Source organism: Odontesthes bonariensis, chromosome 5, assembly GCF_027942865.1.
Source record: "Odontesthes bonariensis isolate fOdoBon6 chromosome 5, fOdoBon6.hap1, whole genome shotgun sequence".
Taxonomy (NCBI): Eukaryota; Metazoa; Chordata; class Actinopteri; order Atheriniformes; family Atherinopsidae; genus Odontesthes; species Odontesthes bonariensis.
The window spans coordinates 31,413,421-31,543,348 of record NC_134510.1 but is presented as its reverse complement, the minus strand read 5'-3'; the positions used below and the strand labels follow the sequence as shown (position 1 = coordinate 31,543,348).

Below are 129,928 nucleotides of genomic sequence, written 5' to 3'. Positions count from 1 at the left end.
GTGAACCATCTTTCTTCGGGACCAACACGATGGGACTGCACCACTCACTGGTTGAAGTTTCAATGATCCCCAGCTGCAACATCAGCTCAACCTCTTTCTTGAGCTTTGGCACCAACCGTTCAGGGATCCTGTAGCACTTCCGGCGGGGAGTGGCATCCTCTTTCAGGTATACCTTATGCTGAACCAGTGTTGTGAAGCCTGGTTTTTCTTGGAAAAGCTCTGGATCCAACAATGCTCTTATCTCCCCCTGCTGAACAGGCTGGAGATGGGATACATCCATTAAACTGGGCTCCGAGATGTTGGTGGGGAACGACTGCTCCCTCTCTTCCTCCCTGTCAGGGACCCGGATGAGGAGGTGCTGCCTGACAGGCTGTTGGCTCGGCAGTGAAGGTATCTGAAACTCCTTCAGCAGGTTCACATGGAAACCCTGATGTTTCTTTATCCTGTCCGGCATGTATAGTTCATAGGTTACCTTTCCCAGGCGCTTGGTGATTTGGTATGGCCCCTGCCATCTGGCTAACAGCTTGCTGTCACTGGTTGGGAGTAATAGCAACACCTGCTGACCCGGCTGAAAAGTCCTGTCCCTGGCCTTCTTGTCATACCAGGTCTTCTGGCTGGCCTGTGCAGTCCGCATGTGCTCTTGTGCTAGAGCTGTCATCTGCTCCAGTCTCTCTCTCATCTTTATCACATAGCTGGCAACATTATCCTGGTCTGGGATTGGATTCTCCCAGTGCTCCTTCAGGAGGTCAAGTGGCCCCCTCACCTGGCGACCGTAGAGAAGCTCGAAAGGTGAGAACCCTGTTGACGCCTGTGGCACCTCCCGATATGCGAATAGCAGGTATGGCAGCCATTGGTCCCAATCCGAGCCTGTGTGGGAAACAAATTTCCGCAGCATGTTTTTGAGAGTCTGATTAAACCTCTCTACCAGTCCGTCCGTTTGGGGGTGGTATGGGGTGGTCTTTATACCCTTCACTCCTAACAACTGATACACTTGTTGCAACAGTTTTGACAGGAAGTTTGTCCCACAGTCTGTCAAAACTTCTCTCGGCACCCCTACTCTCGAAAACAACTGGAGAAGACAGTTTGCCACCTGTCTGGCCTTAATGGATCTGAGGGGAAAGGCTTCTGGATAACGGGTAGCATAATCACAGATTACCAAGATGTACCGATTTCCTGATGAGCTTTTCTCCAGGGGCCCCACTATATCCATGCCTATTCTGTGAAATGGAGTCTCTATGACTGGAAGTGGCTGAAGCTGGGCATGGGCTATTCCCCTAGGCGAAGCTAGCTGACAAGTAGCGCACGAAGCACAAAAGTCTTTTACTTGGGTATACATGCCAGGCCACACAAATCTATTTGCGATCCTTCTGAGGGATTTCTGGAATGCCAGGTGGCCTGCCCACGGAATTGAGTGTCCTAGCACCATGACCTTCTGTGTAAGGCTCTGTGGTAAAGCTAAAGCCTCAACTTTACCCTGACACTGGTAGAGAATTCCATTCTTTATGATGTACCTAGCATCGGCCAAACAGTCTGCCTTGTCCTGTTTCTCACCCTCAACCTCTGAGACCTTGTCAAACCAGGCTTTCAGTGCTCGATCAGCCTGCTGCAATGCTGCTATGTCAGAGGGGATGTGGAAATCTACAGGCTGGCTGGGCTTTGCTGCTTCCTCACGCTGTTCCCTGGCTGTGGCCAAAAATTTTTCCCTCCGTCTCTGAGCTTTGGACTTAGGCTCCTTGACTGGACCTGCCTCCAACTGATCATGGTAAAAAGGTAACTCCTCCAGAGTATTCCTTGCTTTCTGAGCCCTAGTAGTGACCATGTTACAGGCTGTGACTGCCGGTTGGAATCTTTGCTCCTGCTGCTGCTGCTCCTGCTGCTTTGGTGCCTCACCAGTGCTCTCGACATGTCTTTCCTTGGTAACCTGGTTGTAGCGTTACCGGGTATTTATATACCTATTAAATATAAGGATTTATAAGACGTTCTCACTGTCTTAATATCCTTAAACCTCGAAATTAGGGCACCACCTCGCTGATGTTTAAACTTGCTTTAAGTTACAGTCCAGGGAGGACGACTGTTAAAATCTTACGATCCTGGTATGTTAAATTAATAATCAATTTAATAATCAATTAATAATCAATTAATAATCAGTCTCATATCTCGCTACTTTCGTGAAGTTCTCGTTTGGTTGGACAGACATTACGTAAAGAAAGCATACGACACAATCTGTGATTATAACATATATATAGATATATGAGCTGTTTATTACAATGATATGATCTTAGACATGAACCTTTAAACAAACAGGAGATGCCTTGAATATGGGTGATTATATAAAACACTTAGTGAATATAAAATAAAATATGGGGAATGGGAAAATACTGGATTTATTCAAATAGCTTGGGTTGGCTGACTATTTGAATCTAAATACTGTACTGACATTTCGGATTAATTTATCATTCTGTGAAAGCCTCGAGACATCCATCAAACCCACTTTAAGGTGAAAACGGGTCGGTCTTACTGTGCTGAAGTTCTGTTCAGTCGGTTCGGACCAATGGTAGCGGCCACGCGGGGTCCGAGGGGATTTCTCTTCCGCTCTCTGGGCCTTCCTGGCTGTGGTGGCTGACCCTTTTAGCGTCTCAGTTGCTTCTTTCACCGGGAAACGGGGACGATGGTGTCGAGGGCTTTACTGTGGGATGATCAAATCCATCGTTGTGTCAGAGTTGGTCCGTTGCTGCTTTCTCTGATGAAGTGAACTTAAGTTCACAGAAGATTAATAAAAGGTTGCTTGGAGTTGGCTTTCTTGGTAAGAAAAGGTGATGATGGCGTGAAACAGCGGAGGTTAGGACGTGGATGGCGAGGGACGAACACAAACACGTAAAACGTGCATCTTCAGAGTATTTCAATCTGTTTCTTTGTTCGGATCTTTCTTTCTCGTCTCCGGGGTCTCACTGGGTTCTGGAGGGTCTCCTCCGGTCGTCCGCTGCATCGTTATCCACACGTCCTTCCGCTCTCTCCTGAGATTATGGGAAAACTCCCAAACTCCGGCGAGCTCTTCTCTTCTGCTTAAACCATTTCTAAAAGTCTATGAGCAGCTGTTTTCTGCTCAAATTTCCTTCTGAAACTCTGGGTTGGAACCCTTCTGGAACAAGATCCAGAGCACCAGAGGGCAAGCGCAGACGCCTGAAGCGAGCCAGAGCACACGAGCCGCAAGAAGGGGAGAAGGCAAGAGAGACTGTGTTTTCCGCGGTTCCGGGTTTTGACTCTCGGAGGCGGGGCTTACACTACTTTTTCAGCCAATGACATGCTTGAACTGTGTGCATGTCTCTGTAAGGTGATCTGTGCTAGGGGGATTTCTGGATTTAGACAAAGAACTTTGTGTTTCTCCATTACTCCCATCTCATAGAACATTTGTCTCGGTGATTCTGAAAACACCACATCTTGTTAAGATATGCAGATTAAAGATATAACATAGACTTGTAATATAAAGACATCAAAATAACACACATGATAAAGACAATTATGACTTTCAAAATTCAGATGAATATCTATGAAATCGTGACATATGAATATTGAATTACACAATGCTAATTTCTGTGGTAACAATGGGGACACTAAACAAATACCAAATAGATACCGAAGGGACATCGTTAGAAGTCACTAGCTGCATATATGGTCCATTTTACTGAGTCCTTTATATGTTCAACTAATCAACACTGCAGACCACTAGGGGGCAATGTGGTTCCATCAGGCAGGTTGGGCATTTTCCACCAAAATCAGTTCTTTGTCAATATTTAAGCCAGAATCGTACAAATTGTCTCTATATGCGTCTTGTGATCAAGCTGGAAACCTGAAAGAAATTGTACACGGTTATCAAACACATTTAATATAGTTTAAGATTTGACTAAAAGTGAGTCTTCTTAGTTCATGTGTATAGCCATCTGGTCGGATTCCTGGTGAAAAGGGGTGTTAAAGTGTCAACTTTCGAGTTATGGTCTAGATAAGATAGTAAGTCTCCCACTTTTCCAAGAGTGAGTTCGACTCCCCAAAAGCTCTTAAGGGTGTTGTAAATTAGGCAGTTTCTGTCTCTTTTTCCTTTGTGGAAAGAAAATGAAGATCTGGTTTATATCCACATACGTAAACATCCCCCACAGGAATGTTGGTTTTGTCAAAGTTTGAAAAACTCTTAATCCACACGGCACTGTGACTGCTACATTCCCCCATTCGAATCGGATCTGAACTCGTGGCTGATCCGAATCGCAGGTGAAGAAGTCCAGTGTGTCCGAGTCTGGTGGTTGCTAGGACTCTCAAGAGGGTTATGGTGGGTGTCTCGAGACAGCCTAATACAATTCTGACACAACAATGGCTATAAACGTACAATGGCTATAAACGTAATTTTGTTAAGCTTACTTAACCTACGTAGTAAATGTCTAATAGCTAAAGATAATGTTTATAAGTAAAGGTTTCTAAGCCTATATAATTTCAAATGGAAAATCCTAGTAAAAGCATGCAGATTTCTTTTGGAAAAAGATCAATGTTAGGGGAGAATTTTGCTCATGTTAGAGTCATGATCTAGGATGTGGTATTTCTTAATAGTTAGGAAATGAGCACGTTTACTACCTGAGTGTGAGCAATATTCGCAGGACTTTATACGAACAATAATGTGTAACATATCTGTCGCGGCGGCGGTCCTGGACAGGGCTTCACTGTACAGTAGCAACGAGTGATATTCTAACTAAAAGGATCCATGGTGAAAGCTGTTGTCAGCATTTCACTGCTAATTTTGCTTTTAATTCAGTTATAGACCAGTTTCCCCCATTTGTAGATGTCACATGGGTGAAATAAGGTAAGTTGAATGTGTCACCAGATGATGATAGACTTGAAAATTGAAGTTTTGAACACTGAGGTGTCCTGGATTCAATCTTGAGGCATCATGATACTACGGAGTAGTTTTATCGTGATTGGGTAAGTGATATTTTGAGGGTAAGCTTCTTTGCTTCCTTTAAGAGTTAGCTATGGTTAAAGGTTTGGTATTCAGGGTTACTAGAATGTTTGTTGGAGTGTATGGTCCTACCTCCAGGAACAGGCTAGCATTTCTAAGTCTCTGTTAGCACGGTTGGGTTCTGAACTTTTCTTTTCTTTTAGTAGCAGACTTTTCAGGCTATCAATATCATCTTGACTGATGGCACTTATTTCACTAGACCATTGCTGAGATTTGATGTGGTCCTTGTCGATGACTCTGCTCATCTCAGTTGTTTTCTGATCTGGTGATGGTTGTGACCATGCAGTGTGTGATGGTTTATAGCGAGACCGAAGTCTATAATTGCAGTTGCGGTTTCGAGCAGACTGCTGGTCATGTCGATTTTGAAAAGACATGTCTTTTTTCGGGTTTGAATGAACACTGTGGTTTTCACTGTGGCAGTGAGTTGGGTCATGGCTGGGCCATGAGGGTTTGGAATAGTTGTGTTTGGAGCCTTTCTTAGGCCGTTGAGAATGTGGCCAGTGGGGGACCTCTGCTGGAGGTCTGCCACTTTGTCCCACTTCTAACTCTGGGGACCAAGAACCAGGGTTCTGGGTCTGTGTGGTGATGGGTTCTGGCTGTTTAGCTTGTCTATGTTTTTGGAAACCTAGACTGGCCCATTCACGTAGCTGCTGAATGGTAGCAGTGTGAGGGTTAGCTATAACTCCTAAGTGATAGCTGGTAGTTGGATGGAGGTTTTGAAGGAAAAGAGTTTTGAAACTCATGTCTTCTTCCATTCCTACCTTGTTGCTGAAACCAAAATAAGCTTTGAGGAGGCGGTAATAATACTGCTGAGGCAGCTCATTCTGTCCCTGTTTAACCATCATGGCAGCGGTTAAGCCAGATGGGGTCAGCTCGTCTGAAAACTCGCGTTCGAGTGTTTGGCAGAGGAGTGTATAGTCGTTCCGGATGTAATCGGGTTGACGTTCAATGAATCTACTGACTTCGCGGCTAGATGTAACCTTAATCAAGTAGAATTTGTTGTTAACTGATGCGTTTGGAAACCTTCGCAGGAAGAAATCAATGTCGTCCAAATATGCTCGGGTGTCATGTGGCGTCCCGAGAGTCGGCTCGAATCTGGGCACATGGCGAGCAATTTTGTCAAGCTCTTCGTCAGAAGGAGCTTGTGGAACGTGGGGTCCTAGAGTAGGAAATGATTGATCCGGTTTACCTGGATCATAAACGATCTTTTCAGATCTGAAAGAATTTGTTGTCGTTGAAGACGGGGGTGAAATAATTGAGCTCTTGTAGGCTGTTTTCACTTCAAGAAAAGGGTTCCCTCTGTCTTCCTGGGGGAAGCCATGTGTTTCCTGTTCATGTCCAGTCTCCAAAGACTGACGTAGGTCTATCTCAACACCTTCTGGTTTATCTGATAGGTGTTCCTGCTGTGGATGAGCGGCGTTTTGCTCATCCTTAGCTTTGCTTAGCTGTTCTGTCAACAGCTGCATTTGTTCCTGCTCAACATTAAGATGCTTGTCATCAGTTGGCACTTTGACTGTTAAATCCTGCACTTTCTGCAGAACCACATGTAGAGATTGCTGGGACTGTTTTTGTGCTTGGTCCACCTTCTTCAGTTGGACTTGGGTTGAAATCAACTCTTGTTGGCAGTTTTGAAGTAGCTGTTCAAGCTTTTTGTTGTTTTCATTGAGTTGAATAATTTGTTGGTTTGAGTTCTCAACCTGTGTTGTTAACTCTGTTACTTGGGCATTAGCTTGGCTGGATGCCCTCTCAGTGGCTTTAAGTTGGTGTTGGAGGAATTTGGTTTCCTCCTGAAACTGTGGCTTTTTCTGTGACCGAGTTTTAAGTTTGTCAGCGGCTTGTTCCATCACTTGGTGTGCATGTTTAACGAACACCACAGCTAGACTACTTAACATTTTGGTCAGAGATTCTTCTTTGGGCTTTTTAGCTTTTGTCTCAGCCGATGGCTTTACACTGATTTGCTCTGTTTCAGGTGTTTTAATGCATCTTTTCTTTAAGGCATAACCCAGTATCAACTGTTTTGTTAAGTCCATCATCTTGTCTTCACTTGTCTCAGAAAGGGTTCTTTCTTGAAAATAAGTTTGAGTTTGGAACAAGGGAAAATAGTTGGGTTAATGTGAAGGTAGTTGGGAATAAGGATTGTTCTCCTGAAATTAATTTCTTCCTTTTGAATTTGTTTACTTGAGAAACAAATAAGGAAGGATGTTAAAATAAACACGACTGTGTTATTTTACTCAAAACTGGAAGAAATGCATTTAATTTAGAAGCTTATCATTAACCGTTATGGTAAAAAGATGGAAAACATTAATGCTAACACAAAAGGGAACATACAAGCTCTTGGCTGTTGTTTTCTTTAAGCCTTAGTGTCTTATAATCAGTTCCTGTTAAGGTAATCTGATTTGGTGAAAGACACACATTTGAGATAAATTAGCTTCAATTAATGTTTCTAAATAACAAAGTTGGTATTGTTTATATCAAACAATTGATTCAAATGCATTAAAGAATATTCGAATAAAGCTGGTATTCGTTAGTACCAAGCAAAATGATCAGCTTTCTTTGTGATCCTATTTAATGTGATCCTGAGCGCTCACATGTCAAAGCTTCAAGTGGGCGGGTTTGAGAGAAGGCAGTGAGGAGTTGACGTCACTGGTGACGATTTCTAGCACCGCCCACCAATAGTCCTTCAAGTACCCAGTGAATTTGCCTCATTTCAACTGGGGAATGAAAGGGTTAACGTCTCTCACAGACAGTGCACAAGCGATGTTGTGGTTTGCTCACAAACTTTTTAAACACAGATTTGCAACATTCACAATGCTTGAGACACGCGGCCTCAGTTCAGAATGCTTCTAAAAGTCACCAACTTTGATAATAACAACGAATAGAGTCACCAACTCAATTTTTCTGCAGCAAAATTGGTCTGTCCACTACTGCCGTATATTATTTTAGTTAGGGCTTGTAAGCATTTTAAAAATAAACACACCCTCAGTTTTTTCTTTCAACTGGGTTCAACAGACACGGCGTTCCGGTCGTTTATTTAATAATACAAAAACAATTGACTGTTTAAGTCATTCATGCGATCACGTTTTGTGACCGTGTGTATTTTATTTATTTATTTTATTCATTTATTTTATCAGGAGCGACGGCTCTGATTCATTGAGTTAAGCTCAGCAGCTTTAACTTTCAATAAGTAATCTGTATTACTTTATTTTAGGCGTCACAACGCTCCGTTAAACAACGTTTAAACTCGCTCCCCCACTTCATGGGGTTTCAATATAGCACCTTGATGCTTTTTTTATGTCCGGCTGCAAGATTACAGCGGATCAAAACTCCTGTGTTTGAGGAGGCTCTGAGTTGACTAAATTCACCGGGACTCGCGGCTGAATTTGTGATACTCATAAAAATAAAATCAACCGTGTTGGAAACTCGCAACTACGGCCAGGCCTTTAAATTCAGCGTTCTTACGCTGTGCATGCAATCTTTATTCTGGGGGGACACAGCGACAGCTGGGCTCTTCTGCGGTGTGCAATTAATATTGCGCACCCACGGATTTGGAGAGTTATCATGCGTCCACGATTACTCTGATAAAGTGCTTTTAGTCATTCTAAGTTTATAAAGACAGACACAGCCACTGCTTGCATTGCTCACACACAGATAATGAACCAGCCAATATCATGTTTATGCTTTCCTTCACGTAAGTCAGTCTACCGTAAAACGCCTCACACGGGGCACCAAAAATATGTAGCGTTACCGGGTATTCATATACCTATTAAATATAAGGATTTATAAGACGTTCTCACTGTCTTAATATCCTTAAACCTCGAAATTAGGGCACCACCTCGCTGATGTTTAAACTTGCTTTAAGTTACAGTCCAGGGAGGACGACTGTTAAAATCTTACGATCCTGGTATGTTAAATTAATAATCAATTTAATAATCAATTAATAATCAATTAATAATCAGTCTCATATCTCGCTACTTTCGTGAAGTTCTCGTTTGGTTGGACAGACATTACGTAAAGAAAGCATACGACACAATCTGTGATTATAACATATATATAGATATATGAGCTGTTTATTACAATGATATGATCTTAGACATGAACCTTTAAACAAACAGGAGATGCCTTGAATATGGGTGATTATATAAAACACTTAGTGAATATAAAATAAAATATGGGGAATGGGAAAATACTGGATTTATTCAAATAGTTTGGGTTGGCTGACTATTTGAATCTAAATACTGTACTGACATTTCGGATTAATTTATCATTCTGTGAAAGCCTCGAGACATCCATCAAACCCACTTTAAGGTGAAAACGGGTCGGTCTTACTGTGCTGAAGTTCTGTTCAGTCGGTTCGGACCAATGGTAGCGGCCACGCGGGGTCCGAGGGGATTTCTCTTCCGCTCTCTGGGCCTTCCTGGCTGTGGTGGCTGACCCTTTTAGCGTCTCAGTTGCTTCTTTCACCGGGAAACGGGGACGATGGTGTCGAGGGCTTTACTGTGGGATGATCAAATCCATCGTTGTGTCAGAGTTGGTCCGTTGCTGCTTTCTCTGATGAAGTGAACTTAAGTTCACAGAAGATTAATAAAAGGTTGCTTGGAGTTGGCTTTCTTGGTAAGAAAAGGTGATGATGGCGTGAAACAGCGGAGGTTAGGACGTGGATGGCGAGGGACGAACACAAACACGTAAAACGTGCATCTTCAGAGTATTTCAATCTGTTTCTTTGTTCGGATCTTTCTTTCTCGTCTCCGGGGTCTCACTGGGTTCTGGAGGGTCTCCTCCGGTCGTCCGCTGCATCGTTATCCACACGTCCTTCCGCTCTCTCCTGAGATTATGGAAAACTCCCAAACTCCGGCGAGCTCTTCTCTTCTGCTTAAACCATTTCTAAAAGTCTATGAGCAGCTGTTTTCTGCTCAAATTTCCTTCTGAAACTCTGGGTTGGAACCCTTCTGGAACAAGATCCAGAGCACCAGAGGGCAAGCGCAGACGCCTGAAGCGAGCCAGAGCACACGAGCCGCAAGAAGGGGAGAAGGCAAGAGAGACTGTGTTTTCCGCGGTTCCGGGTTTTGACTCTCGGAGGCGGGGCTTACACTACTTTTTCAGCCAATGACATGCTTGAACTGTGTGCATGTCTCTGTAAGGTGATCTGTGCTAGGGGGATTTCTGGATTTAGACAAAGAACTTTGTGTTTCTCCATTACTCCCATCTCATAGAACATTTGTCTCGGTGATTCTGAAAACACCACATCTTGTTAAGATATGCAGATTAAAGATATAACATAGACTTGTAATATAAAGACATCAAAATAACACACATGATAAAGACAATTATGACTTTCAAAATTCAGATGAATATCTATGAAATCGTGACATATGAATATTGAATTACACAATGCTAATTTCTGTGGTAACAATGGGGACACTAAACAAATACCAAATAGATACCGAAGGGACATCGTTAGAAGTCACTAGCTGCATATATGGTCCATTTTACTGAGTCCTTTATATGTTCAACTAATCAACACTGCAGACCACTAGGGGGCAATGTGGTTCCATCAGGCAGGTTGGGCATTTTCCACCAAAATCAGTTCTTTGTCAATATTTAAGCCAGAATCGTACAAATTGTCTCTATATGCGTCTTGTGATCAAGCTGGAAACCTGAAAGAAATTGTACACGGTTATCAAACACATTTAATATAGTTTAAGATTTGACTAAAAGTGAGTCTTCTTAGTTCATGTGTATAGCCATCTGGTCGGATTCCTGGTGAAAAGGGGTGTTAAAGTGTCAACTTTCGAGTTATGGTCTAGATAAGATAGTAAGTCTCCCACTTTTCCAAGAGTGAGTTCGACTCCCCAAAAGCTCTTAAGGGTGTTGTAAATTAGGCAGTTTCTGTCTCTTTTTCCTTTGTGGAAAGAAAATGAAGATCTGGTTTATATCCACATACGTAAACATCCCCCACAGGAATGTTGGTTTTGTCAAAGTTTGAAAAACTCTTAATCCACACGGCACTGTGACTGCTACATGGTGTTCATTTCTTGTCTGTTGTATCAAGTCTAGCAATGTGGGGACATCATTACCAAGGACAACTGGGTAAGGTAGACTGGGGACTAAGGCTACTGACAGGAGGTAGGTCTGACCACCTACAGTAAGATAAATCTCAGCTGTACGGTACTCTTTCTCATCACCATGAACACAACTGATGTTGGATGTGGTCTCATTCCACAGCTCTCTTGGCACTATGTGGGGCCGAACTGCAGACTGGAAACTGCCAGAGTCTAAGAGAGCCTCCTCCCGCTGACCATTAATCAGTGCTGACGTAGTGAGCCCTTCTTCCTGGTGTGAAACTGGATGAGTGGGTCTGGGAACTGAACACAAAAGAGAAGGCTTACTCTGTCTGATTGCGGGGCATGTGTATTGAGTGTGACCTATTGCATTACACTGATAGCAGCGTGTGTCCTGTCTAGTGCTAGAGAAGGATTTCTTGCCAGCTGGTCTACTGGGAGAAAACTGCCTAGCTCTGAAATGAGGTCTGACCTGGGATTGACCACCCTTTTCACCCCCATTGGACTTACTGCGCCCAGTGAAGTAGCTTTCACGTCCGAATGAGATTCTTTTTCCTCCGCTTCTGGCTGATAAGAAAACCTCTGCCAGTCGGGCAGCGTCTTCTGCAGACCTCGGGTCACGTTCTCGGATCCAGACTTCCAGCTCCGGGTTCACCATCCTCAGAAACTGCTCCAGTATCAGCAACTCCGAAACATCTTTCATTGTGGAGGTGTCTGGCTTAATCCATTTGATAAACAAGTCTTTCAATCGAACATACAATTCCTGTGGGGTTTCACTGTGATTAATGTCCAGGGAGCGAAACCTTCTCCTGTAGGTGTCGGCTGTGATTTCATACTTCCTCAGAATTACTTCTTTGACTTTGTCATAATCCTCTGAATCAGAAATGTCCATGAGAACATATGCACTGCGTGCTTTACCTGTGAGCAGAGGGACTAGTTGAATCGCCCATTCTTCTCTCGGCCACCGGCAGACCGACGCCATTCTTTCAAATGTAATCAAATAATGCTCAATATCATCATCTGGAGATAGTGGTATCAGCTTTGGCTCTCTGTGGATGTGTGGCGCCCGTGGTGGTGACCTGCTCCTCTGACGTGTTACCCGTTGCTCCTCCGCGTTGTCACCATCATCTGCGTCGTGGCCCTCAGCTCCATTCTCATATCCATCACGTAAATCATGCACTTGTGCTTGTATCAGCTGAAACTGATGCTGCATATTCCTCCATCTCTGCTCTTCGCGGATCGACTCTTTTTCCCTCTGTTCATCTCTGGAAGCTTGGGAGCGCACCAGAGATTTCACCAGATTTGTCAACTCTTCCATTGTGTCAGGATTACTAGCTCCTGCCCCTTGCTGGTCAGCTGAACCACCTGTTTCACCATCATCTGGCTCCATCTGTTGCTCTGCCTTTTTTGGTCTCGTCATTGTATTTCTCCTTGGTATGCTTTCCAGCTTTACTTCTGACACCACTTGTTAGAATGCCCGAGCGGCCATGGAGGCAATCAGGAGAATTTCAGAGTACGGATCCAGATACGTTTATTTTGTTCAATAATTACCATATACCAACACATACACCAACACCTACATCCACAACTGACATTTACAGACTGACTACTTATATACATTATGGTCCAGCTAATGAGCTGGACTATACCATTTCACCCGGGTAAAATCAGCGACACACACCTACTTAGATCTACAACCATATTTACATAACTCATCACTGGAATATATATACAATCTTAATAACCATCAATACACCCAGAGTAAACATAATAAACACACACATATATTTTACCATAGTTAAATACATATTTATATCATATGAGACCCCCTCTACTTATTTCACCCTTGTCCTCCTCCCTCTCGGATCTAATAAAGTGCGCGTGCCCCCGGGGAATTGTTTTGCCCGAACACCTCAGGAGACAGGACGACGAGCAGAGGTAAGTTTATGCTCATATAAGTATATGCTCAATATAACTCTTATGTGTTGTCTTCATTTATATTTTATATAGTCTTTATTTCCTTCTGCCGCTATCGGCTTGTCAATCAACGTTCGTCTTATTCCACAGGTGAACTACGAGGTGCGTCAGCCCCGTGTCCCTCCCGTGACAGGATTGTTCCTGGAGTGAGTGACGGCGGCGCGTCGTCACACATCCATCGTCTACAATTATTTTATCCAATTTAGGGTTTGGGTTGGAAGCTGTAGCCTTTTCCAGCTGCCAACAATCCATCGCAGGACCAGCACAGACAATCATAAACACTCAATTCTAGCTTCAAATTTGGATCACCAATGAACCAAACATGCATATTTTTGCACTTTGAGCGGAAGCCGGACTACCCAGAGAGAAGCCACACATGCACGGAAGAACATGCAGCAGACTGCTGCTGTTTGGCCTGCAGATGGTGCTGCATTTCCCTTGACAAAGTGGTTCCAGGGCTGTTGTCTGAATTCTGGTGTAAAGAGTATGCACATACAGAGGGGAAAGTTTATCTTATTATATTATGGATTTAGTATCAAATGCATGTTTCAGTCTGTTAAAATGAAGAAAAAGTTGGCATACTGTTGTTGTTGTTTTTACCTTTTTAGGTAAATTCAGGTTGTTGAAATACATCAAGCTGATATGGAACTAAAGGAAGTCCGAGCTCAGTATATTTAACCTATCAGTCAAACTATCAACAGAGCATCAGATAAGGACATGATGTTAATTCTGAGAGGGAAGTGGGGAAGAATGACTGTCTAACAAGGCTTCAGTTCTTTTCATTGGTGTTCAATAGAATCCTGATAAAGTCAAAACTAAATTAGGTCCTGAGCTGTAAAAAGAGATAAATGGTCACACTGTCATCTCATTGCAGGATGGTCCTGGTGTTCTACTGTCTGCAGAGTTTACATGTTCACCTGTTTCCAGGAGTTTCTGGTGTGGTTCAGGTGAATGTTTCTTTGGGTTTTGACCTTCTATGAACTGTCAGATCTGTCAAGATGAAGCCTCACCATCATAATTCTAAACAGACAGATTGAAATAGGAATGTTCACATTGTTTGCTTTAAAAGGACACTGTCAGGCTTTGTATATGGGTCTTCAGTCACAAATTTAAAAAAAAATGTTGATGGAAAATGTTACCATCAGTTGATAAAAGCTGAAGTGCAGCAGCTGATAAGATGCAGGCACATGATGTGAGTTCAAACCGTTGAGGGAAGATTTCTCAACAGCTTAGAATTAGATTCTAGCCAAAGTCAAACTGTCTAAACTTCTGAACAGAAAACGAAAAGCACATAAAAACATATACATCTGTGAGGTTTTCAAAGTTGGAGCAATGCACACTTTTTGAGGAAATCCAAATGTTTATTCTCCATGTGATTAAGAACATTTATCAGTCAGAAAGCCTGAACTGATGAGGGAAAAATTCAGACAAATTTCTGTCTTAGATCTGACAACCCAGGGCTCAGACCAGGATGCAGAGTTGTAGTCTTACACACTTCTCTGCAGCTTCCCACCTGCTGCTACCCACCCAATCAATTAACACAAAAGGAGCAAATCCTCTTGTGCAAAAAGAAATTATTAAAACAAAAACTTTAACTGAACAAAAACATCAAACTATTAAATGTGGTTTGCTGAATATCAGATCTCTCCTTTCGAAGTCTCTGTTAGTGAATGAGTTGATTTGTGATCATCATATTGATATATTTTGTCTTACAGAAACCTGGCTGCAGCAGGAGGATCATGTTAGCATTAATGAAGCAACTCCCTCTGACTGTTTAAATGTTCACGTTCCTCGAACCACAGGCAGAGGAGGAGGAGTGGCAGCTATTTTCAGATCAGGGTTACTCATCAGTCCCAGACCCAAGATTAGTTTGAGCTCTTTTGAATATCTGATTCTCAGTTTTTCCCACGCAAAGTGGAAATCCCAGAAACCTCTTGTGTTTGTTGTTGTGTATCGTCCACCTGGCCCTTATTCTGAGTTTCTGTCTGAATTCTCAGAGTTTTTATCCCAGTTAGTGCTGAGTACAGATAAAGTCATTGTAGTGGGTGACTTTAATATTCATGTAGATGTTGAAAATGACTGCCTGAATATGAACTTTAATTCTATATTAGACTCTATTGGATTTTCTCAGAGTGTTCACGGACCGACTCACTGCCTTAATCACACCCTTGATCTTGTTCTGACTTATGGCATTGAGAGTGAACAGTTAACAGTGTTCCCTCATAACCCTGTCTTATCTGACCATTTTCTGATAACCTTTGAGTTTACATTACTTGACTATACAGTTTCTGAGAAGAAATTTACATATAGAAGGTGTCTATCAGAGGATGCTGTAACCAGATTTAAAGAATTAATTCCATCATCCTTTTCTTCACTGCCATGTGCAGATATGACAGAGGACGACTACATAAACTTTACTCCAGCAGCATTTGACTCTCTTGTTGACAGCACTATAGTTTCAATGCGTACAGCACTGGACAATGTTGCCCCTCTGAAAAGGAAGGTAATCAGTCAGAAGAGGTTGGCTCCTTGGTATAATTCACAGCTGCGTGCTTTAAAGCAGACTGCAAGAAAGCTGGAGAGACAGTGGCGTTCCTCTAATTTAGAAGAGTCTCAGTTAGTCTGGAAAGATAGTTTAACAATTTATAAGAAAGCCCTTCGTAAAGCTAGAACTGCTTATTATTCATCATTGATAGAAGAGAATAAGAATAATCCCAGGTTTCTTTTCAGCACTGTAGCCAGTCTGACTAAGAGTCCGAGCTCTGCTGAGCCAGTTATTCCTTTAACTCTCAGCAGTGATGATTTCATGAGCTTCTTTATTAATAAAATTGTTTCTATCAGAGAGAAGATTGATGGAGTCCTTCCCACTATTATCAGTGATGTATCATCAAGTACAGCAGCTTTAGAAGTATCTTTAGAACCTGATTTGTATTTAGACGGCTTCTGCCCAGTTGATCTCTCTGAACTAACAACAGCAATAGTCTCTTCTAAACCATCAACTTGTGTTTTAGACCCAATCCCAACCAGACTGTTCAAGGAGGTTTTCCCATTAATTGACACTTCCATATTGGATTTGATCAATCTGTCTTTGTTGACAGGATATGTACCTCAGACTTTTAAGGCTGCTGTAATTAAACCTTTACTTAAAAAACCTACTCTTGATTCAGAAGTGTTGGCTCATTATAGACCTATATCCAATCTCCCTTTTATGTCTAAAGTTCTTGAAAAAATAGTTGCAGCTCAGCTTTGTGATCATTTACACAGAAATAATTTGTTTGAAGAGTTTCAGTCAGGATTCAGAGTGCATCATAGCACAGAAACAGCACTGCTGAAAGTTACCAATGATCTCCTCTTAGCCTCTGATAGCGGACTTGTGTCTGTGCTTGTCCTGTTGGATCTCAGTGCTGCATTTGATACGGTCGATCACAGTATCTTATTACACAGACTTGAACATGTTATTGGGATTAAAGGAACTGCATTAGGCTGGTTTAAATCATATTTATCTGATAGATTTCAGTTTGTTCTTGTAAACGAAGAATCTTCCTCACACACCAGAGTAAGTCATGGAGTTCCCCAGGGTTCTGTGCTTGGACCGATTCTTTTTACTTTATACATGCTTCCATTAGGTAACATTATTAGACAGCATGGCATAAATTTCCATTGCTATGCTGATGATACTCAGCTGTACTTATCTATAAAACCAGATGAAACCAATAGGTTGGTCAGACTACAAGCATGTCTTAAAGACATAAAGACCTGGATGACTCAGAACTGTCTGCTGCTAAATTCAGACAAAACTGAAGTCGTTATCTTTGGACCTGAGCGTTTCAGGGAGAAATTGTCTAGCTATATAGTTACTCTAGATGGTATTTCCTTGGCTTCTAGTTCTACAGTGAGGAACCTTGGAGTTATTTTTGACCAGAACTTATCATTTGACTCGCATATAAAACAGGTTTCTAGGACTGCCTTCTTTCACCTTCGTAATATTGTTAAAATCAGGAACATCTTGTCTCAGAGTGATGCAGAAAAACTAATTCATGCATTTGTTACTTCAAGATTGGACTACTGTAATTCTTTATTATTGGGCTGTCCCACATATTCTCTGAAAAGCCTTCAGTTGATCCAAAATGCTGCAGCCAGAGTTTTGACGAGAACTAACAGCAGAGATCATATTTCTCCAGTTTTAGCTTCTCTTCATTGGCTCCCTGTTAAATTCAGAATAGAATTTAAGATTCTTCTCCTCACATATAAAGCTCTTAATGACCGAGCTCCATCATATCTTAAAGATCTCATTGTAAGATATTTTCCTAACAGAGCACTTCGTTCCCAAACTGCAGGTTTACTTGAGGTTCCCAGAGTTTCTAAAAGTAGAATGGGAGGCAGAGCCTTCAGTTATCAGGCCCCTCAATTGTGGAATAAGCTGCCAGTAAATGTCCGGGAAGCAGACACCCTTTCCACTTTTAAGACCAGGCTTAAAACTTTCCTTTTTGATAAAGCTTATAGTTAGGGATGGCTCAGGTGATCCTGAAACATCCCATAGTTAAGCTGCTATAGGCCTAGACTGCTGGGGGGCCTCATCTGACACACCTTTCCTCACTTTACTCTCTTTATGTATATGTGATATTATTGTGGTCATTAACTCGTGTTTCCCTGTTCCAACAGATATCCTTTGAATGGTGTTACAGTGCCGCCGTCGCGGTGGCCCCCTGCCCCCCTCCCCCCCCCTTTTTCTGTCTTCTCAAACCCCAGCTGGTCGAGGCGGATGGCCACCCTTCCTGAGTCTGGTTCTGCCAGAGGTTTCTTCCTGTTAAAAGGGAGTCGTTTCTCTCCACAGTCGCCTCAGGCACACCGCTCAGGCCGGGAGATTGGACCGAAAAAACAAAAAGTTTTCAGTGCAATCTGTTGGTTTTCTTAGCTAGGAAATTGTTTTTGAATTGGCTCTATATGAACGAATTGGATTATTTTATGAATTATGATTATTATTAATTAATTGAATTCCAATTGGCTTGAATTGGACTTACTATCTAAGTGCCTTGAGATGACATTTGTTGTATTTGGCGCTATATAAATAAAAATGAATTGAATTGAATTGAATCTTACTGCAGATTACATGGAAAAGCATGCCATGAGATCTAAACCTGGCCATGTCCCTAACCCTAACCTTGTGCTTTTCACTCGTAACCATTAGTGGGTGGAAGAAAACAAAAAGAAAGGAACTTGGAGAACATCGTACCGATTGGGATGAGAACTGGCAACCTGGTACATGAAGGTCAGAAGGTTTAACACCATCCACCAGCCCTCATTACACCGCCAGTATTAACGTTGCCACATCAGCCACATCAGCAGTGCTGCAGGAGCTGTTACAAAGATGAGAACTGATGGGGAAAAAAATGTTGCTGTTGAACATTTTAAATGGTAAAGTATTTTCTGAGGAGCAATGTATGCATTTTACAGTCTGTCATGAGATCGTGTCGCAGCACAGAACCTGGATGAAATGCAATTACTGTCAGGAATTTACCAACTTTATTTAAAATATAATATACTCTAAATGATTTTCCAACAAATATCAAAATACCTAATGCATATGTGACAGTTAAAAAGAAATGAGCTACCTGTATGTGAAATTTTAGAATAAGTGATAATCAGTATTTTGATTTTCAGTTGAATTTTTTACCCAGTGGCAGCTCATATACAGTATGTCATGCAAATGAGTCTCTGCCAAAAGCAGAAGTTTTTATTTTTCAAGTCTAATAGAAGGATGTGTCTCAGAGGAAAGAACCACTTCTCTGAAATGGTGCTCTGTTGCTCTATTACTGTGGTACTATTGTCTACAAGAGTGATAAAACTAATCAGTTAGTCTATTGCAATGGCGGAGGAGGGAGAGGTTCATTATGCTTCTGTTGTATTTAAAACTAAACAAGCCAAACCAAAAGGTAAGATGTGTTTTTAACAGTTCATGTAGGAAACCCTACAATTGATATGAATCAGTCTGCTGCTTTTTTCTCATGTTCTCCTTGATAATAGTATAAGAAGAAGGAATAACTTAGAGCTTACTAATAGAGTATTTTTGCTTCGATCGTGTTGATTGTAGTGAATGGATCGGTATAAAGGGGGAAATATCTACAAAAGCGAAAATTGCGGATAGAAGTTTAAGCTGTGAAGAACAATTGTGTCCTTAAAATTTGGGAAAGTGAAAGTTAAAGTTGTCTGCCTTTACTGTCAGGGAGAGTATGTCAAGTCTTAACTATCACTTGCTCGCAAAGCACACGGCTGATAAGGAGATCCCCACTTTCACCAAAGGCAGACCAGGCTGAGTAGTTTGCAGTGGAAACATCCGGGAAACTTTACAAACTTTGAACAGCGATAGCTGAATGGGTGGCTACAGCTTGCAGGCTGATTAAAGTAAAAATGTTCTGAACAGTATTTGTCAGGGCAATTTGTTTTGGATTGTTGCAAGAATAATTTTGAAATGCATTTGCATAAAGCAAACGTATTTATCTGGCTCTGTTTTGATGAGAGTATAAAAAACATATCCTTTTAAGATGCCTGTGTTCCACCTCGCACCCAATGACAGCGGGGCTAGGCTCCAGCCCCCCTGCGACCCTGAATTATATTAAGTGGGCATAAAAAATGGTTGGATGGATGGATAGATAGATATGTAAGCATATGTATAGATGAATACCAACTATGTAGATTTAAAGAAGAACTTAAAGACTTAAAGAAACAGACTTTTGTCAATATCTTAATGTCAAGCAAAAATACATTTCACTGTGAAATAATTTTCTCATTTTTCTCGAATTCTTACAGGTAGGACGGAGGAGGAGACTGTGTATGATGAAGTCAAAGTGCGCAATGAAACAACTGAAAAAAACCTTGACTCAAATGGTAAGTCGTACAGACGGACAAAAAAACCATTAAACAGAAAAATCATAAGTGAAAACATTTCCGTCTTAAACAGCTATCTGTGCTGCGATCATGAAAGGAAACTAGTTTATTGAATTTGACATTTCCCAGGTTTTATATGTATATATATTTATATCTATAAATATACACAGAACGAGAGGGAGAGAAAGAGAAAGAGAGACACGGATATAGATAAATATAGACTTTATTGATCCAGCAGAAGAGGAATTTACACATTACAGCTGCAGTATGGTTATCAAAAAGAAGTTTGAATATCTAAAGATAAGATATGAAGTCTAAAAAGAGGGTTGGGTTTATAGTATACAGCAGCTATTCATTAGTTACATCTTCACTAAAGTTCAACTCCACACGGTTTCTTACAATATCTACAATATCCTGATGTAAAATCTAAAATGATGACTTGATTCAGGCAGGTCATTGCACATGTGACTGCACATTACAGAATGTTAATGAAACAGGAGGTTACACAGAGGAAATACATTTAGGTATGAAGAAAAACATTTATATAAAATGTGGGTTATAGAAGGATTAACGAATAATGAGATGATGGGCAGGAATAGGTTTTAAAAAACCATGTTGTGTATACATGAATGTTCATACTTCCGTGAAATTCTGGCTTTTGAAAAGAAGTGTGAGACGACTGATGTACTTAAAAAAAGATGCAGGAAACGGTTTAAGCTTTGTGCTACGCTGGTGTAAAAACTTCTGCTGTCATGTTCCCTTTTGGGTTGTGGGTGCAGCAGCTGAACTTAATTATAACTGTTGTAAATTATGAAGTTTAGCTTTGCTCACAATGATCAAATTTGCAAATATTACAGATGAAGCAGTGGAACTTTATTTAAATGTGAATTGTTACTCATGTACTGGCTCATTTGGAACTAATGTGTCAGATGAATTGCATGCTGAGTGATTGTGAAGGGGCTGATTCAACATTCAAGGCCTCATGGGATGAAGGCATGTAAAACGGTCTCTAAAAGTCAAGAAAACTGATATTTAAGAAGCATTTTTCAGTCAAATAAATCAAAACACTCATGTAGAATTTGTTCAGAGCCTTTACATTCTGGAACAGATGTTGTGTAAAAGGTTCACTTTGCTTATTTTTAATGCCGCAGGAAACCTGGTCATGATTGTGGATAATGTTGGAGGTATGCATGCATGCAATTTATTATGTAGAACACACTGACACAAAGCATTTTTAAGGTGCAAGTTTCCTTTTTTTCTTCTTTACAATGTAGCAAATGAACATTCAGTACGAATGGTTGTGGGTTGAGGTTGTGTGTATGTGTTTTGAAATGCACTGAAAAGTTTGACTTAAGATGATGTGAGACTTGAGAAGCCCTGGGAAAAATGATTTGCTTCTGCTTTTGTTTCTTCTTCTTTTTTGAATTGTTTTCAATTGATAATATGTTCAAAATACACTCTTGTGAATACCGACATTAAGGGAAGATGCTGGGGAAAAAGGGTAACTGTGGGTTCCTCCAACATTTCATGAGCTCAGACTTCTAAAGTCACATATGTGCATGTGTTTAACCTCAGCAGGACTCTTGGCAAACAAGGAAACTGAAAAAAGGAGTCATCTCTATCAGTGGTCGGCTTGCTGCTTTGGGACTGTTTGTGTCATTTTGCTGTTGGGCATCATAGGTGTCTGTGTCTACCGTGAGTATGAAAAATAAGCATCAATTCATAATAAATCCAGAAGAAATATCCGTATTAATTTCCTCTGTGACATCATTCACCGTAATGGCACTTTGACTCACCTTCTATACGTTTCTTCTTGGAAGTTTCTAAGTTTGTCAAGAGCAAACTTAGAAAGTGGACCCAAAAACTGATGAAGCAATATGTGCAGAGAGCAAATAATTCAGGTTCTCAGTTGTATTTTTTTGACATGTTCAGTACAGTATACCAGTTCAATGTATATTTTACAATTAATTAGGCCAACTGTGATGCAAAATGCATGCAGTAAATCTTTGGCTTGAAATAAAATCCTCAACAATTTTACTATTAATTCCTGTTTTAGTGATTTTAACTTAAATCTAGAGTGCACAGCTGTTATTTTGAATTTAAAACATCCAAATTTTCTGAATGAAACAACATATTCGGGCCTGAGGGCCACACATAGACAGTGGATGTTAGAACATCTTGAAAAATAAACTAACTAATGGTGCATTTGAGGCATTTTTGAGGGATTTCAGTTGATTTTGTTTTGCTGTCAGCTCCCAGAATGCTGGAAAGAACGAGGTAGAACAGATAGAAATAAGCTTTATTGTGGTAATCTACCAAACCCATAATAGAAAAAACCCACATTGTATTACCACCATCCATTAAGGAAATTTAAGCAAATCACCATTAAGCAAAATTTTCTTTTTGCAGTTACATTCATTCATGAGAGTGAGAGCCAGTTAAAATCCAACCAAACTGCTCTGCTGGCTGAAAATTCCAACCTGACCAAACTCAACAACAAACTAACATCGGACAACGAAAACTTGACAAGGAACCATAACGATCTGACAGTCCGGATGAACAACCTGACACAAGCCTATGATGTCTTAGAAAACAAGATCACGAACCTGACTGCAGAAAACAAGAACCTTTCAAAGCAAAACCAGGAGCTGAACACACAAAACCAGGAGCTGAACACACAAAACCAGGAGCTGAACACACAAAACCAGGAGCTGGAGGCTGACAGGAAAAACCTGACAGAACAAGTAGAAAACATGGAGGCTATGCAGGTTGAGTTCAACATCAGTCGAGCTCAGTGGAGCATTGATGCCTACTGTCCAAAAAAAGATAACGGTATGTCAAGATCCCAATATATTTATGTCCAAATATAGATAATAGTAATATCATTATGCAATGAAATGTTTATTTGTCGATCCTTGTTGTTTCAGCAAGAACATGTAACCAATGTGAGAAAGGCTGGATACACCCTCAGTCGAGCTGCTATGCAGTAAATGACCATGTGCCTGATAAAAGGAGAAGCTGGGAAGGAGCTCGAGAAGACTGCAGAGGAAAGGGTTCAGATCTGGTTGTTGTGGGTGATGACAATGAAAAGGTAATAAAATAAGTGAAGTGACAGGCCATATGAAATGAAAAACATATTTTCATGATCTGAACACACACTGACTAATTTGATCACGGTGTCTACATTCAATCCAAATGATCTCTGATAACTTCCTCCCTGTTTTCCTCAGAAAACTGTCAGTGATTACAGTTGGGACAGTTCTGGGTGGAATGGATTCTGGATCGGCCTGAAAGCAGAAAATGGGAAATGGAAGTGGGTCGATGGAAGTGATTTGGCTGACAAGTAAGAGACACAACATTCTTATCACTTTGAATAATAAAAACTATCAGCCTTGATCTAACAAAGTTTTCTTCAGCTCCTGGATTACACAAGAGCCCCAGGATGGTCAATGTGTAATACTTGTCAAAGACAAAGAATGGAAATCGGTGAGCTGTGATGGAAAGCAGCAATGGATCTGTGAGAAGGCAGCTTTATCTGTTTAAATCCTGCTGTTACACTGAAGTAAAAAAACTTGCATTTCACTTTTTCTAAAACAAATGTTCAGAGTTTTATTTATCTTCTACATCATCAAAAGAAAGTGCTGATTTAAGCAGTTATATGAGGATGTATCTGTGAAAAAGACATTGAAATGTTTTCTCCAAATGTAATTAGATATGAAAACTATACTCAACTATTATATTATTATTTGTTTTTGTTTGTCCTGCAGTTCTTATATTTGTTAATGCTTTTTGACCAGCAGAGGGCGCTGTATGAGTTTTGATAAAATGCTACAATGACTGTCGAAATAAATATTTGATGTAAGAAAATATTTTCCTGTTACGCTGCAACTGATATTAAACATCTGCTTTGTAGAAAATGCACGTTTCTGTCTGTTGTAAGTAACCAAAACATTGTCACAGTGTTGATTTATTTATTTTTTCTTTATAAAGTCAGTAATGCTCGTTAATTAGTACCAGCAGCTCCAAAAAAGAAACCAGTGAGTAAGTGTGTGTTTAACAAAAAGCAATAATATCTATTAAAAGGAGCTTCAGTATCTTAGTTAGCCTATCTTTATTTTTTTTATTTCTTTACTGAGCAGATGAGATCAGAGGACATATTCATTGTACTCCAGGAGACTTCTGATTTTAAATGTGAGTTGGATCTTTCTGTGCAGACTTCATATCAGAGTGTTTGAGCTCTGACTCCACACACATCTGTCAAGTTTGAAACTGATAAACTCCACACTTAGTGTTAAAAAAGATCCTCGTGTTCTGTCAGTTTCAGGTCAAATAGTGCCTGATAGATTATAAATGCGGGATGCATTTTGAAGCATAACACTGACAACACTTTAGGTAAAATCTTAATTTACCATAGTCTGTTGTGTGAGAATTATTTGGTTCAGCTCAATAAATTTGGAATCATTCTGCAAATAAGGGCTGATTTACTGCAGATACTCAAATTTTTAAAAAACCTGGAAAATAGTTTGAGAGAGTGCAGGATTGTTGTGGTGTTGGAGCACCTCAAGAGGAAAATGTAACAGGGGAACTGAGGGAATGTTTAAAGCCATTTTACAAGAGAGAGTTTAAGTCAGTTTCTCTGTATGGTGCAAAACTGCACAGTAAGACTCAGACTAACCCACAGCTGTATGACCCTCATTCTGCTGCTCATGTAGACAAGCACATACAGTTCACATGTCAGAACGCATACAATAATTACATTATATACAATCATAATTATTGTATATATGTTATGAAATGTTGCATTACATATAAACATTTATTATTCCTAGTAACAGTAGACCCTGTTTCGTTGCTTTTCCTTCAACAGCCCAAAAAGCTGTACAGAAAATGATTACAGAAATGATTATATTCACCATTATTGTTCCTATGCTGTATGTAGTCACAGAAGCTTTAGTTTACTCCCATAGTATAAATCCATGCAGGTCATGAAGGTTAAAGAAGTTTCTCTGCTTGTACGTTAATCCTGTGACACATCTGTCCATCTGTTTATACTTCCATCCATTGATAAATTCCATGCATATTCAAAATTTCTTTTTCAGTCTCAATAGAAAGATGTTTTATTATTTGATTATGACAATCGAGCTGAAAGATTCCTCCTGTGAACAGTGACCATGAACAGAGTTGGTTGTTCATGTTTTCACGTAATACAAACAGGGCTTTTAGTTTAAGAGCAAGAAGAAAAAAGTAATTCTTATCATTGCTTTTTAAAACTGTTCTGTGAACATAAACACCCACAGAGATCGAGACAGGAACAAGTCTATCTATCAGGGAGGTCAATTTTGGGTTTTACAAAGAGGAACAAGGCAAGCCTATTGAAACAACTGGAGGTAAATTGTTGCTGTATTGAAACTTAAAATAACTTTTTTCTTTAGTTCTTTATTAGCAGATTCTCTATAATTTTATCAATCATCAACTCTTAACTATTCTACTCCTTTTTTCTTTTTAGAACTATATTCTATAACTATAAATATTTAAACTATATTTAAAAATGTCTCTGTTGTACATTTTGAGGAGCAATGTATGCATTTTACAGTCTGTCATGAGATCGTGTCGCAGCACAGAACCTGGATGAAATGCAATTACTGTCAGGAATTTATCAACTTTATTTAAAATATAATATACTCTAAATGATTTTCCCAAAAATATCAAAACAACTAATGCATATGTGACAGTTGAAAAGAAATGAGCTACCTGTATGTGACATTTTAGAATAAGTGATAATCAGTATTTTGATTTTCAGTTGAATTTTTTACCCAGTGGCAGCTCAGCACCCTCCATCTCTGTGTATGTTTTACTGCTGCTTCCTCTGGTAGTTCTGAAAAGGCCGAATGCAAAGTTCAGTGTTGTTAACCACCATCTGACAAAATGAGAAGCTGATGAAACAAAAGCAGAAGTGTAGATTAGAAGTGGTGCCGAGAAGCATTACATGATGGAACTTGTCATTCTAAAGAATAAGACAACTTCCTAATTATCAGTCTTATCAACATGTATTTTTTAAAGTTAATCCCTCGAGATAGTTCTATTTTTCAGTTCAAGTTTGATTAAAAAAAAACTTCCTTGGTGTTATTGAGGGCCTCTAAGTTCCTTTGTACTGTTTGAACATGTAGTGGTCACTCAGGTTTCAATGTGTTTACCTGTGTTTACCTGTCCATATCTCATCATGTGATCCAACCTTGTAATAATTTGTCTGTGTTGTTTACTTTCTTATTAATGCTGAGCACAAAAAAAAATCACTTTTTTTATATGAATTAGTATGGGAGCAGAGGATATTATAAATACTGTAGATTTCTTTTTGATGTCCAATTGGTCCTCAGACCCAACATAGAACAATTTCATTATGACAAAAGTCTGACAAAAGCTGCGGGGTCAGCAGGAGATGCTGCTGCGGACGAAAAAGATTGTCTTTAGTATTACTTTCACAGTTTCCAAGCAGAACTAAAGACCACATCCTTTTGTTCATGTTCATTTGCACATGTCTCTTCAGACTTCACACAGTGTGGACGGTTATTCTCTTTCCAAAATGAACAGAAAAGCACAGAGAAACCCAAATATTTCTTTACCTGAAGGTAAGACACTTTATAACATGTTGAAACTTAAGGAGTTTCCTGTCTTTTTGTGCAGAATCCAATTTTTTAAAATCTATTATTGCATCTGTTTTAGAAGATGTTACATTACATGGGTTTACAGGACTGCTAGTTCTTTCAGACTGTTGAACTCTAATATGTTATCGATGTTCAGCATGAGAGTTTCCTTGGGTGAATCTTCAGATTGAAATGGAAATGGATGGTCAAGTGACCTCTGTCATGTTAATTTGTTCACATAACATGCAGTGCGACATATGAATACTGCAGTTCTCATGGTTAAATGGCCATCTTGGTCTAAATGGGTCCCTTGATTAATAGTTCTGTTCGTGACCATTTCAGTTAGGTGGACTTACATTCAGAAGACACAACAGGTTACGGTCCAAACAATGAAAGTTTATCTGTCAGCCAGGGGGGAAGCAAGAGAAAGTAAAAAACAGACGATGTAGAACAAAAAGGCAAAAAACAGGTACAGACCAAAAAAAAAAATCAGGGAAATAATATGTGTCACAAGTGGCAAAGAACAGAAAAAGACAAGGATCAAACACATAACTTTAACTGTAAGAAACATAATGTGTAAAACATGATCTGGGGAAGAACAAAAAATATAGGGCAGCGCAGAGAAGAGCGACTCTTAGATTAAAGCAGAAGCAAACTAAGACAGATACAAAGAGGCAGAATATTCAAAAACACACAAGAAAGATGGCAAATACCCCAAATCAAGTTGAAAACTGAATTCCTTTAGGATGTAACAACATAGGTGGAGACACTGGGCTCTTTGAAGACAAAAATCAACTTAGAAATTCTTTTGCATGTGATGTGCGTTTCTTTCAGAGCAAATCGAAGAGGCTGACTATGTCAATGCAGCAGAAAGCACTGTGGACAAACTGGGAACCAGCTCAGGTGTATTTGTGTTTTAATTCAATATTATTAAAAACAACAGCTTTTGATGAATAATAATGTTAAAAGTAATATCTCAGAAAGATGAAAAACATACATATGTATAACAAAGTGGTTCCTTTTTTCACATTAAAACTGTACTTAAATAGTTAGTGACTGTTTTAAGTGTTGCTGAGATACTTCCACTGAATTTTTTTTCTTTCTGACAGATCGCAAGTTTCCCTCCTCCTCTCAGTCTTTTCTGCCTCTAGCAGCATGTTGGCTGATTCTGCTGGTAATCATCACCCTTCGTATCTACTGTGAGTTCCTTCATGTGAATGTTAGATAAAAATGATTTAGCTTCCTTTTAAAAAGTTTGTTGTAATTTATTTAAAGGTTAGGTTTATATTTCTCAAACCTGCATGAAAGCAGTTTGCCAGATGCCAGTATGCATAATGTTATATATTATTTTGATATGGTGTAATTCCTCCTGTCTATAAAGATCAGGGGCAATGAATTGTTGCAGTCACAGTGAGTTATTATGAGTCATTTTATTTATAAGAATACTTCTCTAAAGTAGAGGAGCCTGATAATTATTTTCAGACATAAAAATGATCCTATGACATTTAAATATTTAACATGTAACAAACAGTATATCATACACTGTATCCCGCCTCTTACACTGAAAGTGAATTTAAAAAATATCTTCACGGTCAGTTTAAACAAGACAAATTTTGGGTTTTCTTAGAAATAAATGTAACATAAACAAACTTGCACTTCATCAAAGTCAAAATTCCAAAACAAATATTCTTTCTCTTGTTGTAGTTACATCAATAACTTCTGAAAACAACACCAAGTTAACTTTGGAAAACCAACAACTGACAGTCCAGATGAACAACCTGACACAAGCCTCTGATGTCTCAGAAAACAAGATCACGAACCTGACTGCAGAAAACAAGAACCTTTCCAAGCAAAACCAGGAGCTGAACACACAAAACCAGGAGCTGGAGGCTGACAGGAAAAACCTGACAGAACAAGTACAAACCATGGAGGCTAAGCAGGTTGAGTTCAACGTCAGTCGAGCTCAGTGGAGCATTGATGCCTACTGTCCAAAAAAAAAAAACGGTATGTTAAGATCCCAATATATTTATATCCAAATACAGATAATAGTAATATCATTATGCAATGAAATGTTCATTTGTTGATTTTTGTTGTTTCAGCAAGAACATGTAAGCAATGTGAGAAAGGCTGGTTACTCATAACAAGCAGCTGCTATGCAGTAAATGACCATAAGCCTAATAAAAGGAGAAGCTGGGAAGGAGCTCGAGAAGACTGCAGAGGAAAGGGTTCAGATCTGGTTGTTGTGGGTGATAATCCTGAAAAGGTAATAAAATAACTGAACTCACAGGCAATATGAAATCAAAATATATATTTTGATTATCTGAACACGCACTGACTAATTTCATCACAGTGTCTACATTTGAGCAACATTTAAATATCTCAGATAACTTCCTCCCTGTTTTCCTCAGACATCTGTTAACAGAATGATTTGGAAGACCCCTGGATTCTGGATCGGCCTGAAAGCAGAAAATGGGAAATGGAAGTGGGTCGATGGAAGTGTTTTGGCTGACAAGTAAGAGACACAACATTCTTATCACTTTGAATAATAAAAACGATCAGCCTTGATCTAACAAAGTTTTCTTCAGCTCCTGGATAACACAAGAGCCCCAGGATGGTCGATGTGTAATACTTGTCAAAGACAAAGGATGGAAATCAGTGAGCTGTGATGGAAAGCAGCAATGGATCTGTGAGAAGGCAGCTTTATCTGTTTAAATCCTGCTGTTACACTGAAGTAAAAAAAAACTTGCATTTCACTTTTTCTAAAACAAATGTTCATAGTTTTATTTATCTTCTACATCATCAAAAGAAAGTGCTGATTTAAGCAGTTATATGAGGATGGTTCTGTGAAAAAGACACTCAGATGTTACATTTCTCCAAATGTAATTAGATATTAAATCCTGTTTGTACTGACTTGACTATCGACATCAGCATTCACAGAAATGCAGTAATAAGATTACAGATATACTCAACTATTATATTATTATTTGTTTTTGTTTGTCCTGCAGCTCTTTTTTTTGTTGCTGCTTTTTGACCAGCAGGGGGCGCTGTATGAGTTTTGATTAAACGCAACAATGACTGTCGAAATGACGCTACAAATGATGGTCGATGTGTAATACTTGTCAAAAACAAAGGATGGAAATCAGTGAGCTGTGATGAAAAGCAGCAGTGGATCTGTGAGAAGGCAGCTTTCTCTGTTTAAATCCTTCAGTTAAAGTTAATGTAAATGTAAATTAAATGACATGCCAGTATATTATATCTTAAGTAATAGTTTAAGTTTTTTTGTTTTTCTGAAATAAGTGTTCATAGTTTTATCTTATCATCAAATGGAAAAAATAATGCTGATTTCGGTTGTCTGTTTGTGTTTCCCACAAATATGATTACATATCAAATCCTGTTTGTACTGACTTGACTATCGACATCAACATTCAGAGAACTACAGTAGTAATATCCCAGATATACTCAACTATCAGGAATATGTTTATTATCTTTTTGTTGATCCTGCAGCGCTTGTAATTGTTGCTGTTTTTTGACCAGCAGAGGGCGCTGTATAACTATAGATAAAATGTTACAGTGGCTGTAGAATTAAATTTGATGTTAAAAAGTATTTTTGTGTTACGCTGCAACAAGAATTAAATATCTGCTTTGTATAAAATGTGTGTTTCTCTGTAATGGTTGTTAGTGACATTATTGAGTGTTGTTTAGTGTTGTTTTTCTCAAATGAAGTTTGTAATATCATTTTTATTTGGGCTGCTGCATCAATATGAAGTCGACAGACATCTGGCAACATTGTGTCTTCTACTTCTGAACACAAATATAGAGGAAAAACTTTCGCACCAACAGAGCTCCAGCACAGATCAGAGAAGATCAGTGGTTGAGCTGTCGCCTTACAGCAGGAAAGTCTTGGTTTTGGATGTGACTTGGATCTTTCTGTGCAGACTTCATGGCCGTTTGTTTGAGCTCTGACTCAGCACACATTTAGCACACTTAGTGTTAAAAAAGATCCAAATGTTTAATCACCCTCAGATCAAATACTGATTGGTAGATTAAAACTTCCAAAGCTGGTGGAGTTGCATGTTCATAATGCACCGTGCATTTTAAAACACGACACTGACAACACTTTGAGAGCAAGTAGAAACTTTCTTTACCATCACCTTTTGTGTGAGGATTTTCTCCAGTTTTGAGTCATTCTGCAAATAAGAGCTGATTCACTGCAGATATTTCATTTGTTGTGTTGGATCATCACAGATCCTGGAAAACAGTTTGAGAGAGCGCAGCATTGCTGTGTTTGTTAGAGCACATCAATAGGAAAAGGTAACAGGAGAGCTGAGGGAAGTGTTTGAATGATTTTAAAACATTTTTTATTGTCATCTTTACTTAAGATAAATACATGAGTAGCACAGGAGAGGTTTTTAATTAATTTCTAACATGAGTGTAATGTAAAAAAAAAAAAAAGGTGAGAAATATAAGGATAAAGACACAAGGAAACTTACTTTGCAAAATACATTTTTTTAAACAAGATTAACGAACAGAACAGTAACTGTGGAGGGTATTTAGAAATGTTTTAAGCTTGATTTCTAAAATGAAAGATGAAAATGGCAACTCAACAAGTAAACTAATTAATTTTGAATGTAACTGGGGCCTTTATGGGGAGTTTACATGGACAATGTCGGTGAAGCTTTCTGTGATAAAGTATGTTTTTTTTATATTTTTCAAGCCCTTGCCATGAGGTTATCTTAATCTTAACCAAATTACGTGTTTATTTTGTGTTACCTTCAGTAACAGCAGTCAGAGTACTCTCTGTTTGGAGATACAGGAGGAGTTCTGATGGAGGAGCTAAGCTAACAGCTACTCAGAATGAGAATTGAAAAAATGGGAATATCTTTGTGCTATCTAAGAAAGCTGCAGGCAGTTCAAGAAAGAGCTACATTGTGGATTTTTACATCATGTCACCTCACCAGACATTGATTTACTTTGTCTGAGAATTCTATTATCTGCAGAATGTCTTCATAACAACATGATCTGCTGTCACAATCAGTTCATATCCACATTTTAGGAAAATGATTGTTCTGCAGAAATATATTTGATAAAAAGTCTTCAAAAGCTGATGGGGCAAACATTCCTCCTGCTCATAATGGACTAAATGTAATTCATATTGGGAAAAATGAATTTTCCAAGAACCATCAGAATGATTCATGAATATGTGACAATGATACAAGTGAAACACATTTATGTGACATTTTCATTTGTTTCCCAGTGGCATCTCAGTACCATCCATCTTTCTACATGTTTGACTGCGGATGTTATTTCTAAAAAAAAAAAAAAAAAACACCAAATGCAAAGTCTATTGTTGTAAACCACAATCTGACAAACTGAGCAGGTGATGAGACAAAAGCAAAAGTGTGGAGGGGAAGTGGTGCCTACCGAAGCTCAGGCTGGGCTTTCAGCATGGGCTGATGACATTTGTCACTCTTAAAAAGGAGACAATAACCTACTAATCTTTGTTTAACAGATTTTTATTACTGCCCATCATTGGGAGTTAAATGTTAAGTTTCTATTAAATGTAGATGGAAAGTTTAATGATTTAATTCAGGACTTGAGTAACAATGATATGTTCAATCACTGGCTTTAAAAGCACAAAATAGTGAAAAAAAAAAAATTTAAAATAGGAAGAAAAATAGAAAAATAGGCTCTAGGGGAGCTGGAGCCTATCCCAGCTGTCATTTTGTATGAGGCAGGGTACATCCTGGACAGTTAGTCCATCACAAACAAATAAATCCAGCCACAACAAATAAATATTTTCACACTTTTGAATATGATTTATTAGGGAGAAAAAGCATATTGCAAATGTTTTTAATCTTTTTGTCCAACTCAAGGCCAATATAGAAATATTTGATTATGAGAAAACTCAGAGAAAAGCTTCAGGGTCAGAAAAAAACTATTTTTTCCTGCTGAAGGGCTTTCTGACTTTCATAGCAGAACTTACAACCACAAACTTTACTGTAAACTATAAAATCGGCAGCAGGTGTACTCCTCCCCATAAGACTTCACTTCTTTTTTTAAGATGAACAGAAAGGCACACAGACTGGATGTTACTATTAGAAACCCAAATGTTTCTTTACCTGAAGGTAAGACACTTTTTAATTGGTGGAAACTTTAGGAGGCTCATGTGTTTTTGTGTAGATTTACATTCTGCATGACTGCTGCTAAATATTGAATTAATTTTGTCATCCACGTTTTGTTTGAGAGTTCCTCAAGTGAATCTCCCGATTAGAACTGAAATGGTTGATTAAGTGGCATCTGCTTTATTGATATGTTAGCATAACATGCACTGCAACATAAGGGTATTGCAGTTCCCATTGTTGAAGGGTACCTCAGATCTAAATGGATCCCTTGATTAAAGATTTAGTCATGGCGGCTCTACTAAGACGGACAAACATTCTTAACACAAAAAAAGGTTACCATCCAACAATGAAGGTTTATCTGTCAGACAGGTGGAAAACACGAGAAATTGAAAAACAAACAAAGCAGACATGTGAAACAAAAGAGTAAAAGCCAGGTCGCAAAGTGGATTTATTTTCAATAAAACAAGGCATGTGGAGACATTATCTTCTGGAAAACCACAATAGATGTTCATTTCATTGACAAAAGAGCCAACTGATGGGCATATTAACTGTGGAATCTGCATATCTTTCAGAGGAAATCGAAGAAGATGATGAGTGTATTAAAGCAGCAGAAAGCACTGTGGATAAACTAGAGACCACCACAGGTGTATTATGTATTCAAATTCAACATTGACAACAATTTTTTTTAATTAATGATGTTAAAAAAGATGAAAAACATACATACATATAACAAATTGGTTCCTTTTTTTCACGTTAAAACTGTACTTAAAGTTGTAGTTATGTAGTCATTGACTGTGTTAATAGTTGCTGAGAAACTGAATTCTTCTTTTTTGACAGGTCACAAGTTTCTCTCCTTCACTCGCTCTTTTCCACCTCTAGCAGCATGTTGGCTAATTCTGGTGGTAATCATCACCCTTCGTATCTACTGTGAGTTCCTTCATGTAAATGTGTGAACAAATGAAAGAGAGATTTACCTATCAGAATACTTCTGTTCAATAGAGGAGTCAGGTTTTTTTTTTTTTAGAGGTAAAAATTATACTGTGCCTTTTAAACATTTAACATGTCACAAACAATAAATCGTACATTATTCCCCAATGAAAGTGTATTAGTCTGGATTATGTATTGTGCTATAATGGTATTAAAATAATCTCTTCATGATCAGTATAAGCAAGACAAGTGGAAATACATTTTGTGTTTTATTGAAAATGTCTAAAATAAACAAACCTGTGCTTCAACAAAGTCTCAAAGTCAAAAACAACATTTTAAAGGTTTTGTCGTTCTCTTGTTGTAGTTACATCAGTAATTTCTGAAAACAACACCAAGTTAACTTTGGAAAACCAGCAGCTGAAGAATCAACTGACAGTCCAGATGAACAACCTGACACAAGCCTATGATGTCTTCGAAAACAAGATCACGAACCTGACTGCAGAAAACAAGAACCTTTCAAAGCAAAACCAGGAGCTGAACACACAAAACCAGGAGCTGGAGGCTGACAGGAAAAACCTGACAGAAAAAATACAAACCATTGAGGCTAAGCAGGTTGAGTTCAACATCAGTCGAGCTCAGTGGAGCATTGATGCCTACTGTCCAAAAGAAAATAACGGTATGTTAAGATTCCTATAAGTTTATGTCCAAATATACGTAATAATAATATCATTATGCAATTAAATATTTATTTGTCGATACTTGTTGTTTCAGCAAGAACATGTAAGCAATGCGAGAAAGGCTGGATACACTCTCAGTCGAGCTGCTATGCAGTAAATAACCCTGAGCGTGCTGAAAGGAGAAGCTGGGAAGGAGCTCGAGAAGACTGCAGAGGAAAGGGTTCAGATCTGGTTGTTGTGGGTGATAATCCTGAAAAGGTAATAAAATAAGTGAACTGACAGGCCATATGAAATGAAAAACATATTTTCATGATCTGAACACACACTGACTAATTTGATGACAGTGTCTACATTCAATCCAAATGATCTCTGATAACTTCCTCCCTGTTTTCCTCAGAAAACTGTCAGTGATTACAGTTGGGGCAGTTCTGGGTGGAATGGATTCTGGATCGGCCTGAAAGCAGAAAATGGGAAATGGAAGTGGATCGATGGAAGTGATTTGGCTGACAAACATTTATTCAGCTCCTGGATGCTATACTATGCCCAGGATGGTCGATGTGTAATATCCGTCCAAAATGAAGGATGGAAATCAGTGAGCTGTGATGAAAAGCATCAGTGGATCTGTGAGAAGGCAGCTTTATCTGTTTAAACCCGGCAGTCGTGCTTTAGACATGCTACTTTTTTGTCTATGAATGATAATTAAACAAGAATAGCTTGAAATAATGAAGACTTCTTAAAAGGAAAAATCTGTGATAATTTAAGCCATTTGTCTTTGCATTTGTGTCTGTTAAAAAAAATCAAAGTAAGAAGATTTATTGAACAAATATAATTAGATAACAAATATTACTTGTAAGTGCGACTATTAAGTTAATCTTTTTTTATTATTATTATTAAAGTTGCAGTGCTTTTCATTGATTGCAAAATGATGAAAGCTTCCTGTATGTTAACTAATAATTGTTGCTGTTGGTTGGCCAGCAGATAGTTCTGTTTCACTTTTCAACTTGTTTTCAAAGGCTGCAGATCTGATGCAAATAGTATCTCCATGTTAGGCTGCATCTAATATCAAACATCTAAGAAAATGTATGTTTTAGTCTGTTATAATCAATAAAAATGTTGCTGATGACACTTTCTTGTCAGACAGACATCTGACAATTATGTTCCTCCCACATTTGGACTCCAATAATCAGGAACAATATCAGCACCTACAGAGCTCCAAAGAAGGACAGGAAGTATTGAGTGGAATACTGTTACAAGAGCAATAATGCTTGATAAATCTGTGTTCAACTGTTAAACTCAAGTTCCACCAACACATGTCCCAGTGGGTTGAAACAGACTTAATAAATAATATATTAGAAATGAAAATATCATGTTTATCACATGTGTCTTAGGTTAAACCAAAGCAGAAATGTGTGTGGGTTAGAAACTTTAAAAGTGAAGATTTTTTTTATCACAACATCACACAAACAGTTTCGAACCGAACACAATGTTGCAGCTTAAAAGAAAGATACATAGATAAATATAAACCAAACGTGTGTCAAATTTTGAACATATCCACCACATGCTGAATTGTATTTTAAAAGACGATCCAAAAGTTCCATCACCTTCAAGTCAGATGCCGTTTAGAAAGTAAAAAAACTTCATAAACTGGCAGAATTGTTTGCCCATAATGCATTCTGACAATACTTTTGCAATAAATTCATTTGGAGTGAAAAAATAATTGGCTTAATCTTTTTTAATCATAAAGAAATGCTTAGTGTCTTAAGACTTTTGCGGAGCACTGTGGTCAACAAAAATACCCTAACCACGCCCGAGTCGTCTACTGCGACTGCGCGAATTGTGTTTCCCGGAAATGATTTGGGTGTTTTGGTGGCGACTGGTGTTGTAGTCATTTGTGAAAAGGTAGAACAAAACTTCAAATCAACCTGTTCTGGCAGCGGGATTGAGGACTCCCCTCAAAATTACCTTCGCTATGCTTTACCGGAGATGATGAAATGAAATGTGTGACGACTGAAAGACAGACATTTTGTTAATTTGTTAAATTACGACAGCTAGCTGATACCTAGCTTGTTCGCTGGCTTGAGCTTGTCACTTGTCAACAAGTTTTGTTCAGGATGGATTGCACGGCGTTGGAAGTCGATGCTGTTAAATTTGCCAAAACAGCTGTAACCTGCGACCAGAATGCCAAATACAACGAGGCGGTGTTTTATTATAAGGTTGGTTGCTATACAATGTAGTTTGAAAAGTGTAAACAGCTGCTTCCTGACAAAGTTAGCATTTAGCTTATATGACACTGAACCTAAAGTCCACTCTCACCTCTGTAGCAGATAATTACATCTAACAATCTTATCAAGAAATGACTGAATTGTCTATTTATCAGATTACAAAACAATTTAATTCATGATTGATTTTATTTTTTAGTTTTGGACTGCCACGTTTTACTTAATTGCCCCTTATGATTTGTGCAACTCAGGAGGCAGCCCAGGCGCTGATATATGCTGGCATGGCAGGGTCCAAACTGGAGGGAATCCAGGACAAGGTGAACGAGTACTTGGATCGAGTTCAGGCTCTCCACAACGCAGGTAGGCTCACCTCACAAGAAACAACAATCATCCGTGATAAAGTCAGTGAATCAAATCTCGGCGAGTTCTCATAAGTTTCAGTTCTCTGATATTTTCCCGAGAGGATGTATTTGTCATGCCTCAGTGCTTGTAAAATATGGCAATCATGGCAGGTTTACCTTGGTGATTAAGTTTCAGCTGTAAAATGATGTGCCATGATTTGACTTGCTATGATGACATGTTGTTGTTAAGACTTTTGTGAAGCTTAGCTTTTGTCTATAATTGAACAGTTTTTTATGTTCTTAACTCTGTTTCCTGTGCTTGGCAGCTTCTTATTTGTTGCAAAATAATCTTCCAGTTGAAGTTGATCTCCTGTAGTTGGATGTAAATTCTTAAGATGATCAAATGTTAGTTATTTGTAATAAGTTCTGTTTCAGAAAATGACTTAGTAGGCTGTGAGGACATAGTCTTCCTCTTGCTGTCTGACGCCTGTTTGAATGTATGTGTGCACATTGGAGTATCCTCCTTTGTTCGATAAACCTTGGATGGCATGTCGTGGTTAACTCTTGCATGTTATTTTTTGTTTTTTGTAAAATTAGGGCAAAGTTTTCTCTTTATTGGTATATTTCTGTCTATGAAGGAAATCTTGTTTCATTATGGATCAAATAACCAACTTATTTTCAAACTAAAACAAATTCAGTGCAGATTCATTAAAATCACCTGATGGTTGAATCAGTACATCTCTGGACCAAATTTGATCTTTAGAAACCTTGTTTCACTAAGTGTAAGAGCTACTTAAGGACCTTTTAACAGGCCAAAATAAATAGTTTAAACTTTTTATCAAATTCTACTGAAACAAGATGTAAATTGTTATAAATTTGATCCCATTCCAATCAAGTTTCAGAAGCCAAACATGGACATTAAAAAGCTCTATGAAGAAGATGCTGCAAGGCCCCCATATGAGAAGGGTTTCTTGCTTGTATGTGTTTTAAAATGAACATTAGAGGGAACAAACTGATTTATACTCATGTTTTGCTGTCTGACCATCGTTTCCTTTGATGTTTGACCCCAGTCCAGGGACAGACAAGCGACCCGCTGAAGTCCTGGCAGCAGGTGGATCTTGAGCGCGCCCGCTTCCTGGTTACACAGGCCTTTGAGGAAGACGAGAAGGGGAATGATGATGAAGCTATTGAATTGTACACGCAGGCTGTGGAACTGTGCATTAAGACCGTACGCCCCCCACCTTATCTCTGTTTGCCATCCCTCTCTCAGTCACAGTGACTAACTCTCACATGCTGTTACCCTAACATGTCTTTCTCCTTTTGTTTTTCCAACAGTCAAATGAGACGTCAGACCCGACACTTCAGACCAAGCTGAAGCAGCTGGCGCGTCAAGCTTTGGACAGGTAAACATATGGCTGAATATGGCTCTGACTTCTACATATAAACCCAAAGTTTACCAGAAGCTCCTTTGTAATTTTACTGTCCCAGCTGGTGTTGATCATAAGTGTTTTGCTAAGTTTTGGTTGATGGTCAATATTCTTTTTAAAAATCTTCGGCAACAAATTTCTCTTTAAACAAAGTAAAACTTTGCTAAAACAAATGTGTCAACATTAGGTGGTCTTAGAAGACGAAGTAGCAAATCATAGTTTAAATAGACATTTTGTCAACATCTGTTTGATGAGAAGGCTTTTTTACTTGATACCAATCAAAAATACTCAATTGAATTTCTGTATATGAGCAATGATGATGGTGTTTTTTTTATTACACAAACGGCTGGAAGAGAACTTCAAGCTCAATAGGCTTGAAGTCTCCTAAAAAACAATAACAAAAAAAAAAACTCTTCATACTGTAGATTTGTATATAGCTAATGTTTATTCACTTTTTTTATTTTATTCTATTCTACTTGCTTGTTTTTACTTTAATTGTTTACATATCTTTATACTGTATGCTGCTGCAACAAAATAATTTCCCAAATTGGGATGAATAAAGTACTATCTATCTATCTATCTATCTATCTATCTATCTATCTATCTATCTATCTATCTATCTATCTATCTATCTATCTATCTATCTATCTATCTATCTATCTATCTAAACCAAACTATAATGGAATACACTGCAGTTTATATACAGTTGTTTAAATGTTTTGACTGGTTATAAACATGATTATATAATAAGACATGGCTCTTATAATTTGCCTAAATGTTTATTTACTGATTTTAAAAACTGCCGTTGTTTTTTTTCCATATTTAATTAAAAAAAACAAGCTCTGCTCCACTTTGTCTTTAGGGCAGAAGGTCTTAAAGAATCCCAGTCCAGATCAACTCCAGCCCATTCTCAGGATAAAACGGGGCCTCCTGGGACCAAGCCCAACAGTAGTGCTAGTTCTGCGGGACCGGTCCGCCAGTTTTTCCCCCTCGGGCCAGACTTCACCATCCACGACCGACCACAGCCACAGCCTGTACGGGCTGTCCAGTCCAGTGAGCCCCAGGGCCAGCGCTACACTTCTGAGGAAATTGAGGTTCTCAGGTGAGACTGCTGGTGGAATCTTTAGTAAAGTGATGCCACTTTAAAAGAGCGTCTTTGCTTATTGTTTAATATGATATTCTAGTTGTTTTTAAAAGACTTGAAGTAAGAAGTAACAATCAAAGTGAAAAGATCATGTGCCACAAAATTTCATAAAGTGTTTTAACACACTACAACGGGAGCTTAAAGTTCTGGTCAGGGATGTATTCAGTCAGCTGTGGGATGTGAAAGAAAAAAATACCACAATATATAACGTCTTCTGCTGAACTGTCTTCAATGTCCAGGAGTACATCTACTATCAATGGCATAGCCTTCGTGCCCTTCATGAGTGTGGACCTGAAGGAGCGATTTGCCTTCCCTGTGCCATTCTCGTGAGTTTGATTTTTACTTTCAGCTGTTTTAAAATGGTAACAGAGGGTAAGCAAAGCACTGGAGGAACATAGGATTAATTGTTTTGGTTTACCTCATCATAGAGGAACTGGGGTATGTCATCTGAGATGGAACATAGAGTTTTGAATTGGTCATTTATTTGCACTATTTACTGACAACATGCTTCACAGGGCAATTCTGGAGTAATGGATGTGTGTTGATGTCATTTTAAACTCATGAATTTGTAGATAGATCAGTGAAGGACACCTAAAATGTTTCAGAAATGCTTACAGAAGCCATCATGGTGAGGATTGCTTTGAAGTACAGATGTGGTTTTTAGAGGTTATTATTAGGAAACTGAATATGTGTACTGAAACCATTAAATATCTAAAGCTTTGGCTTTGAATGAAAACTAAAGTAAATGAAAAAATACTTTATGCATCCCAAAGGGAAATTATAAAGATCTATAAATATTTACTAATGTTTGCTAAGTCTTTATTTATTTTTCAAACTTTTCTGCAGGGACAAAATGGGGAAACTGGCATTGTCCCCCAAACAGAAGGCCATTTTCTCCCGCTGGGTTCGACCAGACGAGATCTGCAATAACCCCACTATGATCATGTCTGTGTCCAGCTTCAGCATCAAACAGGTCAGATTATCAGCTGGGCGCCCTACAACTCTCCCATATCTGTTTGCTGCATACTGCATTGTAAACTGTTCATTTGGAATATGGCACTCTCACATTGTCACAATTATTTGTTTCTTATACCAATATTCTGTCTAAACTCATTCAGCAGATGGCACAATGTTATAAAAAAATATACATTTTGGGGCGGTCGGTGGCGTAGTGGGTTAAGCAGCCGCCCCATGTACAGAGGCTATAGTCCTCGCTGCAGCTGGCCCCGGTTCGAGTCCCGCACCGAGCGGCCCTTTGCTGCATGTCTCCCCTCTCTCTCTGCCCCCTGCATTCCTGTCTCTCTCCAACTGTCCTATCATTAAAGGCATAAAAAGCCCCCAAAAAATATAAAAAAAAAAAAATATTTACATTTTTATCGTAGAGAAATTAGAATATTATTTGCTGGGTCTGCAGAGCTTGAACAAACTTACAGGATTAATTAATTCAAGCAGAGTTAAATGTATCACTCATGTTGTTTAGGCAGCTTCTTTTGTAATCTTAAATTTGAATGCCTCTTCAACATGCACTCTTTCACTGCCATGTACAGTTTACGCTGTCTGAAACCATTAACACTCGATTTGTTCGTTTAATGCCTTTTATCCAGACGGTGGTCTCTGACTGTTCATTTGTGGCATCACTAGCCATCAGTGCAGCCTATGAAAGGCGCTACAGCAAAAAACTCATCACCAGGTACATATCTATCTTCTCAGTTACTTTTTCAAAGGCTAATATGTTGCACATTGTCACTTGAGGTATTTTGTGAATGTCTTTGCTTTACATTTGTCCACTTTCATACCAAAGGCAAAAAAAAGTACTTTTTTTTTTTTTTTTTTAAATACTCCAAATGTTGGAAATTTCTCTGGAAGCAAGAGTATTTACAAAGTCGTATCACAAGAGGATTGTTCATATTTTTTAAAGTAGCTCCATGGAATTATGTTGAAAATTAGACCAGAACTGATCAGTTTATAAAAATGAAAAAAAGTTCTAAACTTCCAACGTTTTTATTAGCAGCAAACAGAAATTTACAGATGTCTAAGGTTTTTATTGAATCCAACCCAGACTTTTTTGTTTGTGTGCTTGTGTTGCAGCATAATCTACCCTCAGAACAGAAAGGGGCTACCAGAGTATAACCCCTGTGGGAAGTACATGGTCAAACTTCACATCAATGGCGTTCCCAGAAAGGTAAGGCAGACTTACAAAACCAGTTCATCTTCTGCTGATGAAACCGTACGAGGGCAGCACACGATATAAATCTTACAGTGTAATGCAGTGCACTCATGACTTTTTAAGATGGTGTGACTTCCCTCCAATAGGGACGATGTGCTCTGGCCTTTAAATACTTCCTCTTTCCCGCCGCTTGTGTGTCTCCCCTGATAGATGGTAGATCACCTCGGCTCGCTGATGTGTGCCCTACATGCACTTTTTTTTCCAGGCAAATGTTCGATTACTGTTTAAGAATAGAAAGTGTAACAAAGAGAGATTATCTCTGCAGCTCTCAGAACAGTTTGAATCCAACAGAGAGAATAGTTTTAAATCAGATTCATTTTTTTAGATATAAGATATTTAAAGCTCTGATCACTTTTTCATCATTCAGCGTAATAGAAGATTTACTGGAACTTTCTTAATTCATACTTGTGGTATTCACAAACAAACAAGCATTAAGCTTCATGTTTTTGTTGTTTGTATTTGTCATCCATACAGTGCCCTTGAGCCATCTGCGTGTCTCTTTTTAGGTTATTATAGATGATTATCTGCCTGTGGATCGTAATGGAGAGCTGCTGTGTTCCTACTCCAGCAACAGGAATGAACTGTGGGTGTCCCTTATAGAAAAGGCCTACATGAAGGTGATGGGTGGCTACGACTTCCCCGGCTCCAACTCGGTTAGTGACCGGAGTTTGACACTTTATCTTATATTATGAATTCAATTGAAAATCTGATGTTTGTCGAAGAGTTAGGTCGCTTTTTTTATTTCAACATTTCCTTTTACAGAACATCGATCTGCATGCACTCACTGGTTGGATCCCTGAACGCATCGCTATGCACTCTGACAATCAGTCATTCAGCAAGGATGACACCTTCCGCATGCTCTTCCAGAGGTGATCAGCAAACTTACACTCAGACTTTCTAGGTTTTACTTTGAATTTCTTCTGCACTTCCCTTTCTCCCTTAATGTCTTTGTTGAGCTTCCTCTTTCTATCTGTGTCCATCTCTGTTTCCAGATTTCACAGGGGAGATGTTCTCATCACCACGGCAACAGGGGTGATGACAGAGGAAGAAGGGGAACGATGGGGCTTGGTGCCAACACATGCCTATGCTGTTCTCGACATCAGGGATTACAAGGTTTGGGGGATGATTTTAGCATTGGCACATCATTACAAGCATTATACTGTACTTATTCTGAGAGAAAGAATGGAAAACATCAGGCTTTATCAGACATTTGGTGTAGCTGAAGCACTGACTGTTGCAAATGCAGATAAACTCTATCGCTTACTGAAATTAAACAATTATCATGTCTTACCAGTGTTAGATGTATGACTGAAGCTACTGATAGAAGGTTAGACTAGCTTCATGAGTGACACGATTCTCTGAATAAGTTGACCATGCCAGTGAAAAACAGATACATTAACTTTGGAAGTGTTTTCATTATCAGCAGGAAATCCAAATTGGAGAATGAGTTTGATTCTTAAAATAATGCCATTAGCTACAATAACACACAGTTGTAGTAAATAATCAAGTTAGATTATCTTTATGGCCTATAGACACATAAGTGAATGTCCTGCGCTTGTATTTCCTGTAACCCCGTCTCTGCATGTGTGTTACTCTTGAAGGGAATGCGTTTCCTGCAGCTCAAGAATCCGTGGAGTCATCTGCGGTGGAAGGGGCGATACAGCGAACGAGACGAGAAGAACTGGACGCCGGAGCTGCTCAAATACCTCAACTTTGACCCCAAGACAGCCCAGAAGTTTGATAATGGTATTTTCTTTTTCTTTTCTTCTACGTGCAGTGCTTTCTGGTGGAGCTGTGGGAAAATGTCACACTAAGTTTGACACTGAATGTGGAGCATTTTGTATCACTAAGCCAAGAGGAAGTCTGTCTCATTTTACATCCAAGGAAGGGCTTTGAGAAGAATTGATTTATAAAAAGAAAACTGACCTGAGAATGAGTCACAGATGCTTACGATTTTATTCAGTAGGGTTAACATGTAAAAAGATAAATATGCACATTCAAAGCAAAGATATTCTGTGCATAATAGCTTGTTACTTTGCAAGATTTACAAATGATGACGAATTCGCATTAAAGGATTTTTCCATCGTTTGCTGCTCTCCAGGAGTTTTCTGGATTGCATGGGAGGATCTCTGTCAGTACTATGATGTCATCTACCTGAGCTGGAACCCTGCACTGTTTAAGGAGTCATCTTGTCTTCACAGGTGTGTATTTGTATCTGTTGTGAGAACTTGCATACTGTGGGGACTGAGTCTCCATAATGCAAATTGTTAAATTTCAGGATGAAGAAGTTTTTAAGACTACTTTGAAAACTTCTTCTCATGTGTTTACTTGTTTTTTTTGTTGCCCACTGCAGTAGCTGGGATGGGAAACAGGGACCAGTGAAGGATGTCTACAGTCTTGCAAACAATCCTCAGTACAAGCTTGAGGTCCAGTGTCCAACAGGGGGAGCTGCTGTGTGGGTTCTGCTCACCAGACACATCACTGACAAGGTAGAGCAGCTTAATAACGTTCTGACCTAATATTGGAATGCCTCGCTTTTATCTGATGACTGTTGTTTGTTTGTCCAGGATGATTTTGCACAAAACAAGGAGTTTATCACTCTGGTCGTCTACAAGACAGATGGCAAGAAGGTTTACTACCCAGGTGAGGTTTGATAGTGGATGAACAGCAGCCCCATTTTGCACTGCAAGGTTGAATGCCAGTAGGCAAGATTAGTCTGCTACAGAGGTGCCGTTTGTCTGATGCACTGCTCCCTTTACAAAGACAAAGATTGGCTTTGAAAGAAATATCTCACTATAAAATTAAGAATCAAAACAAAACAAAAAAACCTCTTTCAGGTGAAAGTTACGAGAAAAAAAAAGGTCTACTTTAACTGTGACCTGTAAATCATTTGCCGGTTTACCTTACAGCGGACCCCCCTCCTTACATTGATGGCATCCGCATCAACAGCCCACACTACCTGACCAAGATGAGGCTGACCAGCGCGGGAACGCACACCTTCACCCTGGTGGTTTCCCAGTATGAGAAACAGAACACCATCAACTACACACTGCGGGTAGGAGATGCCTGTATGAACTTAACCATAAAGCTTTTGTTAAACCATTGTTTAAAAACATTTTTTTTCTGAAAAGCTTAGTAGTTGAGTTATATGATGTATATGAATTTAAAAATGTACATTATTGGTAAAACAAGTTGGATTTTTTTCTTCCCGATGTCACACATTAACACAGAGGCAGCATTAAAGCTAATGTATACAATTTAGTTTTTTTTCTTTTCTATTCAAATTACATGTCTATTTGCAGGACATGAGACATCCTTATCGCACTGATATTTAAACCACTTTCATTAGCTCAGAATGGGTGGGATTTTAAGGCATTACTAGATAATCTGGCTATGTCTGCTCTTTGAAAAAAAAAAAAAACTCCGTCTAAGCCCTGCACATGCACAGCCATACACTTGAATTGGGAATTTGTTGTCATGCTGAAGAGATTTACAAAGATGCCTCCAGAGGCCACCAAAGATTTCAAAGTTACGATGTGGTGTAATGCCACAGGACCTAACAAGAATAGGACTACATATTTTTATATCCTATGATATACGTGATGAACTAATGCACTCACAAAATTTGTAAACCTGCACAGTGTTTCCCACAGAATTTTTGGAAACTATGGGGGAAAATTTGTGCGACTGCAGATTTTATTTTATTTGATTGATTTGCACACATTCATTCAAATATAACAAAAAAATACACAATAAAACACAACAAATTAAAAAAAAGGAATGTGTGCTGGAGATGTCAGAAACCCTTGTGGGCTTATGAGGAAACCTCATCTTGTCATTAAAACCCAATGATAACAATTGTAATAGAAAATATTTACAGGTTAAAACTAAACTTCATGAAAAATATGAATGGATCATATACAGTGAGGACTTATGCCTTTTTGAGAAACTTGAAAAGGTTTTCCTTGATAACAAAGGGTGTGGGAAGTACACAATGAGTTCAGGAACACATCAGAAGTGGTTTGGTGTTGATATCTTTAAAAACAAGAGAGCTACTACAAAATAAAAATCTAAAATGGAATTAACTATGCACACTGAGTAAATGTTCTACCTAAAATGATTTTTCTGGAAACTAAAAGACTGTGAAAGCTTTATAGTGAGTTCACAAACCCATTAGAAGTGGTTTGGTGTTCATTGGTTGCATATCCAGTGAGAACAAAAAAAGGCGTTGCAGTTTTGCGACGGTCCCTAAGCGCTCCGGCTGCCGTAGTTCACTTAGAAGTATATTCGGCGCGATTACTCTGATCTTTCAGGCTTACTTTGGTGAGTTGATAAAGCCTGTGGTATGTTAGTCTTAGTTTTCTGTAAATATTAATACCATCCTGAGGCTAATTGGTGCGGTTTTCGTGACGCTATTACAATTACAAAGCTGGAAAATAGGCGAATGTCGAATATAAAACCAACTTCACCCCGCTCCGCCTAGTCGGGACGGTTGAACCACACATGCGGGACGGATGAAACACCTTATTTTAAACAGAAACTATTGAGCTTACTATTTTTTTAAGCAACATACCGGACAACATACTAGTGTACTCGTCATTGATCAAATTTCACATTATTTCTCAGAATATAAATAGGTCAAAAAAATATGTTTGTCAACGAAATCACGATGATTACAGCTGATCTTTATGCACGCGCACCCACTGATCTATAACGTGTGTCAATCGCCCCGACAGCGACTAATAACACATAAACCTTTTTTTGCCACTAAACTTCAAAACTCTGACATTGCACACTTTAGGACATGTTTAATTACTAATTCACCTGTTGTATAGTCATATTGGTTGGTTTTCGAGGAAATCGCTGTGTTTCAAAAAAAAAATAAAAAAAAAAAATAATAATAATCGCTGTGTTTCAAACGATTGGGATTCGGAAACTATGGCGGGCCGCCATAGTTTCCTCAATGTATGGGAAACACTGCTGCACGTCAGCAGGACAAGTGTTCCAGCTATAATTTGAGAATCGTAAATAGAAGAGGCCAGAAAATCAGTTCATAATATACTCAAGATTGCCACCAGAATCCTGGCGCAGGCCGTGGTTACCTTTCACCTCACCCACTGTAGTGCTGTTCCAGCAGGTCTCCCAGCTTGCACAGTGAAACTACAGATGATTCTAAGCATGGTATCACGGTTGGTTTCAATAAGCCAAAAAGAGCTCGCATCACCCTATTACTCATTGAAATCCACTGGTCTATTTATGGCTGCTCGAATCAAATTCAGGTCACTAATGCTTGCCCACACAGGGACTTCTGGGTCTGCACCCTTTTACCAAATACTCAGTCATACACGGTTGTGCTTCTACTTAACTTCAGCATTCCTCTCATGAACAGCGTCATCTGTGTACAAACAAGGTAGCCTCAGGCTAAACTGTGGTCATTTAAAGTTCCACAGTCCTGGTAGAGGCCAGCAAACTGTTTATGATTTCTGAATGATTGAACATCTCAAAGCAGCCAAGCAGACCTTACTATACTTACTCATACTGGATTGAGCAGAATGTCAGTCTTACATTATCACAATGCATTGTGAGCTGGCTGGGAACATTAATTGGTCTTCTCTCCTCTTCTCTCCCTATAAATCATACTTCATCTTTGATGTTATTCTGCTAAACCGACTTGCACTCCTCTGAAAATTTCCTTGAGACGAGTTGAGGGAGTGAGAGTCTTATAAGAGTGCATGTACACGTGTGACCCAAATATATTTCTCTTAAGTCATATATAATTGATGGATCCCCCCACTGCATGCAACGCGGGCTGTGGAGAGCCCTTTATACTGAAATTGCTCATTAAACATTGTGCATCCCTTATATGTGTCTGCTCTAAGCTGTGTTTACCGTGTTTGTGTGCATCTTTTTTTAGTTTAACAGCAACGAGATGCTGTAAGCACTGCAGGGTCTCGCTCGCTCCACCAAGTCATCCGTGAACATGATCTCCCCTCAGCTCAGATCAGCATTTCTGCTTTAGAATCATTTTGAGTGTATCTGATTGAACTCTCTTGTAAAGAATTTACACTAGGCATTCAATCTGGAAGCAGGAAACGTGATTTATTTTCTGATGTGTCTTTTGGCAGGACTGACAAATCTATTTTTCAGGCCCGTCGTCATGAATAAATTAGCAACCTTATTTCAAAGGGAGATCTATGGCATTAAGAAACATGCCTCGCTTTGTTTTACAGAAATGAAGTCTTTCTTTGTTGTATGCTCTTTTGTTCCTTTAGAAAAGGAATTTGAACGCTTAGATCCTTTTCTGACAGGTTTTGTTTCTTTATATAGGTGTACTCCGGATGCAAATGTTCCTTCTCCAAGATCCCAAATCCCTTCACTCACACAAAAAGGGTAACATTATTTATTTATTTGTTTATATTTTTGTGAAGTTTCGTACTCATTAGTCTTTATTGTAACAGCTTAATTCAGTTCCCAGTAAAGAGCTATTTTGTTTTTCCTGTGCTGTTTGTGTTGACCACATGCTTTTAATGGCATTCAAAGGTTGAAGATTACTCGTGTTGCTCTGTTTTTGGTTGAATTCAATCTGTTGCTGTTACTGAAAAAGGTGGTTCAGTTTGTCACACTGTCTTCAGATCAACGGCCAGTGGAAGGGGGTCAGCGCTGGGGGTTGTGGAAACTATAAGGACTCATACAAACACAACCCGATCTATCAGGTTAATCTGGAGAGGTCCGGCCCACTGCTTATCGAGCTTCGAGGATCCAGGTCAGGCTTCTACTAGATTATCTGATATCGCACAACTTAACCTCGTGCCTTGTTATGATCACTGGATTAACATTAAAGTATTTTAATTTGATTGTTTATTTATTTTTTTTAACTCAACATGAGTTGAATAAACTATTTATCAGGCTGCTTATCTAGCTTCTCAATCTGGGTTTCTAGGTGGTGTTTTAGAAGTGTCAACAAAAGGTTTTAAAGCCTTAGTTATTGTTTTTATTGTTAAAGAGCCAGCAGCTTGATTTCTGAAATATCATATCCAAAGAACAGTGATAATACTTCAGCCTCAGCCTCCAAAATGATGTCATAAATCTAGGATTGACACGACGATTTTTTTTATTTATTTCATTTCAAATTGGATCATATTTTATAATTTCTTTTTAAATTTTCTTCATCCTTCTATTATTATGTATGGTCAGATAAGGAGTAAACGGGGTTGTTTCTTTGCTAATGACTTACTCACATACTCACAAAGAGGTGTGGACTGTGAATCTGGGGAATCATTATTATTTACAACATAGCCACCATTAGCATGTGTTGATATTAGTAGTCATCCCTTCTCCCTGTTTTTTGCTTTGTGTATGCAGGCAGTACAGTGTTGGCTTCGAGATGGTGACAGTGTCCACTGTAGGCGATCCAGGCCCAGCTGCCATCCAGAAGAAGAGCAGTGGAGATTACAGGTACAGAGGGCCCTATGATCAACAGAATCCCAGGCACTCTCCCTTCAGAAAGCAGTTTAAGGAGAAGTCAAGCTTTTTAGTTTTTCTTTTCAGAGCAACAATCAGATCTAAAGGGTTCAGTCCTGACCTTTTAGCACAGAAACTCTGCTGGAAGCTTTAAGAGGTCATCACCTCTGTCTGGTCCACCATTTCAGAGTGACTCTACTCTACAGACACATTCACAGTATATAGAGGGAATCATAGTTATAGTGTTAATAGTAATAAGTAGTTACGGAGGGTCTCAGAGGGTACTTTTAGAGCACATCCAGTGCCAAGGCCACATGCTCCACTTCTACCCCAAAGTTTCATTAATGTCTGCCAGGTAGTTTTTTTCTATCACTTACTGTACTTAAGAGAATTAAACAGCATGTACCTCCTCCTTAGTTTTCACAATTTGAGGTGGAATTGGGAGCTTTTTTACACGACACTAGAAAATAAGATAATAATTTGTTAGTCAGACCAAAACTTGACTTTTAATCATCGTTGTTTTTTTAAAAACAATAAAGCTGAAGTGTATATAGATACAGCTGAATGACCAATAAAGCTGCTTTCTCATGGCTTAGGCACGTCTTGACATACATTTTAATTTATCTCATCAGATGCTTTTGGATTAAGTTGAGTAACTGAAGTTTAGAAGAAGAAAGTTAGTGTGATAATTTGTCCTGCTGGTTTGATGCCTGGTTGTTACCCATCTGAGCTGATCTTAAGTTCTGTGGGGCACAAAAAGTCTATTTCTCTCTCTGCCTTCGTATAGATGTGGTTACTGCTACATGGAGGCGGAACACGTCCCAGCAGGCATCTACAACGTCATCCCCACCACCTTCCTCCCCAAACAGGAAGGACCCTTCTTTTTGGACATTTCCAGCACTTCACCCCTCAAGGTCTCCCAGCTCCAATGAAGACTGAGCTTGTGAGAAAGTACTTATCAGGGACTTGGAGGAAGGTACTAAAGAGAGGAAGGCATCGTTGGATATTCTGAAACTGCAGTTTGAATGTTATGAAGTGTCAGAATGTAACTGCTGCTTGATTTTCCCCACTTGCCAACATGAATGGACAGAATGTACGCATGAAAATCAATGTCAAATGGACAACATCACAGTAACTATTATAAAAAAGTAACCATTGCAAAATAATCAACAGTCTCTTCAGTGTGAAATAAAACCCTTAACCTATGAGGGGTTATGGGACAGAATGAAACACACTATTACCAAAAATCCAGCTGCCATCAGAAGACTGACCAAGTACGTTTGCCATAAGAACACAGACACCGCTCCTCCACCAGATGGGATAATGAGCACCGACATTTTTCATCTGGAAAGATGGTCAAATCTGACAGAGTTCAACAAACAGCTGATCATTTTACCACATCATGAAATGTGAACGCGTAACAGGGTTGAAATGAGCTGAAAGAATTCGTGCCCGGGATGCTCCTCCTCCTCCTCCTTCTTCTTCACAGGTCCTGTTCTTGCTGCAGTCGATGACTCGACAGCACAGTCCCCATGATATTGCAATAATATATTTAACCTTTTTAAATGCCACATTACAAAAGAACAACCACCTTGTTTCCGGTTAGAATATCAGGCCAGTGACAGTCCAGCGAGTGATATTTGAGGTTCACATTGATGCAGAACTCTTGTTTTTGTTTTTTTTTCTTCAAATTAGTAATCAGATCAACTGTACTTTTCTTAGAATATCAAGAAAATGTTGAAGAGTTGGTGACATCCTGTCATTTAGTTTGTCTACTATGAGGCTGCTTGAACAGTAAAAGCAGTTTTAAGGTCTGTCAGATGGAAGAAACGTGGAAGGCTTTTTATTCTCAGGAGCAGTGCGGCAGAGCAGCACCACAGTTGAATGATGTCTCCTCATGTTGTTTGTGGATGTGAAGGCTGAGTGAGAAATATCCGCTCGATTTCACTGATGGGCCTCAGGTCAGTGCTCAAGACAGGTATTACACACACACAACGTACTGTATGTGTTAAATCTGTGTGTGTATGTGTCCATGTGTAAATGTTGAATTGTCTAACAGCCAAGTATTCCTGTACTGTTTACTTTTTTTACTGCACTTTTTCTCGTCATTTCTCATGTTTCCTGTCAAACTGTAAATGGAAAAGTCTCTTTGAACAACACATAAAGCAGCAATGAAGTCACTTATTTTGGGTGACGTCAGGCGTCAGCACCCAGTCACTGACAAGTGTTGCTTCTGTGTGTTCTGTTACTCATCTCTGCCAAGCTTTGCAGTTTGCCCACAGTTACCCTGAAGGTACCTTCATGAATTAGTTTGATGAGATTTGGATTAGCTCTAAATTTAATAGCAGATCCAAATTTTTCTTTTTAACTACATCTCTGTCTCCATCTGTGACTCTGCTCTCCACAAATGTTGTGGACTTAGCGGCTGTCATGTAAGGACAGCTTCATTGTCAGCTGAAAATTCTCTTAAAGGCTTGTTATGAGATGTTGAGTTAAAGTGAAATTTCCCCAGTTTTAATTTAGAATTCAAAAGCTAAATGTGCACTTGTGCAATGCCTTTCAGGCGCAATTATTCATGTTGTAACATTTCATTTCATTGACTGTTTATTTATTCCATAAAGTGTAAAGTGAAGAATCACACGATCCTAAACTCTTAGGGAACCTAGTCATGTTGGTTAACCCGCCAGACAAAACGGGGAGATGTACTATTTAGCATGACACAAAACACAGAAAAGCAGCATTTCATCACATTTCTTAAGCTTTTTACACAACATTGTCACTGATGCTTTTTTTCTCTTACTTTTAATGCAGCTTGTGCTTTATTGCAGTGCTATGTACTGAATTATGACAATATAGCACACCAAAAATGGCAGATTTTCTGACATGAACTACAACTTTTGCTCTTCAGTCAGGTTGTTTTAAAGATTGAAACCTCCTGTTATCCCCTCACTGACAATGCCACGGAAATAACATGAAAATATCTGTAAATTTACAATTGGTTGGTGTGTTAAAAGGTTGAGATACAAAATGAAATGTATCTTTAAATTATATTTTGCCAATCTCTTCTCTTCGCCTGTTAAGCAATGATAATATGTTGTTTTTTTTTCTCTTTTTTTTTGGCTACTAAGCAGCTGATTTAATAATGCAGCAGGACAATCTTGCAAAAACCTGTTGTGTGAATGTTGATGTAATGTTTGCAGAACTTGCACTAAATGTTGGGTAGACTGATGTGTTCAAAATCTGAATACAACATATTATATCTGCTTCTGTGTGAGCTCTGATTCATTCATTTGGGAGGATTTTGGGCTTTGTTTGGTCTTCGAGGTCACCTTGTACTGTTATTATATAACACCTGCTTCATATTAGGACTGCATCACTTTTACAGTATGTCACCTTACCACCATCACCAGGGAGGATTTAATGGCACAGGGAGGCCACACCTCGTCACAGCTAACTTTTCTGACACTCGGCACAAATGTGGAATAAAAAGATAAGCCAACTTTAGTGGTGCACGCAGCCACATCAGTATTTTTTGACAATTATTGTAAGCTTTTATAGTTTTAAATGCACTAAAACATTTTGTGACCGCAGGCTGTCTCAGGTGAGGAGTTTAATAAAACCAAACCAGTCGAGCTTTTATGAGCTGCTCTGGAATTTGCTGACATAAAAGTTGTTGGGTGAGATGAAGAATTTAGTTGGATTGTTTGTTGTACAGCTTTTTTTTTTTTTTTTTTTTTACTGCTGGTTTTAAGCTTTGAATGATATTATTGTCCTTTTTAGATGCTCCACATAGGATCATTGAATACGTCGGCTGCTGTTTTTTTTGCAGAATGGGGCACAAAAAAAAGTAAGTTTGCGCTAATTTGTCAAAGACTATTGCTCCCAAACAAAAGAGGAGAATTCACTCAAAAGGAGTTGATCACAATACAGGAAGAAATCCTATGTTCTCTTTTTGTGTGGCAACCGAATATTCTCATGCTAAAGTCTAACCATCATCGTCAGGCCAACAGCTGGTATTAAGGGTTAAAGTTCAGCAAACACAGCAGATGAGTTACTTCCTAAACTTCCAAGGAGAGATAGAGAAATCATTTCTTTGAAGTAGTCAAAGACACAGTGTCCTCCACTTTTTTTCTAACCTTTAAACACATTGTTACCATTAGATGATAGAATTAACTTTTTAAGTAGAAAGGAATAACTGCTGGTCATCTGAGAGAAGCCATGCACTGATGAGGATGAAGGTTAATTTGATGTTGGCGTCCTTTGATGTCAGCATCGCTATCAAAGCTAAAAGGTCAACGTAAATAGCCACAGGGAAATAGAAGTTGTTTAAGTGAATTAGGGGAAGCTGCCTGCTCGAACATGTGCTTCAAATTGAGATTACTGGGTTTGTTTGTTTTTTAGATGTTTTTATCTGGGGCCATATAGTAAAATATAATATGCAACCTCTTCTAATCTGCTGTCACAAGGCTCACGTGGTTAAAATGACTGCTTGGGTATTGTCATGCTTTAGGTTTACATTTAAGTTTTGTCTGTAAAGCCCTTTTTGAAGTGTGGAAACTTGTTTCTCTAAAAGTCAAGTTAAGTTAATAGTTTATTATTATCTATATTTTATTATGAATATTTATATTATAGTGTGTTTCCCAGACTGGTTGGCTGAGACCTTGTGCAAATCTATCTCCTGAAGGAGATGGGGGTGAGGCTTGAAGACAAACTTCTATCATCCAATGCTGTGGGGTCTATCCAAACGGTTGCAATTTGAACTGCACATAGTGCACACTTACAATGACATTGTGATGCCAATTTTCTCTCCATCTTTAGTCAATACTTAATCTTTAGGGAGGATTGGACACTTAAACATGAAAATGCAAGTTAGTTTGTCATAAAAAAAAAAAAATTCCTCATAAATCTTGTAACAGCTTTAAATGAGTGTAGGTCTACCTCTGTGCACGTGCTGCTACAGAGGAAAGTTTTTTCATCTGCAGAAATACAAGATCGAAAAATCTTCGAATACGTCAAGTAAACCCCTGGAAACTCCAACTTTTCATTATCTTGAGAACCAGAATTAAAGATGGACAAAGAAAGCCAAAACTAACTGCATGCCTTTATAAAACTACAGACAGGAAGAGCACATGCTCTTTGGTAGTTAAAGTTTCAATACGTGTCCATATGTGGGGCACAGTGATATATTACCTCCTTGACAAGCAGCTCTTTGTGTTGGTGCTCTCATTATTGGGAAAATGTGACAGCTACTTAAATCAATTACAGCTTTTCTGAAGCTGTGACAGAAGTAGGCTGTTTGAATCAGATTGCCCTAATAATCCTCCTAAATATCAAACATCGGGCTTTTCATTTAAAGGAACAGTGAGTGTTTCTTGGAGAGTGCACTGCTGTCCTTTCAAACCCAAAAGCCTTCGGGAGGTACAGATGGCGTCCTTGTGATCACTGTGGTACAATTAAACCTTCACATTTTCAGTAAGATTCAACATGTAGAAAAATGATATTTTCAGCTGCTCCATCCCCTGCCGATACGATTTACACAACCACTTCTGACGCCAATATAAATTATGTCAACATATGTAAGGAGTCTCGTCAGCCGTGAATCGCAAATATATCTTCTTTGTCATTTTTGAGCGAGGAACATTAACGTAAAAAAGTGAACAATGAGTGAATGCCACTGCTTTAACAGATTGAATAGGCTCTTGGGTTTTAATGCATATAAAAATGACTTCTTATATGCATTGTACTGAGCGTTACTGTGTATAACCTGCAAATGACCGTGTTGCAAGATACCACCCTGTCCTGTTTTCTTAAATTCCTCTTGACAATGGTGTGTTTGTTGTAATGATAACTGCACTTTATGGGGGACAGGGATGAAGCTGATATTTACGACTGTGTCTGGGTAACCTCAGCTGTGGTTGGGGAGGAAAGGTAGAAGAACGATCAACTATACCCAAGGAGCGATGACGTGACAATGGGCAATATAACTGTCTTTGTCTCAGTGGTCAACTCTGTATTTTGTACTGAGTTGTTCTCTCTTGCAAGATATTATTATAAAAGCCTCCTCAGAAGAAAATAACTGACTTTTTTTTGTAAACTCAGCCTATTGGATAACAACATCTGAACAAGTCAATTTTATCATTTTATTTCCTTGTGTTTATGCTAATCTGTGCCATTTGCAGTGAGGACACATTTTGTGGAACTTACATAAATTTGATTGCTCAGCAACTTTAAGACTCAACTTCAAACAGTCAAACTGGAAAAAAAGAAATAGGCATGAAAAGCCTCCTTTTAAACCTTTACTAAATTGTAGTTTGTGTCACAATTTTTTTTCTTTTTTTACATTTAAGGATAAACTTGGACATCACATATATAACATCAGAAAATACAACATTGTTCTATTAAATACAGGAGTACAGAGCAGACTGCTATAGGCCAGTTATTTTTCCCCACTGTCCAACTTTACTTCCTTTAAATGTAGAGCAGAAAGTTTCCTCTGCGTGGTTTATAGCATGCCACATGTTAGTTAACAGGGCAGGTTGATCCAAGTCAGAGGTTCTATTCGGGCAGCTCGTGTGTTGCATGGTGATAAAAGTCTTTTCAGTATTTAGTGGAGAAAAAAAAATATATATATATATATATATATATATATATATATATACACATACGACTACTTTTCCTTTCAGCATCTTTACCCAGAACATATTGGTGCTCTTTATTTCTCTGGCACAAGAGTCAGAAGGTGCAGTTTTCTTTCCATAAAAGGAGAAGAGAGTCACGTTGATGCCAAAATGTAGAGGAAACTTAATATTTACCAGCTGTGACATTCAAAGTCCCTGTTTGACCCCAGAGTCTGGAGATGGAGTGCAGTAAATGGCAGGTAGCTTATAAGCAACTTATACAGTTCAGCAGATTTTGGCTTTGAAAGCATCAACCCAGAGTCAAAGTCCCTCTGAGAAATCGTCTTTTTTTTTTTTTTTCCTTCCCCTCAGACTCCTTTGACCAGGACCACAGTCTCCGTCTTTTGGGAACAGCTGTCCGTAGTTTTGGCATTCTTGACCCGTGGGCGTCTCAGGTTCAGAAAGCTGAAGCGTGTCTCCAGACTGAAGCTCTTCTTGGTGATAGAAGTCGAGCCGTTGTTGTTTCCAGCTGGAACGTTGTCCAGATCGCCCTCTGCTCCTTCGGCTCGGTCACCTGCGGCACGGGAGAAGGTAGGTGAGTGTTATTGGAGCGGGCATATTTGGGCTTAAGTAAACACAAGACTCAGCTTCAGGGGATTATCACCACTTGTAAAAAAAATAGCTGGTTTCACAATGACAATGCTGACATTTAAATGGTGTTGAAACACGGGCATCTGCAACTTAGACAGGTGAAAACTTGCCATCAGCATAGAGCTGATGATTTGAAACTTATGGCATTTTGGTGTTTTCTTACTTACACATAAACAAACTCATTAACATTGTTGTAATATAGATGCTTCTTTTTACCAAATCGCCAAGCAATGCCAAAATATTGACATATTAGATAATACCAGTTTTACACAGATGTAAATTTGAATGTCTGTTCCAATAATTCTTGCATTTTTGAATAGGTTGTTTCAGTAAAACTAGACATTAAACAGTGCAAACTAAAAACACTTAAATGAATCATGCTTGTATCTTGTGAAGGTTGCACACAAACACCATTTCAGCATCATCTAAATGATCTTCCTTTGAAACTGAAGTGCTGAAGATTTGTGCAGTACTTGCTTGATAGCCACATCTAATATACACGCTCCATTTAGCCACATCACTACACATCGTTATTAAATGCTTGCAGATATTTTGGTTCTTATCACATCTTTTGACATGGTCTCTGAAGAGAGTGAGAGAAAAGTTCTCTTCCTTAAACCATCAAACACCAAAACAGTCCTGACATCCAGTTAAAAATGTGCACAGATCTGAGTGAAGCAGTGAGAGCCATTTCCTCTCTACAAACAAAACCGCCGACCTGTTTCTTCCCTGCACGCGAGGCGCCCGGCTTTCTGTCACTATGACTAATATTGTGCTTAAGTAGAGCAGATGTGAGACATGCAGGTAGCAGGAGATCGAGCTTTCCCAGAATAGACTATCGTCCACCTCACTTCAGTGTAGCTTTCCCCTGTGTAGCAGCACATGCTGCTCACCTACGTTCATTTAAAGCAGTTACAGGATTTTTTTGGTGACTTTTTTCATAACCTGAACGAATGGGGAAAGACAATTTTGTGAATATGATAAAGAAACAATGAAGCAAGATTGTGAAACTGGGCCCTGCCCATCATTTGTGCAATCTGAGACACTGAGTGTTCAAATTGTTTAACACTGTTACAACAGTAGCTGCATGGTATTACCATGTCTTTCCTCTTTAAACACAACGAAATGTTTCAATCTACTGTAAATGTCAGAGTAAATAACTTTGCCCTTGTGTGAATCTCAGGGCTTTCCCTTTTCCTTATGCAGTGATTATTGAAGTTGTTCTATAACATGAAGTCAGAATCTGAAACACTGTATGGGACATCATAGATTCAACTTCTTAGAAGAGGGTTGATTTCCCTGAACTTTGCTGCTAACAAATCATTTCTCCCCCCCCCATTACTCGCCTCTTTCCAGGTCGCATTCGGGCGACGACGCCCCACTGCACTCGCTGCGGGGCCCGAGCACCGGCGAGATGAGGCCGAAGTCGGACAATGACACTGTGCTGGGTAGGTCCAGACTGCAGGGCCGGGACGGAAGAGCTGGAGAGGATGTGGAGGAGGACGAGGAGGGTGTTGGTGATGGAGACTCGGAGAAGGACATGCCGGAGGAGGAGGAAGAGCTGGCAAAGGGGCAGGGTGAAAGCAGCTCCTGAGGGCTGCTGGGAGATGAACCAAGGCTACTGGTTGAGTGAGTTTCAGAGTATTCTTCAGACATGATGCTGCCTCCGCCGCACGGCTCGTCGTCGAAACACACAGACGCCACTGCAGGAGGAGATGATAGAGAAAATTTGGGTTAGACGACAAGGAGGGGAGCAGAAAAAAGAAATTTGGAAGATAAAGTGATATAAGAGAGAGGGAGGGGAGATGATAAAAGGTGAATGGTACAGGGGGGAAGAGAAGGATAAAAGCTTGAACAATGTGAAGTAAAAAACAAACAAAAAAAAAAAAATCTGTCACCACAAAAATACCAACACAGTAACCTCAGACAGTCAGTGTCTGAGGTTATTTTGAGCCTCACATTTCCTCTTAACTTATAATCAGTGTCTGCTTAAACTGGACTGCTGTTACCATAGTAATACCATGCTAGTCATTCGATAGGCCAGGCTAATGAGATGCAAAAGGCTTATTCACAATACGTGTTCTATTCTTCCTACTACGTGGACTGCTTTTTTGGAACCCGACTATGTATAAACCCTGCTCAAATAACAAATTTAACCCAGTTATGTCGTTAGCTCTTCTATAATATATCCTTATCAGGCTTTACAAAACTCAAAAAAGGACTCCTCAAAGCAGACTCACTGGCTGCAATTTCAGCCAGCAGATAAACAAGCAGATAAACTGAAGTAAACGTCATTCCTCATGAGCTGGTCTCTACTTGAACAAAGCCACACTGCTTACCAATGTCACAAAACAACAAACATTTCAAAATTGACAAAAAAAAAACAAAAAAAAAAAAAACACTGAAATAGTATAACTGAAATAGCAATAGAGTTGCTCCTGAAACTCAGTACAGCTCCAGCTGACATTTAGAGTGGGCAAAGCAACAAGCAGATGGTTTAGCCTTTGATAATTTGTGTGAAAAAAAAAAAAAAAAAAAAAAAAAAGGCTAAATATCAGTCATCTTGAAGATGGAGACTCTCTTCAACATTTACCAGGAGCAGAACTTCTCTCGGTTATTCTCAGACTAACAACAGGGAAGTGAGAAAAAGAACATTGCACTCACTGGATATACCGTCCGACTCCATCTTAAAGCTGGAGATGTCATCCCCGGAAACGCTGTCCCCCTCTGCACCGACTCCAGACCCCCGGGGGCCCATGGCGGTGTTTCGGCGGCGCTCGTGGATCTCGTCAGAGATCATCTCTAAGTTCCTCAGTGCAGTCTTGTAATCACTTTTTGCCTGAGACAGTTTGGCCTGCCGCTCATCCACGACCTTCTTCAGGTTCTGGAGAGGAGACGATGAAGAAGAGGAAGGTTATCATGACGGATGGACAACGAGGTTTTCTGTTCAGAAAACTGAATTTAAGAACAAAAGATCTCATGGTTCAGATCATGGACGTAAACAGAAACCCTGCTGATTATGATGCTTTTACACACAGGTACTCGCCATTCAGACAAGACAAAGTTCAATATTCAAGCAGACTCTCAGTGTTGACTTCCTTCAGATCAAAAAAAAAAAAAAAAAAAAAAGGCTTTGGAAGGAGCCACAGTTTGTCGAAACCGAGTTTTTTTTTTGGTTCGTTTTTTTTTTTTTTTTCCAGCTTCAGTCCGAGTACGGCCTAAAGCACAGATTCCCAGCAGAATGTGGACACTGCTGTTTTTAGTCAAGTCATTTAACCCAGTGGCAACAGTGTCCTCAAAATCTTAAGAGGCAACATTTGGGTTGAGAGTGTAATAAAAAAAAAACACAGAAGAGAGCTGAACAGTTATCACATACCTCCAGCTGCAGGTAGTACTTCGCCTTCATCTCAAAGTAGGGCCTGCGGAGGAAGAAGAGGACAGGTCAGGCAAGAGGAAGAGCATAAATCAGAGGGGAAAAATACAGAGTAACCCAGAAAAGAGCCACAGTCACCATGGTAACCTGGCTGAGGAGCGAGAGATAAAGGCGTTATAATGCTGGATGAGTGAGCAAAGCAGAATGGATTAAAACCCTGCTGAGGCAACACACAGCAAAGCTGCAGACTCTATGAAAGTTAGACTGGATTAAAAAAAATTTTAATCTCAAGAATTTGAAGTTAACCAATCCTTTGCTTGGAATTTACATGTACAAAATTAAAGGTTATATTAACCAAATTTACTAAAAATGTCAAACTGTTTGTTAACTTTACAAGTTGTTATCTGTAAAGACTGACTTTATAAACAGCTGTTTCCACACCGTGTTGCCTGCTTAGTAACAGTGTAGGAATGGAGACAAAAACTAAAAGGAAACTTCACCAGAATGTCTGCAACTCCAGAAAATATCCTCTTCTGAAGGCACATGATATTTTCTGATAAACTGAAAGCACGTTGCACTACGCAAAATGTGCTCACGTGGGCACCTGACAATGTATTTTAGGACGGGCTTGACTAAAGGTGAACCGGCCCTTTTTCTCACCATGTGCATTAAATGTGGTGAAGTACAAGTCTGACGAAGTTAGCTGCACGGTGGATTAGAGCATAGTGCCATCGCCTCACAGCATGAAGGTCCTGGCATTACAGTTTGGCCAGTGAATGAACCTTTGGTGCCTTCATAACTGTAGATTACATAACTGTAGAGTTTCTCCAAAACATTTCAATGTCACGCACTCAAATTGTTGCATCAATGTCAACAAGACACCTTCACATGCTCTGTACCTGGCCAGACATGCCCGCATGCCTCAGAGCCCGGCAAACGCCGTGACGACAGGAAGCCGACACCAGCTCCTCATCGCGCTGAGCAACGAGGGCTAGGTTGAGGACATGAGTAATTTGAACCTCAGTTTTACTGAGGATCAAGTTCAGAACCCGTACACCTCTGAGCTCCAAACATACTTGAGCTCTTTGAGGAAATTAACTCTGAAGGTCTTGACACTAAATGAAAAAGGCTTCCATATGTGCACAGAGTAGGTTAGTGATTCCAAGAGTTTGAGGTTATAAAGACAACTTTTGAAGAGCTGCTACAATTATTCCACTGCACTGCAAATTTTTAATGGTGGGTGTGGGCGGGGGCTTGGTGGTTTCCCTATGTCTTATTACTACGCAATAAGAATGTTCTTTGGTTTTAAATAGCTCATTTGACAACAGCACCTTTGCCTCACGAGGACAGACAGAAACCCAGAGTGTGTCACACAGTAATAACAATACAATGACATTTCTGAATGGAAGCTGGATGATTAATCATGCGATTCTGCAGGACGGCACTTGTGACTGCCCCACATTTAGCCAGACTTCCTCCTTAACAAATGACACTTCATGATAAATAGACAGCTTTGATGTGGTTTGGACCGACACCTGGTTTCACTGCTTCAGCTGGAAACCCTTTTCAGGTGAAAAGAGAAGCACAACAGGGCCTTGCAGCCTACATAAATAACTGAAACCACTTATTTCTGAGTCTGTTTTCATGTTCTGTGGAAAGAAGAAGCCACATCACATGATGGGATAACTGCAGCATATTCTCGTGTAGCTTTTATTTTTAAGCCTGACAGACAGTTAGACAGATGGACAGAGACTGACTAGATGGTCTAAAAATCACCAGGGTTTTACAGGTAGCCCTCTAGTGTCTGACTCTGACACTAACTGATGAGACAATTGACCAAAATCAGCCACAAGCAGTCAGGCATGCACCAGCAGCATCCCGCTGTGTCCACATGCTGCAAAGGACAAACACCCCAAGATAAATGAAGTCTGAAACTGGACCCATCTAAAAATACTGCTGTTAGAGTGTTGTACACCCAAATTCAGGCACCTGCTATGTTCCTATACGTTTAATCAGGTCTTTTTGAGATTAAATTCCCCAAATAACCTTATGTTTAGCATCGTTTTGTCCTACAAGACGCAACAGTGTCATGGCACTGATTCTTCTTATGCACCAGTGTGAGAACTGACAGACATACATTTTCAGAGCAGCGGTCCCATTGAAGTCATGTTAAATATGGCTGGCAAAATGCTACGTTGCACTGCAACAGCAGATTCAGACTCTTACTTTGACTTATTGATGGTACGTTTCAGTTTCTTCTCCAGCTGCTTCATACGGCTGATCGCTGCTGTATATTTGGACGCCGTCTCCTTGTGTAAAAGCTCGCTTCTCGTCTTGGTGTTCTCCGCCTCCATCACCTGGAACAGCCAACCAGAGCCAGCCATGCGCTTAGGTTAAACTCAGCTTCGAAGTGTTCCATCAAATATTTAGGGGAGCAATTTGAAAACAAATAACTAAACACCATTTAAAAAACTAATGTGTTTTTTTTTAGAAATTTCAGACTTTGAACGATCCACCTTACAGCCCCTCAATGAATAACAGTACTAATACAACCGTTTAAGCGTACAGTACGTGTGTTCACACATTTAACACCGAGAAAAATATCAACTAAACATTTATGCTCTTAAAACTAAATGTTGCCAACAGGTAGAGGACAAGTCATAGCTGGTAGATGTCAGTGTTGCACATTACTCACAAATCAGCAACAAAACAATATACATAGTAATACACTAATAATAAGGAGTTAACAGGCTATATGGCAGCCTTTGGATAAAAGGTTTTTGATCATTATGTAAAAATGAGTACAGCCTATTAAAAAGATGGGAACAGGTACATACAAATTATGCATGGAGTCAAGTTTCAATATTCTGCCTTAAGGAAATCCACAAAAGGAATACAACAATTTTCTTGTGTTTCTTAGGTAAACTGCCTCCTTTCTTCCCTGCTCACCCGCTGCGTGGCGTGGTTCAGCATTTCTTGCCAGGCAGAGTCAAACTGCCGGTAATCCTCCTCCAGGAGCCTCTGCTCAGCCAGGGAGATGGTTTCCTTCGCTGCACGGAGGACTTCGGAGGCTCTTTGGAAGTCTTGGGTGGCCGTCTGGGCCTCCAGCTGGGCCTGAGGAACAAACAGACAAAACTCTGATTTTTCTTTTGTTGTTGTTGCTGTAGCTTTGTTTAGGTAAACTTTCATTCATCAGCCGAGTCCAGATGGTTTGAAGTGCAAGTTCCTGAGCAACTTTTGTTATCCTGACTAAAAGACATAATGAACCTGTGTGTACAGACCATAAAACTTTACACAAACAGAGAAATAGTCATACATATAGAATTTGAATGCAAGTTCCCTAAAATTTACATGGATTACTTTCAAGTCAATAAAACATGCATCTTAATTTTCCTAAAATTGTACTGATCACTCTTTAAAACTATTTGTCAAAGTAAGTTTATAAAATCAAACCAGGGTCTGTTATTCGTTACCCCTACAACAGATGTAATTAACTTGCCCCCCCAAAATAAACAATCAATACATGGACAAATTGATTAATATCCCACATAAACAAACTTGCACACACATGTCGATCCAGAGACGAAAAAACATCAGGCCTCAGATTTTTAAGTCTCAAAAGGAGGAACTTTGCAGAACTAATCTCAATAGCAGAACAGCAGAGCTCTTTGTTGCCATGTTTACATGTTGTGATGCAGAAGACGTCACCGACATTCTTGTAATTGAAGTGTAGAGGTACAGCCGAGGCTCCTCATGCAGCAGTGACATTCACAAGATAAAACTGCCGTCATGCTCACACTGAATGGATGCGCGCTCTGTGAGCACACGTTGACCACAACGTGCGCTCCTGTGGATAAACAGACAGGAGGTTTCACATGGTAGGTGTGTGTGAAATCGAACCCCTTCATGCCACTGGAAAAACCACACAGGAGCCGAGCAGAACAACATTAATAATGTATAAATGATTTTCCTTACGATTACATGGAGAGAGGAAAAAAAAAAAAAAGTACAAGTCGAGACTCCATCATCGTGTGGCATATTTTAGAGGCATGAATTAATCTCAGAACATCCATCAGTGTCAGTGGAAAGCGTCATTTAAAAGAGTTGTTTTGCTTTATTGGATAAAAGTTAAGAGATTTGTGCTTGTCAGTGTCCTGTGGATTCTGTTAGTGCCATCAGCTGCTCTCAGCTTTGCATCAATGCTATATGGATCAATAAGAGCTACAAAGAGATCATAAAGGCGTCAAGCTGCTGCGGCCTCGACACGGAAACACTCCCATTTCCCTCCAGCTGTTAGAGCCCCTTATGCATGGGGTCCCACTGTTTAGGGCAATGTGACAAAGATGGAGACAAAAAGCAAAGATTTAAGATGAGTCCAACATCAGGGACCCCTCTCTACATTTCAAGGCTGAACAGATGAATATAAATAACTTCCAGCAACTTTTGAGTGATATTTATACTCCATTGTTAGGCTAAATAATTGCAGTAACACAAAAAAAAAAAAAGATTAAAAACAACAATAGAATTAAGTTCTTATTATGTAGTACTTCAAATTGTAGCAAAATTAAAAAGTTCAAGTTGGAGAAAGAAGGTGTAAATACATGGACTGTTGGCACATCTCCATATGCAAAAACAAGCTGACAGCACCGACTTTAATGCAGATTAAGATGGCTGTGCATGCGCGACAGAGAGAAGGTGTGTGACAAAACAACTGCATGTAGGTAGCAACTAAAAGTAGCGTACATAATGTGATAATTCACCCGTGCTGTGCTAAAGTGCTTACAGGAAGCGCTCAGCAAGAAATGAGGAGCGTTAATGGCTACACAGAGCGACGGGCCTCTAATGCTCTGTGACAAAAACAGGCAGCTATAAACAGTTTGCTGAAAATTTAGTCACGAGTGGATTCTTTTTGACCCAGTTAGCAACGCTCCAGGAAACTGCCCAAACTTTGCTGTATCTGTGTTGCAAAGACAGAGTTGATACATCAGCTTTGCTGTTGCGGCATTTAAACAAAAATAGAATATGGATACAAGTATTGAACTTCTGTAAACAGATTTAAGATCATGTGAACAAGACCAGATGAAGGTCAGCTAGTCTGCCACTTTTTAAATTTAGTAGCAAGTCTAACTGATGAACTGATGTGTAATGAATAGCATCTTCTTGCAAGAATCCAGAATCGAGTGCTGCCTGTCTCGTCTGATTTAAACCGAATGCTGCCAATCCCACACTTCTTTTTTTGGTAGGCGTGTATATTACTCTGTTGTTGCATTTATACCATTCTGAGGCGGTCACATGTAAATACTAAACATTTCCAAGAATGTGTCCGATATCGGTTTACAATCCACAGATTCTGTCTTCTATCCGCTCTCCCAGTCAAACTACAGATGCTCCGATACCGCCACATGCTCGCTGTAATTTCATTAGCTGCGCTCATCAACATGCCAGCACAGCAGGATCCAAACAACCTCCGCCTTGTTGCAGTCATGTGGTCTGCTTTGTATTCCTGAACATAACAGAGACATGATTGACTTGCAGTAATGCCCCTTACGTTAACGTCTGGTACGTTTGGTTGCTCACATCCGTTTTATGGTGATTTTTAACATCATTAAGAAACAAACCAGTGGATTTCCCGTTTTCAGACGGTAAGGGCCTGCTTGGGCCAACAGACAGTTTCACTGTCCTATACAGCTGTATGATTATGTTTAGAAGGTAAAGATCACGTTGCCCACAAGAAAGTCATGTTCCACGTGCTCACTACCTCTCCATCCACTCACCCATCCCACTCCCTGCTTCTCCCATTCCGTCAGCACAGACATTAGATGCTTAACAGATTATTGACCCATTTAGCTTAAAAACCAGCAAAAACTGGTCACGTTTTTCCATGGTTTATACGCTTTCCAATTGGATTTCATGCGAAACCCATCAGATTTTTATACCCTTTACTCAATAAAATGAAACAAGAATGCATTTTTTGTTCTCTGCCTGATTATCTCTGTCCTACTTTTCTCTGCAGTGTCAACATGTCAGATACAGGCAGCTCAAACAGCAGTGCTGCCATCACGCAGCGGGCGTTCAAAGACCACAAGGAAAACGAGCCAAATAAGAGTTGCAGAAGCAAAAACAAGCCAAAAATAAATGCATACCGAGCTGAAAGCATTTTGTGATGAAGCTGAACACAAAACCATCAACCGCAGCAGTTAAACCTGGCAGCAGGGTTTTATTTTCATTTACAGGATACGAGCAACAGTGAGATGCAACGCTTCCGTTTTGTTTCGTGGTCGGACTAAAGAGCAAATATAAAAGCTGCAACACTCCCTCCTATTGTACAGAATCCCCGATGACAACTTCTGCAACTAGAAAATGCATAGTTGTCACCCGACTGAGGAGGGCTGATTGGTGGCTTGACATCGATGCCCCCTCACCCGTTTAGTAGGCGTCTCTGCACATTAAATTAGTCAAAAACAAAATCAGCATAAGAGCAGCACTGCACTGAAGTGACAAAGCTTTTTAATCCCACCAAAAAATAAATAAAAAAATAAAAAAAAATTCTTTGTAGTTATAGCTATAACGTTTTAAAGCTCCCCATTAGTTGAAATGTCACATCTGTCATGACAAAAATCCAAAATATACTCAATGTTCCTGCCATTTGTGCACAGAGTTATGAAGATGGACCAAAGGAAGACCTTCCCCATGCTGCTCACACAGACTCTGAAGCGTACTCCTACTGTATTCTGCTTTATTTAAATCACACCTTGTGTCAAAGGGGGCAAAACCATGAAAACAAAACAAACTTATCCAAAACTGTGCAGGGCGTGCAAGAAAACAACTTTCTCTGCATGTTCTTTTAATCTCAGTGTGGCTTCATATCTCAGTGTGGCTTCATATCTCACACTGGGCCTTGGAGCTACTTCCTGTCAGGCTGCATTAAGTTAATAAAAGGTGTTGACAGAAGAGGAAATCACTTCTGCTTTTAATAGCGTGTTTACTGCACTGCTGACCAACCATGACGAGAGGAAAACATCTCTTCGTTCTCCATTTTTGATTATCTGGGTCCATATGTTAACCTTCCTAACATTTCTGACTCCACATTACTGTTCCTCTATCAAACTCTTTCAATCACTTCTCCTACCCTCATTTTCTTATCAGTCTGTTGATCTACCCTTTCCTCTTCCATTAACTTTATCTATCCATCTTATTCTGCTCATCTCCATCACTCCCTCATTGAGCATCTCCACTTACTTCCTCCCAGTTTGTCACTTCCAATATCCATCTTAGTCTCTCCTACTTGCATCCTTTCTGTCTTGAACTGCCTATTTTTTTTTATCCCATTGATTTCATGCTTATTTCTAAACCTCTCTGTATCACTGTCACTCTTCCCTCCTTTCTACCACCAACTCGTTGCTTTACTCCAAATCTTAATCACCTTGCCCACAGTTCTGTCAAATGTTTGGAGGTAAGCCTTCAGAGAGAAGAAAACAGAAGTGCAAGTAACGCAGATCCTTGAGTGATCTGTGATTCCCTCTGTCTGCCTGTGAAAATGCACCTCAATTATTTAAGATAGGCTTAGACTCAGAACACGTTTAGTAAATTTGTTAGTCGGGACGGAGGATGCAGTAATGCATCACAGTCCTAATCTTATCAAGTCAAACAGAGTAACTTATCCTAACACTTTGAATTTAACACTTACCTGTTTTGAAGAAATAAAAATACTGTTTTGTATATCAGTAAACATTGTGACAGTTTGAGCCAAAGTTGTCTAGGAGACCACTTTCAAAACCAGTTGTCTCTTTTTGTACAAAAAAATCTCCATTACATACAACTGCACTAAACTCAAAAGAAGTTTCTACATTGTGCACTTGAGAAAAAAATGCTGTTTCAAAAGTGTTATTCTATTAGTTTACCAGGAAGCAAAAACTATATAGGATGCATACAGTGTGTAACGTCCGTCACCTGGTAATAAGACTAATTTGAAGAGCAAAAAAGAACCATTTTTACCCCAACAAAACCTCTACAAACTCACACAACAAAGCTGGCCTCACTAATCAGCTCAGACTGAGGTGAGTTGAGGATCTGTTACATGTCATTTGTATGGCAACATGTTTGTATGTGTACAGTACTGCGTTGTCTATAGTGGTCTGATTTTCTAAAATATTTTCTGAATAAAAAGAGCTCAGATTTATCCAACCGCCTGCATTTATAAATGTTAAAGTACATATGAGCAATCCCAGTGATTTCAAATGACATGACATTGAAATGCATTGTTAACAGTAAAGGTGAATTCCGGTTAAATTGCTAGGTTGTAGGCAACCTCATGCAGAAAAAGAACAAATGCAGAACAATGGGAGGACAGACAAAGGATGAGTGTCACCATCAGTCCGATGTGTCAAAGAAGTTCTGGGAAAAAGATTTCCAGTTGACCTGCACATGATATCACTGAAGATGAAAATCAGACATGCTCAGGCTTCAAAGTCTGTTGTATAACACATTTTCTTATGCAAAGTGCACCGCTGTGCATACGGGTTTCTCCTTCAGTAATCATTTGTACATTTGATATGATAACCAGCGAACAAGAGTCAGAGTAATAACATCTGTTTTTGCCTTCATAGTGAAAACAAGGGAAACAAGAACAGGCCTCTGTTTCCAAACTGACCTGATTTGGCCAATTTTCCGCAAGATGTCATTACTTTCCATCTTTGCTCCTCAATAGACTGTGGGAATTTCTTTCTTCTGTAGAGAAATTAAATTATCCTATGATGACGTTTATCAAAAATACAGACGGTGGGCCATGCCAGTGCTGCGAATGCCGCCTCTCTGTCTTAGCATCTCGACCAACCTCAGCCAACTTCAATTTCCGTTTATTCCAGGAGACGGCTGAATGAGCTACCACTGGCCTAGATATGAGAGACGGCTTTGGGTTTGAATGAACCACAAAAGACTTGGACGGAGGCTTCCGCCTCCGACGTTTGCTTCACAAGTGTTCAAAAGGCAAATCCTGATATGTCCAAGCTGAGAGAGGGACTGGTGCGACTGTGTTCAAAGGGAAAATTAAAGGAAACTTCTTTACTAAAGTTCAGTCAGCTCGTGCTGCAAATTTGTGTCTGTTTATTCTAAAGGCAATGATGGAAAAACTATGCAGAAACGGTGACAAAAATAGATGAATTTCTTTCACCACTGACCCAAGATCATTAGAACAGCTATGCTAATTGTTACCCATCATAATTATTATGTAAATATCACAAATGGACACACAAAAATGTACACCATTGTGTCACTGTAAAAAAAAAAAAAAAAGCTAAAGTGAACTCAACACGTAACACCGTCAGAGCTGTGGTGGTGTGACTGCCGGAACTGTTATACAACAACGGACACGTCGAGAGCTTTTGTAACAATACACTTCATTTCCCCAAGGTTGACAGCTTTGGGGTGGCAGCCAGGCTTGTACATTTGTACAGGAAATGCTGAAACAGTAAGACAAAACTCACATACACTCAGCTTCCCAGGAGACCAAAGAGAGACCAGATGGCTGCGACCTTGTAGCAGCTTCATCTGCCTCCCTCCCATGAATCCCCCAAATCACTCAGTCACTATCCATCATCACATCCCGGTACAACAGTACTGCCTGTCAAAGTCTCCACTCCAGAGGAGGAGGGAAGAGAGATACACTGAGACAGAGGGAGAAAGAGGACAGCAGGGTGATAAGAAGCTAAAGGAGACAAAGGATGATAGTTCACAGCGTGGAGACTTTTGTGGGAGAACACTATGCAATTAATGAGTCATCCTCCCAATTCTGTTTTATATTGCCCAATAAAATGACTACATTCCAAGATACAATTCTCTCCTCGGGTATTTCTTTATGACAGGATGCCCTTCTACGCAGACTTTAATTTAGAGATAAACATACTGTGCCATTTTTGATTTGGTTTTAGCAAACACCTGTAAAGTATTACATTTTTGACAATAAACCCAACATGCATTAAAAGTTGGATCACTTTGTTGCCAATTTACTTTGTGAACTTAGCAACAAAGCTAACCACTTGCTGACAGACATTTTGAAAGCCCCCCCCCCCCCCCCCTCTCCTGTCAGTAATGAGTTATTGCATAAAACAATGATGAGAATGACATGCCAAGAAGGAGAAAACTATGGAGTTATCACTTTGTTCAATGTGACGCCTTTCATCAACAAGCTGGCATCGCAAATTTTCATGTTTGCATATGTAGCTGTCATACACTATAACGAAAATAGTGTTTACATTCAAATTATTAAGCAACCTTTTATCTAGGGTCCATAAATCACATTAACCAGTTTTATCACCTTACCACATAACGCCCTGAATATCTAACCCTCCGTTTATCCTCATCATCTCCCTGATCCCAATCTGTCTTATGGTTCAGATAACACGAGTTGTGTTGCTCAACACTGACACAGACCCAAAATAATCACATCCATTTAGCAGAGTGTGACCATCTTGCCCATTGTCTCTCACCTTTTACCCCCATTTGTCCCTTTCTTTTCTCTAAGCAGTTGCAAAGCTGCATGAAATCTCCCTTATCAAATGGTACATTATATCTTCTCACCATCAGAAATGTGCTTGTTCTGTCAATTTTCCCTTACATAGTTCGCCCTCACAAATTCCCTGACACGTATTCAAGCCAAGACAATGTTTGTGTCCAACATGCCTTCTGAAACCCGAGAGTTTTCTGGAAAGCCACTGAAACTTTTCCTCAGCCACTGGAGGAGCTAAAAACATCACATGAGCACTGAGAGTTTAAGCATTCAGCTTTTTAAAGTAAATTACTGTGTTTGATGTTTGTAAATGCTTCTTAGAAATTCAAATGAATTTATAAGTGCCTTGAAAATATTGATGCGACTCGCTGCAGGCTCGAAAGATAAAACGACGCAGATCATAATGGGCCAATTTCGTCTCAAAGTATCGGTTTTAATTCAGCCGTTTTATAAATAATAAGCTTAAAATATGATCAGAATAAAGCAAATAACGGTTTCTAAAAACACAGTTAATAATTATTTTTCCAAAATCAGCTTGTTTACTCATTTGTGTACAATGAATATCCATCGCCTACTCCCACTTAATCCAACTCAGGGTAGCAGGGGGGCTTTTCCCAGCTGTCATTGGGCGAGAGGTGGGGTACATCCTGGACAGGTTGCCAGTATGAACATATAACATTTACTTTTTAAATGCAGCATGTATCCATGAGAAATTGATATTGATAAGCTTGGGTTGCCTTATCACCAAGTCATTTGGGTTTAAAAACCAGACATCTATGCATCTTCTTTAGATAGATCTCTGTACATTTTTTTCTTCTACAACCTGGAGCCAGACATGTCTTGAATCAATCTTATCGCTGGATAGATGTTCAAAATGATCCTCCAAATCAAATCCTGTGCATACCTGTCCTGCCCTTAAACTGCCTCCCCGTCTTTTACATCCAACCACCTCTCTTCTCTTACAGGACTTCAGCAAACCTGAGGACACGCACACGGTGCAGCGTGCAAGTGGGCTGCTGCTTTCAATCAGATTCTGCTCTGGCAAGATTCAAGGTGAGACACTGAGTCATCCACTTTCAGAGACTTTAATGCTCCATCTTAACACAAAACCCAGTAGATTTACTGCAGCTCTGCCCAACTAGTCCCTTATGATAACAGAATAAGAAGCGAAAACAAGTGGTTTAACTATCCACTATTTAGATAAGGATACTGAAAAAGAACTAGCTCCAATAATAAAACAGAATGACGCCACTTAAACCCTTCAAATGTTGACGGCTTTCTAAACATACAGGAGAGTGAAAATGAAACTTTCCTTGCCTTATTGTATATACTTGGTACTTGCTGCCTCATTTCCATCCTCAAATGATTCTTGAGAGGTGAAGTGGAACAGTCCAATGCATATTTCATGATGTCTGAAAAATGAAAACACTTCCACTGAAAGTTTAACTCGAGATATGGCAGGATCAGCACTTACAGTGTGCACCTCTGAAGCAATGTGCACTCTGGAAATCACTCCACAAACTTTTCGGCCTCGTCACCCTCGCACACTTCTTTAATTATTGTTCGGGTCACCAGTATGTGAACCTGCATTTCCTTTTCTCTCTCAGCTAACCTTTAGCAGAGATTAAACCAAAAACAGTGGGGCTTAGAGCAATTGAAGTTTATGTATGAAGACAGTTCTTTCTACCGGAAAGGTCGCACGTTTGATTCATACAGCATTTATTTTGCCTGCCTGCAGTGTCCTTGAGGGGAGGAGTTCCGCCCGATCTCAAAGGGCTGGACCGCATAACTCCAGTAGACATTTCACATGACAATCAGGGGATGTTTTCATGTTATCATTACATTAACTGTGTCAAATCGGTCACAATGTCAACAAGTTTCCAGAAGAAAAACATAACCGACTAAATTCTAATGTCCCATTTTCTAAAGGAGCTGCTGTAAATACACATTGGCCTAATTACCTCCGCCAAGGAGGTTATGTGATCGCCCGAGTTTGTCTGTTGCTTTGTCTGGATGTTCGTTCGTCTGTTTGTGCTGCAATCTTGTGACCTCCACAAGGTGGCGCGACCTCCACAAGGTGGCGCGACCTCCACAAGGTGGCGCGACCTCCACAAGGTGGCGCGACCTCCACAAGGTGGCGCGACCTCCACGTGCCAAAGCCAAACAGAGCCAAAGCCAGACAGAATGCATATTGCGCAGATTTGCTGTAATTAGCACAACAAAAGATTGCAACGGCAAGCCAGTGTGCATAACTGCATATAGCGTAATAATAACGGCGAACACTGCTTCCCGACAGAACATTATAATAATAATATTAATAATAATTAATAACGGCGAACACTGCTGTTCAATAATGAATAGGGAGAAGGGAATGCCTCTTCTGCTGACAGCGCCAAAGAACAAGTAGCCCACATCAGGAACGTACATACATGGCTCGCTATCCACAGGTAGGTTGGCGGAGGTCTGCACTCTCCGAGTGCATTTCTAGTTTATGAATTTGTTAATGACTCTACTATGATATAAAATTATTGGTTGGCCTTTGATGATGAAAGTTCCCAAAGCCAACAGTTTCATCTTCATATTTATGGTTTCCTGCATCCAAAAATATGTGTCATTGTATTGGCAACTGTTGCTTGTTTAATAAATAGATAAGAACAGTATCCAAGTCAATTTTTAAAGCCTTCAGCCTTTCATGAATGCTGGAGGAAAACACTGGAAGTACTAAGAGGGTAACCTTTATTGTACTCACGAATCATTAGCTGCCAGGACAATGTCTGTATGCAGATTATCCATTACTCTCAGGTCTGCATTTCTATCTAGAGTCAAGGTCAGAGGGAATCATTCGTCTCCACCTGCCACAACTATTGCCACCCCACCCTGGGCGGTGCCTGTTATTTCTCTGCAACTGCAAATAATTTGCTTCTTCTCAAATTGAGAGGGAGAGTAGATAAAACAATGATTCCACCTTCAGATAAGTCTGCTTATAGTTGGAATACAGAAAGGGAAACGGCGACATAAAGAAATGAAAGAGGGCAATAGAGGAGTAAGAAAGACAAAGACTGAAGGGGGAAGATGAGAAGGCACCAAGAAAAGAATAGAAGGATGACAAAGAGATATCTTACAATGTGACAACAAAAGATTCAAGAGATGTGAATGGGTGAGAAAATTCATGGCAAGATAAAAAGAAAAAAAACAAAAAGGGAAAGCAGTAAATAATAGCAATAAAGGAAGGAAAGTGTCCCAAATGTGCCACAAAAGAAGGAAGGGCTCAAATAAAGCCACAAGACGACAAAAGACTCATTAAGGTCTGGGTAGTTCAAGTTTTCAGCTTCTACAGATTTTTCTGTTTAATAGACAGAGACCAATCAAAATGTCCTGAAAACACCGGGCACATCATCACATCTCTGCTGTGATCGACTGACACGCTCACAGAGACAAAACATCACATCACGCTGCGATGTGGGTTCACTCAAAGCAGTGGTGGGCTGTTAGAACAGTGCCCGACAGTCCCAGTATTCATCTGTCGCTTTCAGCAGGCAAATCATCAAATACATTACATCAAGAGAATTTTGTATTAGTTTTCTCAAACTGACAAGTTCCATGATCCTTATGTGGGAACAGCTTTATTGAAGACATCCAATGCTTCACAGCCTCCTACATGCAGCTGCTTTCTTAGACCCCTATGTGCCTCAAACGTCTACAGAGACACAGAATTGTGGAGTTGTACGGTCATGTAGAAGGGTTGAGTAGATACAAATACTGGGTATTTTATTCCACAAAAGAAGTTCTAAAGATCCTGCTCTGTTTCACTAAATCAGCCTAAGAAAAATGCACAGTCATGACAGCATGAAGTGCATTTCCAAATGAATAATGATGATTGGATCAACCTGTAATAAACAATAAGAAACGAGCCCATATGGAGCAAAGAACTAAATCTTATCCAGAACTTTCCTTCCTGCATTTCCAGCATGAAAAACTCCGGCTTTAAATAGCTCAGTGCAGACTATTGCAGGGAATTACTGAAGAGATGAAAAGATAAAAGCTTCATTTCAATATATAGCCACGAGAAAGAAAGACAAAGAGGAATCAGTTTACAGTGGATGCTTAGATGAAAACATTTAAGAGCGTCGCAAAAGTGGATCAAAATAAAATGCATAAAGATCAATAACTACATCCACTAACAGAGAAATGAAGAGACACTTTCATCCTCCAGAAGATTATAAGACTTATTTTTCTAAAAAAAAGTTGATCTATTTAAATATTTTCTCAATCATGGAGATTGAACGTGTTCACTACAACAAATCATGATAAATAGTTGGGGGGAAAAAAAGTAAGGATCTCACCTTTAATTCAACACTGTATTAAAGAGAGCCAGAAAGTGAAGATCAGCTACACATCTGATGGTTCCCCTTCTACTGAACAGTTAAATGTCAAGACTATTCCTAAATCAAGTTACAGGACAGTCTCGGAAAATGGGACTTGTCATGACCTATTTTTTGGTAAATTTGCAAATCAAAACTGTCTCTAAAACAGTCGTTTTTAAAAAAAAAAAATTTAGTGGGTTAAGATGGCAATATTTTGTGTTCTCTAGAGTAAATAACCAACTACCCAAACTTGTGCTGGTTCTCATTCCTCTCCCTTACACCCATCCTCATCTTTTTATATATTCATTTATTTGTGTCAACAATTTTGCCTTTCAGTGTACTTTCGAAGCATCTGTTATGAGTAGAGTATTTCTACCATCTGTGGAATTCAAGCTGTTCCATATGAACACTTAAAGAGTGAAAAGAAATGCAGAGAGCAGACCGAAACAGAACTGGGACAGCAACTGACCCAACAGGTAGAGAGAAACGAGAATGATCATATGCCGAGCTTCCTTTTTACAATTCCCCTAAGTACCATTCATTTGCATACAAACAAAATCTTTGACGGATGTCAGAATCTTCAGTTAATTTGTGTGGTTCTGTTAATAACCAGTGTGTTTGGGCAGCATTTCTTATATGAAAGGTTTGATATGTGTGAAAGGGGAATGAGCGCATGCAAGGTCAAGTGGCATCAGAACTGTAAGTATCGAGGTAGACAGGCTGATTCTGAACATGGACCCAAAATGCCTTCCTCATATTCTTCTAAAACAAGTGCCATGCAGAAACCTGATAAAATACCATTTCAACATTTCATTGCAAGAGTAGCAACAGTTCTCTCCCATAACCTCGTTTCTGTGGGTTAAAAAAGGACAAAGGCTGAAAAGAGGGAAGTCCAACTATAGATCACTTCACAGAAACTCTTTCACCATTGCCTGCATTTCAGCACACTGCTGAGAAAAATGACCCTTCATATTCACAGCAATTATTCATCTCCTTGTAAAAATGTGAACGCCCCAGATAGCCAGCATTTAAAGTAGAGAGCCATGAAACTACACAATAAAGCCTTTGGAGTGCGAGTCGATCTCTGTGCTTCCTGACTGCGCTCTTACAGCTGGGCTCTTATCGTGGTGTGCAGGTGGGTTCTACGCCATTTACATCACACACATCTCAGCCACACACAGACTTTACGCTGTGGTGAGGCTGAAAAGGGAAGCGAGACTGCGCTGAACCACTTGTGTAGTTCACCGTCCTCACTCTCTAAGTGTACTGAATCTAAGTGATCACTTAAACTGATGGGGGGTGATTTTGTATCAAAAGGCAACATCAAAAAGCTTGAGGAGTAAAACAAAGCCTAATCAGTGAGAGCAAACTGTGGGTTCTAAAGAGGTGCTACAAAAACATACGTGAGCAGATCATTACAATTTGGAAACTGGTGGAAAAATCATATCCATCCATTCTGCTCCATGATCTGCGTTCATCCCAGTAAAAAAATAAAAAATAAAAAAACTACATCAGTTCTGAATAGTTTCATTGTTCATCTTTCTATCCCTCCTTCCATGCACTAACCTGTCTGGCCAATCTGCGGGCCTCCCAGTAAGGCTTGGACTCCTCCACAGGCTTTCCAATCTTCTTGACCAATTCATCCAGCTTCACTGTGGCCTCCACCAGAACTGAGCGGAACTTCTGCCTTGCATCCTGAGCAAAAAACATAAAAGGAAAAGCTTTGATTTATGTCAAAACACAGTAGGGAGAGCATTCATTTTTACAAGAGCTCGATTTATCCGTCTGTCACAAGGATTCAGACGTTCAAATTGTGAGGAGTCAGAATCTTCACGACCTCCGGTCACATGAATCGAATGCTCTCTCTAAAATGGTTTCAGTTGTGTGAAATATCTAAAATAAGAAAACAATCAACTAAGGATGAGAAAGTGTCCAATTTCACAGTCATTTACAATGATACAACTTGTAAGAAATGTCGTTTTGTTTGATATTTTGACAGGGCATTCAAATTCCTGACCCCTAACCTCCATTCTGTTTAGTAAAGTTGGAGGAAATGAAACTTGCTCTATTGCTGCCTCCCCTATGAGTCAGAGAAAGTAAATGCATGAGTAAGTGCATGAGAAAATCAACTTCCAGCCATTAGATTTCCTTTAATCTGGGTGAAGTGATTAGGCGATGTTCCACATAAAGCTGACATAGATTCCTGAGAGCAAGAGTGTACCAATAAACGCTGTGAAACAGACCAAAGCCAATCTGATGAGAGCCACCATCTAAAGACATATGCCTAATAACGTTTTCATTCAACAACAACAGTTTATTCCATCTGCAGGAGCATCATTTGTCCATTGGTATTAGTAGAGGGCAATTTCTCAGACTTATCTCCGAAACGTCCTTGTGATTTTTCAAACAGCATAAAGGACACTGCAAAGTCGAAGCTCTAAAAACAAGAGCGATTAGACCGAGAAGTAGGAACAACAAGTCCGACCTTGCAGATCCACGACGGGTCATAAAATCTACGACCCGATTTTAGCAGTTACTGAAGCAGTTGTCACGCATACACCAACCCTGAAATTATGCAGACAAACAAAGGGAGCTGTATAAGAAACAAGCCTCTGGATGAATAAGACATGACTTCATGTTGATTTAGCCCAGCCTGCTCCCTGGTACAAGCCCAGAAAATGCCTGCCACTCTGTAGAAACTAAGCCTGCATGATGGCATTGGCTTCTTTGTACTTTTTTCTGCCACACTGTACACCAATTTGCACTATTGTTAATACTGTAGATACATTTCATTTAATGTAGTATTGCTTTATGTAAACAGAGTCATAACAGATAAAACAATAGCTACATTTCCCATCTGTAAAGTAATCTGAGGTAAACACCAATTTCAGCATACAGTTGGTGTCAGGGCGAACATTTTCATTGCCATTATGCCATGGCTCTGGTGTAGCTATCCGCCCTGTTAAAGTTGGTCAAAAAGGGATATCAAAAATATTTTTAAATAGGAGGAAATCATCCGACATGGGAACGCTTCCGTTTAATAGCATGTATGAGCAGCCAAACCTTTTCAAAGCGTATTCTGGGGACTTTTCTCTGGGGTTCCTGTGTGAACACGGCTTCTGGTCAGTAAACAAGCTCAGCTCTTCCTAAAGATGTGGGACAACTACTTTTCTGGGGCAAAACTTTCTAAATGCACTGAAGTTAATGCACACACCTGTTTGCAGACGTGTGCATCAGCCTCCACATCTCTCTACACAACCAGCTACAACACGAGATCATGCGAATGGAAAGTGAACTGAAACAAAGCTATACATAATTCAGGGCTTTGTTGTCCCCAATCAGACAGAAAGTGAGTATAACAAAATAAATCAATTCCTAACATTCCTATCAAATATGCTTGCCCTGTTCACCTGTCCTCCCCTCAGTGTCTCACCGGCTCTTTGATGGAACAGAAGTGATGCAGACTGCAGTGCAGAGACCCCGTCCTCCCACTCAGGGCACAGATACTAAAACTATGCCTTTAAAGCACTTCAGTTTTAAAGCATCGAAACCCTGAAGCATTGTGCCAACTCAACCCTCACTTGGTCAAACAATAAAACAATCCAATAATGCTGACTGTGACAACAAAGGATCCCAGCAAAATGTATTGAAATAAGATGAATGCGTCCTCTAAAAGATAATGCCATCAACCGTCGAGCTCTTCGTCAGACTTCAAAACTCAAAACAGTTGGAAAATACAGGTTCAAACTCACAACAGAGTTATCCATCTTAGCTCAGAGTATATAAAAATATGGGCAATGTGATCATGTTGAGAGTGAATGATGTTGCAACAACAACATATTTCAGCATAACTGACAGGTAGAAATGGGGATCATTGCATGGTTCACATTACTTGTGGTGGTTTGCAAGATTCAAATCTTTTAATATTTACTGCCTCCCTCTTTGATCACTGCTCACAAGAATTATGCCATCAGTGCAGCACCATAACCACTTCTACTCATACTTGACTTGCTTCTCTAAATCTATTAAGAACAATACACCACTACAGCACAGGAGGAGTAGCACCAGAGGAAGTAAAGCATCAGAAACACCAAGTGATTAAAGAGAACTTCTCTTTCCCCACAGTTGTAGCACTCTCCTCCACAATTTATGTAATAACCGAGAATCCCTACGCCCTAGCAGACAGTCATGCAGCTCATTTTTCTTTCCTCCCCGGGATTTTAGACAGAAGTAAAAAAGCCCAAACGGCAGTGTGAAAGAATCTCCTGGGAGCTCAACGTGATGGGTAATTTTGGTTAAATGAGGCTGTAGATGACTCAGAGAGGTTTTCACTAATCTCCAAGCTAGTCCATTTTGTAAACAGCTGTGCCATACAACAGAAAGTAAAAGAAAAGAGAAAAGTTACAGGATAAGCTTAAACCACTCCAATGTGCACAGAGCTCGAGCAATGGAGAGTTTGCTTTTGGGGCCTCCTGCTCTGCAAGAGGGCAGCAAATCAAGCTCACTCCTCAACCTGACCAGATTGTTGCAGTATTGAATCAGGGCCCTCGGTGTAAGGGAACATCTGTTGGGATTAGCAGGTTACTTTTAATATTTCAAACTATCTGACAATCAGATGTCACAGCTAAAAGTCAAATGTTTGGTAATTTCATACTATGTGTTTAAAAGGCATGGAAGACTGCTCAGCTTCAGCAACTAAACTTAACTAGATACTGTAGAATTTATATAGCATTAAATGGGTCTCAGTTACACACACACACAGCCCCCAGCCGCTCCATCCAGCAGCATTACAGATCAAAGAGCTCTCATAGTTACAATATCTGCTGTTAACCCTTTTGCCAGAATTCCCTGCCACAGGGCTTAATGTCCTGTTATGTAAAGTAGAACCCCATAAAGATGAAAAACCTTTAAAAAATTTTAACCGCTCAGCTGCCTGACGCCTTGTACAGCTCTCAAAGTGCAACAATACTCTGAACTTTCATCTCCATAAAACTGCAATGCTGCTGACCTACATAAATGTTAACCCATCAGCCTTTACTTGGTTTTAATGAGACTCAAAGATCAGTTATTCAGCCTTGTTAAATGGCCTTGATGACCCCATTTAGAGTCTTGTATCTGCAGTGCATAACTTGTGTTTTTACCAATGGTTTTAAAGTGTTTTTATAGAAAAGTTAATCAGAGAAAAGCTGAGCTTTGCCTGCTTGCTGACTACATGTTGGTGTAAATGCAGTCCACAATAAAAAAAATTACAGTATGCACCAGAAGTGAGTACAGCGAGTAGTAAATTGTTAGATTATACATCTCACACTCATGCAGCCCCCCATTTAATCCTACTTGCACCTCTGTTCTTTGCTGTCAGGACTCTGTATTCATTATGGTAGGCATGGCCAGTTTCATGCAAAACAAGTACTCATCAGGCCTCTTTTTTTTGTTCTTAAGCAATGTTTGATGATGAAATGTTGTCCCCAGGAGCTCGCTGCAGTTATGTTTTGACACATTTTAAATTGGTCAGCAACATTCCTGTATGATTTTCAATCACTGTGTGGAGTCATGAGGCAGTCACTAGTTCCAGTGTTCAAAGCTGACCATCGAATAAGGAGAGCTTCGACTTTGGGACCTTTAGTTGTATTAAGTATTTGTTTTAATTTGCTCATTAGATGGGAAAAAAAAAAAAAGGTAAAAATCAAATTAAAAATAACACAATCATTGAGAGTTGATATCATTGTGAACCATTTGAAATTTAAGTGATATTGGGATAGAGTGAACTAAAATCTGTCTGATATTGTGGTTTACAGTAACAATGCAACATATCATCTCTGTATGCTGAAACCTGCTGACACAAAAATCAACTTTACAGTGTGGCCTGGAGAAAGAGCAAAGGTCCAGATGTCATTCAGCTGAACATAAAAGGAATGTAACAAACAGTGAGGTCCCAGAGACACGACTGAAGACACCGACTCATCTCCCACACTGTCAGTCACCTCTGGGTCAGAGCAGAGGTAAGCGGCACAAACAAAGTCATATCTAATGACAGTAGGTACGTGCATGCAACCGTGTGCTCTATCAGTCGAAAACTACCTCCCTGCTCCCACACACAGATAATCTGAAGACACGTTCAATTAGCCCGGCCCCGTGCATGTCAGTACACTGACCTCAACCTCTGTCTCACATCTGTTGATGTCGTCTGTGGACTGGTTGAGTTTCTCCAGCTCTCCCTGGAAGACACGGAACAACAGAGAGATAAAGCAAATGCCACAGAAAGGAACATATTCCAATACTTGGAAGTGAAGGAGAGGGAGCAAACAACATCTGGAATTAATTCAATTGGAGCAGAAAGGAATGCAAAAACTGTGTCTGAAATGCTTAAGTAGCTCATTATCCTCAGGAATAAAAACACAACAGTTGCAGTATACGTGAAAACTTTTCTCTCCATGTCAGATAACAGAAGTTTTTTCCTCTGTTAATCACAAACTCATCTCAGTAGAGAAGATAAAGAGCTGAAAAATAAGCCGACTGAACACTAAAAGTAAAATATTACCAAACTGCCAAATTTGTTTATCATTCAAAAGATGCAAACACCTTAAATGTTATCCTCACAGAAATTCTGAGACCAAAATGAAGGATAAATGCAGGTAAAAAAAAAATTATTTACTGTGAAGAACTCGCAGTGTTATGCTGTAAAAACTGTACAATTGGCATAATCTGTTAGGGAGGTTGGTGTTACTGCTGCACTTAATATTTGAGTCACTAACCCTCTGATGTTGTAAAAAAAACAACATTTCAAAATGATGACGGTGAGGAAGTTGTGTTGTTTCATTAACATGACAAACACCTCGTTTCATTTGAGTCCCAATACCAACACATCAGACAGAATCAGTGTATCCAAGAATCATTTGTTGCATCTCCATGAAATATAACAACTGCTACTTTCTAAAAAAAAAGGAATAAAAATATTTAAAAAATTAAATAAAATTTAAAAAAATGACCAAATGATACAGACAAACAATTAGCTCTGCAGCTCCTCATCTGGGGGGTCAAAGGCCACTCAAAGGATGGCACAAAGAAATGAATGTTTATCTGCACCAAATTACCAGTTATTGATCTCTTCACATGAAATGCTAGATAACTAAACAAAGGAAGGGGGGGGTTACTCTTTTAGTTAAATGCAACTAGTGAGGAGCCTAAAAAAGATGCGGCTGTGTTTTAAAGGGTCACAAACCAAAAAAAAAAAAAAAAAAAACAATTCATGTTGAAACGTGACCCCCTTCCTCAGTTATCCTCTGATGGATCTAGTTGACACTTCTTTCTGCTTTGGTTTAAGGTTTGTTCACACAACTGAGTTCATCTTTGAGATAACGTTTTAAGCTGAACCCATTTGGCTTCCCCAGCACCGAGCTGAACGTTGTGAGTCCCTCTCTGAGCTGCACCAGCTGATGTGGTCAAATTATCTTTCCTATTAGCATGAGTGTCAGGTCAGCCTGTACTTAACTGCCACAGCCGCAGAAATGATTTTAGATACGGGATTTAAACCGAAAACGAAAGGCTTAATGGTGCTTACATTTAAAAGAAAAAAAATTCGATTGTTCTGTTGATTCAGCTTCAGTGTCGTGCTTTCTGCTAATATGGGGACAGACTCATCGGCTAAGCTACAGACAGCCCTCACCAAGGAAAATAAAACCATCAAATCAGTGAAAGGAAAGATTATACACCTGAATTCTGGGGTCCACCTCTTCGTCTTCATATTCAGCCTCGTCATCCGACCTGCTGTGCTCCTTCTCTAAACGATCCATGTCGGAGGTGAAGCAGAGATGCAGTAGCTGAACAAAGACCGACGTTCACAAGCGGAGACACGACAGACTCATGTGTCTGAGCCCGGTCCACGCGAGCTGTATTCACCACCCTTGCGTCTGTTCTCGGATGTAAACCATTTCTTTAAAGCAAAAGCTTTTTCTTAAAGGAGCATTTGGGCTGATCGGACAGCTGTGCGTCCTCTCGCTCTGCTCCCTTTTCACACTGAGCAGCCTGGTGGTTAAATGAGCCGAACGACGCTCCGCTTCAGACTGGGAACGCCCCCTCAGCGAGACAGTGGCTGTATGGGGGGTGATCAGTGCCCTGTAGCGGCGGACCTTAGCAAGACGGTTTCACACGCGCACACACTGAAATTAAAGGAGACAAAATAATGCTTTTATTTCATGAGCTATTGTTGTACGGAAGAGTATTAGGGCCAGGTATAAGAAAAATATTTATATTTTGCCTGTCGAAAATAAAGTTGAAATGTCGAGATTAACTCTTTCGGTGCCATTGACGTCTATAGACGTCAATTTAAAAAAAAACGTTCACTCACTGCCAAAGATGTCTATAGACGTCAATTGCGTTTTTAACGGAGCGGGCTGGGGGACAATCTAGCGGAGTTCGTCACTAAATCTTAGGCTTGTAAACACTAAACAGAGAATATACTGGCAAAATTACCCGCTAGGTGGCAGCAGTGCCACTATGCACAAAAAAAAGAGCTCGTTTTCTCCATTTTTTGGGTCAAACAGCTGTTTTTGGTGAAACCAACCTATGTTCTACTGTCTATTACTAAAAGACTGAAAATGGTAGAAACAAACTTTTTTCCTGATCAAAGAAGAGAGTCTACTCTTTCTTTTGGTAATTTCGGTGTGTTCATAGTCATAAGACACACTTTTCTGTGGGTCTTGGAAAATCAGTCAAAATACTGAAAAACACTTGGCAGTATGGGTGGCTCTGAACTGAAAATGGCTGGCAGCCAATGAGTTAAAGTCGAAATGTTGAAACAACTTTATTCTCAACATTTCAACTTTATTCTCGACATGTGGACTTTATTCTCGTCATTTTGACTTTATTCTCGACATTTCGACTTTAATCTCGAAAGGCAAAATATTATTATTTTTCTTATGCCTGGCCCTAATACTCTTCCGTAATTGTTGAGAGGTATGCACACCAAAAAATATTATTGTGAGGTGTTCATCTCTGGGAACAAAATCATTAGATAAGCTTTTCGGCCCAAGAGAATAATGTTTATCAATGCTGCCTTTAGGATGTATATGAAGGCAGAATGCGCAATGCACAGTTTCCCATGGCTTAATTAAATGTATGTGAGATGCTTTGGTCAAAATATTACAGAGATAGAACCGCTATCCAATTTCCAATCCTAAATTCACTCCTTTATTGAGAACATCCAATTTTGACCCATTTGACTCAGTCACAAGAGCAGAGAAAACAGTAAAAACCATACTAAAGACCTAACTAGCAAGTTCATTCTCAAACGTACATCTCCCTTGTCTGCAGTTCAAGTCTAACGCAGTTGGTATGGATTCCTTTTTAAGGATTAATCTTGTTGGAAGTGATTTGTTGAACTGGCCCAGGTCGTTAAAACACCTCTCTGCAGAGAGAACATAGCATTGGATGGTTTATTCATCAATCAAACATAATCCTGTAAATTCTGACACTCTCATCACTCCATAAAACCTGAGCTTCACTGCCAATCCCTGACTCCCTGACAAAAGTGTTTTTGAAGGTTTTCAAAAAGAAAATGTTAAGAACTGTCGCTTGCAAATAAGATTATCATGGCAAATTGGCAACTATCTAAACTCACTAGTTCACCTGAGGCACCGGAGTCTGTCACCCATAGATATCAGTGTTCTACCACCAGACAGGGGGACTCTTTAGAGACATTCAGATGGAAAATAATGAAGCACAAATCCTTTATTATGACAACAAAGCACAAATACTATAACATCTTCTGGGCACTATACTTTACATAATTGCTTATTTTTCTGTATAATCTTAGCAAAAATATTGTACTCCTTACATTTTCTAAATAGACTTGTTTTACTTTTAGTAGCATTTGACAGCAAACTGCCTGTGACGATTATTTGATAAGAATTCTTCTTTTATCTTTTAATTTTGCGTCAAGATGAGTTTTGAACCTCATGTGTAGGACGTTTATTCCATGGCACATGACAAACATAAGAACATAACATAAGTAAAGAGAAGCGGGAGACTTGACTGTAATGTTATTTCTAAGAGGAGCGAGTGACTAATAACATTCTTCCTCCTCCACTGCCTTATTTTTAGTGTTTTTGAAGTTGTCAGCTGCAAGAGCAATTCACAGGAATGTCTTGTGTCTTAAGCCAATCTAAAAGCAATAAAATTCTCTGTCAGATATGAAAAAAAAAGCACACGTAAGTAAGATGGTAGGTGGTATTATCTGTAGTAAAAGTGCCTTTACAGTGCATGGAATTGCTTCATTGCTTTAAGAACATGTTCTTTCTTTGATAGCGTTAGCATGTAATGAGAGAAGACCCTTGATTCAAATTGACCGACTCAGGATTGTTGTCAGAGCTTTCATTTTTATTTGTATCCTTGAAGTAAATTTTAGAGACTCTACTTTTTCACTTTTACTTAAATGCATTAGTTAAATCTGTATTTGTGAGTAGAATGAGACAGTCTGCTTGAAGATCACCATGTACCTGGTATGCATCAGTGAGTGTCAGCAGCACAGAGTTTTCTCTGTGATTGTGAATATTGTACATTGCAATGTACTTTCAAATGTTTTGCAAAGCCTTCATTTTCCCAGAAAATTCAGTAACCAGTGGAAGACAGAATTACGCAGTAAAAGTGATGCTTATCAGGAAACAATCTAAGCGCTTTAAGTTTCGTGGTGTTTGAGGTTGAGCTTAGTAATAACTCTCAAAGCATCTAACAACTAACAGGATAACATCTTTTTGAGCATCTATTATATTACTCAGCTCTGAAAGTAGGCTGTGACCATTTTTACAACACCAAGCCCATTTCTGTGGCTTGCCATATGTGGTGGGGATGTGCACATGTTAAATGTAGAAAATATATTTGAAATTATACATATTATAACTAAGATATATCAGCCTGACAAATGTCATATTAGTGACGTTTCTGGCTATGCAAATTTTAGGTTGAATTGAACTGGAAATAATTCTCAAAGTTCCACTGTGTAGAATGTAGTGACAACAATCAGTCAGACTACCGTTTGGGGATACACAGTGTGGTGTTTAGCACTGTGACCTCACACTAAGAGGGTTCCTGGTTCAAATCCAGGCTGGGGCTTTTCTGTGTGGAGTTTGCATGTTCTCCCTGGGTGTATGTGTGGGTTTTCCCCAGGTACTCTGGCTTCCTCCCATCCAAAGGCTTGCATGTTAGATGTGAATATGCATGGTTGTGTGGCACTGTGATGAACTGGAAACCTGTCTGGGGTGAACCCTGCCTCTCGCAGCCATGTATGCAGTAATTTGCAATTAAACTCACGTTTTGCACAACAACTAAATAGGCATGATAATGAAAGCAACAGTAGATGTAAATGTAACTGTAAAACTGAGAAATCCATTAGTGAAGTAGGGACAAGGAAGGGTATTCTTTACTTTGAGGTCTGGAATCACAAACAGTATAAAGACTTCTTAATGGAAAAAAGTAACCAGAAGAAAAAAAATTACTTCTGTTCACGGGGAAAGGACACTGTGGAGATAAAAAAAAAGAGATGGTCGGATTACAGATGAGAGAAGATGCACATCAGCTCTCACAAAGACAGCATCAGAGCTAGCAGCAGAATACCATCAACAATTGCGTACCAACAACTACGGTGACTACTTGGAATAGAGTCGAAGATCATGCGTATGTGTGCTTGATTTGTAGGCTGCTGTGACTTACATCTCTGCATTATCACCATAAAGATAATTTCCTCAGCACTTACTGTTCTGGGAAATTCACTCTTTTCTTGGGAGTCTCTACGAGATAACATTTTGTTGTGACGCAAACATCAGTCCTATAACTCTTATTCGAAGCACTGGAACAAAAAAAAAAACAAGCCTTTGAGTGCATCACTGAATTTAGAAAAAAACTTAATAACATCATGTAATGCAATTAGGGGTGAATATTTGATTTCAGGGCTCTACTTGTGGGAAAGAAGAAAACACTTCCTTTTGATAAAAGGTATCATGTGCCAAATAGACAAAATGTTGGGAGGTTGTTGTGTAGTGAACGTTTCAAGGAAAAACAGAAAAAAAAAAAACAGAGAGGAACAGCTTTGTCTCTTCGATGTCAATAAACAGGATCATTTCTGTCTGAATTAGATTATTTTGTACACTTATTTTCATTTTTTTTAACGTTTGATACAAATTTCCCCAGAATAATTCCAATTCTAACAGAAGCCTGTCTGTAAGCCCCAATATGATGTTTCCTGTTTTTGTTGCTTGGGAATCACCTTTTCTGAATCGTTACAAAATTGTGATCGTTGCTTGATTTTTATCTGTTTTTGTTTTGTCATTAAACATCATTGACTGACATGCAAAATCCCATATTCTATGAATTCAATGTCACCAAAAAACTGAAACAAAATCTATGCGCAGGTACCACACTTTCAACAGACTGATCTGCATTTACAGTGATGGCATTTTGCTGGGTTCACCGTATTTTACCACCTACAAGACAATGAGACATCAAACTTCTAACTCAATACAATAAAAGACACGACAACCTTTCATTGTCTCGTAAAAGTGAACCCAAAAGATTCCATCCATCCATCCATCCATCATCTTCCGCTGGTCCGGGGATCGGGTCGCGGGGGCAGCAGCTTGAGCAAAGAGACCCAGACGTCCCTGTCCCCGGCCACTTCCTCCAGCTCTTCTGGGGGGACCCCGAGGCGTTCCCAGGCCAGCCGAGAGACATAGTCTCTCCAACGTGTCCTGGGTCTTCCCCGGGGCCTCCTCCCAGTGGGACGGGCCCGGAACACCTCACCGGGGAGGCGTCCAGGAGGCATTCTCACCAGATGCCCGAGCCACCTCATCTGACTCCTCTCGATGCGGAGGAGCAGCGGTTCTACTCCGAGCCCCTCCCGGATGACCGAGCTTCTCACCCTATCTCTAAGGGAGAGCCCAGACACCCTGCGGAGGAAACTCATTTCGGCCGCTTGTATTCGCGATCTCGTTCTTTCGGTCACTACCCACAGCTCGTGACCATAGGTGAGGGTAGGAACATAGATTGACCGGTAAATCGAGAGCTTCGCCTTCTGGCTCAGCTCCTTCTTCACCACGACGGGCCGGTGCAGAGCCCGCATCACTGCAGACGCCGCACCAATCCGTCTGTCAATCTCCTGTTCCATTCGTCCCTCACTCGTGAACAAGACCCCGAGATACTTGAACTCCTCCACTTGGGGAAGGATCTCATTCCCGACCCGAAGAGAGCAGGGTCGGGAATGAGATCCCAAAAGATTCATATCTGTCAAAATATTTGATATGTACAAGGACACAGTGAGTTTCTACAGAGAAAGGACTTCTTTCATACTGGCATCACCCCTCACATCTTTTGTTTTCATTCCTTCTGCTCAATAGGGGAGAAAGTACTCAGAGATTGAAAAGACTGGAGCCTGAGGTGGTATTTTGCAGGTTGCATAACAAACACTGTGTGCCTGCTTACCTTGAAGACAGATACTGATTGAGAGGCTCAGACACAAACCATCCAGATACTTAAGCACCACAGAGGGAGACTGAGAGAAAAGAAAAAAATGAAATTAACTTTCAGCGCTGTTTTCCCCACTTCACGACGTTTTGCACTGCTCTCTATGCAGCAACACAATTAATTAGAGACTCATACTGGATTGAAGAGTATAACATTATGTTCACTGTGTAGATTTATGTTCAAGGATCTCATAAACTGATATTTGCCTTTGATATATTATACAGTTCATATATTTTGCCCTTCGCTCATAATAAACACGATGTACTCATGATACTGAAAGGCACTCTAGATAAAAGCCTCATCCTTTCCAGTTGTATGTTGGCCATTCTTAAGGGCATTTTTACCGCTAATGCACTGAAACTAGCGAAGGGTGACCGGATAAAACCAGTTTAAGAATAAAAAAATTCAAACAGCTCGTTTGAGCTTGAAATCTATCAGCAGCATTCGTTTTAGACACACTAAATTTAAATTTTCAGTTTATTTATTTTACCATACACAACAAAGACTGTAAGTAGAAAACTTTATGACATAAAATATAGATGAGTAATGTAGATTACAATCTCAGGCTTGATTGTTTCTGATAATATTCAGTCATTAGATACAATTCTAATGATTTTAGAAAACAATTTAAATCAAGCTTAAATTAAAATTTCAAAAACAGAATACATTTTGCACTCTTATTGTCTGCATAAATTAATCTAATCGAATCTAATTTAATCTAAAATAAAAAAGCCATTTTCAAAGACATCCTTTGACCCAAAAGAATTGAGTTGAGGTGTGTTTTTTTCAAAGACACATCCTCCTCTGCTGCTTATGTTTGTTGTGTTTGAGATGTTTCAGAACTGCAATCTTTGGGCAGATGTTTTGCAGACACCAGATGTTAAAACATTAAAAAACATTCTGACCAGTTCAAATATCTCTAATGAAGAAACTCACATTCACATACTGTCAGCAGAACATGGAGTTTTATATGATATCTTACAAAGCAGTACTGTGGGGTTGTTCAGAATAGTGGACACATTTTTTTGTGCTTTAAAATGTCCATCCATCCATTTTCTATACACACTTAGTCTGTTGGTCAGGTCACGATCCTATCCCAGCAGTCATCTGGCGAGAGGCAGGGTACACCCTAGACAGGTTGCCATTCCATCACAGGGCCACACAGAGACAAACAACCACACACATGTGCTCACACTCACTCCTAGGGACAATTTTAGAGACACAAATAAACCTAACATGCATTTTTTTGGACAGTGGGAGTAAACTGGAGTACCTGGAGAGAGCCCACAGATACACAAGGAGAACATGCAAACTCCACACAGAAAGGCCCCAGCTAGGAGTTGAACCTGGAACCCTCTTGCTGTGAGGCCACAGTGCTAACCACCACACCATTGTGCAGCCCTGCTTTAAAATGCGACCAATGTAAAACAACTGGTAAATTGTATTTTTCTAATTTATTTATCTGCCACTGACAGTAAGTCAAGGGAGTTGTCTAAAATGTAAAACAGCAACTATCCAAGCATTGATCAAACCCCTAAAAATCTGTTAATAAGAATTACACATTTGAAAGGTTTTTCCATAAATCATTTTCTCATGCTTAATTTTGGCTTATGAATATGTAAATTTGCTGCTACACAGCATCTCTACTTAACTTTTTTTCTAGCTTTGGCTTTTCCATTAATGCGTTGCTAATGTAAAAAGGACTGGTTCCCAGTCCCACAGAGGATGTTGACAGGATTAGTTCTATAGGTTATAACATGAAACTCCCTTTACTGGATTGAATCCTCATTTCTTATAGATTTACTTGAACTGAACTTTTATCTTTTCAAACACTGACTATTGGAAATTTTCTAAAATCTTCTTTTTTTTTTAGAAATATATACTGTCATCCATTCAAAGCTGACACATAGAAACGCTGTCAAAGAAATGCTTGGATGTTCTGAACACTAAATGCAAAGTGGCAGATTTTGCACACTGAACTCATTGCAGAACCGTAGTCCACAATTCATGCTGAGAAAGCCCATGATAACGCGTGGAACCTGTAGAATGAAATCGGAATCATATCAGCATGTTCTGTGTCTCTTTGGGCTGCTAGTGATTTATCTGCATAACAGGATATGCCAAAGCATTTTGAAAAGGACAAAACAGTCTGCAGTGTTCTCTTGCCGCTTGCAAACCTCCGTCACACCCCTGGCTTACTGACCTCTGTGTGTCATCGTGATATATTGCTACCTTCAGACAGGAAAATCTGCATTTAGAATGCACACTGGCATTGAAACAAAGAGTATAAATGTTGAGTTGAGCTAATGACAAAAAATGCAATATAAATCCTCCATTTCTTAACACATCAGTGGTAATTAAACATGTAAGGGATTGATATCGCACAGTAGTTTCTCAACAATTTTATTAGACCTCAATGACATATGTGATTACGTTAAGGAAAATAGAAAAGGGAATTCTAGGAAAATGTCTGGAAAATTATCCTCAGATGAATAATGTCACATGACCTATTACTCCACGTCAACATAGTTCAAATAAAAACTCATCCAAAGTGTGTGAATAAGTTTTAACACCCTTACTGCTTCCATAGAATTTAAGAGCAAGAAGTACCACGTGCTGCTACCTTGATAAATTGATAATCAGCAATTGTGAACATCTCTATAAAAGCAGAGATTTTGGCAGTTTATGGTTCGTAACATTCAAGTTTGTTAACACAATGTCAAGGAGGAAAAACAATGGCAACGATTTTAAAGAAGCAACTGTCAGTTTGAGAAGGGTTATTATCCCATTTCCAAACCATTTTGAGTCCTTTCCACAGCAAGAAAGATTACTCACAAGTGGGTAACAAACAAGATAGTTGCCAATCAATAGGCAGCACAGCTTAGGTTTGCAAAGTTACATCTAAACAAACCACCAGACTTCTGTCCTTCTGACAGATGGGACCAAAGTGGAGATGTTTGCTTATAATATACAGCCCCATGTTTGGAGAAAAGCAAACACAGCATATCAGTACAAACACCTCATACCTACTGTCAGTTGGAGTGATGATGATTTTGGCTTGTTTTGCACCCACAGGACCTGAACACTTGGCGGTCATTGAGTCCACCATAGACTCCTTGGTATATGAAAGTATTCTGGAGTTAAATGTGAGGCCATCTGTTCGACTGCTATGAGTCGGCCCAAATAGTCTTATGAAACAGGACAATGGTCCAAAGACAGAATAGGTTAAAATAATGAAAGAAAGAAAGAAAATAAGTCAAGGTGTTACAGTGGTCCAGTCAAAGTCCAGATCTTGAACTGACTGAAATGCTGTGGTGAGACCTTAAATGCTGTTCATAAACCAATGTCCACAAACATTTCTGAATTGAAGGGACACTGTAAAGAAGAGTGGACCAAAATTCCTCCACAGGGATGTGAGAAGCTGACAATGTCAGACTTACTTTAAGTATTTAAGTGATTATGACGCATGGTCAAGACCAATATATGACAGCTGTCAATACGCAACCATTTACTTGCCATGGATGCCATTTTGCTGGGTGCCTTGGTTACATGTAAACACGCAAACACATGTTACAGTGAAGTGTTGCCACTTCCCAGATGGGCTTTGGCAATAAAATCATTGGGTTACAGTTACATATCAAAACTACTTGGGTTAGGACTAGAAAATTGTCATGATAAGGGCAAAAATACGTTCTTCTTACAATGCAATCACGATCCTCATGGACACCATTTTTACATTGCCTGCATGAGCATACAACTGATGGGGTCATTATTGATGAGAGGACAGTATATATTTTAATGTCCTGATTAGTAAAACGTTTCACTTGAAAGAGGGTGTACTTTTTTTTCCCCACACGACTTTACACCAGACTGTGATGTAGGCCTGCTGTGGTAAAACTACAGTTGTTCCTAAGTTGGACCACAAAAACCTAAGCAAGGATGGAAATCGTGGAACAGTTAAAATTATGTATTTATGCACCTATCATTTTTAACAAGAAACATCACTTAACTTTGTTGAAATCTTAGATAGGAAAGAAAATGCAAAAATCTAAATTTCTGTCTAAAAAGATGCTAAGAAGATCTAAAAAAAAAAGCAAAATAACTCCAGGGTAGTATGACTCTTTAGATTTTTAACTTTTAGTGATTTTTTTCATGCTACATTCATTTACAAAGGTAAACTTAAGACATATATGATAAGCAAAATTAATAACAACTTTTTCTCTAAAAACTAAAGATACTGGAGATTCATCCCAACAAACAATTAAAGAAAAAGAAAAAGGAGGCACTATAAGAAAAGACACATCACAGAGTAAGATCATTTTTACTCATGTTTCTGTCACGCATTAGAAAATCCCAGCCCTCATGAGAACTTGTTAGGACAGGACGATGTCACCAGATTCCACATACCCTCTGAAAGCATGGACATTTTGTCTTCATCATGGACATGAGTGAAAAAAAAAGTCAGATTATTTGCTGCCTGCTTGGTTCCGTTCTGCACTTTGCTCGTCAACTTGATTTGTCTCCACACATTAATATTTGTCTGTAATATTGGCCTTCTAAGAAGTAAAACTTTCTCACATCCTCAATGTGAGTAACTGAGAGTATCCGCGACAGAGCTAAACTGTGAATGGAACTCAGTGTGGATGACCAAACAATGTTTTATGTGTTTTACATACCATTCAGACAGTAGTGGTATTCACCACAGAAGAGAAGCAATTATATCTATTAAACTCAATTTGAGCTTAGTCTCCTCAGGCCCTTGTTTAAATGGCTCTGATGAAAGTGTCAGCTAAATGCCTGGATAGTTGCCAAATGTTGTAGTAAAGGAGGAAAGAGAAAACAATGGGGATACACAGGAACCAGTATTATCATTAAGTTAGATAACAATAAATAATTAATGATTTTGTTAAAATAGGATTTATTATCATTTTTTCTTTTCTTTACAAAAAATATTTCTTGATATTTTACCCTGATGACTAAATGGATTATGACTAAAATCTAAAGTTAATGTTTATGTAAATTAGTGTTTACAAGTGAGTGGTTTTCTTATTTATTCATCTTTTCAAGGTCATATCGCCACAATATTGGTTGTGGATATTTGTTAGTCATTGCACTACATTCCCAATTTCCTGAAAATTTGGGAAGTTTTCTAAAGTGCAAAGAAAAAAAACTCGGGCGAAATCTATAAGTTGTTAATTGTTCAATCTCTTTACAGACAGGTCTTCATCGACCAACTACATTTGTTCACACCTTACACCATCCATTTGACCCAAATACTCATCAAATAATTGATTCCATCAATAAGAATAATCTCTAATAAAGTTCCCAGCCAACATGCGTATGTGGGATCAATGTTGGTGATAAGTAGGCTGAAAAATAGGGCCATGTTCTAATAGCATACATTACTTTTGCTGATATATGGACATCTTATCTGGGTGAAGCCCATTGGCAAACCCAGTAGGTTCCCCTATGTGGGTCCTAACTGGAACTGGATCGCTATTTGTGCGTGGGCTTGAAATAGGCAACACAAATGTGTCCCATTTGAGTTTAAAAAGTAAATGTAGAAGCATTTTGGTACTATAATTACCCAGTGTAATCAGACATCAAACCTACAGGTGCAGTTATTACGTGGCAGGCTGTTCAGGAACTATTGGCAAAAATTCATCTAAATATGTACAGTACCTCAATTCCAAGAATTATATGTTCAGAAAAAAACATAATGCAAAGTCACTCAAATTTGAGAAATAAAGAAAAAAAAATCTGGCAAAGAAACTTGTGCAGAATTTTAAGTAAAAGATGTGACCTTGCAATAAGAATGTTATATAACAGTATCAGGGCATAGAGGAAGCTTTTTGTTGTATGAGTGAGACCTTGATGAGAGGCTGGTTACCTGACCTCTCTGTCGCCATTTCATTGCCTTCCTGTCTGCTTCCTGACGACAGGATGAGGAACTGGGACGTGCTGTTCCTTTCACTATTAGTCAGTCAGAACGCAACAATGTACATGACATTAGTATTGTGCTTTTTACTAATTTAAGTTCAGGAGCAACAAAGTCCAAGCTTTGCTTCTTTGGTTTGTAGACTGTTGGACATATTACTTTAGAATTCAGCCAGTGGCTTGTGGCCTTTTGAAATGTGGGAAAAATTAAATGGACATATTCATTTGCTTGCTTATATTTATGAGTTTTTGACACTTTTTAAAAATCATGAACAATAACTTTAAAAATTGGTTCATTTTTCATTTCAGTTCTGACGACAGCCTGCTGTGTAACTGGGCCGAAAGCCTAAAACATTTTTTTACATCTACAAGAAACTGACCAAACAATTATTCAGTGCAATCTTGATCGACAAAAGTTAGAGGGTGTGACTTCAGTTTTATAGCATCATGGGTTCCCTAATTTGAACCAAATAAATAAGAGTACAGAAATACAAGTGAAAGAAAGAAAACTAGTAATCGTTTTGGAATTATGAGCCAGACTGATACAATTGATTTGATAGTTTTGATTAACAGAAGCTTTATCAGCTTTTGTGGAAAAAAAAATGCCATGTTTAAAAGGCATACTAAAGGGACTTTAGTGGAACTGATATTGTAACAGATCTAGGTGTGTTAAAGGTAGGGAGAAGAGTAAATCCTTTGGTAATTTTGGCAAAAAAAAAGAACACAGTATCCTTTGAGCACACTGTAATAATTCAAGTGCCCTGAGAGGAAACTTGATATTTGTACCTCCTTGACATGGTTTTCAGGCTTGAGAAAATACAGCCCTTGAAGGGAGATGCTAGCCATCGCCAGCTCTCACTACTCTATGCAGGTAAGTGAAACAGCAAGAAAGATCATTCCTGGAGCAATGGGTGGTGACTGTATGGTATTGGCAGCTGAGTCTCATATAAGGGACAGAAGTTTGACATTGAAGGCAATCTGTTTTTAGCACTTTCAGTACATGTGTTCCCATGCTTGTTTGCTGAGAAAGGCACAGATAAAAGAAGTAAGAGCTGCATAAAGACAGTTATGTCTTCAAAACCACCTGCCTGTCTGTTTTTGTACTCTATATAATCTTACCCCAACTCTAAATATAAAAAATTTCTGCCGGCTAAAAACGATTGCATATGATACAAAGAAGACAAATTTAAAAGAGACTCAATTGCAAGGGAGTTCTGCATGTCTTAGACCATGATCTTTTTATTTCATCCTGCCATTGACACCTTAGTGAGATATAGCATGGAGCTAAATGACTTCACAATGTAAAATGTTTGACATATCAAATCATTTTAATATGGAAGTAAATAATCAAAGTTCATGATTACATTTAAATATGATCATCTCAACAGCCAACATAAAGTATATTCATATTGCGTTATCTAAACCATATAAGCGACATGCAACTCATATTTTATAAACATTATGAATACTTTCAAGGCCAAAGAAAGCTATTTTTTCTGCGTGTCTGTGAAGCTATGTCAACAAAGCCACAAAAGGAACAAAAGAAATGCATTTCTTTAACGTGAAGGATTAAGACACACAGACTTCTGTTGCTTCCAATTTAAATCTTAAAACTATCAAAATGAAATACCACCCTCTAGTGCCCAGCAGTGGTTGGTACAACTCAGTATTTGAAAACTACCTGCTGTGAGTCAACAGAGCTCACATGTGACACTGCTCCCTCCATACAATGTCCGCGCTGATATAAATATTTGAAGTAAATTGTTTGTACCACGAAGAAACACAGCAAAGAACACATGAAAACTTCGACCAAGCAGATTTATTTTCTCAAGCTGCAAATAGCTTGAGAAGCTTGTCACCTTCAATGCATCTGCATTTTTTGGGGCAATTAATAAGCAGTAACACAGAGCAGTAACAATTAATACATACTCTAATATATACACATCAGAGAAGCACTGTGTGTTCACATGAAGAATCCTCGTCTCATCAGCAGTTGAAGTCATCCTTGGCCTACCTATCCCCATTGTATCTTTCTTCATAATATTTCAGGATTCTCTAAAAGTTGATTTTAGTCATACTAAGGTTTGTTCGATGCTAAATTTCCACTGGATACTTTGTCTTTCAGTGACACAATCATAGGTCACATGTTGACTTATGGTAATAGACCCTAGAAGTGACAAAAGCTTGTTGAAAGTCTTGCTCTTATCTGCACTAATGATGTAATTATGCCGGCCAGAATACTCATAAGCACATGTAAAGTTAAACGTCCAAAAAATGTGCCCTGAAACTGATTAGTTACTGCACTAAAAAAAGTGTTGTTCATTTATTTTTCATCAAAACAATTTGAGTACAGATTTAGAATGTGCACAATAACCACGTCAAAACAGTTCACTTCCAAAATGAAAAAAACATTCCTATTTGTCCCTGATCTTATTGAGGACGATGTGTCAGCATGTGCGTTCACCCACTTTCATTACCTTATTGGAACCTTTGCTGGTATAATCACTAACCTTGTTGGGACCAACCCACATGGAGACCAAAGGCCAGCACTAATGTGGCCAAACATCATTCTTGGAGTCCTAATTAGGGCTAAGATGTGAATCAGTTTTGGTTATGGTACAGTTTGAGTAAGGCTGCCCACAAGGATTCAGTCAGCTCACTGTCCTAAAAAAGACCATGTGTTTAAGAAAAATTAAGTATTTTAAAGAGATGCACGCGGTTCTTCACTTTGGTCAGATAAATGTTGTGGACAATTCTTTCTCACACATCACATAGGATTGTCCTTGACAGTTGCCCTTGAACAAGGGAGTCAGGTACTGGTATTGCAAACTTTGGTCAATTAATGGATAAGTCCTACACGCCCCAAAAGCTGAATACGGATCACAAAGGTACCTGGAAAAAAGAGGATAGAACTGTTGTGAGTTGACAGTGTCTGTAGACAGATGCTAATGCTACACAGGATACACTTTGATGGAGGCTCTTTTCACTGGGATTTAAGCAGCTAAATGGGAATTGGTAAACAGGGCACATTCATAGCATACTATAGTAATGTATGTTTGCAGAATAATGCATAGCAAATAATCAGGATCAACATTTTGCTCTTTATGGCTCAAAAGGCTTTACCAAGTATCCAGTTGGTTCACATCCACCCATGTCCAGTCCCATGAATGGGTATAAGGGTTCCTGTGACAGCTCAAGCCGATCCACATTCTGACACCACCCCCAAACCGACTGACAGCCTCCTGTTGGGAAAGAAATGCAGTTGAAATGCTTTATTCAATTGAGTCAACGATCAACAATAAACTAATACATATAGAGACATTTTTAAATTTATAGAGCCAATAATTCAATCTGATTTATGTTTAATAAATCTCAGTTGTTGTAAATTCTACAAGCATATACAATTGTACATGGCTGCATGAGGGCACTCCCTTGGTCAATTAGTTGCCAAAAAAACGCAGCTGGTTATAAGACAAGGCGATTTTATCAAATGTTAAATTGAGACACTTATTAGAGAAGTAGAGAAAATTACATGTTGACCTCAGTTCTGGAATCACAGACAGACAACCCAATCTCACGATAAAATGTGCTCAAAATGCACAAAAATCATACATGTTGACTGACATGGAGTTATTAACTTCTTTCATGAAACCCACTACAAAAAAAAATCAATATTTCTAGTTTGTGAGGTTTCTTTATTGACCATACAATATTTGATTCTTGTCCACAGCAAAAAAAAATTATATTTGCAACATAGTGAATGACGCGTCTCTGTAATGTGTATTTAACTGCAGGTCAGCACTACTGTAAAAAAGATATCCAACTATCACCTAGGATGTACAACCCACACTTGTAAAAGAGGTAAACTCTACAGGGGGTAGGTAGGGGTGGCAGCGAGGTCCATCATATTTTTTGGAGGGGAAAAGAAACAACTATCAGGGCTACTCATCTGTTGTCAGCACAGAGATTATAAGGTAAACTATATGTCTTTTTCTGAAGTTTTTCTCACTCAGTGTATAACCGTGGTGATGTGCTGCAACACAGGGACGTGTAAGAACCAACATCTCATGTGGAATGAAAATAGATACTAAATAATCTTTTTTTTTTCTCAGCTATTACAAAGTCTAGGAGAAGAAGTCTCTAAATTAACTCTTAAAGATCAGATTCTGTATACAGAAGCTATGGGCAACCAAAAACCAAAAACAGACCCTTATTTCTTTATAATTAGTCTCCAAAAATCCAAGCTTTCTTGTGATCTTTTAAAGTGGTCTTGAGCAATAGCTCGACAGGCTCTTCAAGGGTCCTCCTGCTGATTTTTCCACCGAACACTGACCTATGAATCCATCAAACATGAAACTTTTCACAGAACTGCACACATTTATCATAAACTGGCCATTATTTACGAATTAAAATGCATATTTATGGTTGGGTGTTTTCTAACTGGAGAATACTGTGGATGAAAGCCTGGACAGTGTCGCCCACTGGGATTGTTCTCTCTTTCAAACAAATGCAACCATCTTAGGACACTTGCAGTCACTGAATATGAGCCCCTTTTGAAATAAAAATGGATCATGTTAAATTTAAACTATTAAAAAGTATAAAGTAAAACAACTTTTTACTGTTAGTAGTTGTATGCAGTTAAGATCTAAAATGTTAAAACAGGAGCAAATAGCTCTTTTGTCTTCTGATCACACACATCTGGTCATTTGTAAGTAATAATCCTTTTTTGTTGCTGTTGATTTCCTGTCATAAATACAGTGTGCTGCAGCAGTTGACTTAAGCAGAGATGTAATGTAACATTTGCTCTGGCAGGCTGAAATGGATTATATTTAGATTTATAGAATTGTTTCTCCATGTGGTCATGAACAACTGCATGTGAATTGTAAAAAAAAAAAAAAAAGCATCCTCAAAAGTGTTATGGTAGCATCGTAAAATAATGTATTTTTGACTATTATCACTTTTTTTATCCTTTATCAAGTACTTTTCATTTCTAACCCTGATCAGATTAAGTTTTAGGCCACTATAAAACCAGGAAATGACAAAGTCTCTTTGTAATGTGTTATTTTTACATGGAAAATAGTTTTATGTGGAACTTGTCAATGCATGACCTGGAGTAAGTGTGAAGGCCACATTCCCAAATTCTTCAATCATAACTACATTTATGTACAGGAAAAGATGTAAAAGGTGTTTTTTATGCATACACCTCGTTAACAGATAAAAGACAAGGTAAGATGATATTTATCCTTGTTGATACCTTAAAATAAGGGAGGGAATGAGAAAGATAAGATTTACCATTGCTGTATTATCATTCAGGATCAACAAATGGGCTCCTTTGCGTTCACAGTTTTGTTTGGCATCAATCCATGTTTTGCCAAAATTTGACAACTGGTAACAGCGCGACCTGAACCTCCACCATCCTGTAGGACACTCTGGGGTGTTTTGTCCTACTGACCAATATAGTACAGAAAAAAGCAAATAAGGGCACGATGGGATGATGCAAAAGAAAATAACAATGGGTTCGAGCAAGGACTAAATTAAACACAAACAAGGCAAAAAAAAGTACCAAACAGTTAGAGATAAAGTTAAAAACAAGTTAAGATATGAAAGTACAGAAATTTGTTTTTCGAAAAAGTAAGAAAGTTTTTTTTTTTTTGGTATTTAGAGGTAAAGGTGATACAACAAATGTAGTGAAAAAATGTTTTCTCTTCATTCATACTGAAGGGAACACGGCTGCCTAAGCCAAAATTCCTCCATCTCTCTATTCAAGGAGGCATGTTATGGAAAATTATAACTTTGTTCTGTCCTTGAGAACACATATTTGGGTGTCTAAACTCACTACCAACTCAAAAACTTAGAAAAAACACAACCCTGGCATTTTTTTTTGAGGCCCCTAGATCTCAGAATGTGTAATTAGTAAAGTTAGATCACTTTGGAAAGTTATCCAGCCCAATGTCTGAAAATGTTGCATACCTCAGGAGTGGTAAGTTTAAACCCTTTTCATCATGTTTTTTGCTTTGCTATTAACACGAATCTCAATAATTAGTGAAATATTGGCTAATTCTTGCAGTTCTTGATGTTAGATGCTGAAAACATAAACAAAACACTGAGAATTGAAGCAACACTTAAGTGAATTTATGGAGCCAATATGAGATGAGGAAATTCATTATGTGACTTCTCAAGTATGTTATTAATGGGCCAACAACTTGGGCTAGATTCTATCTACTTGTCGAGTATTTAAGAATAAAATTGCATTTTGGTGTGTGGTATGAGCTTTAAGGTTGTTCACTACTTGCTCATGCCGTTATTATGTGTGCTAAAGGTTACTGAGTACAACAGATCTCAAAAGAGGCAGACCCTGCCAAAGAGAAAGGTGGAACAGAGTCCACTGGGTCACACCACACTGCCAGAAAAAAATCCTCTTGAATAGGCGTGTAAATTAATTAAAAAAGAGAAGCTGCTGTGGTGTTTCTCTGTGTTTATTTCTCTGTGTTTTATGTCACAGACATTTCATTAAGACCTCAGGAAATGGTCATTTTATCAAACAATTAATGCTTTTTTGTTTTTCTTTTAAAGTTCACTCACCTGTAAGTTTACTTAACTGATTTTGACATTTGTCATTACGTAGTTGCAGTTGGTTTTTCTTTTCAAGCAGCTTATGTTCCTTCTGAGCCAGCTGCTTTTTATCTTTGATCAGCCGTTCTGTCTTTTCTTTCAGGTCATGTATCTCTTTAACATGTTGTTCTTTCTCTTGTTTCAGTTGGTCCCTCTCAAAAACCAGCACTCTGATGGCGTCAGCCGACAGCGAGGTGACGTTGCAAGTTGAACTGTTTGAGCTGTTAGAAATCTCAACTGGAAAAGGAAAAAGAAATTAGTGCTTTGTGATTTTTTTTCATGAAATAGTTCAATAGGAAAATACACATATGTATTAACTTTATTGCCAATAATTAGATGAGAAGATGACAAACACTGTTAAATCCTCTTAGGAACTGCAGCCTCATAACCAAACACACATATGTAGGGGAGAGTGGGATAAAATGAGAAAGTGGGTAAGTTGATACACCCTCTTGGTAACCGTGCACATGGGACTTTAAAATCTTTTTTTTTTTGCTTGTCAAAGTAAACATTTTGACGTAACAAATGAAAAGACAAAGACCAAATATAATTCAGTTGCATGGTAGAAATTTGTCAGCGTATGAGCCAGGTCTGAGGTTGGAAGTTGTAATTCATACTTCCCTGCCTTTTTGGATGAAGAGAAAATTGTAAAGTTATCTACCTTCATCTTTAAGTTGTAGCTTCTGATTCCCCAGTTCCAAAAAGTGAAGAAAAAAACAACTGGTGTTGCATTCAACATAGGTTTTATCATGCCAATATTAATTTGGGCAGCAGTTTTTGATTTAGTTTTAGACTTGTTTTTTTTTTTTTTTATTCACTAAAATCTTCATTAGATTCAGTGACAATTATTTCCTCATTTTGTTTCAGTATTTCTCCAATTTTATTCAACAATCTTTCTGTTTAGGGGAAGATTCTTTGGTCCAATCTTTTTGTTTGATTTAATGTTAAGCTATGTTTGAGAAAAGAGATTGTAACAGTCAATGTAAAACAGTAACTGACTCTTAAATCAGTTTTTTAAAAGGGGAGTTATAGTTCAATTTCTCATGGGTTTGATTTAGATTCAGTTTGAGATGCCAAAACTTAGATGCAAATTGAGCCCGGGAACACTCTTTCATTTGACTTCTGCCTCATTTTCTCTTATCTTAACAACCACATAAGTTAGAAATGACTCATTTTACCCCACTCGACCTTACAGGTATCTAGTTCAGTGTGTCAGGGTGCCAGAACCCATCCCAGCTGGTAAAGGACAAGAGGCGCTGTACACTCAGGACCAGTCAAAAGTTAATCACAGGGGTCACATGGAGGGACAGTGAACAATGCACTCTTATAACACAATTCAGAATAGCTAATTAACCAAAATTACATGTCTTTGGACTGTGAGAGGAAACTAGTGACGTATAGATAACCCACACAGACACAGAGAAAACATACAATCTCCACACAATCAGCCCGCAGTTCCAAATTTTCTACAGCACTGTTCCACCTTGGGGTCATAGCCATGAATACTGACTAAAGCGTCTAAACTTAAACAATCTAGCGTGTTAGATCATGCTATTTCATGAACATTTACTATCTGAAATTTACGAAGATATAATAGTAATAGATGCTGAACTCTGGGTTGCCATGGCCACAAGAATATGTAATCTAAGCCTCATTTGAATGTGAATCTGTGCGTTTGAACTCCACTGTGATGTAGAAAATGTGTGCAGATGCTCACCAGTTTTCTGCCAAAGAAAAATGTTGAGAGCTGACTGTAAAATGCACAACAGGCCAAAGCTGAGTCCAACCAACTTGTAGATTGTTGATTTCCCTACAAAAAAAAAACAATATTGAGCAAATACATTTGATCAACATTAGGTAAAATGTAGACATTTTTAAATCCAGGTTAAAAATATTTCTTTGCTCATGTGTCTATGCATGAAATCTGCACAATATCTTTTAATTTATCTGGACTGTTGCTTGTTTTTAAATTAATTTAAATTATTTTATTTTTATATTTTATATTCTTTATATTCTTTTATGTATTTTTAATGCTTCTTACACTCCCTGCTGCAATGCTTTTATTTTATGTAAAGCACTTTTAATTGTTCTGTACATGAATGCTACACAAATAAATTTGATTTGATTTTAAAATTGAGTTGCACTCACTGTTTTTTTATTTTAACTTTAAATGTATTTATTTGTTGGGCCCTCAGTTTTCCATCTCAGCTACAAATCCTATTTTCAAAAAAATTGTGAAATGTTGTAAAATGCAACAAAAATTCAAATCTGTTTTTCATTGATTTGTAGGGAGAGGAGATTCCTTCCTTAAATCACCACTGATTAACTGTGATCCAAACACTGAGCACCACTAAACAGTAACAACTTTTTAATAATTGGTTAATCCAACATAAGATTGTTTTTTGTATCCTCTTAAAATGAGACATCATACGATGTGTAACTCAGTAGTTCCCCATAACTTCACCATTACTGATCACTAATGTGTCTCCTTAAGTAATGTGAAACATCATACTGATAATTCATTTGGTTTTTCTTTATCGTCTTAACAATTACTACAGTTAGTCGACAACTACTTGACGGCCAACAAGTATTTTAGTCTTCCTATTCAGATCACATGTATATTGATTAAATAATATTCACATTCAGATCCTTTTCTGTGATGTCAAGACATTCTTATTCCTCAATATGTGATGAAAACAATATGAATGGGTTTGTGAATGGGATTTTTAAGAGTATGGTGCTTTGAAAGGTCAATATGAATAGAAAAGCTTTATATAATTGCAGTTTACCACAATAAATGGTGATAAAGTCGTTCATAAGAGTTGAAAGAAATGTACCCTTGGTTGAATTAGAATAAACACGGGCATATATTTACATATATTTACTTATATCTTACATTTGAACCCTTGAAGTGATATATGTATATGCGTGAGCGATACTACTACCTGATGAACAGTTATCCTTCTTCAGCTCCCTTTGCCTCCTTTCTCTTTGAATTGGCACATTGACATAGTGTCCTATCTCCATTCTTTTTCCATCAACAGTCTAAAGTACCATAAGTACAGTTGTTGTCTTCGGGTGTTTTTCTGGTATGAATGTGAGAGTCTGAATGCATCATTTCCTATTTATGCCAACTGATTATGATGCAGGGCAAAAATGTTTTCATCATCAACCACAAACAGCAAAAAAAACAACAACACAGAAAATGATTAACAGTTTATCAACAGGAAGGATGATGAACACCTTAAATAGTCAATGTTTCCTCTAAAATTTGTCGCTGAGCAGATGTCAGGATGGAATGACACAGACTGACGTTTTTGGAGTGCTGATTCAGCATTACTTTCCAGCTTTGTGAATATATTACGTATTTTCCAGTCAACAGATGTAATTCAACCAGAAAAATGTTCACGTACAAGAGTTGTTTTATCAATTTGCACATGTGCTTTGTACCTCAAAAACATACATTCAATATAAATGTTCAAAACAAGTGTGAGTTTCTGAATATAACAGTATATAATATTCATGTTTTGGTTTTCATATCCTTATTTTATAGCTGAATGGAAACACATTTACAACAGTTTGCACTCCTCATTGCTAAAAAAACATGCTGTCATTCACAGCATTCAGTCACTTAAACATAAAGACTTAAAGCTCCTTTTATGGTCCATGAAAAAACTTGTCCACATACTCTATGCTGCACTGCCCCACTTGTTTATTTCCCCTATGACTTCATATCCTGTACTGGTGGGATTGGTGTTTTTCCAATTCATTTGAAGTATTCTAATTTTATACTTCTGTATTCTTCAATCTTAAGTTGCATGTATGGTCATGTGAAAAAGTACACCTTATTTCAAGTCTGAGGTTTTAAACATAGGTAGATAGAAATCCTCTGGTCCACCTGGGGTCCGTCTCACAAAGCAGGTTCAACCAACTCTGAGTCTATTCCTGATCTCTGAGTTGATCTACTCTGAGATAGAAAACCCTGAGTTTTCGGTTCCAGAAACGCTGATTTGAGTGAGGTTAATCAACTCTGAGTAGGTTCACCTTGAGTTTAGCGCGTGCGCCACAACTTTAAAAAGCCAGCATCAATGGAGCCCCGATTCGACGAGTCACCTTGGCAACGGGGAAGAGGAGGGGCTACGTTTTTCACCAACCTCGAATTGGAAATCTTAATGCGCTCATACGGCGAGTTTCAATACGTTTTTAGAAATAAGTGCAACACCGCTGCAGCAGCAAAAGTGTAAGTTTAAATGTAGTCCTTTGCGATCCCAATAATATTACAGGGTAAACTGCTTGAATGGTAGCCCATTCATTTATTTCATTTAGGTGCAATCCCGCGGGGTAGAAGCGCACTTGGCAGCAGTTTAAGATGAAATATAAAAACATTGTTCAAACAGGTGAGACCTCGGCATGGAGGTACCTCATTTTGATCATGTTTTACACTGTAAAATAAATATTAAGTGGCTATTTGACTGTGCAGTTATTTTATTCCCAACATAATGCTGTTTTCACACACATAAACTATGTCTTCTCATCTATACCATCCATCCATCCATTATACACCGCTGAATCCGTCAGTCGGGTCGCGGGGGGGCTGGAGCCTATCCCAGCGGTCAATGGGCAAGAGGCGGGGTACACCCTGGACAGGCCGCCAGTCCATCACAGGGCCACATAGAGACAAACGAGACAAACAACCATACACACTCACAGTCACTCCGAAGGACAATTTAGAGTCATCATCTATATCATGTTCTGTTAAATAATTAAGCCTATTTAAACTAACACAGACTTCTACTGAGCCAACAGAAAGAGGGCAGATGCCCGTAAAATGGGTTACCTCCCTTTGTAAAACGGAAAACTCAGGGTTTCCCTCATTTCAGGGTTAATCAACTCAGAGTTTTCACTAAACCTGCTACGTGAAACGGACCTGCAGGTCTTAAATGAAGTAAATATTATCAGATTACCAACAAAACATATCACATGATATCATTATTTCTTCAACAAAAACTGAGCCAAAACGTAGAGCCAGTGTGAGAAAAAGTAAACTCCATGATTCAATAGCTTGTAGAAACCACCCAGAAAAACTTGAAGTAGGGATTTCTGTGCGGCATTATTAATTATTTTATTATTCATTTTGGGCCATTTTGGACCACCCTCCTTTACAGCATTGCTTCACTTTAATGAGGTTTGCAGCATTTCAATGCGGTTGAGGTCTTGACTTTGACTGGGCCTTTTCTTTTTTCAGCTAATATGTTTTAAAATGCAAGCGTTGTGCACACTATAATAACACTTTATCATACTTACTTAGAAGTTCAGTTCACACCATTTAAAAATAGTAAATTTAAAATATTTCCTAGCAGAAAATCATCTACAGACATTATATTTATATACATTAATGCTTTCCGCTAATTTGTGCAACTCTTGGGTTTTTCTTGGTGTCAGCATTTGAGAGTTTCAGTGAAATATATAATCACCTTTTGGATGAATATTCACAAAATGCATTTATCACATATTACTTTGAAGCACTCTGTTTTTACATCTATTGTTTTATGTGCATTTATCATATGTATCATTATGAAATACTTTGTACATCTGTTCTTTCACAGCTTTATAAATAAATTCTAATTGAGCTTAGTGAGTTGTTTGTTTTAAGGAACAAATTGATGAGACGACAGAGGAGCTTCATTCTTACTACCAAAGTGAGTTCAAAGCCTCAACCAGTGATTATAGTGGTATGAGGGAAGTGGTTCCAATTGGGTTTTCAGGCTAACCAAAATACTTATTGATACTATACTGTACTATACTATTTTTCACATTACATAATGAAACATTATTATTTCTTAAGACTCCATTACACAAATTTTGATTTTGCCTTTCCTCATGGCTAAGTTGCAGTGTTCAAATTGTCCACAAAGGGGAGCTGTACGCATTTCTCCTTACTGAAGACTTTGCTATGAAATACCAATGAAAGATCTTAGCTTTGTCACATTGCATCACACAATCATAAACATAAACCCAATGAGCAAATGGTTCTTTCAGGACATAAAAAAAACACATCCTCATGATTTACTAGATTGTTATACCTCTCCTATGACTCAATGTCCTGTGTTGCGATTTCTAATATGTTTCCACTTAATCTGTGGTGTTCCTCTTAATACTTCTGCAATTTAAATTTCCCTTTATATATATATATATATATATATAGCCTACAGTATAATATAGATAAGGACTTTGTGGATTGATAAAGAAAACACATGAGAATGACATTTGCGCGGATGCAGAAATGCTCATATAATCCTTATATGTTCATATTTCCTATACTGCCTCACTTAAAGGTGGGAGTTTAGACTCATGAAGAAAAAACAACAACAAGGTTGTTTTGATGGGAGGACCTGTTCACTTATCTTGCACATCCTGATATCAAAATGTTAGAACAAGTTGTTACAGATGCAGTACCTTAGCTTTGTTAGCTAAATTATTCAAGATGATAACTTAAATGAAAAAAGTTTAAAAAAAAAAAAAGGCTAAAGAAAATGACATATTTCTCTCAGAAGTTCATCAAGCATGTTTTTTTTAGCTTGTAGTGCATTCTCCATTAAGCAGACAGAAGGTTGTCTCATAAACTAATCACTGTGCTGGCTAGCTAAGCTTTTTTTATCTGTCTTTTCCTTGTATCTTATACTGTTATTACATTTTACATTGTATTTCTGAGTGTCTTAATATCCTTGTCTCAAGTGTTGTATTTTTGCCTGTTTTAATTTCTCATTGTAAGGCATTTCGTCATAAAAAGTGTACTTACTTATCCATACTGTTTGTTGTACCGAACTAAAATGCGCTTTTTCTGTAAAGGGGCAGTCAGTACATGAGAGTAATGGTGCAGCAATTTAAAAAGAACCATGGACCATTTCACCCTGTATAAAATAAGGTAGTTCCGATGTAGGAATAATGTGCAAGAGTTGTGATGTTTTAATTCTAAACATAATTCTATGATAAACTGCAGATATAAAGTACATATGGTTGATCAAAGGTGTTTCTTAAGACAGATTAGAACAACAGAAACAGAAGAGACCATGGCAGAGCTAACACTTAATTTGTCAGAATGATTGCAGACGCTGCTGCATCCCCCACCCACACATCTACACTTACACAAAGCAGGCAGTGGCATTCGTGCATCTTAGCAAATGTGAAATCTGTAACTTAGTGTGACATTTGTAGCTTGTGCTGTGGTCCCTGTGCTTATCTTCAGTGTGGTGTGTCCTCCCAGTGTGGAGAATGGCTTTCTTTACTGGACTTACAATACTGTCCATGACTTTGTGTCTTTTGTCTGCTCAGGACACAGGTTAGTAAACCCATGTTTGATCTATGAGCTTCTTAAAACTTTTTGATATAATGTAGAGTTGTCAGAAAAAAAAAAGAGTAATCCGTCTGTTCTAATAATTATAACCTGACACAGTTATAAACCAGAGTAGATCATGAAAATAGTTGTACAGTTTTTAGTTTTTAGTCTGTGTCGTCAAAATTTTTGTAACGTAGTTGGAATGACGGAAATGTCATCGTGACCTGTGGCCTTCACCACATGTTGCAAATATAGTAAAAGATTTTCTGAAATAAAGCTTAAATTTAAAAGCATATCTGTTCATTTTCCATCAAAATATTCATCTTGACTTAATTCATAAAAAACAACTTTACTGTATTTATATGGATTCGAGACATGACACAACAAAGAGAGAAATAGTAGTAAAGAAAACAGAAGCCAAGGCAAATCAATAACTTTGTTACCATTAATGCCGGCATGCTGTGATAAGTGTAAAAAAAAAAAACTAAATTCAAAGATTTCCAAATGATTTAAACCATCTACTGAAATGAAAATAGTACTGACAAACTATCAGATGTTAAAACAAGAAAAAAACAATTACTTTTTTAAATTAAAACTTATTCAAATTTAAAGTCTCAGGGTCATATTTACCACCGTGTTACAGTATCACTACTTTTAATATCATTAACACTCAATTCATGGTTTCCGGGTCCATGGATGTCTGTCATGTGCTGCTAACCCAAACTGAAGGTGGACGTGAAACCATGAACTGACCAATGGTGTTTGGACCACTGCTTCCCCATTCTAATTCAAGCATTGCAGCAGCTGAACAGTTCTGGGCCTCCTTTTTAGTATTTTCTATCACTCTCTCTTCTGAGGGCCTGAAGCCATTCATTCACAGAGATGTGATACCAAAGGGGATATATGTACTGAATGTGGTCATCAGTGTGTGAGAGCTGCTCAAGTTCAGCATCAATTCCCCACAGCTATGCAATCTCTTTCTCTAGCTTCTCCTCAAATTCTTTGAGCCATCTAGTTTCTGCTCTCTGCTGGATCTGATATTTTCCTTTAAAGCAAAACTCTTTTTCTCAATGACAGATACTATCTCAGTGAAGATATTCTCACTTCTCTGCACTCCTCAGCAGAGTGATTGATAGCATCTGTGTCTTGCTGAAGCACCTCCCCATCTTTCTTTACAATTTGGATTCTCTGCTGGATTTTTTTCCCCAACTTATCCCAAGCGGTCTGTCTCTCTTTTCTTTATGCTGCAGCTGAGACTGTGTTTGGGTCTTTGTGTTCATCCATGAGGATTCGATCAGCTCGTGCTTTTCAAAGGCTGGGGATACATAGTGAAGCTGGAGGTGGAGCTTACAGTAGAACACTAGACACTAAAGACAGGACTTGAGGGCTTCCAGCTTTAATCCAGTGGAGGAATCACAGGCTACATCCTCAGACTTGGTTTAATAATGATCTTTCAGAGCAGCCTGAATTCCTGAAGTTTTCTTCAGTGTTTCTGTTAAATCAGCAAAGACGGCACTTTTTTTTTTTTTTTTTTACCAGAACAGGGCTTGGTGTGAAAGTCTGTTTGCAGTTAGGGCAGCTGTAGACTTTATTATGATTCTCTTCTTCCAAACGGCTTTCAGTACAGCTCATGCAGCAGGTGTGCCCACAGGGAATATTCACTGGATCTCTCAGCAGACCCAAACAGCAGTTTCTCTGGATCTAGCTGCAGAGCCATTATATATCTTCCTTTATAATAAAATGTGAATAGCACATTCTCTCTGAGAACAAAAAGGGAGTAGTTGCCGGGTTTTATGGCATTCAAGTAAGAGGATTGGTTTAGATCTTGTTTTAAGACTTCCATGTGTGATTGTCTCCTTTTGCATTTTCTACTCAGACTAAGTAACTTGCAGCTGGTTATCTATATTTTTCAGACAGCTGAGAAGAGATTTTGATATTTTTACACAACACTAAGAAATTTCAAATACTTCCTTTAAGATGTTGAAAGGAAAACATGTATGTTTCAGAGTGAAACAAAGTTTAAACTGCAGAATTACTCGTTTTGTTTTTACTTCACATCAGTATCTTCATGTTTCAGGTACCTTGGAGGTCAATTACCAACAGCAGATCTTCACTCATGTTAGAGGTTCATCAGCCAAACTATCTTGCAGTGCAGCGTATGACTTTGCACTTTGTGGTGTGGTGCATGTCGTATGGCATAAGATCGCTGAGGAAAGCACTGAGCTTGCTGACCCCAGGAAGTATGTCACCACAGTGAGCGAGACGGCCAAGGAAAACATGAGACACAGACAGGTTGAGACGGAGATTCTCAATGTGACATCAGAGGACGCTGGTCGCTTTCAGTGCAAGGCTGAATGCAAGACTGGAGAGACAGCAATGGGACATTTCATCACGATCAAAGTAACAGAGTAATTAAAACCGAGGTTATTGTAAGTTATCACACTTTTTTTAAGTTTTCGATTTTGAGCATTGGCTTTTTAATTTGAACTTGATCCTGTAAATGGGAAAGAAGTCATTTTAACCTGCACACTGATAACTGTCCTGTGTACCATGTTGTCTTGCAGGTGAATCATCCGGCTGAGTTGACTCTGGTCAAAATTAATTAAAAAAAAACTTGGTTCCTCAGTGTATATTTTCCAGGAATTTTTGATGGAATGATCACATTCATTCTTAGTTCCTTGAGTAAATACATAATAATAATAAAAAAGATCACATTTGAACTTCCATTTGTATATGAATGTTTCATCATCCATTGAGGACACTTCAGTTGTTCATCAAGTTTAATTCATGGTATGAATCTGTCAATGTATTTCACTGTCCTAAGCTAATGTCACTTACTTTGTGACACGTACAAACCGAAGCAAGACCTTTAAAGTGTAAAGTGGCTTTGGAGATTTAAAACTGATCCAGCCACTGGTCATTTATATGGGGTGTACAATTATGTATTTGGTTGTATGTGTTTTGTGAGTGAATATTGGACATTTTTATGGTTTATGCATAATTAAATTGATTATAAGAATGTGTAACATAGCTACGTGTATCATCATTTCTTTATCACCACCCCCATTCCAAAAAAAGTTAGGATGCAGTTGCAAATGTATAAAAAGAAAAACAGAATGCAATTAAACTGCAAATATACAACTCATGTTAGGAAAAATATGGGATTGACAATTAAAGAGCTAAAATCAGGATCAAGGCAACAACTCTGTCCTTGTGCTTTTTTACTGTCACTGTTTTGTAAATGCATAACAACCCCGAGCTCATGAGCTGCATCTGTTACAATGATAGCATCAGGAATGAACTTGAATTATTTGATGAACAAAATATGACCCATAAAATCACATTCTATCATTACAGATGATCCCATAGAGTAGAGTAGAAATGAAGACTTTATTAAACAGAATCCTTAGTAATTTACCATCAATCATCTTTCTAATATTCAGCAAATAGGGATCGATTGTACATTTACTGCCGTTATATGCATCAAGAAAAGTCCTGCAGATGCGAGCCCACATCAGCATTCTAACCGATATGCTTTTCATTATGTGTGTGGCCGGCGTGTGAGCCAAACCACAGCACAGGAAGTTGCCTCAACAACTGTGTCCTGTTGCAAAGTGAGTAGTCTGTAGTATAGACTGAAATATCTTAAATCTTAAGTATGTTGGCTTAAGACCAAATAAGAATGTGTTTAAACATGGATCATCTTAGTTCTAAACAATGAGTTTAATAAACTAAAATAAGAAATATAAATATCCAAAGTTTATTAGTAAGGCAGACATATGACAAAATTGCTCCATTCTTCTAAATGATCTTAAATAAGCTATGTTAAGACAAACATATTTGTGTAGATGTTGACAGACTTTATAGGAGTATTTGTTCACATTTGCTGACTTTGAATGAACGAATGACAGTTTTGAAAGATTTTGCAACACAATAGATTGTAAGTGTATTTAGGAAACTTTGGATACTATGTGACCTCTAATGCAAAGAGGAAAAATGCCCTTTTTTTTTCTTTCAATTTTCACAAATAAATATCAACCATTTGAGTGTTTGTGCTGTATTTTGATTAAAAAATTATGTAAAAGACAGTGACTCTTTCATTTAGACTTTATGACAACAGCAACCTCATGTTTACAACAAGACAGATTGACGTTTCTATCTAAAAGGCACTAAAAGGTCAAATGTTGTCAAACAGTGTGCAGTTTTTATGTGTGTAAACGCACTGGGTACTTTCCGTTTGCTCTTAAGAAGGAAATCAGAGGCTGACACAGTTGCTGAACAGGAAGCCACATTTAGAATCGGTTGCAAAATGCTTTTCAGAAACCATTAGATGTTCACCATAGTGGACTCTGCTGCACGTAGCTCCCTTATTCAAGCTCTTATTATTGCCATGACCTTGATGACTGAGAATCTACATCAACATCAATCAATGTCGTTCAAAAACCCGACTGAATATTCATTAGAACTTTGCTGTAATTAAGAAAGTAGTAAAGCAATAAGGAAAGGAGCACAGACTGGATTTTCTATGAAAATTACATTATCATTATTTTACTATTGTACCATTTAAGCATGTTTACTAGTAGCTGTAGGTCTTTGTATGAATGATTCTCTGACAGACGAACCCAAGCTTACGTGTGGCTTGAAACCAGACAGTCACTGATGAAGATTCAGGTTTTAGTTTTTAGTTGTGCACACTCGCCTGGCCAACTTGGATCATGTCAAAAAGACGATCATTGTCACCTATTTCAATTCCCCCAGTCCAGTCTCATTTACTGTCATTTGAATTTCTTTAACAAAGCAATATTTATACTCTATTGAATGTTAAGATATGCGAAAAGCAGCTACCTGTTCTTCAAGTTTATTCTATAAGGAATATACTTATTAGAGTCTGCTGCTTTGTGAAATGGCACAACGCAGTTTGACATGTTTTCATTATTAATTTAACCAGACAAAAAATTATACAAAAAAATACCGTGCACAAGTTCAAAGACTTGTTTGCTTACAGAATAAATCTTTTTTTAAGGCTTATAGAAGTAAAATAGTTTCTCAGGGTGAAACTACCAGCTGATCAAACTGTGACAAAACTAAAGTAAAGTGAGTTTGGATTGTCTATTCTTCTTCTGACAACTTCTGACATGTCTTTTGTTCTCATTCATAAAGTTCAGCATATTTCAACCAATAAGATTCTGGGTGCAAGCAAAACTCTGACTGCTGAGAAAGAAGAGCATTCTCTGTGATAAAATACACCGTACCCACCTTTTTCTCCTGCACAGTCTGAAAGATTCAGACCCCGAGTCACTTAAGCCACAAGTCTCCTTCTGGTACTGTTTTGGCTGCCAGTGCCACAGGATATAGAATGTTTTTTTGTGCACGAGTGTGTGTCTTTTGCTGCAACTTTGTAGATTTGTAAGAAGGCAAAGTGTGATCAGGTGTGTGGCTGTCCAGGCTTGGTGAACTTGCTCTGCAGAAACACCCTCGGAACACAAAGACCTTCCTTCTTGTTGACCGTCTCTCTCAGGATGTAGTCGTTAGTAACAGATTGGAAGCCTGCCTCCTCAAACAGCTTAGCCAGGAACTCTGGAAGAGGTTAAAAAAAAGAGAAGAATTAAACTTCAGCTACAATTAAGAATAAAGATTAAGATGATTTCTGGTGTGTTGTGAAAGGATGATATATATGACTTCACACAAACATGAGATTTGACCTCTGAATCATATCATAACTGTTGCAATCATTTAACAATTTCATGGCTTTTGAAACAAGTGACGACTGGTATACTAAATTGCTAAACACAAGCTTGACACAAGTACACAGCGAGGAGACTGAAACACAACTGAGGTGAATGCTCTACAAAACAAGCATATTCTATCAATCAATCTTTCTGACATGCAAACCTGGTCTATTTACTTATAAACAATATAATAAGACAGAAATAGAAGAAAAATGATTTTCCAAAAATGAATTTACTGACCTTTAGAGAAGAAGTAAGATCGTGTTCCATCCTGGCGAACATAGAAGTTCTCCCCCAGCCTACTGCCAGATTTAAAACGAAGCATGGCGTGGTCATGTAGGCCATAGTCCCGGAAAAGGACAACACCGCCAGGCTTAAGCACCTTAAAGCCACATGTAGGTCACATCAAACAATTACAGGGAGTTTGAGTAGGTTTAAAAAAAAAAAAAAAGGCCAATCGAAAATAAGACACCACATATACGACCATGTTTCATTGTAAATTAAAGGAAGGAAAGCAAGGATTTGCAAATGACCAATTTCAATCAATCTTTTTGATTGTATGCACACTGGATTTTGCATGCATCTAAAGATATAATATATAGTTTGCTTTTATATATTATATGAAACCAAACTACACAACTACTAAACTAAAGATATGTGTATACATACACATACACACACACATATATACATAGAGACACTTGGCTTTCTCTGTTCTCACCTTGCTGATGTTATCCAAAACCAGCTTCATCTTGTCAGGATGGACACCCGACAGGACAAAGATGAGTGTGACAACATCCACGCTGCTCGTTGGTACATTTTCCATCAGATCATCTTTAGTTAGATCACACTGGAAGGCACAGCAGCGCTCAGGGCAGTAAAGATCATTTTGCTATCAAGCAAAAGGGGATAAAGTGTCTTTATTAAATCATTCAGTGCTTTGTTTAGCATTAAACATTTTCTCAGAATGTCATCGTGGTGTCATCACAAAGCTACAAGAACAGTGAAAGTGCATCAGTCCTGTCTTGAAAAATCTAACTACTGGTCATCCAACACAATAACAACATATATATATTATTATTATTAGTAGTAGTAGTAGTATTATTATCATTATTATTACATTTGCTATGCATGACAGTCCTAAGCAACATTCAAGTCACTAATGTTTTGCTCCAGTGTAACTTCCAGGCATACACCCAGTTATCTAAACCTGATCATTCATCCTTCTTGACCACTGTGCTCCTCTCAGACGGGATATCTAGAATTTATATCTCGACCCACAAGGCAATCTCAGCTCTGACTCTTTTGATTTGTGGTTCAATGATGATAGATCGAGCTACCAACTCCTATCAAAGCAGGACTGACAAGTCTCAATCAAACGCACCTTGCACTTCTATACCTATTCTATGTGTACTCTTTCCTTTAAATATATTTAGTATATTATTTATAAACAAGTTCTTTTTCTGTGTACAGAAGCCTGAAATCTCTTCACTTGTAAGCCATTCAGGGTTAACTGGCTAATATGTAACAGAACAGAGCCTGGGCTTCTTTTGTTGCACAAATGTAATGCACAGGTTAACTGAAAAATATCTTACTCTGACAAATTCAACCGCTCGAGGTGAGAAGTCGCAGGCATAAACAAAGATGTTGAGGTCATCTTCCAGCAGAGGGAAGATGCAGTTTCCTACCCCGCAGCCAGCTTCCAGCAGCACCAGCTTCTGCGACTCAAACTGCAAACAAGCCACGACAAAGACAAAATGAAGAGACAGCCACACCACCACTTATTATCACTTTATTTATGTTTAGCAACTTTGCTTCAAATGATGCTTATTACAAAAGCTTTCAGACATCTTGCTTTAAAGCAACGATAGAGGTTTGTGAACCTCAAAACTTTGTGCTTCTAACATGTTTTGAATTACACTGACTTTTTTTATGCACATTCCCAGATCTGAAACTGTCCTAGAGTGTTTAGGAGCTGAGATACAGATATCAAGCCCCACACCTCACAGTTTTGCTTTATGACATTTTTGTATGGCTTTAGAGGGCATCTTTATGGCTCCTTAACATGACAACAAATGTAAGTGTATGGCTGTACATTGCATTGCAGGACTGATACGGAGACTTGTTTTTATGACAGTTGTGGCATATCCCACATATAAAGAAAAAGAGACAATAAAAAAATAGAATAAAAAAAATGTATTTTTTTTTTAAATGAAATAACAATTTAAAAAGTAAATTTCTTAGGGTTACTTTAAATCTATAATGTGTTTATAGGAAAGGAGCAGGTTGCACATCTTTTGGAGCTGGATGCCAAATTATTCGTACGGCATTCATTCAAATACACACTCACATTATACTAGAGGGGCAAGTAGTGGACAGATCACTTTACAACTGCCTAAGTCTGAATCCATGAAGAGGACTGTTTTCTATCGGTCAGCTGTGCTATGGAATAATCTTCCAGTGGTGGTTCGTGAAATCAAAGGGAAAATTGTCTTTAAAAAGAGACTAAAAATATATTTGTTCTCATCTTGATGATGTAATATAGCAAGGTTATGTTAGGGCATAAATGAAGCGCATGTTGTTTTTCATTATTTTATTGTTTGTATTTTAATGTATACTTTCTGTATTGCTGTTTTTGTGCTTTGTATGTTTTGTCTGGACCCCAGGAAGACTAGCTGTCGTTTTGGCGTCAGCTAATGGGGATCCTTTTAAATAAACAAATAAACAAATAAACAAAAGAAAACCACTATAGTAAATGAAAGGTAGAAATACAAGGAATTGCACAACCGACTAATGGATTATCTACATACAACAATTATCATGTCCCTCCAAACCTCAGGTTGAATGAAACTGGCAAATTCTGAGAGACAGCTGCAAATTATTGCGTGAAGATAGGCGGCATGTTTGCCCTGCGTGTGGACAACTGTAATTTTGAGGTCTAAGAATATTATCTATAACAATGATACAACTCATATCTGAATTAACATTCTATGAATAATAGCTTAGTCGGCTCACCTCTCGACATGCTTTGAGCTCCTCAAACTCCCTTGTGGTCCAGTGCCTATCCTTAAAGAAATTCGTCGTGTTTCTTTTGTAAAACAAGTCCCAATTTTTCTGAGCTTCTTTCTCCAACTTCATCTGTTTGAAGTCGGACACCAGAGTCTGCTCACAGCTTTGTCTGTCCAGCTCCTCCTGAGTTAAATCGTTGGCGGTGGGTGACTTCGTATGCCCGGGGACGCATGGAGACTTCTCCTCGCTGGATTCCACTTTTTCGCTGCGTTTAACACCAACACTGCCCATGTCATTTGTCGACAGAGCCATGCTGATTTTAAAACACCGGATTTACCTCTTCCCAGATAATAGTCGTTAACAGCAAAACTAGCTTTTTGAAAGCTTGACTACATTTTCATATATAGAGAGTCCATTTTGTCCGTCTATCAAATTCTTCCGTGTAACGTCTACAATTTTGATTCCTCGTCTAAATGACACTTTTCATTAATTACCATATAAAAGTAAATGGTACAATATAGTTTATATCTATTTGATTGTAGACATGATGTATTTGTTAAATTTGTTGAACATTTTAAAGAGGAAAGTGGAACGTAGTTACAGCCTATGGGCTCGTTTCGGTGATATTTCACAGTCGGGCCATAAGCGGAAAAGCATCTGTCGGGTGACGAAAGCGTTGTTGTGCTAAAGGTTAGCCTTTGAAAGCTAGCCTTATGTTATAGTTTACTGCTTCTTTTATCTCATTGAGGTTGTCCGATATAACCTGGCTCTTCTTTGCATTTAAAAGTAAATGTAAATTCGAATAAAACTGGACTAACGGAACAATGAACGGGAGTACGAATCCGCTGCTTGATAAAGAGGAGCATGTTTTGAAGCTTGGAGAAAGCTTTGAGAAGAGGCCAAAATCTTCCTTTCACACTATCAGATGTGAGTGGGACGGTCCAACCATATGTGTTTCCTAAACTATACCAATGAAGTACAGTGCTTAATAAACAGCTGTGATGAAGTAGTTTGTTTACGTGAACGCGGAAAAAGTTGATAAGGACTTTCAGTCATTCACAATAATGTCAGTCCATGTTTTTCTATAATGTTACAGCATCCTTTACAAAAACAATAACAACTTAAAGTATCTATCTGTCTTTGCTGTTACTGAATATACATTACTTTTTCAGGGTACACTACGGTAAGTAATACAAGTCACAGTATGTATATAAAGACATTTTTTTTTATATTATAGGTTTTATAAAATTATTGTAACGGATATGGAAATCATGTAATATACGTCAACATTTTTGCTGGTATATATATATATCGATTGTATTGAAATGTATTTAATGAGCATTAATCTGAACATTGGTTCTTCATCTCAATTAAAAAATATATATTGTTAAAAGTTTGTATTTTGTTCACATACTAGAGTCAAATGTTTTCACAGAGGGGATTTTAGCTATCATTTCTTATCAATTCATGAATGAGAAAATGCCGTCCACTGATAGTGAAAAATATTCTTGTCATATTATGAGGATCAATATGTGTGGAAATCAGACTATAAATGATATACTAACAAATCTCTGATAAAACATGAAGAATATTATTTGGAAAACTTATAGTATGCTGGTGCAACTGAAGAGGAGATTTTTGGCTCAGAATATGAGAAAAATGCATTTAAAGATGTGGATTGTAACGTTTCATACATTTCAATACATTCGAGTTATTGCAAATAAATAATTTTAACTAACACCATTACATTACATTATTGGAAACAATATGTTTTAATATGTGAAAAAGACTAGCTAGCTAGTTAAATGTGCACTGATTTGGATCGCTGCCAGATAAGCTTTATATAGACTGATAATCACCCACAATATTACAGTCACCCTTCTAAGTACGAGGCTGAATAGATAGAGACCCCCCAGGCGGGGCCTCTATGGATTAGTGCTGCCTCGGTCTATGTTAGCGTTTGGGTGGATTGTACATGTTGTAGTAACACCCAAAGTATCCTCTTAGAGCAGGGGTCTTCAACGTTTTTCAAACTGATGGAGAGTTGGAGCAGGGACCCCCCTACTATTTATATGGCATACAATTGTGTTTTATATTTAACGGGGCCTAGTGCCGTGTATAAATATAGCTACTCTGTTATTGTACATTCAATACTAAGCTATTCAAATAATACACAGGTTAATATATTCATGTTTTTATTTTAAACGTGCAAGGTACAGGGTGGCCGTGCCACTGCCATTTATAAACAAACATCTTGCATACAACACTGAGCTATTCAAATAATCCACAGATTTGAACTTTAAACATGCATGTAGATGGGACAATGAATCCTCAAACCATCTGTGGATGGCACACGTTTGCACACAATTTGTGAGAAAAAACTGTTTGAAAAAATTTTTTAAAAAATAAAAAAAATTTTAAATGTTAAAAATCGTGTAATCAACCAAAGATTTCGCGACCCCCTGCAGTACCTCCGCGGACCCCCTGTTGAAGACCTCTGTCTTAGAGTATTTCCTTGTAAATACCATCATACTTTTTCTTTTTTTACATATCCTCCCTTACAGAACCTCCCTAGGTCAGAATTCATGACAAACCAAGATCCTTATAAAAATCTTGACGTAAAGAAATGGATAGAAATAGCTTTTTATAAATTTTTTTACTTTCATATTTCAATGCCAGCCTCTTAAGTCCACCACCATCTCAAAATTTTAAATGAACTGGCGGTCGTAAGCAGAACTCATCAAGCGACTGACTGACACTGAATCTCATTTCTTCTCAGATGACTTCAAACCAGCATCTATCGACACGAGCTGTGAGGGAGAGCTACAAGTCGGAAAAGGAGATGAAGTTACCATAACACTACCTCATATTCCTGTAAGACACCATGTTGTTTTCACTTTCGAGCAGGAAATCCCTTTTTATTCCCTCTCCTGGCTACAGATTTAACACACACTTAAACTTGCATTATTTGAGCTGATTTGTTGCTGTGCTCAGTGAAAAGAGGAGGGGCAGTAGATCCAAGTCAGCTGAGGTGCTAAGTCAATCTAGACCGAAACTGGCTCACATATAACCAGTGTGTTTTTTTTTTTTCACTGTAATTTGTAGTTAAATGAACTCAAACAGAAGATATTTACATTCTTGTTTTTCTCTCAGGGCTCCACGCCTCCAATGACAGTATTCAAAGGAAACAAGCGGCCATATCAGAAGGATTGTGTGCTCATCATTAACCACGACACTGGGGAGTTTGTACTGGAGAAGCTTAGCAGCAGCATCCAGGTCAAGAAAACAAGGTGAGAGGTCTATACTTCAGATTTTCAGACCCATAAAAACCCTTGTGAGAGATGTGATTGTGAATCTGAGCTGCTGTTGAATCGATATTTTTTGTAAAACTAGGATGTCCAGGAGGACATTCTTATGGCTGATGGGCAGAGGACTGATAGTAGGTTCACCTGCTGTATGTGTTTATTTACAGGGCGGAGGGTAGCAGTAAGATCCAGGCTCGAATTGAGCAACAGTCAGTTCGTTCTAGTCAGCCCAGCTCTCAGTTCCGGGCCCCTACCAAACCCGGGGTTGGTATCAAAACTTCCCCTTCACCATCGAAAGACAACCCCTCCCCAGAGCCTCAGCTCGATGACATAAAGAGAGGTGAGCAGGTTCAGTGACACTCGTATCTCATAATAATTGACTAGAAACTTTATACTGAACAATGTGCCACATAGAACTACACTATAGTATGTTGTACACCAATGGAAGTTTTTTTGGCAAAAGGGTCTAAATCACTTATTTTATATCACATGCACAATGTGTTTTCACAAATCTTTGAATAACTACATCAATGGAAAGCACGGGGGAGTATTAAACAAGAAAACATTAGCCGTGCTGACGCCCCACTCCTGTTGACAGAGCTGCGAGCGGAGGTGGAGGTGATCGAGCAGATGAGCAGCAGCTCCTCCGACTCAGCCAGCGCCTCAGGAAGCGGCGACGACAGCAGCAGCAGTGACGGTGAGCAGGACGCCCCGCGGCCGCTCAGCCAGACCTCTCCCAGCCGCCACCCCATGGCTAACGGAGGAGCCGACCGACAGCAAGGCAACAACCAGCTCATGAACACACTCCGTGAGTATCTCAGAGCTATATTTGGTCTTCCAAGGGTTGGAATTCAGGCAAGCATTTGTTTTTCTGCGCATCTCTGTGTGAACACAGTATTAAATACTCATTTTAATAGAGATCGGCTTAATAACTGTCATGTTTAGATGTTTAGATTGCTCTGTTGCATGGTAACTATGTGCTTATTAGCAAAAGCAACTTAATGTCAGGTTCAGTCTCTGTCTATTCATGTAGAGACAGAAAGCTGTGTCGGTGTAGATTTACAGCATCAGTGTTGGTCATGTTTTATGACATTTTTAAAAGGAAAAACCTTTTGCTCACCTGCTGTTTGTCCTCTGGTTTTCACAGGAAACGATCTTCAGCTCAGTGAGTCGGGCAGTGACAGCGATGACGACTGAACTCCTCTGGTCGGTCTGTCCCTCTCCACACTCCTCTTTGCCTGGTTCACTTGTTCCTTTGCTGTGTTCCTTTACCTCAGCTTTACATCTCGTTCCGACTGTATTTTTAAATTTTATTTTAGTATACTCTTAAAGATGGCCAGCCCGGAGTGTATTTTTTATTAGATGTATATTTTGGTTTGTAACTTAAGAAAAAGATAGTTTTACCTGAGAGGCTTGGAAGATTATATATTAGAGTGTTCACAAATATTTTAAGTACTTAAAGAAGCTAGTTTTATCCACTTGTTTTGTCTGTGTTTGATGGGTTTTGCTTTTAATGGTAGCATGAGCAAGATACAGTCTTGAAATTTACTCAAAACAATACAAACAAATACACAAAAACAAATAATCAGGTTCTTCTGCTTCCCACACCAAAGGTCAGTACATCAAGTTAATGATTTCTTCATTAAATAACAAGGCAGGTTTTATTCTATGATTTAAAAAGAAAAAAGAAAAACAAACCCTACTGCTTTCCAATACTACTCAGCCACTCAACCTAGTCTGTATCATCAGTCCTAAGAAGAGGCCAAAAGTTACTCTGGAAGACATTACAAACATAGTCCAGCAGCAGAAATGGTGTCTTTGTAGAAATGTATTTAGTCTACATTTGACAGTTCTTCTGCATCTGTTTACAATAAGAAAGAAAAGTGACACTTCAGCAGTATTACTTTTTAGCTAGTTTCTAAAGTACTGTGGAATTTCTGTGTAATGGGGAAACTTATTATTTACAGTTCTTACCTAAATAACACTGGTAATCAAAGTATCTATCTGCTCCCTTAAGTTATTTGATAGCCATAAAACTTTAGGTGAGTTTGACTTGATGCGGCCCTGCACGGTGCTAATCTGGAAGGATACATGATGGTCAAAGCATGCGGGTTCGAAATCTTATCCAAATTTTGCAGGCGCCCAAGTGTCACATAGCATTAAAACCTGAAGCTCAGAAACTGTATCGTGACACAACTCTACCTTATTTGGCTGAGGGCTTCACTGACATACTTGATATGAAGAAATCCTCAGATCTCTTATCTAACATGGTTATCTCTCTTAAAGGAGATATATTCAGTCTTATTTCCTTTTCTGGCAGCTCATTTTATATGAGCATCTTACACTAAAATTTTCATTTCCAGCACTTAAGCTGCAAGAACAGTTTAGTTCAAGAGTTACTGTATTGTTACGAGAGAATACGTAATCTAAGAGTCATGTGTTGTTGTTGTTTTTTTATCCTTTTAATTTTCCTTTTCACCCTCCTGGTAATATTGATATTATTCTCAAGAAAGAACAAAGTTTTCTTTTTACGCTCCACCTCTTACTTTACCAGCTGCTCTCATCCACCATAAAATCTGCCGTAGTCATTAGAAAGCACCTGTTTCTAATAGCCTTTTGAACTGCTAACGTTTCTCAATAACTTGTTGTAAATTACACTTGCCACTTATTAAAGTGGCTAGTTGATTCATTTATCTTTTTTTTCACCACATGGGGGCAGAAAAGGCTAAAAAACACACAGAAACACAGGCTTGTTTTGACTATGGCGACAGCAATCAGTTTACTGAAAGTTTAGGATTGACTGGGTTCAGCTTTGGTTTGGTTTTCCAACTCCTGAGAAAGATTAAGACTCCTTATCCGGTAGATGTTCCGCTTTCTCCATTCACCAACTACTCATTTACTTATATTAAATGTCATGTGGTACAAGACACAATGCACTCTGAGAGCATCGCCTCATTTCTCTGGAAACAGCAGAACATGTAGATTAGAAACTAAAAAAAGTCAACCACAGTTTTTTTTTTTTTTTTTTTTCTATGGAGCTGGAGAATAAAAAAATGGTGAGCTTGAATAAGTTTAAAGTTACAGTTAACCTGCAAAGTTAATAGCAGTGTTATCAGTTCTGTCATCAGCAACCGCTTCAGTGTACGCGGCTCGCTCTGCATCTTTTCTCAACAGTGTTTCTAGGATCTTTTGATGCTAGTTTGGTTTGTGAATCAAGCACCGTGGAGAATTATCAATGATGCTGAACCCTCCAGAGACAAAAACTGACAAGTTAAGGTCAGTTATTGTCTCACTAACTGAATGAAGGGTCTAGATTTAAAGGGACTTCAGCACCCGGCGATTTCCAAAAATCTTGTTTGTTAAAAGAAAAACAACCTGAAAACCGATAAAGAAGCATGCAGCAGTTTCTGTTTGTTTCTGACTTGTTGTTTTGTTTCCCCGAACAGAGAATGTCATATTTTTTGATCCAACTATACTACATCTTAGTATTTTCCAATGCCTTACAGCATTTCAGTTTACAGATGAGGATGAATGTGTCATTTTCTGAAAATGCCAAAGAGATGAACTCCTAATATAAAAGATGTGAAGGCATGCCAATGTGTGACAGTGTCATGCCAGTGTGCAACTGTATTCATTTAACTTGATCTTAGACGGTTTTGTTCATCTAGTACAAGTAATCAGGTCAGTGATTTTTCCCTTTATCTGCAGAAACGATTGTGGTTTGGTTTTGCTTGTAGTATAGTACAGTGTTGTGCAAGCGGACACGTGCAAATCTCCAGAGTGAAACATCAAATCATAATCATTGTTGGGAACTTGTAGTGTTTAGATTAAGATAACTTGTGTGGTTTAACACACAGTTGTATGAAATATGTGTAGCTGGCAGCTTTTAAATTGTCTCAGTCTAAAATAGCTGCATTACTTTCTGGGCTACTGCTTCTGATTCTCTGATTCAAAATGAGTATATCATTTACTCTGCTTTATTAGGTTTTTGCTGTCCAAATATAATAAAATGATTAATTGTTATTTGCAAAATATTAAGAATCTGACTAAAGTGTCACCGCAGCCTCCAGTTGCCATCCTTTTTTTGTGCAACTGCTGTAAGTGGATGGTGAATGAAACACATAGACACGAACCTTTTTCTCACCGGTATTTCCACTGAAAAATGTTTAATTCTCACAACACAGTTTTGTTGTCTTGTGGTCTCTGTTGTGTTCGTTTGTTTAGTTCTCATGTTTTTATTTTAGCGCACTTTGTGTATGTGAATTTGGTTTGTACAAATTTGAAGTGTATTAAAAGTTTTCAAATGTCACAACAATAGTTTGAAGTGTTTATTGTGACAATGGTGTTTTTTTTTTTTTACTATAAATCTGTTGAAAGAAAGGCCAGTAATGCACACATCCTCCAAGCCTCTGCACAGCACAACTTCTGCAATACTGTGACCATCATAGAATATCGGGAGTTTAGCCAAAAACAGACAAACGTCTGAAAGGTCTGAAAAAGAACAATATGAAGAGGAATAAATACATATATAAATAATATAGATATAGATATAGATATAGATATATCTATATCTATATATAGATATATAGATAAAGCAATACATTTGTGGAAATATAAAGAAAATAAACCAAGAGTTTTTTTTAATCATTTTCACATATTTGTTTATATAGTTCTGTATACACCATAGTGCGCTAAAGTCCTGAGTCCCCTTATTTCTTTATATTTCATTTCCTGGAAGCCCAACTTTCTTGTAGTCTTTTAAAAGAGTCTTAAGCAATAGTTCTACAGGCTTTCTGAAAGTCTGTCAATGTTCTTCCTCAGACATTGGCTACTTTTTAAAAATTTTCAATTCAGTCCTTCTTCCCGACTGTTTTCAGAGTAGTGTTTTTTAGTTGGTTTTGTGAACCACTTAACACTGACCTATGAATCATTCAAGCATTTAAAAAAGGCACCTAACTCAAGGGATGAACCAGTGTTCCAGTTGTTTCTCGCAGCTCACTGTGAGTGAAAAAACTATTCCCGAAGACGGCTTAAAGAAATGAGGGAAAGCTTGTCTAACAGGGTTCAGGCTGTGTTGGAGAATAAAGGTGCTCATATTAAATACTGACTCAAGATCGTTAGAATTATACAAACTGTGAGTAAAAACACATTTTTATTGTTTTCCAACATATAAAGAAATGAGGGGAGGCGCAAGACTTTTGCACAGTGCTGTATTTATATTGTGTATATAAATATAAATTTACTTAAGTGTGGCATGTAAGTTAATAGAATATTTCTGGATATAAAATGTTATTGTGTTAGACATTTTTAATTTAATTTCATCCCTGTAAGTTTTCTTATTGTTTCTATTGCATTTGGAATTTTGCAATCAATAGCAAAAATTACAACAAAAAGAAATGAAATCAGAAATAAAAGAAAATTCAAATTTTTATTTGAGCTTTTCTTGCCAGATCTTTCTAAAACGATTGAATCTTTTATTTATTCCTCTTTTTATTTCCTAAGTCTTTTACAGATTTATTCTTTATTTCTGGTACACAGATCTTTGCTCCCTGTGTAGCCATCATTATTTAATGTCATGTATGAATCCAGCTTTACATCCTTTTTCTCTTTTGGTTGTTAAACAAATTTTGTTCAGCCCTTCAAAGAGTTGAGACGGCAGTCAAAAATGAACTTCGAGAAAAGATTATATTGCTGGTCTTAAATAATCATCGTCAAGTAAAGCATATGTTTACATGAACACCTTCAGTTTGGTACTATCCACAACAAGCTGTACATGGAGCATAATACAATACAGTACTTTTTTCCCTGCGATGGTGCAACAACTAAGTCACATTTGGGCATTTCTCTTCAAACAGTAACACAAAGGTACACAACAAATACATAAATAGCTCTTGTTTCCCTTTAAATCATTTGTAACGAAATTATATTCATGATTCTGGCTCTTGCTACAACATGTCAATTGACTGATATAAATTAACAATATCAACAACAAATATTAATAATTAGAGCAATAATAATAATATAAAAGCAATCTTGTCTCATATAAATCTGGTTAGCTTACAGTATGAAATGATGGAACAGAGATCATGAGGGCAGCTCGACAAAGTATCAGAGAGTTTCTCAACATTGAGTCTTGCTATTCCAAATGCAGACGCTCAGTTTTCCATAATAATGTGTTTGCAAGAGAAATTTGGGCACCATATTGGCTCTAGTAGGAGTCCTTTGGCCCAAACCATTTCCTGAGGATCCACGACAATGTGCTGAATGTTCCTCAGATTTAAAAATCTCCAGATGGGGCCCTGAGTTTTCTCTTGGGATTTCAATTCTTCTTAGTGGTGGTAACTGGTGTTGCAACATTACTTGGCATCACAAGAAGCATAAGGACATCAGAGGCTGAATCTTGTGACAACTGTCAGCCTTCCATGCACGTCCCCTTCAGTCTGTCACCGTAGTTTGTATCTCTGACTCGGAAATCACTCCGACATGATTCTTTGCCAAGTAATGGAGCCTGAGTACCTTGGTGCATCTGATCGGAAGACTCGAGACACTTTAGCGTCCTAAACGCTTTTTGGCTAGTTTGGCCCTCTGCTTTGGACACTACAGGTGACCCTCCCTAACCTAACCCCCCTCCCACCTGGGTAATAAAGGTCACCGGCCAGGGCAGGCTGTGGGTTTGATGCAACGTCCCTGGAACAGCACGAGGTTGGCTGGGCAGTGGCAGCCAGCCACACAGGGCTTGCTACATGGTCCAATTTCATTCCAGTTGTCACAGGTTTTAGTGCATCCCGGACCGCAGGTGTCATACACAGCGTCATGTTTACACTGGGTGGCTGGTAAATTAAAGAGAGAGTAGAAAGAGAACAGAGGATGTTAAGGTGTAAAACCAATACGCATAATAAGGGGATATTTAAAGTTGAATTTACAACTCTCTGAAGCACCTTTATAAAACACACAAGAGATAAACAGGAATATAAGTGGTAGCAAGTGTAAGTCTATATTTCTGGGATTTTGAATCTGCTCCCAATAGTCCTGAGCTCCTCCCAAAAGCTTAAAGGTGGTGTTACCCACTTACCCATGCAAACGTTGTCTGGCTTCCACAAAACGGGCACTCCTTCCCTCTCGCAGGCTCGGCTGTAGGCGATGAAGGACTCGCAGTAGCAGTTTTTATGGACTGGACACTCACACATGTCAGTCACACATGACCTACAGAGGGTTTTTGGTTTAGTTTAGACCAGCTTTAGGGACGGGATATTTAGTAGTAACAATCAAAATCCATGGGTGAATATATTGATCAACATCCTCACATTCTTTTTCAATTCTAACTTTAAATCTCTTGGTTTTAAAGTTAAAAGGTTTTTTTGGTTTGCTTTGTACACCAGACATAGCCTCGTCCTCACCTGTAGAAAGGACCAAAGTCCACCACCCGGTGGCACTTCTGAAATTCCCATGACTTTATCTTCTGACATTCCCGGTGGGCCCGAAACTTGACTTTAACACTTCCCGGACATAGGAAGGACGTTGGCCTGCGAGGTGGATGCTGCTGGGAGCAAACCTCGTTTCCCTCGACTCGCCACGACTCTGCAAACTCGTCCACATCGAACTTGAACTGGCCATCACCTCCCATGGTGTCATCGCGCTTGTGACCATTGTAGTTGCCACAAAGTCCACAGAGGCGCCCGCGCAGATGAGGAGCAGCTACAACTTCTACAAAACTGTCACCATCCCATGTGATCTCCAAACCTGCTGACGGAGGTTTAAGAAACAAAGATTCGCTAAAGTTTAGATACAGTTCTTCATTGTAGAGCAAAGCAATCAGAGATCAAACTGCAGAAAGCTTGATTTGCTTCTTGACCCCCAGATGTGTGAAAGTAATTGAATATGCTATAATTCTTTACGTCCCCAAGAAGTTATGTTTGCTGACCTGCAATGGTGGTAAGCTTGAGCAGGTATCCATCCAGGTCAATGTGCACCCCAGGTCCATGGTAGGGCAGGGCGATACGGGTACCATTCTTCCGGACCGTCAGGTGCTGGTGCAGGCTGAGGATCAAAGTGCCCAACCTCACCTCCACAGACTGAGTCCAGGAGAAGGAGCGAGTCCGCCGAGCATTATTCTTCACCAACACCTGGAATCAAAAGTAATAACAGAATTTAAAACTGATAAAAGTATGAGCTGCTACGATGACTTATCACAAAAAGATATAGTACTTACATGATACATATATTTTCACTAGACATTTTCATGCAGTCACATCAAAAGAAAAACATTTTTCTTGGCAATGTGTGTCATACAGTGAATAGTCCAATAGTTTGTGAAAGCAGAACAAACAGAACAAACTGAAAAAAAAACGGAAAAATTACAAGCCTAACTCCACTGAAGGTGCCTTACAACAACTCCTTTGCAGATAAGTTGTAGTGATTTAACAAACATCTTATGAAACCACAGTTAACACTTGAGCTATGACCCAGATATAAAAAGATGCTGATTGTGTTTGGCAGATTTCACACATTCTCATTTGGGGGGAAATTTTGTGTTGACAAATTAAATCGAGGTCCATTGTTTTGCTTTGCTAGCATAGCCATCAGTGGAAAGTTGAGCAATGTTCTACTTTTTCAAGAATCAGCAGAGGCAACAGTCAACTAATTGTGTGTCTGATCTAATCAATGATTGTCGCTACATTTGCAAGCGTCAGGCCTGCCTCTGTGTGAGTCCTGCCTTAAGCTCTCAAACGTCCTGCTGTTAAAGATCAGGCTTGTCCAAGCAGCTGACTGCTTTGGTGTCAAGCTTGTGCAATAACAAGCTGCAACATGTAAATATGAAGAGAAATACTTTTCTCTTGTTTAGCAGAGGTTTGCATCCTCTCGCCTTTCTCTCACCTGAGTTTACAGACTCTCAAACTCTTACTGTGTAACCCTTTGAAGATTAAACTCCCATCCTACCGTGAAGCTGGAGTCTGGGCCATTGATGTTATTTCCCTGCCCTCCCGAAGGGATCCCACCACAGTCACGCGTCAGTACATATTGACAAGTTCCCTGAAAGTTGAAGGTCTTGCCATCAAAGGTGTTGTAGTGAGGATCACCAAAGACTGTGCAGACCCCTGGTTCTGGGGACAGAAAAGAAACAAAGCCAAATTTATATAAAAAAAAATACTGAAATGCACAAAGAAATAAGTTACAGAAAGTCTAAATCTATTTCTACTAAGTAGCAGCAGTGGAGGGGCAGTAGGTCTCAAGAGACAACCCAAACTGCAGGGCTTCAAAAAAAAAGAAGAAGAAGCATGTTGAAAGCTGACAGCCTGCAGCAAAAACCTAATTTATGATAAATGTTCAAATATGTGGCACTGATCTGGTCTCAGAAGTGGGATCAGCATCTGTGGTGTGGTAAAACGTCTGCCTAACCAACTGAAACTAAACTTTATATTATGTACAAGTGAGGTTTATGGGGCATTTGTATTCCTAAAATAGACCATTTGGGGGAATTTCTGCTGCAGTAAGAATCCAAAAGCTAAAGAAAAATGACCCGAGGGCAAACCACAGTCTGGAGTGAAGTTCATGAGGAATACTCAACCGAATCTAGAGGCTGGACTGAGGTTTGTTTACACTGCTTTTCAGAGGGACGATTTATAGTGGAGGTTTTAGCTTATAATTACCTTTAGAAATATAATTTACAGTAATGCAAGCAGGTAATCAAGACTTCGGAATCTACATCCACATCAACACAAAATGAATCAACTCCCAATAATATTTTTCAGTTAATTTCGGATTTGACCTTTTTAGGTGAATGTAGATATCACAGGATACTCCAATGAGATGGACTTACTCACTTTCAGTGCAAACTGGACAGCAACCGGTTCTGTTCAGGATCTTATTCTGCAAGAG

General features: G+C 38.8%; 9 protein-coding genes across 14 annotated transcripts in view; 6 read left to right on the top strand and 3 right to left on the bottom strand.

The window, feature by feature from the left end:
• Nucleotides 1-18,807: 18,807 nt before the first annotated feature.
• Nucleotides 18,808-23,837, top strand: LOC142380851 (uncharacterized). 4 transcript variants are annotated; one of them, XM_075466779.1, is made up of 8 exons: nt 18,808-18,968; nt 19,843-19,920; nt 21,072-21,104; nt 21,496-21,615; nt 22,510-22,752; nt 22,848-23,011; nt 23,151-23,263; nt 23,337-23,837. In XM_075466779.1, the coding sequence occupies exons 1-8, from the start codon at nt 18,902-18,904 to the stop codon at nt 23,461-23,463; spliced, it is 945 nt and encodes a 314-aa protein (XP_075322894.1). In that variant the 5' UTR covers nt 18,808-18,901; the 3' UTR covers nt 23,464-23,837. The 4 variants fall into 4 exon arrangements, with proteins under 4 accessions (XP_075322894.1, XP_075322890.1, XP_075322893.1 ...); XM_075466775.1 differs by having other exon boundaries at nt 22,330-22,752; XM_075466778.1 differs by lacking the exon at nt 21,072-21,104 and having other exon boundaries at nt 21,499-21,615; nt 22,330-22,752.
• A 2,625-nt stretch (nt 23,838-26,462) lies between these two features.
• On the top strand, nt 26,463-29,867 carry LOC142380850 (uncharacterized). 2 transcript variants are annotated; one of them, XM_075466773.1, is made up of 7 exons: nt 26,466-26,546; nt 27,396-27,464; nt 27,671-27,760; nt 28,266-28,565; nt 28,661-28,824; nt 28,970-29,073; nt 29,147-29,867. In XM_075466773.1, the coding sequence occupies exons 1-7, from the start codon at nt 26,501-26,503 to the stop codon at nt 29,271-29,273; spliced, it is 900 nt and encodes a 299-aa protein (XP_075322888.1). In that variant the 5' UTR covers nt 26,466-26,500; the 3' UTR covers nt 29,274-29,867. The 2 variants fall into 2 exon arrangements, with proteins under 2 accessions (XP_075322889.1, XP_075322888.1); XM_075466774.1 differs by lacking the exon at nt 27,396-27,464 and having other exon boundaries at nt 26,463-26,546.
• A 2,755-nt stretch (nt 29,868-32,622) lies between these two features.
• On the top strand, nt 32,623-34,936 carry LOC142380605 (uncharacterized). Its single transcript, XM_075466516.1, has 6 exons — nt 32,623-32,686; nt 33,256-33,327; nt 33,521-33,610; nt 33,975-34,286; nt 34,382-34,545; nt 34,685-34,936. The coding sequence occupies exons 1-6, from the start codon at nt 32,623-32,625 to the stop codon at nt 34,934-34,936; spliced, it is 954 nt and encodes a 317-aa protein (XP_075322631.1).
• Nucleotides 34,937-36,141: 1,205 nt separating this feature from the next.
• Nucleotides 36,142-52,369, top strand: capn7 (calpain 7). The gene is made up of 21 exons (XM_075466092.1): nt 36,142-36,500; nt 36,758-36,866; nt 37,918-38,075; nt 38,183-38,250; nt 39,137-39,376; nt 39,658-39,744; nt 40,265-40,391; nt 41,023-41,108; nt 41,507-41,600; nt 42,152-42,298; nt 42,408-42,514; nt 42,638-42,758; nt 43,247-43,391; nt 43,747-43,846; nt 43,999-44,134; nt 44,213-44,288; nt 44,555-44,700; nt 47,973-48,035; nt 48,278-48,408; nt 49,008-49,100; nt 49,894-52,369. The coding sequence occupies exons 1-21, from the start codon at nt 36,399-36,401 to the stop codon at nt 50,036-50,038; spliced, it is 2,481 nt and encodes an 826-aa protein (XP_075322207.1). The 5' UTR covers nt 36,142-36,398; the 3' UTR covers nt 50,039-52,369.
• Nucleotides 52,370-55,232: 2,863 nt separating this feature from the next.
• Nucleotides 55,233-82,624, bottom strand: sh3bp5b (SH3-domain binding protein 5b (BTK-associated)). The gene is made up of 9 exons (XM_075466093.1): nt 82,325-82,624; nt 80,768-80,830; nt 76,182-76,310; nt 62,697-62,861; nt 61,974-62,104; nt 59,751-59,793; nt 59,039-59,258; nt 57,721-58,077; nt 55,233-56,297 (listed from the first exon to the last, which is right to left on the bottom strand). Exons 1-9 carry the CDS (start codon nt 82,403-82,405, stop codon nt 56,092-56,094), a joined length of 1,395 nt encoding a protein of 464 aa, XP_075322208.1. The 5' UTR covers nt 82,406-82,624; the 3' UTR covers nt 55,233-56,091.
• A 25,200-nt stretch (nt 82,625-107,824) lies between these two features.
• On the top strand, nt 107,825-112,085 carry LOC142380325 (uncharacterized). The gene is made up of 3 exons (XM_075466091.1): nt 107,825-108,012; nt 110,087-110,438; nt 110,574-112,085. The coding sequence occupies exons 1-2, from the start codon at nt 107,946-107,948 to the stop codon at nt 110,419-110,421; spliced, it is 402 nt and encodes a 133-aa protein (XP_075322206.1). The 5' UTR covers nt 107,825-107,945; the 3' UTR covers nt 110,422-110,438; nt 110,574-112,085.
• mettl6 (methyltransferase 6, methylcytidine) lies at nt 110,791-117,181 on the bottom strand. The gene is made up of 5 exons (XM_075466090.1): nt 116,754-117,181; nt 115,334-115,468; nt 114,460-114,630; nt 113,979-114,120; nt 110,791-113,586 (listed from the first exon to the last, which is right to left on the bottom strand). The coding sequence occupies exons 1-5, from the start codon at nt 117,057-117,059 to the stop codon at nt 113,435-113,437; spliced, it is 906 nt and encodes a 301-aa protein (XP_075322205.1). The 5' UTR covers nt 117,060-117,181; the 3' UTR covers nt 110,791-113,434.
• A 184-nt stretch (nt 117,182-117,365) lies between these two features.
• eaf1 (ELL associated factor 1) lies at nt 117,366-121,851 on the top strand. The gene is made up of 6 exons (XM_075466089.1): nt 117,366-117,674; nt 119,527-119,621; nt 119,901-120,037; nt 120,220-120,392; nt 120,651-120,860; nt 121,200-121,851. The coding sequence occupies exons 1-6, from the start codon at nt 117,572-117,574 to the stop codon at nt 121,247-121,249; spliced, it is 768 nt and encodes a 255-aa protein (XP_075322204.1). The 5' UTR covers nt 117,366-117,571; the 3' UTR covers nt 121,250-121,851.
• Nucleotides 121,852-125,718: 3,867 nt separating this feature from the next.
• The window catches only part of bmper (BMP binding endothelial regulator), a 36,449-nt gene continuing 32,239 nt past the window's right edge, over nt 125,719-129,928 (bottom strand). Inside the window, exons 11-16 of one of the 2 annotated variants that reach the window (XM_075466086.1) lie at nt 129,874-129,919; nt 128,990-129,153; nt 127,974-128,175; nt 127,450-127,795; nt 127,125-127,255; nt 125,719-126,882 (exon numbers count right to left, since the gene is read on the bottom strand). In XM_075466086.1, coding sequence (XP_075322201.1) covers nt 126,701-126,882; nt 127,125-127,255; nt 127,450-127,795; nt 127,974-128,175; nt 128,990-129,153; nt 129,874-129,919 — 1,071 coding nt within the window. In that variant the 3' untranslated portion in view covers nt 125,719-126,700. The remainder of the gene's footprint in view (nt 126,883-127,124; nt 127,256-127,449; nt 127,796-127,973; nt 128,176-128,989; nt 129,154-129,873; nt 129,920-129,928) is intronic. The other variant, XM_075466087.1, reaches the window with a different exon arrangement.

Coding starts and splice junctions, on each gene's coding strand:
- LOC142380325 (XM_075466091.1), top strand. CDS start 107,946: ATGGCTTTCTTTACTGGACTTACAATACTGTCCATGACTTTGTGTCTT. Junction 108,013..110,086: donor TTTGTCTGCTCAGGACACAG/GTTAGTAAACCC, acceptor TTCATGTTTCAG/GTACCTTGGAGGTCAATTAC.
- capn7 (XM_075466092.1), top strand. CDS start 36,399: ATGGATTGCACGGCGTTGGAAGTCGATGCTGTTAAATTTGCCAAAACA. Junction 39,377..39,657: donor GAGGAAATTGAGGTTCTCAG/GTGAGACTGCTG, acceptor TTCAATGTCCAG/GAGTACATCTACTATCAATG. Junction 42,299..42,407: donor ACTTCCCCGGCTCCAACTCG/GTTAGTGACCGG, acceptor TTCCTTTTACAG/AACATCGATCTGCATGCACT.
- LOC142380851 (XM_075466775.1), top strand. CDS start 18,902: ATGGCGGAGGAGGGAGAGGTTCATTATGCTTCTGTTGTATTTAAAACT. Junction 21,616..22,329: donor CATAGGTGTCTGTGTCTACC/GTGAGTATGAAA, acceptor TTCTTTTTGCAG/TTACATTCATTCATGAGAGT. Junction 23,012..23,150: donor TGGGTGATGACAATGAAAAG/GTAATAAAATAA, acceptor TGTTTTCCTCAG/AAAACTGTCAGTGATTACAG.
- sh3bp5b (XM_075466093.1), bottom strand. CDS start 82,405: ATGGATCGTTTAGAGAAGGAGCACAGCAGGTCGGATGACGAGGCTGAA. Junction 59,259..59,750: donor AGTACTACCTGCAGCTGGAG/GTATGTGATAAC, acceptor TCTCCTCTCCAG/AACCTGAAGAAGGTCGTGGA. Junction 56,298..57,720: donor CGAATGCGACCTGGAAAGAG/GCGAGTAATGGG, acceptor CCCGTGCCGCAG/GTGACCGAGCCGAAGGAGCA.
- eaf1 (XM_075466089.1), top strand. CDS start 117,572: ATGAACGGGAGTACGAATCCGCTGCTTGATAAAGAGGAGCATGTTTTG. Junction 120,393..120,650: donor GCTCGATGACATAAAGAGAG/GTGAGCAGGTTC, acceptor TCCTGTTGACAG/AGCTGCGAGCGGAGGTGGAG. Junction 120,861..121,199: donor CCAGCTCATGAACACACTCC/GTGAGTATCTCA, acceptor TGGTTTTCACAG/GAAACGATCTTCAGCTCAGT.
- LOC142380605 (XM_075466516.1), top strand. CDS start 32,623: ATGAACAGAAAGGCACACAGACTGGATGTTACTATTAGAAACCCAAAT. Junction 33,328..33,520: donor TAAACTAGAGACCACCACAG/GTGTATTATGTA, acceptor CTTTTTTGACAG/GTCACAAGTTTCTCTCCTTC. Junction 33,611..33,974: donor CATCACCCTTCGTATCTACT/GTGAGTTCCTTC, acceptor CTCTTGTTGTAG/TTACATCAGTAATTTCTGAA.
- LOC142380850 (XM_075466773.1), top strand. CDS start 26,501: ATGAACAGAAAAGCACAGAGAAACCCAAATATTTCTTTACCTGAAG. Junction 27,465..27,670: donor CAAACTGGGAACCAGCTCAG/GTGTATTTGTGT, acceptor TCTTTCTGACAG/ATCGCAAGTTTCCCTCCTCC. Junction 28,566..28,660: donor CTGTCCAAAAAAAAAAAACG/GTATGTTAAGAT, acceptor TTGTTGTTTCAG/CAAGAACATGTAAGCAATGT.
- mettl6 (XM_075466090.1), bottom strand. CDS start 117,059: ATGGCTCTGTCGACAAATGACATGGGCAGTGTTGGTGTTAAACGCAGC. Junction 115,469..116,753: donor AGCTCAAAGCATGTCGAGAG/GTGAGCCGACTA, acceptor GCTTGTTTGCAG/TTTGAGTCGCAGAAGCTGGT. Junction 114,631..115,333: donor GAGCGGTTGAATTTGTCAGA/GTAAGATATTTT, acceptor TTTGCTTGATAG/CAAAATGATCTTTACTGCCC.